Source organism: Leptinotarsa decemlineata, unplaced genomic scaffold, assembly GCF_025532065.1.
Source record: "Leptinotarsa decemlineata unplaced genomic scaffold, Ldec_3_MD MMD2_tig00000133_RagTag_RagTag, whole genome shotgun sequence".
NCBI lineage: Eukaryota > Metazoa > Arthropoda > Insecta > Coleoptera > Chrysomelidae > Leptinotarsa > Leptinotarsa decemlineata.
In genome coordinates this window covers 1,337,886-1,452,419 of record NW_027412542.1, presented here as the reverse complement: position 1 = coordinate 1,452,419, position 114,534 = coordinate 1,337,886, and the positions used below count along the sequence as shown (strand labels likewise).

The following is a 114,534-nucleotide window of genomic DNA, read 5'->3' as shown; positions in this document are numbered from 1 at the left end:
TGTCATCAGCAAAGCAATATATTTTTTTCCAATAAGTCGTTGATATGCAATAAAAAGAGGGTTGGAACGAAATAGATCTCTGGGGAACACCAGCTTTGATGGTGTCCGAGAATTATGCACTTTTGAAGAGTGCGATGCACGAATAATTTTTGGCTTTTTACATTTTTTCTATGAAGATGGAGAGGTAGAAAGTCGAAAACCTTTCTTCACCAAAAATTGTTACCAATTTTGAAACTTACTATCACTTATTCTCTCGACTCTCTTCGTGAGTTGTATCTTTCCAGTTTTCGTCAGTTGACGACATTTTATCTACATTGCCATTACATAATTGAGAACCCGGTACCACACTTTAAGAATTGCAAATCCATTTTCTTGGACTGATTTGAAACAGAACATGAAAACACAAGTGCACTGTATATGAAAAATTATTGTCTTATCTGACTCTAACGAATGCATTACAAAAATTGTTTTGAGGGAAATTATTTTTTAAGTAGAAACATTTTCTAAATTCTCACTGTAGATTAAATCTAATGCGAATCAAATTTATTCAGAAATGCCAGCTACCGAGGAATTTTCACGAATAAGTGAAATGCTATAGATTTTCGAATCGGCGTATAAAAGCGAAAAAATGATTGGAAAAATTAGTTCAAAATCGAAAATGAAGACTCAGCAAGTCACAGCGATTTTGCTGTGTGCCTTACTCGGCAGTACTTTGGGTCATGGTAAGTTTTTACTATAAGTAACTTGACTTAAAATTATAAATTCAAAAAAAAAGAAGCAATCTTCTAGTAGAAAAATATTCATGAAAAAACATATTTTGAAATAAATTGTTTTTAACTCACTTCATAAATGTCTCTTTCTGAAAAGAAAATACAAAGGATTTGATTGCATCCAGTAAATATTCTCAGTGTGGAACAGAAGGAATTATTATTTCAACAAGTTACAGAAAAAGCTTTTTTTTGAAAATTTGTCAAGCGAATTTAAAAATCCGTTGAAAATGACATGAAACATGGCCATGAAAAAAAATGGGACATTTATTGACATAATGAAAATATACTACTTTTTTAATGGTGTTTTTGGAAGCAATTGAAAACCTAATGTGCATTTTCGAAATGATTACTACATGAACTGTATATAAGCTCTGTTACCATAAAAGGTTTTCGTTATGCTGCACTATATAAAAAAATGGCAAGCCACTCTATGGCTCGTCTAATGTTAATACTACAACTACTCTTTCAAGTTGAAAAATTATTCAACTCGGTCAACTGCTAGATTAACTGATACTTTTTCACAAAATTCTTGGTATGAACAAAAAGGGTCTCTTGAGATTTTTCGATATTCACACTTTCAGATTTTACTGAAATTTTCTGTATTTACAAATAATGTATAAACTCTTTCAATATCCTGATTTAATTGTTATAATCTTGCAGACGGCAGACATATGTCTGCCGTCAAATACAATTTTTCTATGCTGATTTTGTAAAAAGAACCAGGGTTTTACTAGTCAAAAAATTGTGATTATCTATGCAATCATAGTTTCCTGCATCCCCCTATAGGTCGTAGTTTGAGAATAAGCCAGTGTGTGGAAGGGAATATATGTAAAAGTTGTAGAACTTGAAAAGTCACAAAAATGGTGATTTTTCACATGTAAGTACTAAACCTAAACGTGAATCAATTGAGAATGATTTAAATTTATCATTTCAAATTTCCTTAGACCTGCCATTAGAAACTAATTATGTGAATACTACAATGAAGCGAGCTTATACCGAATAGTTCTTTTAACAAACTCAATTTTATACGAATTTTCAAACTGTCACTAGTTCCACTTGTTGTGGAAATTGTGGTTATTCACAACCTTCATTTTCAATAACAACTTCCTAAACTTTATATAATAATGGTAAAATTGTAATGATTTTTGATTAATCTTCTTGGAACCTACATGAATGGCCTATAAGTATTTTCAATATTTCCCGATTTCAGTTCAGTTTCTTTCACATTGACGAAATTATTTAGCAGTTTCTTAAGCAGTTTCCTAACCATTTCCTGTACGAAAATGAAGAACTGATTCTTTAGACATTTTAAATGCTTTCAATATTTCGAAAAAAAAAATTCTTTTGATTTAGTACAACAAAAATATTCCTAATAATTTTTCAAACATTTCTACTAGCAACTAGTCTTCGCTGACGAAGAACCAGATTTCTCAAATTGTCTTGTATTATTGGTCAAATTTTTCAAAAGTATATTTAAAAAAAAGCATTACCAGTTTTTTTTGTAAATATCTATAGTTGGGTTTAATAACTTCCTTATGTTTTTTCTTGATATTGTCACTCGTTTGTGAGAATTCGATGAAGAATAGTTGTATTTTTTCAGAAAATTTCCGTAACTTTTTTAGACTTCTCTCAATTCCATGAATTTTAGAAAAACAACCCGTTGGAGAATTTTTTAGGTACGTCTTTGATCCATCTAACACTCTTCAGTTTCACGGTAAAAGAGTATTTATAGTCAGTCCATTGATTGAAAAAATACCTTCTGGTCACTTATTTTTTGTACTAGGGTTTTTAATATTACTGCAGTTTTTTCTCTCCCAACACCAAAACCGTTATTTTAACACCTCGGTACGTGTTTCGATCATTTTCAAGAGGAAGATTAAACAGTTCCTTTTGAAGATGATCACTTGGTGATCGAAACACGTGTTGAGGCGTTAAAATAACTGTTTGGTGTTGAGAAAAAAACTCCAGTAATATTCATTACTTCACCAAAGGTTCCAAACAGTGCATCACAAGTACTAGGTTTTTGACAAAAAGATGAACATACTATCATTTTACATTCTTCAGCCATGAAATGGAAAGCAAAAATGCATTCATTTTTCTTCAATTTTGCCAATATGCTAATTACATCGAAAGTAGAGCTGACTTAATTTCTCAAGCGCTTCTCAAATCTTTGTCATTAATTTTTCATTGAAACTTTGACACTCGGTTAAAAACGAAGAAAATTAAGAAATATATGCGTCCATTTTTTTACTACTTTTCCACAAACTATGACAAGGAAACATCGTAATTCAAAGTCATCATCAGAAATACGCCCTGTATATAACTAGTAGGTAGGTACACCTTGTCAAATCTAGGGGTCTTGAGAATTATGTAACACACATGTAGTGGACAGGAATATCGAGAAGTTTCTGTAGAATTTGCTAGAATGAAATTCTGACATGTTCTACAAACCTAATTAATATATAAATATTCTTGGACTCTTCTCAGTAGTTTATTCTTTTTATTTATTTAAATGAATCTGTAGCAGTTACTGTACATTTTGTTAACCACCATCATTTGATCTGATCTTATCATGGTGATTTATATTGTTTAAATATTACAGGATGTATTCAGGTTTTTTTTTGATAAAAAAATGAATAACTTTTGCTGAGGTTTTCAATGTCTGTCTTTTTGTTGATATAGTTTTCTTTAATTTTAATTTCAACCATCTCCAGAAATTTCTTTTTATTTGAATTTGGTTAAAATGGAGAATTTTGGTGTAATCGACTGAATGATCATTGTGTCAAGAACTATTACACTATTGGCATCCAAATTTGGAACCAATGTGTTTTCAAACCATTCCCCAAAAATATTAGCTTCCATGTTCTTATGATAGTCAACATTGCAGTCCTCAAGTTTTTTCCACATAATTTCAAAGAATTCGGAATCCATCCTTTATTTCCTCCGCAATGCACAATGATTAGTCGCGATCCTTTTTTTTTGCAGGCATGTTAGGCGTACATATTCTCGAACCATCAGTCCATCCTTTCGTAACTGTGTCGTGAGTGTCATACCAAGTTTCGTCCATATAAAAAATTTGCCGTTGTTCTTGTCTATATTTAGTAATTTATTCTAAGTATTTGTTACGCAATTCCACTATTCTTCTGCTTTCCATAACTGCTTGACGTTTATTTATTATTTAAAATCTAAATCCTAGTTTCTTTATCCAATTCTGAAGAGTTTTGTCACAGCAGCTCACGTTATGGCCGGAAGTATTCAATTTCTTCCTTATGATATCAATTGTAGGAATCTCATTGTTTTTTAACAGTCGTATATTGTTTTCTTACTGATTTTATTGGATGAACATCTAAAGGTTTTGGTAATCCCACATCGCATTGCGCCTTGCTTTCATAAGGTTTGTTTTTGACTATTTTAAGTACAGTTGAGAAAAGAATTGTGGTCAAATCTGATATTGCTTGTAATAGTTTTTTCCTCGAAACCAAACTTGATATGTAGATTTTTATATACATTGAAACATACTCTCTGTGTTTCAATATTCAAATGTATCCGAATCTTATTCACTGGTATCTCTTTTTCGCATTGTTCACCAGCGCTATTGGAGTCACTACGCAGGAAAAAGTCTGCGTTGTTATCACACTCGTTATTATTATTAGTACTTGTCCAAGGACGCCACATTTTAAACAGATAACAAAAATTTTAAGTAATTAAAATTTTATTTCCTGAACAACGGCGGTCGCTACATTCTCTTGGTCACCGTAACATGACTCCAAATTTAATTTTATGACTCTTCAGCCAATCATAAAACTCGGTTAGTAAATATTATCCAATACGAACCGCCAATTCTTCAGTCCACGTGGACTAATTCGTAGCGGCATTATTTCCTTGTATTGTTTTTTTCAGCCTTTGAGTTCGCCGATAGCTTTAAGAATTACTATATCAGATACTTCGACTATACTACTGATGAGGTTTATTGCAGGAACTGTCTGGTATTGGTGCATGGATACGATGGTTTCGCAATGAAATCATCCATAACTGAATTGCGATTAATGAAACTTTGACATTGATCACCAAGAACTGAATATTCATCTATAATCTTCGTTAGATAAATACTTGTTAGATTAATACAAGCCACGTCAATCCTTGAAATATTTTCTTTTTTTTTCAGAATTCTTAAGAGTCAAACGCTTTGCACCCGAACCTAGATCAGCAAAGTTAGCATCACCATTTGAAGACCGCGCTTTGGCAAATCAACCAGAAGAATGCACAATCACTTGCGATGTAGACGATGGCAAAGGACATCTTCAAATTATTTTCAACGAGACGACACAACTTCTTGGTGTAGTCAACGAAACAGCCAAAGTAGCGCTTGTCATCGACATAAATGCAAATTTGGTAGGAATTTTCGATGGATCGACTGGGGCTGTGTTTATATTGAATCTGAAAGCACAAACTGGTGTATACATAGCTGGAGGTCTGACAAAAATCAGCTGGATTAGCTCGCAGTCGACATTTGAGATCTTCTTCTCGAAATTGACGTCACTCCAAGTATTCCTGGATCTGAAAATCGGAAAAACATTCAAGTTTTCCGATATATCAAGCGATATCTCGAATATACTTATCAAGTTACTGATCAGTTTTTCGTTTGAGTTCGGACTTGAAATTCAAGGCAATATTAAGGCTTCATTGACTCTCCTCGTCAAAATAAGCCTTTCAATTTCCTCGTTGATCAAAGGTTCTTTGAAAGGTTTCTTAGACGCCGGTGGAAAAGGCTTGATAAGGCTGCACGGAGACTTTGTTTGGTTAGGCGGAGTTCTCGAAGGACTCGGAGTCTTGTTCAGCAATATCAATGGTGGTTTAGCCACACTCATCGCAGCTAGAGTTAAATTCGATTTAGCTTTGATATTCGGGGCAACCAACGGGCTGGAACTCTTCATCAACATCCTTTTCGCTATTGCTGCGAGAGGCAGAATCACTCTTCTCGCTGGACTTCTCAACTCTACCGATAAACTTCTTGCTCTCATTGTCCAACTTGGAGGTAACGTTTCGACCGGAGTGACTGGAGTCTTCAAAATTATTTTATACATCAATGCTCTTATTCGTGGGGAAATCAAACTCGAAGTGCTCTTACAGACCCTCTTGGAATTTGCTGCCTCTAGATCTTCTCAGGAGAGCATAGATTTCCAGTTTTATATCGAAGCTCTAACGAAACTAGTAGAAATTTCGGGAGCATCCTCTTCGGGAGAATTGACAGTATTCGTTACTTGGGTAAGAAATTTGCAGGCGGGAAAATTCATCAACGGCAAGGTCAACATTTCAGAAATCATCGTAATCTTGGTGGGCGGATCAGTAACAAATGCCCTGGTACTGGTCATTTCGGTTCTTCTGAAGCTAACGGTGATCGTGGGATTCGGAATAGCAGTGACAATTCCCGCTCTGCTGTTCTACCTAGTTCTACAACTGAGAAGCGCTGTTGGTATATCTCTTCTGAGAAGTTTGGGTATTAAAATCGAAGTAACTATAACCTCTGGTGGCATTATTTCAGGAATAACGAATGGAATCAACATTCAATCCATTTTGAGCATCGTTGGAGGACGCCTCGACGTAGAAAAACTAGGAGGAGTATTCCCAGTTTTTGGAAAAATTTATCAGAGCTTGTCTGTAGCTCTTCGCACATCGAGTAACGGGTCTTATGATCTGTCAACTCTCGTCAAATCTTCCTCGGTGCAAAGTGACCTTCAGGTGTTCATCAAAGGAATAGTGGGTTTGGCTCCAACTCCTAAACCAGAAGTAACCACCAAATCTTCAGGCGGATTTATCGGCGAAATTATTGGGGGAATATTTGGAGGCGGAGGTAAAGGTGGTGCAGGAGGTTCAGGAAATGCTGGTGGTTCAGGTAATGCTGGAGGTTCAGGAAATGCTGGTGGTTCAGGTAATGCTGGAGGTTCAGGAAATGCTGGAGGTTCAGGAAATGCTGGAGGTTCAGGTAGTGCCGGAGGTTCAGGAAATGCAGGAGGTTCAGGAAATGCTGGAGGTTCAGGTAGTGCCGGAGGTTCAGGAAATGCTGGAGGTTCTGGACATGTTGGAGGTTCAGGTAATGCTGGAGGTTCAGGAGGTATTAGCGCTGGAGGTCACCATGGCGGCAGTGGTAGTATTGGATGGCACGGTGGCTGGGGATGGGGTCACTAATGTAAGTTTCAAGATTTTTTTTTGAGTTTAGAACAAGTTCTCGATGCAAATTCTATAATTTATCAACGCTGAATAAATTTCCACTCGAATGACTTTTTTGATGAAAATTGTTGAAAGTAAAACTCTTTTTTTTCTTTCCACTGTTTCGAATTGATTTCTTGACTTATTAAACTACCAATGAATATTTAGTCAATCAATAGAAATCTATTTATTCTTTGCATAGGTACGATAAAAATGTAGGTTTTTTTTGGTTGAACGTTATATTGAAACAATAGACCTAGTTGTTGTTCCAGAATACTTGGGTGCTGTTTTTTTTTTCATTTCATCATTTCATCAATTTCATTGATTAATAAATAATTGAGGATATACTTCAAAACTTCTCCATATTTCATCCGTTCATCCATTTATAATCTTCACTTCAAGTTAACGTTTTTCCCAAATCCAATTCACTTCTCCAATAACAGAGTAAGATCTTAATGCCAAACAATCCACATTTTTTTCAATAAAAATTCAACTCATTTATTTATTTTGGGTATCAAAGGCAATCAACAGTATCATCGATTTGGGTCGCTCTATTATGTGGCCATCAGTTGGTGGTTTGAATTAACCTCTGATCTTACTCAAAATGAGGTAACCAAAGTTCATTGTGGGGCCTATGTTGTCTTAGAAAGGTGAAATTTGATATTCTGTAGTGGGTTCTCGAACACCTTTATTACTGCAAGAGAAAGTAAGTTTAGTGAAAACAAATGTTATAGTTGCTTCTCTTTTCTCTTCTGAATATATGGAACACTATATATATACCGTTTTATACCATTTTTTAGGTGGATTATTTCCTAATTTTTCAAATCTGTACAATCAGGTAATTTTTGTGTACAAGAATACTATTGAGACTTTTGTTAGTCTTTTATCAATCAATGAATCAATCAATCGATAAAGTTAAAATTTTGCGTCGAAAGTACGATTGCCATTGCTTAAATACATCAAAATACAAAATGCTATAGATATAAATGCATTGTGTATATTCTATACATTTTACACAGACAAATATGAAAACAAACATGAAAATAAATGAAAACATTATTACGCAAAATAAACAAATTCAACACGATGGAACCAAGAACGTTGTCAAAGAACAAGTAGCCTGAGTATATGTTTTGCAATTCAAAAATAAGATTCTGTGCCTGAATGTTTTGGAAGTTGACTGGAAAGGTGTATTAACGAGCGTAGTGAGCCTATTTTCAATTGCTGGATTCAATTCAAAGTACAATATTATTGGTAATACATTTAAAGCAAAAAACCTTCGAACATATTCATATTTCGATATCAACTAAGACTCCAAATATGTTAGTCATATAGTTTAATCCATTCTATTTTCAGGCTGGAAGCAAAATGAACAATACCAGGAAAATTGACACCGCTGCACGACAACTGGAGTGATTTCTTAATAGTTAGCGATTATATTATATTATCTGTATAAATCTAGCAAGTAAATGGTACACATTTTGTAAAAAGTGTTTTCGTTTTTTACCGGGTTTCTTGTTCTTCTGAAATATTGATGGACAGAGAAACTGAGAAAAATCAGTCAATACCTACATAATTTTGCCTTCCTCAAAAAAGGCTGAAGTCATTCAAAATCGTTCGAAGCTTCCAATCAACTGCGACTCGAATCTAAGAAATTCCAGGCAGATTGAATCAAGAAAGAAGTTTCCATATATAATTTTAATATTTTGTGTGAATTGGTTGAAATCTGAACATGTTATCCGTAAGAAGTTAGGGTGGTGGTGCTATCCTACGAGCTGTCATCGAAAATGCTTACTAATACCATTGGAGTATAACAAAACAATTCATTACATAATATTAAAGGTTGTTGATTAAAGGTTGTTCCAAAAGGTCCGCGATGGCATATGTATTTCCATTAAGGATAGCTTACCCATTACAATGTTGAAACTAATCACATATAATCCCACATAGCAATAGATATTCCAGGTATATTTCATGAATATACATTTAAGGATATTGTATTATGCTATGAATATGCCATGGATATATATATCTTCTGGAGAATATTCCCTGGAAGTGCTCCTGGCGAACCTTTGATATATTTTAAGAATATTCCTTGGGAATATTCTTGGAATATCTTATAATATTCTTAGAATATCTAAGGTATATTCTATTAAGAATATTCCAGGAATAGAACCCGAGGAATATTCATAAAATATTCAGGATATTCTTAGTTTATTGTAGGAATATACAATAGAGAAACACCATAGAATATTCTTTAAATATATTTTATGAATATTCTAGGAATTTTTGGAATATTCCAAGAATGTGACAAGTAACCGCTATTAGGCATGTTTATATTGCATTTTGATACAAAATTCACACAAGTAATAAAACACATAATATTCATAAACAAATATATTTTAAAAACAATATACACTGAAATATTTGACGTTTCAACCAATATTAAAAATAAAAAATCTAATTCAAAATATTTATTCACTGAATAAAATATTCCTGAATACTGTCATATTACAAATATTAGAAATGTATTCAAATTAGGATGTTCCTACTCTCAAACAAATGTATACTAAAAATATACTAAAATAACAACTCTGTGAATTCATCAGCACTAATTAAAAAATAATAAATATATCATTTCATTGAAAAAGAAAAAGTGTATTACATCAAGAAATAGGTTAGGTTAGGTTTCTCACTTAGAAAAATAAACCCACAAATGAAGTATTCAAAATGAGTGGTATAATGGGTTCTTCAATGAATTTAACTTACTTAAAGTTATTCAAACTTTGCTCACCAGAACAGTTTTCCTCATATTTGTCCAACAATGCATCAGCCAGTGTTTCAATAGTAATACCTGGAACAAAATGTACATTAACGTTCATTATCACTATTTGAAAGTGGCACAATAAAACTGGAATAAAAATCAAATAGATATTTTTCGCATAGGTTACTCATGAACATTTACAACATTTTATGACTTGGAGAGCAACTTGCATTGTCTTGTTGAAAAGTAATCATTACGTTTTCAGTTCCTTGGCGCACCTGCCTGTACCAGGTACCACTCTGTTTCCTTTTGGGCAAATTGATACTATCTTGAAAACGAGTGATGAAAATTATGAAAACAAATGATACAAAAGAATGTGTCATTCACTTACTTTTCTCTATTGATGATACACAACTGAAATCACTCTAGTTCAAACATGTACTTAGTCAAACCAACAAATCCCACACACCAACTCTCCTCGAACCTAAAATGAGGTATAGTAGGTTAATCACCCTGACTTCTATCGATACTATTGCATTTTACTTACTTTTCTTGAAGACTGAATAGATGCAACTCTCCTGTTTGAAGATCCAAAATCAAACTATTCGCTGTACTGCAAATTGGACAACCCCACATTATAAATGGTACACTGAACGTGACAGAATTATACTTTGATAATAACACCAACACACCATGCATTACACACGCGAACCTGCCACGTCAACCGCCATGTTGAATCAAATGTCGAATTTAACGCAAACGCAAATGTACCATGCATTAAGGGACAGCCGCTTTCACAGAGCTTATTCGACTGTCTCGCGCTACACTTCAATTGACCAATGAGAAACGTTTACTCCAATTATTGACTTCCCCATTTCTCTGTTTCCAGGATTTTTCGCTTTGTAATTGAATAATTTCAAATACAAAAAGACAAATAGGATGAGAATTAACCAATTTATTGATGCAATTGGTTCATTTATTGGCCCATTCAATTTTTTTTGTCGTTTCCAACAGTTGCTGTTGGAGCAATTCATCCAGAATCTTCGCGTTGAGTTCAAAAACTGGTTAACACTATCAGGGTTATATACATTAGGTTATGCATTCGATTAATGTTGTCAAATATTTGTGTTCTCAATAATATTGAATTATTTGAATACGTTATTATAAGATAATTCAAATTCCATTGTATAGAATATTCCAAAATATACCGTGGGGATATATTCTAAGAATATACCATATGGTATATTCGATCGACAATATTCTTAGAATATTCAAGGGAGAATAATCCATTTATAGACATTCTATGCACATTCTTTCGAGAATAATCCTGCCATATTCATTCAAGCATATTCTATGAATATTCTAAAGGCGTGTATATATTCCAAGAATATTCTATGAATATTTGGAATATATACGTTCGTTTTATGATATACAGGGAATATTCCATGAATATCTAGTGCTGTGTGGGATATGTTAATAGGAAAGCTATTTAGACGAATGCGAAAATAAATACCTGTAAAGAAAACGAGAATTGAAATTTTCTATAGAAAATTGAATTTTCTAAAGAAAATTTAAATTTTCTTTTCTTCATTATGATTTCCTACCACGTTGTAAAGGCTACATCCATCAAATACCTGTTTTTTACACCACACGATTCAAATCAATAGGTGTCTCAGGAGTTATCGCAAAATAAAAATCACTGCGCTAGAAAAAAATTCAATCGGTCTGACAAATCGATGCGTCACGGTTGCATTTTTGTTTTTTTTTTTGTATATACTCGTGAGTTGTACCCGATTACCTTTTTCAAATTCAAATCGATAGTTTATGTTTGACTCACGATTAGTTTACCGGGAGTTGTGAACAATTGTGCTTAAGAATTGTGAAGTTACTTCATAGGACACTTACGTACACGTCTAGTAACTTATACCAAATGGAAGATACTAGCAAATATTTAAAAATGTTTTGAGCTTTTACAAAAAAAGGCTGGGCCTTAGGTATGATAAGTGAGAAAATTAAAAAATTTGGAGTGAGGCGATTTTGGCAAAGAAAATCAATCATTCAGGAAAGTAGGCCTGCCCCTTTCATAGACTAAAAAAAATGCATTATCAGGGTTTCATAACATACGGGTAGAAAGACCAGACTGTATACATTCAAAAAAAAATCTCACAATTTTAGGATTATGTAAGCCTGTAGCTGTTACCATTTTCAATCTGTCTGGACAATTGAATTATTTTATTGAAGTGATGGTTAAACTGCGGGCCGTCAAGCCGTGGAATATCCAACATAAATGCCATTAAACGCTTAAATAATATCTTAATTTTAAATTATTTCTGGCGAAGAATTTTATCCAAGGTTATTATAATTATTTACTAGTACTATGTTGCTGTATCGCTGCTGTTCCAATAATTTGACAGAATAAGAATCAACGAACTTAGGCGTGTGCAGCGTTATAGAACAATGCTTTCAAAAAATTGTTCTACATCGCCATCTAGTGGCGAATTACAGAAAGATTAATAGCAAAAACCTTCTCTATGAAAAATTATTTATACATGTCAAGTTTCATCACGATCGGTTGAGCGATGTAGAAGTTTATCACTTATTAACCAACAAACATCCATTTTTATATATATATGACTAGCTGGGATATCCAGTAGTTTTTAAGGAGTTTCCCTGTTCTTCAAATTTCAGATATCAGATATCTCGAATAATTTTAAGATATTTACAAGAAAACACTTCTTTCTCTACTAACTTGTTCATTACGTTTGCAATTTTTGCCTCCTCATCATATCATTAAGTTTTAAGACGCCATTCCGAATCATTATTGGCTACAAGTACAATATTCAAATGAAATAAGTTATTCCTTGAGGTATATGTCTTCAATGTACAAATAATTTTTTTAGTTCATCATCTTGGCCTAGTCGAAAGCTCAACTCTATTGACAGTTGGTTTATTTGCTAAGGTATTTAGCAACTAACCGAGATCGATCAGTTGATAACTAGTGGATTAATTTGTCAAGGCCAATTAGACGGCAACCTTGATTTAGATGAATTGACACTGTTCAATATCGTCATCGCTTCTAAAATTTGGGGAAGCCACTTGTAATAGTCCTTTCAGTCCATACCATTTTGGCGAATGTGTGCAACTTTCTACAAATACACTGCGGACGTAAGTAGTCCCTTAGTCTAAACTTTTGAACTGGACACGACATCGAAAGAGGATACAATTTTCGTAAAAATGTAACATTTTTAGTTCCTAGTACACAATAGTGGTGCATCACTCGTCTCAGAAAGAAATCTACCAACTTTTTTTCAGACGATATATAAGTATCACAATTTAAAAAAATGTTTTCAAAATTTACTTCAGTTCATTTCAATAGATAGTTGCATTCAAAATGTGTGTCATCCTACCTAACAATAATGATGTCTACGGATTCATTTCAAACTGACTAACTGAAATCGTGATTTATCAACAATTTTCTCAAACGATGATTTTGAATAATCTGTATTTTCAAATGTGAGTCGAAGTTTACTTTTCATCAGACATCACAATTTTCTATAGGTAACATTTTCTTCTCAATCCAATATTATCATCCAATACTATGTATCATTTATGTGAGATGTTCTAAAATACAAATCATGAAATTAATTATAACACAAAAACAAAAATTAATTGGCGCTCCGAGGCGACTTCATTGATTCCAGTGGCGCATTTGCTTTTTCAGCTGCAGGAAAACCAGGAAAAACCTGCAGCACTACATCATCTGAAAATCTTTATCTGCCAATATCCTCTCTCTCATAAAACAAAATGTAGGGTGTCTCCAGAGGCTTCACTAAATTCAATGCATCGCCAGAAAACTTGATGACACGACTATCGTCAAACTTAAACTAGTCTGTTTCGTCTTTGACCAAGGCTTAACAATGACCAGATTCAACGCCAGAACCACAGTGAACAATGACTGCATGAAGATTATAATAGTGGTCTGCTAGATTAAAGTATTAATCTGTTTCGAACCTTCGTAAGAGTTTGGTGCTTCCATCAGAGGTTGAGTCATGTTTCAAGATCATCAGTGATATTATTAGATTGACTGGTGCCTCAGCTATACTTGTTTTCTTATAATAGTCGATTAGTTTGGCGCATTATCTATTAAAAGTTCCATTTTCAGATGACTTAACAATAAGCTTTGCACGGACAGGTTGTTAGTCATATTAGGAAATGCTAGTTGAAGTTCCAGAAATTCACATAGTTTTAGCTACTTCTTGAACATTTACCACAAAGTAAACAAGTGAGGATTTTTTCAGCAAAAGATTTACAAACACAAGACGAGATAGACTGTACAGAATCATTCAATACAGAGCGGTCAGGAATATTGATTCTGCAATTGTTTTGCTCACGAAGAGTATTCAACAAGAACCCCAAGAATTCGGAACACTCCTCTTGTTGCCCTAACGAGTATCTAGTAGACTTCAAAGCCTCCAGGAAATCGGTTGGAGGGAAAGAATATACATTCTTACGGAACTGCAGCTTCATGAACAGGTGTTTGAGTTTGGTGAATGGGTGAACATTTTCGTTCATCATTAAAACCTCGTTCTTGAAATTCTTCGTCATGAACAACACTTGTAAAATGTTATTCATGTAGTAAGAGTTACCTAATCAAGTTACCAATCAAATTCTCTTCTCAAGATTTTCAGGACAACTCTCTACTGATTCGTAAGGAAGAACATGTTCCACAGAATCTGCATAAAAACCATTTCTCAAGAAGCAATCGATCCTTCCAAGTGATGAAAGTTTCGTAGAGGGATCGATTTGGCTTTTGCTTCATGAAGCTCTTCCACTGAAAAGGAACCAGAACCACGAGGACTGCAACTCATATTCGAGGGCAAGAATAACCTAAGTCCAATGACCGCACTGAAAAAGAAGAAGGTGGATCAATCACTTGCGAATTAACCTTGATAGGAGACTGATGAATATCCACATATCTTGGCTTGTTTCGAAGAGATTTCAGTCCGGTACTGAAATGAGGGTAACGCATGACTTCATCAAAATTATGTGAAGGAGAAATGGTTCCAAGGACCGAAGCAGAATTACCACGTTGAATAGCAATACCAATTATTTCCATAAAAAAGAGGTACAACGGTGATCTTTCGTTACTTGGCCTATTCTTCTTCCGAGTTCATGAACGAATAACATAGACTACGAGCCATAAACACCAAAAGTTTCAACCGCTACTGGATGGAACAGATAGTTATTACAAAGATTTTTTTCGTTTTAATTTTTCTCCAGACAATGCTGCAGTTCCACCAGACTTCGAACTCTCGGTAATTGTTATTTCTGTAGGAGACTTTTTGACAGAATTTTTATCAAGAAAACAAACGTAATGTTCCATAGAAATTGCCATGCAAAATGTCATTTTGATGTTTCCTTTTTTATCCTTGAGTTTTGTACTACCACCTAGCGGCAGTGGTCTCCCCGAATATAGATCGTCACACTCATTAACATAATATACATCCTCCCTAATTTCCACTATAGATGAAAACTCTCTATAGGAAATAACAATATACCTTTCTCTCTACAATACTCAATTATCAATACTCAATTCTCAGGCTTTAACGTTAAATTCAATTTCAAACATAAAACGTCAATGGAACTAAACGACTTGTTTGTTATAAATACTTTTTTGGAGATCTCCATCATCAAATCATTGAAATAGATACTGTCTATCTATTCATCATCGTGATAAATTAAATAGTAAAAACATCAAACTCTAAAATTGCATATGGAAATAAAATCCATTTATTAATCAGTTTAATATATAAAAAATAAATTATAATACAAATATAAAATAACTGCCTACCTTAACAGAGCTTTAGCTGTCACAATATATTGAAACATTTGAACACATATAAACTTTATGACTTGTGTACCAATCAAAAAGAAGAACGCAAGTTGAACAAATGAAATTAACAGTAAATCGTTCCTCCTTCTGCAATTTCAGTTCAGGTACACATCACAAATGAGTTCAAATTGATCACATACAAACATCTTAGTAACAATAATTAATTGAAAGTAGGGTTATCAATTCCCTGCTTCTCATCCTTTCTGGTTCCTGAGAGAAGCTCTTGTACTTCGGCGAGCGTTTTTCCCTTGGTTTCCGGAACGACTGAATATACAAAAATGGTACCAATACAGGAAATTACCGCAAAAATATAAAACGTCGAGTCACTCCCTATGGAAGACCTCAAATCCACGTTAAACTTAGTAACGATGAAAGAGAGAAACCAATTGAAAGTTGCTGCCGAAGAAACCGCGACGGACTTGATTTCCTCTGGCATCAATTCCGAAGAAATCATCCAAGGGATAGGACCGAACCCGATAGAAAACATCGCTATAAATACAATTAGGCACAAAATTGGCAAAAATCCAATTTTCTCTAGTTGGCTATCGTCCAAAATATCCCGATCTTTCAGCGTGAAGAAAATTCCTAAAGTAAGTCCCGAAATCATCATGACGGCTGCGGAGAGGATGAGCAAAATTTTGCGACCGAATTTATCTACAACCATGGACGAAACAAAGGTTGCAATGACCTGTACTACTCCTACAATTATGCTGGCAGTCGAAGGTTCTAAAGACGTTCCTGATGCTTTAAAAATATCGCTGAGGTAGAAAATAACCGCATTCACTCCACTCATTTGCTGGAAAAACATAAGACCAAAGCAAATACAAAGCGCTCGGATGCTCGCTCTACTACGAAGTGCAACAAAAAAAGGAACATTGGCCTTTTGATCATTTTCTATAGCTTCACGAATCTCCTTGATTTCATTATCAACGTTATAAGAAGAGCCCCGTAACCTTTGTAAAGATTTTATCGCTTCGGATGTTTTATTTTTTTTCATCAAATAGACAGGAGTCTCCGGCTGAAAAAAGAAGACGGCCACGAAGATCAGAGGAATCACAGCGCATAGTATGGAGACATTTGTTGGAGACATGCAAGCCCCTGCCACGTAGGTTATCAGTATCCCTATCACTAACAGCAGTTGGAAGAAACTACCCAAGGTACCACGGATATCTTTCTGAGCAATTTCGCTGGTATAAAGCGGTGCTGCTACACAAAATGCACCTCCTGCCAGACCCGTCAAGAATCTTCCCGCGTATATCATGCCGGGGTTGGAAGAAAATATGATGAGCAGCCAACCTATGCTGAAAGGAAAGACCGTCATGATGCATCCCCATTTTCTACCGATGATGTCGATTAGAATTCCTATCGGAAAACACATCACCATAGCTCCAAGGCTCATGAAGGATCCGATCCATCCTAAAGAGGATTCATCTATGGAGATGTCGTTCAACTCTGCTTGTTTCAGTTTTTCTGATATGTTGCCCGTCCAGCCCAGTACGGTTCCGGCAGCGACAGCTCCCAAACATACTGGAACGAAAAGTGTTTGTTAATAAAGTGTGAATAATGTGGATGTGAATAATATACAGCGTGACAAATTAAAGCCGCATCGTATTGGACTTTTTGACTAATAACTTCGAATTGAGAAATAAGCAAAAATACTAGCGATTCAAAGTATCTGTAAAATTTAATTTTTGTTGAAATTTTCATTCTACCATTATGATTGTATTCAATTTTTTTTAAAAAATGAGGTTATTTCTCAAAGTACCAAAAAAGTTTAATGCATTTTTCAGGCTGCATGAGATAATTTTGAATTTTTATTCATTTTTATAAATAACACCACTGCTCCAAAAGCCTAAGCACCCATATGATAATAGTAATAATAATACATTTCTAAAAATCACAAATGTTGTAACTGAGTTTGAAGGTGATTGACAATGTTTCATGATGAATTTCATTAGTTTGGACTTCCATTGTCTGATATTATATGAAATGATTTGAAATCCCTGAAAGAACTAAAAAAAGAAGAATAAAAAATGAATAGCTGAAAATAACAAATATATTAAGCACGACGTGTCGATTGTTAGTTACACAATCGTCTTCGGGTGATGACTGGACTGATTCCTCTGAGAGATGACTATTTATGGGTCATTCGAGTACTTTCACTTATCCCCGCTTTCCATTTTCCGCTTCACTGGTTTAGTGGGAGATGACTGTTTGGCGGGAGTTGGCCATTTTTCGCTTGATGATGGGTTTCCATATGTTGCGTATCTCTACGCTAGCTTGACTGAATACGTTGTTGGACATCATACATGCGGCTTCTTTGAATTTCCTCTTAAACCAATGTTTCTTTCTTTATATGATCTCAGCTTGGGACCACTCGATGTTATGTTGATGGGTCCAAACATACTCTGCTATCCCTGATTTGCTGGTTTCCCCTCGCTGTGTATGTTTCTTGTGCTCGGAATGCAAACTTTCAATGGCCTCTTAGTTTCACCCATTTACCATTCCGCACTCATAGGGTATCCGGTAAATGCAATTCTTGGAATCGCAGTCCGCGTTTGGTGGCCTGGTTTTTGTGAGGCTGCTACGGATAGTGTTTCCGGACTGAAGCAGGTTCTGATGTTGTACTTGGAACCAATTCTTCTTATCCTTCACGATAATCCTCTGATGTAGGGAAGTGCAAGCACTGGTTGTGACGGCTTCTCTTCCTTGCGAGGCTCCTGCTGTCTTTTAGCCAAAGTCTGTTCTACCATCACTTTGGAGTAGCCATTTTTGATGATGTCTAGTTCCTTCTCGAGACCTTCCTTCGTATTACAGAGCCCGAAAGCACGGTCTAATAAAGTCTTGATGATTCCTCTTTTAGTCGATTGAAGGTGGTTGGATTCGTGGTTCAGATACTGACCCGTGTGAGTGGGTTTTCGGTATACAGAATATTCCCACTTAGTGTCGATTCTCTTCACCAATACGTCTAAGAATGGCAACTAATTGTGAATTTCCTTCTCCATTATGAAGCGTAAGACCTTCCATCACTTTCACAATGGAGAAGGAAATTCACAACGAATTGCCTTTCTTAGACGTATTGGTGAAGAGTACCGACACTAAGTGGGAAACATCTGTATACTGAAACTCCACTCACACGGGACAGTATCTGAACCACGAATCCAACCACCATCGATCGACTAAAAGAGGAATCATCAAGACTCTATTAGACCGTGCTTTCGGGATCTGTTAAACAAAGGAAAGTATCGAGAAGGAACTAGACATTATGAAAAATGGCTATTCCAAAGCGATGGTAGACACTCTGGCTAAAAGACAGCAGGGGCTGCAAGGAAGAGAAGACGTCACAACCAGTGCTTGCACTTCCCTTCATTTGAGGATTATCGGAAAGGATAAGAAGAATTGGTTCGAAGTACATCAGAACCTGCTTCAGATCCGAAAACACTATCCGTAGCCCATTGAATGTTCGCATTGCCAAGCACAAGAAACATACACAGCGAGGGGAAACCAGCAAATCAGAAATAGCAGAGCATATTTGAACCCATCAACATAACATCGAGTGGTCCCAAGCTGAGATTGTACACAAAGAGAAACATTGGTTTGAGAGGAAATTCAAAGAAGCCGCATACATGTTGCCCAACAACGTATTCAGTCAAGCTAGAGTGGAGATACGCAACATATGGAAACCCATCATCAAGCGAAAAATGGCTAACTCCCTCCAAACAGGCATCTCCCACTGAACCAGTGAAGCGGAAAAAAATGGAAAGCGGGGATAAGTGAAAGTACTCGAATGACCCATTAATAGTCATCTCTCAGATGAATCAGTCCAATCATTAACCGAAGACGATTGTGGATACTAACAATCGAAACGTCGTGAAATAACTTGGCTTGGAATCTCTAAGCTTTTTATTTTTATTTTTGTTTCAATAGTTCTATTTTTACTTGTATTCTATTCCATTATTATTTCATTTCAGATTTCTTTTGCCTGATATAATTGTTATTTTCAGCTATTCATTTCCAATTCTTTTTGTTTTAGTTTTTTCAGGGATTTCAAATCATTTTATATAATATCAGACAATGGAAGTCCGAACTAATGAAATTCATCGTAGTAACTGAGGATATAATCATATAATAATAATTATGAGGTAATTAATACATGAAAGGTTCCTGGTATATAAACGAAAAACCAAAATTTCGAGAGTAGACCTATTTCTAAGAAGGAAAAGCATTTTTCAGTTCATCAGTAACATGTTCTCTGAAATGTGGAGTCTATCGATTGTCAGTCTCAAATTTCTATGTGATGATTCGAAAGTTTTTTTTTGCATAACCGTTAATTAAATTTACATGATTTTTCAAAAAATTCCATACATTTCTATTACAAAATATCAAAACCACCGATTTTTTTGGATTCATTAACATGATCGATTGAACTTTCATATAACGAACTAAGTTAGTTGATAAGCTCTACTCTACTATACTATATCATAAAATCTGTAAGATTGAAAAAATAACATATTTTAGTAGTGTCCGCATGAAGATGACAGCTACAATCAACATTTACAAAACGTGAAGTACATAGTGTAAATGAAAGTGGCCTTAAGACGCTCCCCTGAGAGACTCCATAATATAACTCCCTCACAAGTTGACTCGTTATCATCCAGTTTCATAAACTGTGTTCTATTATGTAAGTATGAAATCAGAAAAACCTTTTCAATGAATTCTTTCGATTTTTCGAGTGATAATCTCAATTTTAGAATATATTAGAATATATCAAAATTTGACGTATATATTCCCAACAAAGCCTTCTTTTCCATAAATCACTACTCGTAACTCTAAAATATAATGAAATTCAATGTTAGGTACATTATCTGTGTGAAAGCTAATTTCTTGGTTTTTGACCATGGTCTGCAGCTTTATATCTCTGACTTTTCGTCTACTGATGCGGTATACATTATCAAAGGTCTACCGCAGTAGTATCTCCGACCGTGAAAGATTGCATTCTCAGTACATTATCTGTAAGAAAAACGAATGGTTCTGGTAATCCTGTTTCTATATTTATTTGAATTAATTTTTTGAGTGATAAAACTGAAATATCATGACAAAGCGCATCAAGGAGTTATTTTACAAATACAGTTAATATTCTTCATAAAAATTAAAACTTACCAGAAATTGCTGCCACATATTGCGGTAATGTTTTTGATGTCCCGTTATCCGCCATTTTATTCTGAAAGGGAAAAGGAAACTTGAAAAACTAATTGAATGTAACCATGTGACAAGTTAAATGAAGATAAAAAAATATTAATATTCGTTCATAATATTCGTTTCGTACATGAGGAATATTCAAGTTATTTCCCAAAACTTTTGGGCCTGGTTTGGTTGGCACGACCCAACATATGTGATTGAATATAGTGATAAATTACCATTATTATAATGAATGGACCTGTAATTGACCTCTTTTTCCTATAGCTACACATGGCACCCCTTATGGGCCAGTAAGTAAGAATTCGACCCTGAATCTATAGACTGTTCTGGAATGTTTCAGAATGACCTAGGACTATTCCTGAAGATTACACAACATTCCAGAATGTTCCAGCATATTGTGGAATGCTCTCGAATACCCTAGAATGTTCTGAACTGTTCTAAAATTTGCTAAGATCTTCAAAAGCACGCCCTTCTGGTAAAAACGGGCACATTTTTCTTGGATGGGATATAGAGTACTACCACATCATATAATTCCCTTGATCGTGCCACAATAATCTGGAATGTTCCCAAACGCCCCAGATCATTACTGAAAATGCCACACTACTACGATACTGGTCATATCGAAGATATCAACGAACCGGGCAAAAGTTATAAAATGAAATAAAATAAGATATTTTGTTAGACGTTGAAGAGAATTCACACAAATCCACAAGAAAAATTGTTGCACAGAACAGTAGGTACCAATGAAGTATTGCGAGTTCCATGCCTATAACCTCAATTTGACCATACCCAAAACCGCTCATTCATCTGAAACCGATTATCCCCCTCCATGGACCATCCACCTTCCTTTAACCAACATTACCAACAACCATTTCGAACCCATCAGCTTATCTTCACAGACGCCTCTTGTTCCAATAACGGCGTTGGCGCCGCTTCCATCACAAATGAATTCAATGCAAAATTCAAACTACCATTGCCAACCTCTATCTATACTGCAGAATTGACAGCAATTCTTGAAGCGTTGCACTACATAAATCTTCATAACATTCGGTTTTGATGAAGAAAAAAACAAAACTATCAAATATTCATCAAAACAACATTCAAATCCAATTTCTTTGGGCTTCCTCACATATCGGAATAGAGGGCAATGAGAAGACCGATAGTTTAGCCAAGGATGCCACAAAACTTCAAGAGTGCACAATTACTTGCCCCGACATTTAATATAACGATCTAAAACTCCTCGAGAGAGAAGTAGTCCCATTGTGCTTCATCTGTGAAACAATATCAATTGTGAAACACTTTTTGGTGGAGTGTCCGCTATACACAGATAAGAGATTAGCAAATGAAATGAAAGATCTAAAAGTGTTAGTGAACGGTCAGTCAAACAATAAACTATTAGAATTACTGAAAGACATCAATTTTCTACATAAAATATGAGTTACTAGTTACTACTGAAAAACTTATTATAGTCAATGTAACAAAAAACATATGTGAATTACTGTGAAGCAAATAACCCCTGGCGGTTGAGGCTTAAAAAAGAATCCAATTTGTCTACGAACTAAACGAGGATGATCCCGATTGAAGAAGCGGATCATGCATGGTAATGTTAATGGTAATGAAGGTGCCTGAGGGATTTATAGAAAAAACATTCTTTGGCAAATTTACTTATTTATTGAATGCAGCAGTCAACAAATAGGATTGTCCATACTGGAACCATGAACATCTTCAATGGGTAATCAACGCCCACACTGAAAATCATTGTTCTATATTTTTTCAACAGGTTATTTCAAACATTTTTTTCAGAGAAAGTCTTAACGAATTTGATAATAGTATCTGATGTCAAAAAGTTGGAGCTCTACTGCGTTTTGAACTGACGTTAGACCTTATTCAGGCGAAGTTTTTCCAATCGTTGAATTGGCAGGCCTGGTATGATATAATAGCCAAACTCATTCTTCCAATTTGACTCCGTTCGATTATTTCTCATTATTTAAAACCGAATCAGGCCAGACGAAGTTGAGGTTTGAAAGGCAATTTCAGTCACAAAACTAATCAAATTACATGATAGATGCTGGTCCCACCCGGCTATGATTTTCACTCCCGATTCAGACGTCACTTTGGAATATGTACTTTATACGAAGCGATCTCTCCTGTCGAGAAGAGGAAATTCTGGAGCCCCAAAATTTTGATGCTGTGTGGTTTAAAATAATATCAGAGAAGATCACTAAATTCATATGATGGGTTTATCGACCACTAAGCGATACACAATACGAGTATAGGGCACTATTCTCTTTACTTGTAAATACCATTGACATTTTCCAATGTCCACAATATCAAAAGGCTCAAATTTTCAAATATCAACGACGAATATGCTAGTTTCCTGGATCTATGTATACCTAACAACCAATCCAGAAATTTACACATTCACCGTAAGGTCTCCGTTGGGATCTTCTGACGTCAAACTCATTTCAGTGTTGAGTGAATTACCGATAAATGTTGGGAAACAATATAAGCCGCGCAAAGTTTGACATTACAGATCTGCTGAGTGGGAGTATCCTCAAGACAATTTCCGAAATTGTCCCTGGCTAGATGATTGTTTCTGCTCTAATGATTCATTAACTTGTGCCTTTGAAGTCACGGAAGTAATTTCATCATCCATAGATGCATACATTTCTTTTTGATGAAACAAACGTCAAACGGATTACGAGCAAGCTGTTGCCTCCCAAAAAACTCGCTTACCGGCGGTGACGCAAATATCCCAGTGCCGAGAACGGAACTCGGTTTGTTAATGCTCGCAACAGCTGCAAACTTAGAATAAATGAAAGCAAAGAACTTCACAATCAGAGACGTAAGGATAAACTACTTATTAATCCCAACGAATCTAGCTTCTTCTGGTCGGTAGCTAAAGCTGTAATCAAAACTTCACAAAATCCACAATTCCACCACTAACATAGGCGGATGGTTCAATTGCAAGAACACCCATAGAAAATGCAAATCCACTAGCTGAACAATTTGCGTCCCACTCCACAGTCTATTTTCTGGGAAAGACACCACCCACTATTCCCAACACCAGAACCCATGAAAGATTGCCCGCATTCAGCCTATTCCCGAAAAGAACAAGGAAAAACTTCCAAATAACTATAGACCAGTCGCTTTACTATCAGTGATCTCAAAAATCATGGAGAAAGTCGCAAACCACCATATTCTTAAATATTTGGAAGACTTTAACATCTTGAGCGATCATCAATATGGCTTTCGAAAACAAAGATCGACAGTCGACATTCTAGAGTATGTCACCCATATTTGGAATAACGCAATCGAGAAACATATAAAGTCCAGAGCTGTTGCGCTTGATATTTCTAAGGCATTTGACCGTGTGTGGTATGAGGGTTTGCTATGGCTTGACGGATCATTTTTGATCTGCAACGCAAATGTTCCCCAGGGATCCATATTGTCTCCAACCCTCTATTTATTGTATATCAACGACTTATTGGAAAAAAACAAGAATCCAATATATTGTTGAGCTGACGACGATACACTTGTGTCGTCGTTCCATTTGGATTCCAGGTCACCGGCTGCGGATGTACATGTTCACCGCCAGCAGGAGGTAGCATATCTTAATGAGGACCTAGAGGTGATTTCCTATTGGGGTAAAAGTAACCAGGTTCAATTTAATACCACGAAAACCCAGGCATCAGTTTCCTGCAAAAAGGTAAATGTCTCCGAACTGAATATAATAATGTCAGGACAGACAATTCCGCTCTCTGCTTCGATGAGTTTGTTGGGGGTTTAAAATGGACATCAATGTGTCTTGGCACAATCAAATCGCTGGAATTGCAAAGGCATGCTTCTCAAAAGCTCGAAACACTGTTTCATACCAGAAAAGTGTACACACTTCAGCAACTTTTGATGCTTTATAAAGCTCACATCAGACCTTTGGAGTATTGATCTCATGTATGGAGCTCCGCCCCCCAAGCATACCCTGAAGCTGCTGGATTCCATCCAGAAAAGAGCCATTCGACTGGTTGGAGAGACGAACATCATTTACAACGTTGATAATAATAATAGTAATAATACTTTATTTTCATAAAGACATGCTGATACATGTTTAGAATTTGTCATAAAAATAAAACTAAAAACTAAGACTAAAGCTCTTCCAAGGAATAAAATCCACCATTCAACAGGTACTTCCTAAGACATTGTTTGAATGCTTTCAGTGTTATACATGATTTAATTTCGGGGGGAAGTTTATTGTACAACCTTTGCCCAGTTACAGTGGGTGATCTATATAAAAGATTAGTTCTTGAAAATGGCACATATAAATCATTCCGCTGTCTTGTAATAATACTGTGAATTTGTTCATTGGTTTTGAAAGAGTTTAAATTACAAAATACAAAAACACACACTTTAAATATGTACAAACACAAGGTAAAGATTTGATAGGTGAGCCAGTAGTAGAGAGCCAAAAACTTTCTTTCCCAAAAATTATGTCTCCTAAAAATATAAACCCTTCAATTCAAATAAGATTCCTCGGCTGGGATTGAATCAAATAGGTGAATGAATGACATTACGATGTCATCGATGACATAAGCAGATCAAGCTTATTCCGTGACATTAAAAATCATAATTCATGAATGAACTGTGTGTATTTTCTATAATGTTATCCAATTTGGTACTGAAGAGCTTTGGGACAAGTATCTTAAGGCGAAACATCGGTGTATACCAGTGAGGGTGACAGTGTTCCATGTAAGTGCAATTTATTACCATTCATTTGAAGTAGAACTCATATGAATGATATCTGATTTTTATTCCACAACGAATGTTTGAAATACAAATTGAGTAGAGAAAAGTATCTTCTATATAATTCAGTGTTCATATGGAAGTATTTGTTTCGAAATATTTTTTTTCTTTCGTGTAATTCAATGTTTATATGAAAGTAGCTTTTTCAGGAGGACTTTCTTTCAGTTTGTGTCTGAAAGTTACTTCTTTGCATGATCTACACATCCATGTATAGAGTTATTTATTTTAAAATTGATTACTTCCTTCCTATCCTTGGAAAATTCCCTCATCCTTGTTTTTTGTATCAAGATGGAGTAGTAGAAAGCCAAAAACTTCCTTTCCCAAAAACCAATTTCATCATTTTAAGAAAAAATTTTGAGTTATAATGTCGAAGTTTCCGCATTTTAAGATTACGATCTGACAGTCGGAATTATTCAAGAAACTGAAAATAAAAATATGTGACCCTTCTGGGCACCCATAGATTACCAAATGCTCTGTAACAAAGAAATCAATTAAGGTTATCTTAAAAGACACCGCACGAATGTTAATTTTTGTTTGGTATTCATTCATTACAAAATAACGTGTAGGTTTTTATCTTTGTGTTATCTAGCGATAAGCGACACACCCATTAATAACTTCCGAAAATGTTATTTATTATGATTTCGAAATGATTAAAGGGTTTAGTGCTCATAAATCATAAGGATATTAGACCATAGTATGATTCGACGTACATGTATCGACGGATTTAAGCGGATTTACATTCTTGTAGAGAGATTATTCATATCTGGGTTATTATTACAAAAAAGAACAGATCTGGGTCATAACAACTGATTATTCTTCATCATGAGTTGTCATAACACACAAGGGCTCAAAGAGGAATATGTAGTGATGTCCAAAATTCCCAAAAATTCTAAATTTATTTTGAAATTTCCATTCGGGTATATAATTTCCAACTTCTCAACCCTTCAACATTAAGGGTTGCAAGCCACAACTTTGAATATTTAAATAACAAAGATTGCCAGAACCAGTTGATGAAAGTGAAAATATTTATCGAATGTATTATATTCAAACACGGTATTGTGAAAGGTGCCATAGCAATGTCGTAGAACTTGTTTATTACTTATCTCATATTCTCATCTCTCATCTCTCACAATCTCATATTTTACCTTTCTGGAGGCCGCTTCACATGGTGGTACGCGAAAAAATATACTTTCATGGTTTCATCACACATACAACACATACAAAAATGCAGTTGGTACAAAAATTGTCCGAAGACCAGTGCAATTTTGTGAGGTAGTGATGAAACTCACTAATGAAAATATGATTAGAAGTATGATCGGCAATATGATTAGAAATATTGTCTTTTCAATTATGTAATTTTTTGCTTGGCTTGGTTGGAGAAAGTATGTAGATGGTTTCATGATTAGAGAGGTGTGTGAAATAGTGTAAAATTAAACTTCATTCTGGATGACTATTTATAGATGATAATTGAAGATGATATGTAGGTGCAACATGGTCAAATCAATTTTCATTAGTTTTTGTTGATTTCCAGAAAAAACGGAAGGGTCTCATTCAATTCAATCTTACGTAAACGGAATAACAAACACGGTGGTTCTGTTCTCCCTTACAGAGCTTTAAGCTCACATCCTATGAAAGGCCCATTTAAACGGCAGTAATCGTCAACTCAATGAGTCGTCGATTCTACCACGCAAGAATATATCCATCGATCCTACAATTGGTAGGCGGTTGGTTTTTCTAGCATCGAGCTCACCACCCTTATGGCACCAACACCGCTTGATTACTGCCAAGCGATAGCATAGTCGTCTTCATAATAATCAGGTTGTAGTTTTTCCCAATCTAGTTGACATGAAGACTACTAAACAGTGCATTTTTTTAATGCGATTGGGCGCCATCTAGGGGGGTTTAGTTACACATCTTTTTGAAGCTCCTGACAAATGCATCATAACCCAAGAATATAATGTCAATATCTTCAACTACTACAAAATGGCGGAACTTTTAATAACTGCCTGAATACATTGACATTCAACTACATAATATGAGGTAATAAGCTTGAGGTCAGTTCAGAAGATGCTCAAAATAGTTCAACTTTTTGACATATGAACAGCCTATCCTATATTTCACGCCGAACACAGTAACGTCAATATATCTACAAATATTTATAATTCTCTGGCGTATATCCAAAATTGAAGCAGGTTCAGTTTCGTACACCTTTCGCTTCACATAGCCCCATAAAAAAGTCCAAAGGGGTCAAGTCTGGCAAGCGGGCTGGCCATTCTGTAGGACCTCGACGGCCAATCCAACGACCAGGAAAAGTAGTATCCAAATAGTTTCTCACTTTCTTGTTGGAATATAATATCCATATCGAATTCATTAGGATTCGCTTAGACGATTTCAGTGATTAGAGGGTCAACAGTAGTTTCCAGCATATTCAAATACAGTCCCTGTTGAATTTTGATCAATAAATTGAGGTCCTACAATATGGTTTCCCAATATTCCTGCCCAAACGTTAATTTTTTCTGGATATTGGGTATGTGTTTCCCGGAAAATGTGAAGGTTGATGTCACTCCAATAACAGCAATTTTGTCTGTGAACATTGCCGTTAAAAAAAAAGTATATTCGTCACTAAAACGAATATTGTGGAGATAGGTAGGATGCCTTGCAATGGTTTCCGTCATGATTTCGCAAAATTCTGTTTTTCGATCAGGGTCATCTTCAGTTAATTGGTGTACCGTTTTAATTTTGTATGGATGATACTTATTCCTCTTCAAAAGTATCCACACAGTAGAAGAAGACACCTCATAAACATTCGCGACGGAATAAGTAGACTGTTCAGGATTTACTACCACCATCTCACCAATTACTTGCACTCGCTGTTCTTTCGGAATGGACGGTTATGTACACTACCGGTGTATGTGAATTTGGCTACAAGTTCCCTCAAATATTTTCTACAGATAGGACGATTCGGAAAACGTTCATTGAAAATCCTTTCGGTCTCGTGAGAGTTACGCGTCGCACTGTAAATAAAAATCGCTTCAATTTTTTCTTTCAATGGACGAGAATTGACCATCTTAGAGATTGTTGACATGGTACCTGTCTACTAGTAAAACCGATAACCAAATGATAATATTTTAACTGAACAATATTCATTATCGTACTGACATTTTTTGTCGTTTTTATAAACAAAAAATAACTTAACAAATTTTATCGGGTTGTTGGAATTGCCATATGGCAGATAAAAAAAATATTTCCGCCATTTTGTAGTAGGTGAAGATATTGACTTCATATTCTAGGGTTGTGAAGTATTCGTCAGGAGCTTCAAAATGATGTGTCACAAGACAGCCCTTTCCCAGATGGCGCCCAGTCGGCATCTTGAAAGTTTCATCTGTCAATTTAACTTCAAAAAAAAGTCTTCATGCATTATCATGCAGATAAAAAAAATATTTCTATATTTTCAGGAAATTATTAAATGTTCCGCCATTTTGTAGTAGGTGAAGATATTGACTTCATATTCTAGGGTTGTGAAGTATTCGTCAGGAGCTTCAAAATGATGTGTCACAAGACACCCCTTTCCCAGATGGCGCCCAGTCGCCATCTTGAAAGTTTCATCTGTCAATTTAACTTCAAAATAAAGTATTCATGCATTAATTTCATTATCCCAAATTTCAATTTGGTGAGTTGACCCGTTCAAAAAATGAAAGGGGGGAAGGCATTAAAGAAATGCACTGTATATGCTATCACTAAGCAGTAATTAGGCGGTCTAACATATCTCTGATTGAAATATAATATTCTTGTGCAGTATCATGGGTAGGACGTAAAGAGAACTATCAGTTTCATATGTCACTGCAGCCGGGTATGGCGATAAAATGAAATACACTGGTCAACACTATTCAAGAATGGAGCTGAACGATAAAAAATTGCATGATAATGAGGTGAGTAAACGATGATGCCAATGAGATGATTCTGAAAAATGGAGAAGGAGTGAAAGAGAGAAAAGAGAATAATTTCTCCTAAGTGTAGTGTATGAAAAAGATGAATATGTCAAATCAATTCAAAGGAAAAATTTTCAGTTCAACACCACTAGTTCTTGTAGTTCAAGTATCGAGTCAGTTCCTGTTGCAAACGATCAATAACTATTTTCAGTGTCATGATCCAACCGATATGCTGACATCCTGTCATCTTCTGGCACTCCTCAAACTGCAGTTTGAGGAGTGCCAGAAAATGACAGTACTACCAACTGTCGAAAGCCCTCGCAGATAATTAATAGAAGCTTCAAATAAAGCTTCAAAACCTTTTTGTAGAATTTAATATTGAAATACTCAAAATAAAGAAAAATTAGTTGCATCAATAAAAATATATCTGTTTAATATTTGAGAAGGTTGATAACTATATGTATAGACACAGAAATATTAGGAATACACTATTTTATGTATTTCTGTACGTGGCAAACTGGTAATGTAGTCATTTAATCGTTTTTTAAAATCATTTTGGTTTTTTCGAGCTTTTTATTTGATTGGGTAGTGAATTTAAAAATTTGAGCCTGCTGTAGCTGTAGCTTTTTTGCCCTACCACTTTGTTCATAAACGGCATTTTGAAGTTAAGTTGTTTTGTTCGAGTGATGTATTCGTGTTCTATCCTCGGGTGTTTTTGTTTTGATTTGAAGCATTTTATATTAGTAAACAGAAAGAAGAGCTGCAAGGGATCAAATATATTTGTTTCGTGATAATGAACATCTGTTGGGTGATTCCTTTTGTTTTTAAATTATTTTAAGGATTCTTTTTTGTGTTATTATCAGTTTATTCATAGTGGTCTTCCCAGCTGATCCCCATGCCAGTATCCCGTGAGTTATATGAGTTTGGATGAGAGCGAAATATAACGTTTCGAGGTGGTGTCCTCATAAAAAATGTCTGTGTCATCAGCATATGTGAAAATGTTTCCTATTGTTGGAACTGAGAATAAGTCATCAAGGTAATATTGAAAAGAATTGGGCCCAGGGTAGTTCGCTGGGGCAGAGCATATTTTATAGCCTTGTATTGACTTTTGTGGTTTCCAATTTTTACCCGTTGCTTTCTGTTTAGCAGGTAACTCTGAAACAGCTTTAGTGTTGTTCCTCTTATACCTATGTTTTCCAAGTGATTTGGGAAGGAGTGGGTGGCTAATTGTGTCAAAAGCCTGTGACAGGTCTATGAAGACACATAGAGATGCCTTCTTGTTATCCATAGCAGAATAGATTTCAGTTGCTAGGTCTAGAACAATATCTTGGGTCGACACACCTTCTCGAAAACCATATTGTCTACAGGAAAGAATGATATATTTTTTGAGGTAAAACGATAGTCATATTTTTATAATTTTTTCGAAAATTTTGGCTACAGATGTGATCAGTGATATTGGTCGATAGTTTATAGCTTAATTTTTAAAGCCGTTTTTATAAATTGGGATCACTTGACAATTTCAGCGCGGATGGAAAAATACCGTCTATGACAGATTTATTTATCAAATATACTAATGGTTTGGCTATCAATGGAATTGAATTTTTCAAAAGTTAAACTTTTATTCCATCGACCCCTACCGCTTTTCTGTTTTTCAATGATAGAATTATATTTTTGATTTCGGTGGAATCGGTAGGAAATAAAAACATTGACATATGATAATTGATATTTTTTCTCGGACATTTATAATTTGGATCGACTTTTATTTCGCTTGTTAATTTTTTGCCTATATCGATGTAGTGATCATTAAAATTATCAGCAATTTCGGGAATATTATCCGTGGATCTTCCTTCTATATTTATATGTGTTATTTTATTTAGATAAAAGGTGACACTATTCCTAGATGACTGTCTAGGAACCCAAAAATTTAACAAATGCAACAATTGAGAGCAGATAATGATATTGTTTATGACCTTGAATAAAAAAAGAAATGAATAATATTTACGCCTTACCTCGAGACTACAAAAATTGTGAGTTTCAAGCAATTCATAATAGGGTATTCCTACATAGGCTACGTGCCTTCAAGTTTAAAAGACATATTTTAGGTAGGTAGCGCCTCTGTAAGGCTTCTAGTTGATTTATATGAACATGACATGCATATTCCAGCCTAGATCGAACAAAAGTGAAATGAAGCAATTTCAATGTTGAAGCTTTTTCGAAGTCTTTTGTATTTCTAATTAAATATCCACACATTCGATAAACAGCTGTCAGAGTAGTGTCAATATGTTTATTCGAAGAGAGGAATGAATCAAAAGTAACATCTAGATCAGTGAGTGTGTCAGGACGCTCCAGAACTTGATTGATTATGACGTAGTCCTGTAATGTCAGATTCGTTTTCAGTGAGTAAGACATTACATTACATTTGGCTATGTTGAGAGATAGATTATTCTTACGACACTATGTAGCAACAAGATTTAAATTCAGGACGAGACGTTCGCAATCATTAGAACATGTTATATTGTGATAGAGTTTTAAGTCATCTGCGTATAAAAGGAATCTGACATCAATCTCAGCTCCGATATCATTGATGAACATATTGAACAGTAGAGGAGTTATGGTTCGGTTATCGTCGATTGTTATCAGTTAGAAATCATTGTGTATGATTGATGATTTCCATTCGGTGTCAAAATCCATTATTCCCAAATTAACTTCAATCATTTCTACGCTTTCCAGAATTGAAACCCAGTAAATTGAGCTGAAAAATTATTTTTCATTTCAAACTGCTGCATCATCAGTATTCATTCAAATGGTTTCGAGTTTCTCTTGACCTAAATTTCTGAGCATTCTTCCACTCTCTATTTAAAATCGTTTACCAGGACGACCCTGAACCTATCAATATTCACTGATATCAATGGATAATATCATTATGTTTGACAGAATAAGTGAGTTATTGTTCCACTGAATCAATATTTGTTTAATAAAAAATCCATTAACTCTGAAGGAGCTTTCATCATTACCTACACAAACACTCCAGTTAATTCTTTAACAGTAGTTTGAACAAACAGAGTCGAGGCAAAATTTTTTCACCCATGTTAAATAGCAAAAATTCGCATATACTGTTCATGACTACTGTGTATGACTAAAAAATTACGAATATGGTTAAATCAGAGGAAAGTTTCGTACTTTGGGAGGTAATGCATGCTGTTGAGAAAACAGACATTGACTAATTTTATTTTTCTTCTGACAGTTGATGAAAAAATGTGACAAAATAATTTCACATGGTAATCGCTACTTTTTCTCATCTTCAAGAGAGCTTTTGGAGCTTTTCATTGTAGTGTTGTTTCGGAGAAATCATCATCGAATTTGTTTTTTATATGTTCACCGTATTATGGATTCAATGATGTACCGCACACTATAATTTATATTAAATCAGAGAAGGCTTTCCAAAAATTTCCGAACGTTTTATGGTATAATAGTAAGCTGATGGTATTATTTCTTCCACTGAAATGTTTTATTATTTATATCATCTGTAATAACGAAGCAGAATCTTACATTTCATTGAAGATTTTTTCGAAAATCCAGCTAGATACGTCATACATATGTTCAATAAACGAATTAACGAATTGTGGCACTTTACTTGAAGGTAATAGCAGGCAGACAAAACACTCATTTTCAATAGAAATTGAGAACACTTGATCGATTACGACCTATTTATGTTAATGTTTTCACCACCGTTTTCGGTTTTTTAAACCATTCTCCAGTTTACTTGAGAACCATTCTCAACCATTAAACCATTCTCAGGTTTACTTGATATGTTATATGATATGGCCTATGAATTGCGAAGGCTGTTTATAGAAAGCTTGAAACACTGTTCTGAACCAGAAAACTGTACACACCTCATCAACTTTAGATGCTTTATGAAGCTCAGATCAGACCTTCTTTGGAGTAGTCTTCTCATGTATGAAGCTGCGCCCCTAAGCATACCCTGAAGCTGCTGGATTTCATCCAGAAAAGAGCCATCCGCCTGATTGGAGAGGCGAACATCACTTGCAAGTGTTTAAGTGACTTGGTGCGTTTGATTCTGCCATGATCGGACTGTGGCTGCACATCGTTTTAAGGTTCAACTCAGTACACCTCTACACTCTAACAATGTCCGAGGAACGTTTTTCCTAACGGATTTAAACTCGAGCGATTCATATTTTCCTGTAGTGCTTGTGTTTTGTTATAAAAAAAAAACAAAAACATCAATTATGTGAAACATGTTTCTTGAAACAACTTGATACAGTCTGCTTTATTCGATCAATATACTTTTTATCGTCATCCTCATAGATCATTACGGGAATCTCAAATGTCTTCGTTTCTATCATCCCGTCTTTCTGGTTGAAGTGCGCAATTATATTTTTCGATAATTCAGATCATTAATGGATTCTCCATTACCGTTACTTTTTTCTGTCTGTAGAAACAGTTGTTCACCTGATGCGATTCTCTTCCACGCAAGTTTGAGTAAAGTTGATGCACTATTCGGCTATACTAAAATTTCATAAAAGGCACTATATTTTCAGAAATATCATTGCATTAAAACGAAAACATTGTTTTCAGGTTTCATATTTTATCCGCTGATAAAATATGTAGAATGATAAAATACACACATCGGAAAAGTCTAGGGATATTTTTATAACATACTAAATATCATAAAAATAAATGCATGCGTTTAACTCGCCCACCCTGTAGATTTCTATGTGTTGAACAAAGCCTGCAAAAACGGTAAATAATCTTTTATCAAGTTTTTTACAAATTGTAGGTTTTCGGCTAAAATGAATAATCTGAAAGTGTCGAGTTTGAACAGTCTATGCAGTTCTTGCTCAGTAATTAAACTGGAAATATTGTGCTTTAACATGGAACGCCATCACTTACCATTGGCTGAGATGAATAGAGCTATAGGGCTTCTTCAAGGTGGCATGCGACAAAATGATGTAGCTCTTCGTTTGGGGGGTCTCCCAAAGTGTTATCAGTCGATTGTGGCGGCGTTTCCGTGAAACTGGCAGTCCAGCCTAACAACATCCAGGGCGAGGACGCGCTACAACTGCAGTTCAAGACCGATTTTTGATCTTAACCGCAAGAAGACAACCGACAATCACAGCACCTGAGTTGGTTAACGTGTTGCAGCAGACGCACCAGGTAAACATTGGTCGTGATACTGTCAGAAATCGACTGCATGAAGCAGATTTCCACAACAGAAGGCCACTTAGATGTCCACCTTTGTCGAGAGGCAATCGCGGTAGAAGATTAGAGTAGTGTCAAGAACATCAAAACTGGGATGCAAATGATTGGGCCACAGTTTTGTTTACTGACGAATTCAGATTTGGATTTCATCCAGATTCTCGTCGAGTAAGACTGTGGAGACGACCTAGAAATAATGAACGCTTGAGATACGTCTAGGAAGTCCACACATACAGAGGTGGTACAGTAATGCTATGGGGCGCAATCATGATCGGTGGCAGAACCGATCTCGTTTTTCCAAATCGCTCCCTCACAGCTCGACAGTATCTCGACACCATTCTTCTACCTATCGTCCGTCCGTTTGCTGGTGCTGTTGGTGAAAACTTCCACCTAATGCACGATAATGCTCGTCCACATGTCGCGCGTCTAGTGACTGACTGGCTCACCAACGAAGGAGTTGATGTATTGCCATGGCCAGTACGATCACCGGACCTGAATCGCATCAAGCATGTGTGGGACATGCTTCAACGAAGAATTACTCCGCATATGGAAAACATTCACACAAGGTTTCAATTAAGAGAGCTTTTCATCGCTGAATGGGCAAATGTACCTCAACAAGACATTGACAATCTCATTTTGTCGATGCACGATAGATGTAGGGCCGTAATAAACCAGCATGGAGGCCATACTTTGTACTGATTCCAATTTTTTTTGTATTATGATTTATTTTCGGGGTGCCAAAGGAGAGCCATATTTTTTTTTAGTTTTGCTTATATGCGCACTCAGTATTTTTGACCATTTAATAAATTTTGTTGTAAGTTACATTCGTTTAATAATCACCCGTCAACTTTTTTTTTCCTAAAGTAATCTAAAAAAAAATATAGCCATTTTTAAAAATATCCCTAGACTTTTCCGATGTGTGTATATAGAGTCTCAACCTGACAATAATGTTTTCGTTTTAATGCAACATTTCTGAGAATTTGGTGCCTACTATTATGTAATTTCAGTATAGTCAGATAGCATTGACTGTCAAAAGATTCTCAATTATTCTATCGTTTATTGTTAAGAAATCTAATCTAATCTAAACTGATATGAAGAGAAATTATTCGTTCGCACCGGATGAACTCAAAAACCACTCAACCGATTTTTAAAATTCAACTATGGTAAACTACCTTATCAGCGAGTGACGTAAGCTGTATTTTATTTTTAAATAAATTAAAGATCCTACAAAAACTTCAAGCAGAGGTATCAAAAATGTGCCTATAAAAGTCAATTATTCTGAATACTTGTTGTCCGCGGCTTCGCCAGCGTAGAATTTGGTTTGTCACATTAAGTTTCGTGACGAACCATTTCAAACAAATAATTACAAAATTTTTTATCAACCCAAAACTTCAGGTTTCCAACTTCAATACTGACGAAAATCAATACAATCTCTTCCCCTATTTTCCCCTCTGGGGTGGAAATTTGTGATTCCCTTTCTTGATATTCTTTCACGCTATACAAAGAACCTACCTGCATATTCGAAAAGTCTAGGTTCAGTAGCTTCGGCTGTACGTTAATATAAGAGTGGCGGTCAATCAATGGGTACCCACGTATACAATATTGAATAGCATCAGCAAAAAAAAGTGAGTACCTTTTGATTGACTGACACTCTTATATTAACTTACAGCCAAAGCTACTGAACCTAGAATATTGAAATATGCAGGTAGGTTTTTTGTATAGCGTTAATAAGCATCAAGAAAGGGAATTAAGAATTAAGAATTTAGAAAATGGAGGTTCATAGATTATATTGAATTTCGACAGTTTTGAAGTTGGAAACCTGAAGTTTTGGGTTGACAAAAAACTATTATAACTATTTGTTTGAAATGTTCTGTCACGACCAAATCTACGCGGGCGGATTCGCGGGAAACAGCTAGTAATTTATATTTTTACTTGAAAAATACAGTAACTAAAAAAATGCCAACTGCACTAAGTAATGAATAGCTTCGAGAATCGAAATATCTTACTTATGAAGAAATTCGCAAAACTAACACAACCGTTAACGACGTCTGCCTGCGTATTTTCAGTGCTGGTCTATTCATCATTCACTGACTCTGGAGATATGGCATTTTCGAAATAAAATCCCTTTTTTACGCTTTCTTCTGCCTTTTGACAAATCATCAATTCTAGACATACTATGTTTTGGCAGCCGAAATGTTTAAAAAAAGATATGTATAAAGACACGTTACTATGATTCGTATTATGAGAAGTTTGTCCACGTCACGAGTTTCAATGGTTTGAAAAATTAATGTCACGATTAAAAACTCTGTTTTCGATGGCATATAACCAGGAAAAATGTACTTGCTATATCACTAGATTGTAGAACACTTCATTTTATTGTCATTTATTCATCTATGACAATTTCAAGTTGAAAATTTTCTGTAATCATATTCTGGTCTTCAATTTTTCACCTGGTGTCAGTTTTTAACTACTCAAAAGTAACTGAGTAAACAATAATTGATATTCTGAATATCTGGTGTTTGTAGATACATTCCCTTTTACTTTCAATTCCTACTTTTTTCAATATCATTTAACATGAAACAGAATTTCCAGCAAATTTATCTTGTCTAATGAATGAATGGCTCTAGCTATAGTTATAATGAACAGCTATAAATCATAATATATGGGAAATGATACAAATCCTGTGTTGTCGAAATAACGAGTTACCTAATTAGCAGAATAACCATGCAGGGCAATTTTCAGTGGAATTATTCCAGAAATATTCCAGTAAGAATGTTCAAAAACATTTTTCGAATGATATAACAAAGCTCACAACCAGAATTGAAACTCAAAGACTACAAGAAAACTGGCCGGAATTAACTTTAACTTCTCACCTTATCTGCTATTCTCACTAGTCAAATCACGAATGAGTTCTATTGTGGATTTCGAGACGACAAATACATCTTTTATCTCAAGAACAATAAGTCGATAAAATGATTTTTTCACAATAGAATCATTTCAATTAGTATCTGTATTGGAAATATCAAGTTCCAATGGTTTCCATCACACAACAACAGAAGGAACGAAAACTGAGCACACCTTGTTATGGAAATTCGAATTGAAGTGAGTCTTCTTTCGTTAGACTTAAAAACTGCCAGAGTGCTTTTGGATAGCTGTCAAATATTTTGGCGCTCTTCAAATTCAGTGAATATTTTACAGGGGTTTTCTTATCTGCTAGATGAACGAGAAACATCTGTAACACATAAATATCTGTCCGATATAATTCAATATCCAGTGTGGTATTACCCGGGCATGTAGTTGTTTTCCGGCAGGCATTTATACCAGTATATATTGTGTAGGCGAGTTGAGAGAGATGAATAATTCTAGATTTTATCCCAAAATATTCATTTTCTTATACGATACAGTCCCAAAAATGTATACAGTTGAGAATCTGTTTAGATATCTGTTTTTCTGTTAACCAGCTATCGCATCTCTAGAAACGACAACTCTCAAAAGTCGAAACTTGTGCGAGCTGAGGACTAATGAGGTCTTACCTTTCAACGTGTGATTGCTAACACGGGTTGAACGGTAGGAAGTGAAAATCGATCATCCGGCCTTGCGGTATGAACCACCTGTTCACACAGCGATCGTTTGAGTGAGTGGAGCAAACCAGCCACGTGAACCCAACCGGCTACCGTCCCACCGTCTTCAGACATTATTTTCTTGTACGTATGTATCTCTCCTCGATACAGTAGGTAATTTTTAAAAAGATATGTTGTAATTATCACTTGAATTTTGTACAATAATAACTTTTGGACTTGTTTGTGACATAATTTATTCTTTCTTAAACTGAAAAATATGTTATTAGTATCCTCAGTCTAAGAACTTGACCGGTGGTGTTTCTCAAGGCACTGTGCTAGAGCCACTTCTTTTCACTATCTACATGAATAGTTTGTTTCCTTCAAAATGTATCTGGTCCAACTATAGTTTCGCAGATGATAGTGAAAATTTGTAAACTTCTTCAACTTTCCAAAATACGAAACAAACCATTGGAGATGATATCCTTGAATTTTTGAATGATTTCAGTTTGATAAATTGACTGTTCATCATAAAAAACTTGGTATTTATCATTTACATCTCATATCAGCGGATTACCAAACCTGGGACCCTCAAATAGGTTCAAACGAACAAATTCATTCGGCAACATCAGCATATGAAATGGGATTTACATTTGAAAATTCTGTTCTTCTTTACTCCATCAATCTCACCTGGTTTTTTATTTTCAAACTTATTATAACTCATAAACTAATTAAGATACCATGAAAAAACTCACGACTTATTCATTTTCTACTGATTAAAGAACAAATTTAGCACAAAATTCAAACCCTTACCCAATTATTTATTCCTTTTATAACATTATAGCACTATAATAAATATGACTACATTACTCATATAACTTTTTATCCGACGTATATTCATGAATAATTTCGTCTGACCAATTTTACTTTATTCTATCACTATTATTTTATGAATTATGAATATAAATAAGTTAAGCAATATTTTCCTGTAAGTTCATTTGCCTAAACATCTCACAAACTAAAATTTAACTAGAAAATCTGTTTATTTTATTTAAGTTTTTTTATTAATAAATGTTTGCATTTATTGAACGTTTTTTTATTTCATTTAGTCATTTAGTTACAGTCTTTTCTGAGAACATTTCTTAGATGCTGGCTCATAATCTTCAGTATTATCTAGTTCTTCATTTATTTCAACGTTTTCTGTTGGTACAGTTTTCAATGCAATTGCAGTGGACTAATTTCAACAAATTTTCAGGAGCTAATTTTTCCGTCGCTTTGATCAACAGAAACATAGTTTCCATCTTTATACAGCCCCAATCTTCGGGATTTCCTCCTCTTTCTGAATCTTTTTTCGGATTTGAAAAATGTCAAATAATTTTTGAAATATTTGCAAAAACCAAACCCCATTTTTTTAGTTAATTGTTTATAACTTTAGCAATTTTTGCAATATTCATCGTGCCTGAAGGGCACTTGTATAAAAAAAATCTGTTTAAAATCTGTTTTTCCGTTAATCAGCTGTCGCCCACATACGAAAGACAGCTCTCAGAAGTTGAGAAACTTGTGCGACCTAAGGACTAACGAGGTCTTACCTTTAAACGTGTGATTCCTATCACGGTATTTGCAGAGTATTTGCAGAAGTGAACGAAACAAATGATACAGTACAATTTCTTCTTTCGTTGATTATTATTTCACTCTCTAAAATACCTTTGAAACCAATTGCAGCGAAAATTCCAGGCACGTTCATGATTTTAATTAATTTCTAATAACTCATAACATGAATAAAGCGAAGGTAACGTGAAAATAATGATGTGTTTTTCTCACACGTCGAAAAGGTTTATAAATAAACAATGATTTGTTTTGTAATATTAATTTAATAATGAACGGAATCTACGATATCAAGGTGAGTAGGCAGACGATCAAATGTCGGTAAAACAAGGTGAATACCGACATACAAACAATAATATTAGAATATACATGTAAAAAAGATTTATTTCTACCGAGAATATATATACGTATTGCAGTGTTCAAGGCCATTCATCATCGTTTGAAATTTCGCAAAAATTTGAGTTCGTCTTCAAACGTCAGATATGCAAAAATATATTTTGAGGACATATTCATAAGAAATGCAATTTTTCTGGTGCCATTAGGCACCAGTAGTTTATACCAGGTTTGTTCAAAAAATAAGGTTATGTTCAAATTTCGAGGGCTACATATATCCGATCAGCAATTTTTTCATTTTTGATGTTGGCACACTCATCTCGAACAGATGTTTACAGTTTCAGCTGTTCAGCATGTTCAGTTTGTCGGTGAGTGACAAAAAAGTTAGAAATGGTCGACGATAATTGGCTATCGAAAGTAATGAATCAAATAATTTGAATCATGTTTTGTGTAAAAAATTGAATTTAGTGCTCAGAAATTCAGGTAGAAAAGACGTGAATGACGGTGCTCGGCCTGGACGCCCCAGCACATCAACAACTGATGAATATGTTGAGAAGGTGAAGAAAATTGTTATGGAGAGTCGTCGAATCACTATTAGATAAGTTGCTGAGGATGTCGGCATAGCAAAGTTCATTTCAAAATTGCTGATTTTTAACTAAGAAAACCGTCGCATGGGTATCGCTGAGTCGATCAAATGTCAAGGTTTTGCTCACTGTTTTCTTCGATTACCATGGAGCAGTGCATCAGGATTTCTTGCTCGTACGGTCAATAAGGAGTGTCATTTTGAAGTTATGCGCCACTTGCGAGAAGCTATACGAAGAAAACGTCCGGTATTGTGGAAAAACAACAGCGTAATCATGCCTCAGCCTCCGCATAAACCTGTTTCGAAGATTTAAGAGACCCATGAAAGGAAGGCGTTTCGCGACGATTGAGATAATACAAAACCGCTGAGAGAGCTCAAGGACATACCAAAAAGTGCATATCAGAACTGTTTCCAGGATTGGAAAAATGCTAGCGCAAGTGTATTATAACTGAAGGGGTTATTTTGAAGGGGAAAGATAGAAATTGATGAATAAATAAATATTTTTTGAGAAAAATTGAAAATTCACCTAATTTTTTTAAAAGACATCGTATAATACTTGAATTTAAGGGGTTATATTTTTAGGAGTGATTAATTTTTGGGAAAGAAAGTTTCTGGCTGTCTATCACTCCATCTTGATACAAAAAAAGGATGAGGGAATCTTCCAAAGAAAGGAAGGAAGTAATCAATTTGAAAATAAGTAACTCTATGGATGTGTAGATCATGCAAAGAAATAACTTTCAGACACAAACTGAAAGAAAGTTCTCCTGAAACAGCTACTTTCATATAAACATTGAATTACACGAAAGAAAAAAATCATATAATACCTTTTTATTCTGAAAGATAATACTTCCAGATGATGTTACATGGTACAAGCTATAGAAATTTGAGATAAGAAAATGAACTCTCTCTTTTAGCCACTTCTATTTCGGCTCCAGGTTTTTAGTAGAAACTATACGGTCGGTCGGTAGCCGATCGGTTCGACGTGGGTCCTTTGATCACTCACTTGAGTCGACCGCCGTGTTGGTCGGTGGTTCAAGCCCCAGGCTGAACGATCGATTTTCGCTTGCTAGCGTCCAACCCGTGTTAGGAATCACACGTTGAAAGGTAAAACCTCGTTAGTCCTTAGCTCGCACAAGTTTCGACTTCTGAGGGTTGTCGTTCGTAGGGGTGCGACAGCTGGTTAATGGAAAAACAGATTTTAAACAGACATACTGTTGACGCAACATAATAATTGATTTTTTTCCATCACCTTCTTCGGATCAATATGAAAAAAAATTACACAATATTCATATGAAATAAATCATCATTCCAATTAGAAACAATGGTTTTCATATCACTAAATTATCAAACAGCCTAAGGTAGATATAAACACGAAATAATAAATCAGGTTCTAGAACGTTAATCCTCTTTTCAAAAGCTTTGGCTTTATTAAACGATAACGGTCGATTAACATGGTGTTTACGTTAGATTCAATAACATTGGTTATTGAAAATCCATCTTCGAAATGTCCTATGAATGTGGTCATATTCTTGAAGACTGTAAAGTATGCTAAATTTTAATTTATCTTCTTTTCTTTAGACCTCCTATGTACAAATGGGAAATTGACCCCAAAAAACTTTTTTATGAGAACAGTATCAACAAAAAACATTTTCATAATGAAATTCACTTGTGTATAATAACTTTTTTTTGAATTTGAATTTCAAATACCCTTTATCGGTTTCTTTGCCACTACTTATCGTTGTTTTAGAACACTCGAGGGGCATTTCTTCTATTCCTTTGGTAGTACTCGATTATTTGAAATTGTCCGTTATTCTCATTCCGCGGTATGCATATTGATCAGATGTACTTTCCTAATTCCAAAAGTGAAAGGAGAGTAAATTTCGAATTGCATGCTTTGCATAGGTAGTTGATATGTTAAATACCGGTTAGTTTTGTTTCTCATCTAGTTTTTCAAGTTGGAAAAAAGATTTACATTTCTAGTTCACCATTAAACGATAAAGTTATATGACTGTTGAATAAAATATCTGATTATGAAAGAAGTTGTCCCAGTGAACTAAGGCCTCTTTCACACTTCAATCGAAATGAAATCACAGTGACCTGATGCCAAGATATATTCTTTGACGGCTCGTTAACCTAATAATAACACATACAAACACACCATTCTTGTTACTATTTTATTTTTATTTGGGAAGTTAGTATTCTATACAATCATGATTTTTCCCTCTTAAATACTAGAAAATTTATTCACCCTCATTATATATGTATATATATAATTTCACAATGAAATTGTGAAATAAAGTAACACCGTCAATAAAAGTATTTTGATTTGACTTATTGTTTTTATGTGTGATTAGTATGGAAAAGAAGTGAAAAATCGACAGTGAATGCAGAACGTTCCAAGAAAAATGGAACTTTCAGTATTTTCTGATTTGAGTCCAGTAATAAGGTTCAAAGACGACACTATGAATCGAAACATCTTCAAAGTTACTATAGGTATACAGGAAGTTTGCGGAAGGAAAAATTTGCAGCTTTGAAACGCGGACTTGAATCGCAGCAATCTTTGTTTACCAAAGCGAATACTGAACAAGAGTCTGCAACTCGCGCCAGCTTCCGTGTGGTTCTTGAAATCGGTAAAAGTGGCAAACCATTCACCGATGGAGAAATGATAAAAGAATGCTTGATTGCAGTAGCCGAAGAAATATGCCCCGAAAAGGTAAATTTATTTAAAAGTGTCAGTTTGTCAGCAAACAGCGTGGCTCGGAGGGTGCAAGACATCGCAGAAAATATATCATCTAAACTGTCTGACAAAAATGGACATCATGAGTGGTTTTCTCTAGCATTGGATGAGTCAACGGATACTCCTCAGGAGTTGATTTTTATTCGCGGAGTAGATTAAAGCTATGAAGTGTATGAAGAACTTCTTGATATTGATAGTATTCACGGCGCGACAACTGGGGCAGATATTTTTAAGAGAGTTGAAAATGCCATTAATAAAAAGAACCTTCGAAGGAGAAATTTGAAATCTATAACAATTGATGGAGGCAAATATATGTATTGTAAAAATAAAGGAGTGGTTGCACTTGTGTCAAAGGCTGTAGAAAATGATGGTGGTTCAAAACCATTAGTCTTACATTGTATCATTCATCAACAGTCCTTGTGCCGAAAATGTTTGGATATGTCTGAAGTTCAAAAAACCAGTCATATCAGTTGTTAACTTCATCAGATCCACTGGACTGAATCACCGACAATTCCGCGAGTTTATTCAACAGATTAGAGAAAATGATTTACCATATCATACTGCCGTACGCTGTCTTAGATGCGGAAAAGTCCTTGAGCGCTTTTTTGAAATTCGAGCAGAGATCGAAATTTTTTCAAATGAGAAGCAGCGCCCTTTTGCCGATTTAGAAAATAGTGAATGGATGTGGAAGTTAGCCTTCTATGTCGATTTGACAAATCATATGAACTAACTGAATTTGAGATTGCAAGGAGAAAATCAGCTTCTCCCTGATTTATACACCAATATCAAATCCTTCAGGCAGAAAATAATACTATTTTAATCGCAATTACGTAAAAAATGTTTCACACATTTTGAAACATGTGAAATATTCAGCCACACTACAGAGACTGAATTTCCCGTCAATTTTGCAATCGAAACTTTGAGTGCTTTGAAGATAAATTTTGATACTAGTTTTTCAGATTTTGATGTCATCGCGAATGAAATTAAGCTTTTTCAAAATCCTTTTGATTCTGACATTGAAACCCTGGCTCCGGAAGTCCAAATGGAAATTATTGATTTACGGTGCAGTGATATGCTTAAGAACAAATATCAAAATTCATCTTTGTTGGAATTTTATAAGAGTCTTCCACTGGAACAATTTGATAATTTGCATAAATTTGCTCGTGGGTTGTTTTCTGTTTTTGGTACTACTTACTCGAGTGAGAAAACGTTTTCCAAGATGAAGTACACAAAGAATGTTTACAGATCTCAATTAACCGATGAGCATCTCAAATCTCTTTTGATAATTGGTACAAGTAAAATTGATCCACAACTACAAAGTATTGTTGGTGGAAAATCACAATTACATAAATCTCATTAGTGTTTTTGTTTTACTGTGATTCATTTCAATTATTTGTTAGTTATTAATATGCTTAAACTTAGATACTTAAGTTAAATTTTCTTTGTCATCATTTCTGTCGTTAAGTTTTACCTTGCAAGTAAATAAAACCGAGTAATTCTCATTCTGTGTTTTCTTCTTCAACTTATGACAGCAATAGTCTAGATCAATAACGATTTAGAAGAAGTAGATTGCCTCAGTTTATTGTACTCGAAAGTTCATATAGGTCTTATTACAAAAAAGTATGACGACTATAGCAATAAACTTCCAAGTCGTGACCTGAATATTAACAATAACAATTCAGTGCACAGATATGAGTGCAAAGCATCAGGGTGATAATTTGTAGGACTTTATTTTTAGAAAAGCTTTAAGATTAAGTTTTATGAACAACGACAGTTGAAACTCACTTGTCAACTGCTCGAAAGAATTGCAGAAATAAATATTATTACCAGAATAATTAGAAGTCTATAAAATGATTATTATTGTATTACTTGAAAGACTGAAATCCCAGATGGACTCTGATATCAATTAGAATGATTTATATCATAACATCGAGGATGACGATAAAAGCTTTCGAATTTGTAAACAGTAACTGATAAAGGCAAAAACGGCCTTTGTCGACTTCATCGAATCCCGATCCCCCATTTTTTATGCTGACGGAAGTAATCAACTTGTGTTACGTTGACAAAAGTGCGTTGATTTCGTTTGAATTTATTAATACTAGGTGATTTTGTATTATTGTTTATTTTATTTCATATTTGTATTGGATATCTGAATAAACTTATATTATTATTATATTATTCATTGAAATATTACAGTTTGAAGTAGACTCATGAAAATGGACAAAGCTTTTGAAATAACCTAATTTTGGGTAATATATTGAATAGAATTACATAGAATGTAGAGTAAGTTCAGAATAGTCAATGAACTATTTCTCTGCAGGACATTCGACACGTTATATTATAACTTAGGGAAGAGTTAATTGATAACCACAAAGTCTCACCTGATGGTTGTTGTTAACAACAACAGAAATAAGTAACCACAATAATATTATGAATAATGATGACGGACCTATACCAAAGAGCATACTATATACATTGTTAAAATTAAATAATGTTGTTGGGTTTACTGATTACTACATAAGGACACATTGCAAAAAATAATTTGAATAGGTAATATTGTGAAATAGTTTTTATATAGCTGAAAATTGTATATAAACATATATTGTAAAATAATAGATAAGGCAAAATTGTAAAATCAATTTGGGTTGGTATACCTGTATGGGTGGTACGCCTGGATGGTTTACCTGTATGGAATACCTATATAACATAAATAGGTTGGCTCGCATTAGTTTCTAGTTTTAATCTTTCTCTTTGAAGATGATCACTTGGTGATCGAAACACGTGTCGAGGTGTTAAATATAACGATTTGGTGTTGGGAAAAAAACTCCAGGAATATTCAATACTACACCAAAGGTTCCAAACAGTGCATCATAAGTATTATTTATTTTCCACTTCTTAATATGGCTTGCTATTTCAAGCCATATGCATGCGCAGACAGTATGGTTGTGTCACTTGCTCTCACACAGACACTGTGTGAGGAGATTATTAAATCCTGACGATCCTTATTAAGATAATGAGATAAACTTAAGAAATTATTTTATTGTCACCAATTCTTGATAAAAGTACAAAGTTTAAAATATATCTGTCTGTTCAAAATTAGTCGAAATCGTGTTAATGAAACACTTATAACTGCTTTTGAAACTGTTTTTTAGAAGTATCAAGTGTTGTTAATGATGAATGTTCCTCAATTCGGGTTATTACAGCAAATGCAAGTTTGAACAAAATGAAGTTGAGTTTAATTCATGAGTTTTTCAAATTCACTTCGAAAAGTATTCAAATTGATGTTTCAAATGTTGGTTTTTAATTTTTAAAGGGATTTTTTTTCCAATTCACATATTGGCAACACCGCCTATATCAAGTTGAAATAATTTATACGTACCTAGATATTCTACTTAAAAAAAAATTATCTTTATAAATCAACAATTAAGGCAAAATATAAATTATAGTTCAATACCACGCCCACAAGCCACATAAACAACAGTTGTTTTGTTATTTATTTATATAGGGGAAGATAGGTTAGGTGCACAAAATGTCATATGTCACAGAATGGCTCGGAACATAAGTAAACAGAACAGCACGCCTCTGAAATATGTCATCTTTGTTTGTCTCATACAGGTAACAGATTCATTGTCCTTTATTAGCTATAACCGATGTTGCCAAATGGTGAAATAGAAACGAATCCCTTTAAATGTTGAATGCATTATTTAATTCTTCTTTTTTAAGTATTTAAATATTTTTTAAAGAAAACGGTTGAAATGATAAGTTTAAAATGCGTTGTTTCAGAGCTCTTTTATGAAAACTACTTGATTTTCGTCAGGAGGAACATTCCCCATTCCATCACACACATAAAAGGGTATATTTCAATACATCCTCCATCAATTCCTATGTAGCAAACTCGACATTATTCAACCTTAAGAATATTTTAAAAGTAAACGATTATCAAAATGATACACCTTGTATTCTCCAACCACTAATCATAATGAATTAGTGAGAATTTTCCTGACAAATTGAAAAAACATCTAGAAATCCCAGGATGAAAACAAAATACTTTGGAAAAACCAATAAGAGCTGCCAAACCGGTAATCTGAGTAGTATAAATATTATCATTTTGATTAATTTCTCCTGAAAAACAAGTAATTCGTCATCGAGCAATGAATAAGAAAACGGTTTGTTGGGTACAAAATATGAAATTCAATTTTTCAACAAAGCTTCATGATTTTCATCTGAAGTTTGTGAATTAGGAATGATAGCTAGATAACGTACTCACTTTGAAGGTGGTTGACAATATTTCGTGGTGTATTTCATCAGTTCGGACTTCCATTGTCTAATATAATATAAATAGATTTGATAACCCTACAAAAAATCAAAAAGATTAACCGAAAATAACAATTTTATTGAAAAAAAAACTGAAATCACAAAGAAATAACATACAACAACAACCAAACAAATAAAAATTGAAATATTAATAAGAGCTGAAATTGAAAAATTGAAAATATTAATATCAAAAAATGAAAAAATAATAAAATTAACAATCGAAACGTTGTGACATAACTTGGTTTGAAGTCTTTTGATTTTTATTATTTTTTCATTTTTTGTTATTAATATTTTTAATTTTTTCAGGTTTTATTAATATTTCAATTTTTATTTGTTTGGTTGTTGTTGTATGTTATTTCTTTGTAATTTCAGTTTTTTGTTTAATGAAATTGTTATTTTCGGTTGATCTTTTTGATATTTTGCAGGGTTATCAAATCAATTTATATTATATTAGATGGTAGACCATCTGATGAAATAAACGTACTCACTTATTTCACTTCCACAGTTTTGTGAGAATATTTTTTAAATTCTCTCTACGAGTACTTCTTCAATATGTTATAAATAATGTTCAATTTTCAAAGAAACGACAAGAATGTAAATGAAAAATGTTCGTGGAAATTCGTATTATCCACAGAAGAAAAGGCCCAACTACTTTCTAGTGATATTTTTCAGTTTTTCTCCCATTTCTTTGAAATCTCAATTACTTTCAACAGGGCGAGCCAGAAAATTTGTGATGTGATTTCTCAAAATCATGAAACTGTTTAGAAAATCTTATTTTCAACATAAAATTGAGGACAAATACATACCAATACGTAAAAATTGATGGATGTAGCCGTTACTACGTGGTAAGGATCATAATGAAGAAAAGATAATTGACCTGACCATTACACACAATCAGAATAAATTTGAGTTCAATATTTTCAGAAAACCTAGCTATATAGACATTACCATCCCAAGCAATTCTTTTCATCCAGACAGTCATAAATTAGCAGCCTAATATTCAATGTTGCACAGAGTTTTCTCACTGCCTTTGTCTGCTAACAATCTAGCTAGGGAAATTGATATAATTACACAGATAGGTCACAACAATGGTTTTAATGCAGATACTATCCAGAAGTTAGTCAAGAAACAAAGCCGGAAATTCACTTACAACAATAACAACCGGAAATCAAGAAATGGGTTACTCTTGGAAAAAGAACAGAGATAATTTCGGTTTTCTTCAGTAAAAAAAATGTGGAAGTGGCATTCAGGTCATCTGATTTCCTTTTCAATGCCAAAGATAAGGTGGACAAGTTGGAGAAATCTGGAGTTTATAAGCTTAAGTGTCCGGAGTGTAATAGTGTTTATGTGGGACAATGTGGTCGAAATTTACAAAACAGTATGCTGAACATCAAAGGTCCTTCAGACTGAGAAAAAATTATTTGACGTTTTCAAACCATTCCTTGGTATGCAACCACAAGTTTTCGAATCTAAACGATACGGAAATTTTGCACTATGCAAGGAAGGGTTGCAAACTCAATTATTTGGAATCCTTGGAAATTCACAAGCATACACATTGTGGGTGAAACCTATTAAATGATCAAATCGATTCAGTTTACTCACCGGTTTTCAAATTAGCATATCCGCATTGTAACTAGTGAACATAATTCAGGTACTCAATCAAGCCAAGTACCTACAGAGGTGCTATATATAAGGGCTAATGTAATCAACCATTGTTAGTTTAATGTGTAAGTTTGAAAATGTCTTCATAGGACGAAACTGCAGTAACGTTAGTTACAAATAAAATTGGTAAAAAACATAGAAAGTTTCAATTTTCTTTTCTCCAATACGTATAGTTTTGGTATGTATCATTCGTAATTAGTAATATAACGAACCCCAACAACGATTTTGACTTATCGACGTTGTTGAATAGTAAGTGGAGTAAAGTACTTATGATATTTGGGGTAGTCCAACCCGCGAGGGTTTATTGTGGCTAGTACCTATTCAAACCAAATAAATGCAGCTTCCGCGACGAGGCAGGCATAGACTATGTGCTCTGCTACCAGGGCGTGAATTATCTTTTAAAAAATAACCCACTTCATTTCCCAATATACTCGTAGTGAGTGCTCATTTGGTAGTCAGTCTACAACTGACTTCGTTAGGTAGATGAGCAATAATATGTGGCTTGGGGAGTAGTAGGTCTTCTGTGATGCATTTCAAGAAGACTGCAGGGCGCTAACTGTTCTCATCAACTAGGGAAAGCTCTCCTGATCCTCTGTAACCTGTAATGATTCAAGCCAAAATGTGCAGCTGAAGAATTGCAACACTCTTCTAGACGCACATTTTACCAAGAAAGTTGGCGTCATCAATAGATGAAGCAGGCTTATTCTGATTATAACACTCTAGCGTAACAAGCCAGAAAATTTAGCCCTGCTGTGTTGTGTTGTGGTGTGGGTTTCTGAACAGAATCAAGAGTTGGAGAGTTGAGAAGCTCTTGCTTTTGATCCGTTGATACAGGGAGAATAACTGAGGTGGTTTTGTCAACATAAATTTCCTCTGAAGACCATTGGATTCTTCAATCACTCCGTGGTCCGTAAATTGTACAACGAATAGCTAGGAAAATGAGGTTCATCACACAAATACATCCTTTCAGCATGGATACAACACTTTAGGATTTGGCGTCATTTGGGAGGACAGAGTGTAATATTTATTTAGTTGCAAAAAAGACAGAAACTGGATACTAAATCTGAATTCGTTCTTTATACAGAACTATTGAGTCCAACAATGCATTCGAGATTCCTCCTAACACCATTGATAAGACATATGACAGGTAGAAATAGCGCTGTCTATTATTTGTTTTTCAGCTCTGTTTTCAAGCATTGGAAAATATGAATCGTGTTTTAAAAATGAGCTGGTGTTGATTTCGTCCTGCAAATGTACCAATCTTTTCAATTTGAAGCTTGCAGGAAGTTCCTGAGAAATTTTGGACGTTATTCGGAAATTCACCAGTAGAAAACCACAACTAAAACACCCAAATCATTTCTACAGTATTTCATTATCTTCGAATCCTCTGAAGATGTACTACGTACTGCGGTGTACTACAGTGTGTTCTTTGCGGCATTCCAGATCAGTTTCGATATAAGGGCCGTTATTTATAGTAATTTTTTTAAAATCATCCTATCACAGTATCAAAAAGTTCAAATTTGAGACTGTCATAAATCCAACGACACCCTGTATTCATATTACGAATTTGAATAGCCTTGTATAACTCTGTACTAGTTTTCGAAAACGTGTTGCTTATTTTGAAACGTGACACCAAGTAAAATTAGTTTTGCTATTTACGTTTCTACCATTTATGATAAGCTTTCACAATTTTTTTTATTTAGTGTGTCTACTATCGCTCGTACTTTAGTTTTCAAAATGTTCTTATCACAATTGAGATCGAATCTAGCTTGAATTGGAACATGAGATTGAAGTGAAAATACAGAAAAATTTATTTTGAAAGTAATTTTTAATGTGAGAAACAAAACAATATTCTAGAGGAATGTCATGAATGCTGATAGCTTTCAGTTATAAAGGTTCATTGAAATGAAGGTGCTTGTACACCAAAAAGTGCATTATATCACTTTATGGTGGAAGACAGTTAAAAGTTATATTACAAGGTGTATAATTTGCACGACACGTGCAAATTATAATAATAATAATGATTCAACACCTTAGTCTACCGCAGTCGCGTGATGGGTATAGAGGTTCCTGACACAAGGTGCAGGGCCTGCCGCGAGGTGCCCGAGACCCTAATGCACTTGCTATCAGCATGTCCAGCATATGCGGTCTCGGCCTATATCCATCGACATAACGCGGCCTCAAGAGTACTTTATTACCATCTACGGCACTCTTACGGTATTGACGAGACATCGGTGTTGCCTACGCTCCGAGGGATATTGAATCCGTTGTGGGGAACGAGAAGTGCCGAATTTATTGGAACTATTCGTTCCCCACCCTCAGGTTCATACAAGCTAAAGCCTGATGTAGTCCTTCTCGATCACCAGAGCAAAACGATATTTGTCGTGGAGTTTTCAGCTCCTGGCGAGACAAATATCGTCAGAAAAGAAGAGGAAAAACGGATAAAATATCGAGATTTTCTCTTCGAACTTCGCAGACTCTATCCAGATCAATCTGTCAAGATGGTTGTTTTGATTATTGGAGTCCTTGGTGAAATGATGTCCTCTCTACTCTCGAATCTTAAAATCATACCGGCTTGCCGCACTAAGGCAGACATCTTAGCCGCACAGATGCAGAAGGCTGTCATTCTTGGCTCACTGCGCTTGCTCAGGGCACATGATTCTCGGACCCAATGATCACTTACCCCACGATGTGGGGAGTGGTCATTGGTTGATAATGCTGATAATGTATCGGAGCTTCGGGGGATAGGGCCTGACCAGCGCGCACTACGGTGAAAAAGAAATAATAACAATAATAATGATGTTTTCATTTCTTTGAAATGATCATTCAACAATGATGTAGAAAACGTCAAGTAAAATAAATGTAGATGTATAATGCGGAGTTAATAAATAACATAATAAGTATACTCAAAATACTCATTGATAAAATAAAAACATTCCTCTAAAAGGTATTTTTTAACTTCACGTTTGAAAGTAGACATTTATAGGATAGGTACTATTTATATTTGAAGGCAGCACTTTAATTAGATTTTCATTTCTTGTTGAGTAATTATGACACTTTGAATTAGTTTCAAACTCAGACTCCTTTTTTTATGTAAAGCAGACAATCATAAATGTATATAGATGGTAGCATTAAAAATTTTCTTTCTATAAAAATGGGTCTACAGGAATATGTGTGTCGAAGACCATGCAACATACGTATAATTCTTTTTTGAAAGATGAATGATCGACTGAAGTTAATCCCCTCTCCTCACAAAAGCACTTAACATCGTTTTATCAAAATGAGTGTTCCGTTCGGGAAACGTACCGCGCGCTTCGCACATTTTACGGTCACCATAATCGTCCTACCGAGATGTGGTGGAAAAATTTCAGTCCACTGGTTCAGTAAACGATATATCCACACTCTTACGTCGAAAGGTTTGTTCTGGTTCTACGAAATTCAGGTTCTAGAACGTTAAGTTCATGCGCAGTTGACCAGAACGTTCAATGTTCTGGTTTATTGAGGATCATTTCGGACTGATGAATCCTCTGTTCTGGTTTCGACTGCGAAATGATCCTAAACTGTCTTGAACCGTCCCGAATCGTTCTTGCTCTCGAGGCTGAACTGTTGAGAAGTGTTCTCGTTGCTCATGCGCATTTATGTGGAAATTTGTTTGGGCTATTTGCTAAGATGTTTTTTATTTATTTGATTTGAATAATTGATGATTGAGGTTAGATAACATTTGAACTAACTACAAGGATACGCTACATAACAAAATGGACATGATCAATAGTATTTTCTCGTCTTCATCTCTTCATGTATATAGTGACATAGTGGTCTCCTCAAAAGCGTTCTGGTTTAAACGAGTGTCCGAGACTATTTCGGATTGTTTGAGATTTCATGCTTGTACGCATCATGTCTTGCGCTGTTTCCAAACAGTTTCGGATGTTAGAACCAGAACAAACCTGAAACGCAAGATGTCCCGAAATCATCGCCTGCGCAGGAGAATCCGAGGCAGTGGATTTTTGTGTCGCTCACAAGAACTCGGACTTTAGCAGACCACAACTTAGCGAATTTTTCGTCGTAACTTAGGCCTGCCCCAGGAATTGAACGTAAACGACCATAGATAACGATGTGTGTTCGCTGAATGGGATCTGGAGCAGTTGGCAAATGACCCTAATGTTCGAAATATCATCTTCAACGATGAGGCCCATTTCTGGATATACGTGAACAAACAAAATTGTCGAATTTGTGACGATACAAATACAAATGAGATTCAAGAGCATCCAATGCATCCCGAAAAAGTCACTGGTGTGAATTTTGGGTTAGCGGCGTCATCGGTTCATATTTTTTCGAGAACGACGTTGACCAGGCCATTACTGTCAACGGCGAGCACTATTGGTCGATGATTACTAACTTCTTTTGGCCTGAATTGTTTGATCCATACGGCGCTACGTGCCACACATCTCATGCCACATTTTGGATATTCTACACGAGTGAGTTAAGGGCATGGGCATCTCACGTGGAAGTGATGTGACCCGGCCACCGAGATCGTGCGATCTGCAACCATTAGACTTTTTCTTGTGTGGTTTTCTTAAGTCGAAGATCTATGCGAATGAGCCACAAATCACAGCGGTCCTCAAAGCTAACATAACTTTTGCTATCGGTCGAATTCAGCCCCATTTATACGCCAGAGTCATGGAAAATTGGATGTTTCGGATGTGCTTCACCCAAAGAAGCCCTGGCGGATATTTGAACGATGTTATATTCCATACATTAAAAGGTCTTACAAACAAATAAGAAATTTCGATGATGTCTCACACACACTTTCTTTTATTCAAATGTAAAGATAGGAAGCGCTTAATGAAAGACCCTATATAAGGTATGAGTGGTGATAAGAAATTATCAATAATTATTGTTTGTTATTTCATGTAGAACTGTTCGTTGTTTAGTTCGTTGTCTAAATATTATTGAAATATATGGGTAGTAAAGGTCAAGTGCGGTGTATTATATCTTCGACAATTCACACGTAAAACAATATACATACCTACATGATTATATACAGTGTGCGGTACCGAAAAAGACACAGATCGAATATCTTCAAGAGACATTTGTTGATAAAAAATGTAAAAACAGATCATTTTATTATCACAACCTCAACTGTCATACTTTTTCCACCGCCAATTGGTGAGCATCACCCTTAGAATTTGAATAGGCGGAGTACTAATTCTGACAAATCATTAAAAATGTGAGGAATTAATCGATGAGACTGATCACTACGTAACTTTTTATTTTGATGTCCTCTTGCAGGAAAAACGACAATGGTGTGTCACACTTATTACTTTCCCTATTCAAATTCTAAGGATGATGTTCAGCAAGGAGCAGGGAAGAAGCTGTATCCGTTAAGGTTACGATAAAAATATGTCATCCTTAAACTATCATTATTTCTGATTTACAACACCAAAGTCCAATGTTCAGTTTCTTCGGCAATATAACCTATTCTGATACAATTTTTGATTCACTATTTGGAACCTTTTGTGTAGTAATGAATATTACTGGAATGTTTCCCAACACCAAACGTTATTTTCAACACCTCGACACGTGTTTCAATCACCAAGTGATCTTCAAGGGGAAGATCAAACTAAATCTACGTACAATGTTGTCCTTATTTATACCATAGATACCTTTGCTAGGTACCTGCGTCATAATTGTCTTAAAATTTCACAATGTTGCCTTTTCTACTAGTCAGGTAAATCTGATAACTAAAAATGTTGTTGTAAATCATGCCCTAAAGAAAATAACGCCGGCCGCCACTGGTGGCCTTGAACCAATTGTGACTTAGCTAAGAGCGCCCGAATACTATGTTCGCTGCCGCTCTAGATGTAGCGAGGATAATGCTACCGACTTCGATGGAATTCCGGCGAATTTTCTACGCCTTCGATTACGATATAAAAACGCTAACTTCGAGCATACAGACAGTCAAGTGGAAGTTACAGTGCGGTACGCGAAGCGATCTATAGTAAGGTGATAGACATTCGAATAATAGTTGAAGTTTTGGTTGAAGTGTTTGTTGTATTTAAAGTAAAATGAAGTTGGATTATTGTTCAGTGTAGTCAATTATTGGTCAACCCACGGGAAAAACGTAACAATATTATTCCAACAAGCCATATAGTAAATTATTGGGTATTGGTCCACCATCGTTATTAAAATATTATTATGTTGACTTTTCTAAGCACTCATAGTCAACTAAATGCCTGTTATTGTTCACTTTTCTAACTAATCTCAATGAACTGAAGTCTATGGAATGGTTTTGTTGCAAAACATGGACATATGCTTATTTTTCTGGTCTTTCATATTTTTTATTTGCTAAGTGTTTCTCAATATCTTATTTCAATTGGTCCTTTAGTCTGTCTATAATTTTTACATCGCCGACCTTACATTTAATTTAATAAATTCCAGACTTTTACGAATTCTCGACTTTGTTCTTTGAATTTCCTTAAAGACTCTGTAGTGTATGACTCGTTTGGAATACCACCTCTACACTTACTTGCTCGAAAATCTTTCCAAAGTTCTTCGTGTATTGGTGGTATGGAACTGAGTTATATGTATTTATCTTGGTTTTCGTTTCTAAAAGTCGAGATTCCGTTCACTTTTACCCTAAAATTTTTTTCCTTATAATATCATCTATAATACCCCTCGAGAAATCATTACTGACTGCTATTTCCTGTATTGTCACTTCTTCGTTTGTGAACCTCTAATGTGTGAGAGGAAACATCAAAAGACGATGCCCTAGAAAATTCAACCCAGCCCGTTTATGCTATCCACACTGATGTGAACTGTCGGGGGAATATACCTGTAAGTGATTGCAAGAATATCATCTTCATACCTCAGCCATATCTTAAGGAAATACATTGACGTTTCTTTGGTTTCCATCATCAATAAAAATTCACGTATTTTAGTTATCTGACTAGTAGATAAGGCAACATTGTGAAATCAATTTTAAGACAATTAAGACACAGGTATTTAGCAGAGATATCTATGGTATAAATAAGGACGACATTGTATGTAGATTTAATTCAATCTTCCGTTTGAAGATGATCAGTTGGTGATCGAAACACGTGTCGAGGTATCAAAAATAACGGTTTTTGTTGTCAATTCAAGCAACTACAACCCTGTTTTTGAAGGTAGGTCTGAATAAGACAGTCCAGAAAGTTTTAAACATGTGTTGTCCGTTCAAAGTGATTGAAACATTTTCAAAAAATCTTCAGCACACCTGCATGTTCACACCGACTGGTGAAAAGTTGATACACAATTTTATCATTATCATATGGAATCAATCTTCAATAACTATTTACTAATGGAACCTTATATGATTTGTTATCCATCAACCCTCCTTCAGCTTGTAAAGAAACAACACTGTACTTAAACATTACTTCTAATCATCATTCTTTGTAAGGTGTGTGAAAACATTCATTAACCCTTCCAATACATATTTTATTATTATTTGTTATGCATCAAAACATGTTTTTTCAGAATTATCTCGCCGAATATATGAGTTACACCTGTGTTGTTTTTCCTCAGCTGTGCAGCAATATTTTTGAGTCATATTCATCCATCTGAATGATGCACTTCATACATGAGTTAATCAATACTAATGGTTTGAGTGGGTTGTTGGTAGGAGGGCTAAAAAAAGGAGTATTCAAAACTGAATAGATATTGATCGGTGAGTGATAGCGAGGTGATATTCAATCTAGATACTTCTTTGGGTTTGTAATTGGTAATTTTTGAGTCATGTACAGTAAATATTTCATTTGAACCAAACTTCAAAATAGTTTCTTTTCACCCCACTTTACGGAGTAATAACAATAGGATTTATGAATGTCTGAAATATACGTCGAAAACTGAACAAGCTGGTTCCAACAAAAGTCATTTTTTTCAAAAAATATAGAAGAGTTACTTGGTGATGATGGTTTATATCATTTGCTGGTGACGCCAACTTGGTTGTCGATGAAGAATTTGAGTTGAAGAAGCGAGGGTACTGAAAATGTTCCGCATAGGGCATTGCATTGTATTGGGCTTTCTTGAATTGGTTGCCCATATATAGAGTATCGATAAGCGTGGTGTATCAAATTCATGTACTATACATGATGAAAGTCACAGCATTCTGGAAATGACCTCTGACTTCATGCCTCCAACTGTCAATTACGAACTGCCTTATGAAGTACTGTTCCCGAGTAGAGAAGACTGGATCCTCCTGGAGAAGAGCAGATAGTTGTTGGTTCTCAGATGGATCAAAAACACCTTCAAGTTCTGGTGTTTTCAGTGGCAGATCCAGGACAGAGATATCAACCTGCCTAGGAACCTATGCGATTGTATTTCAAGCGGAAATTCACGCTATTGTATTGTGTACCAAGAGATTGGAAGAATCTAACCTCATACACAATAAATATAATATTCTCGGACAGTCAAGCGGCGTTGGAAACTATTGACTCTTATCAAGCAACGTCTAAATTGGTTGCAAATTGCCAAAAATGACTCTCCTCGATAGAAAGACTCAACATATTGTCTCTGGTCTGGATTCCTATCAATACTGGCAAGGCAATGAGACTGCTGACTCCATCACAAAGGAAGGTGCTGCAAGGAGCTTCATCGGACCAGAACCAGTTATTGGCATCGCTTTAGGCTTTGCCAAAGATTGAACACCTGGATGGCAATAAGATTCATAGACTTCTGGCAGAATCTTCCAAGATTGGCTCACTCCAAGACGTTTATTCACCCTTCGAAGCTTGGCACCAAACAGTTGTTGGACTACAGTAGGGATGAACTACGATGTCCAATATGTCTTCTTACAGGTCACCGTCATTTGAATCATCATATGCAGAGACTCAGACTGTCGGAAGACAGTGTGTGTGTCGTCTCTGTTTGGAAAATGGTGAAACAGCAGAGCACATACTTTGTGCCTGCTCCGCTGGGGACCAAATCAGGTTTTTAGAGTTCGGCAGAGCCGTACTCTTACCTTCTGACCTGAAAGACCATTCGCCATACAAACTAATCGGCTTCGTTGAGAAGCTGCGTTTATTCAATCGAGTGTGAATAGGTGTGAGCCACAATAAACTCTTGCGGGTTACGATGGAAGGTCGAATAGAGCCACTCACTTTGGACCTAACCTAACTGTACATGATGAAATGTCATATACTGTTTTCCAATTCAGATTTCATATGGAAAGTGCTTTCAAAAATTAATATATGAATGGGTATATACCGAGTTCAAATGAAAACTGAGTTGAAAAGTGCTTGTTTTTATACGAAACCAACAAGTTATTTGAGCCTAAAATATTTTGGTGAGTTCGAAGCCACAAAAAGTTGACGATGTAGCTCTCAAATAGATCATTTTCCTATGAGGAAGAGTATTTTCGTCGATAAGTATCATCGATAAGATATGAATCTAATGAAACACTCATTCCACATACTAGAAGTAGAACAATGCTTCTTGACGCGGGTTTCGCTAACAAAGTTAGCATCATCAGGAGATGAGTAATTAAGTGAAGTTTTTTGAATATAACTCTTGGAATACTTTGAACAAACGGCCATTAGATGATCTCTTTTATTCATAATTTCAATGAGGTTGAGACATTGGAGTTTCTCGAATTTAAATTCATTTGAAATTTTGAATCATTTTAACATTATTTTTGTTGTAATTGAAAAAGTTCTTGGTTTATACCATTCAATGTCCTATATTCACAGCAGAAAGAACAATCGGTTATGTCCAAGTAATTGACTAAAAATTGAAAAACTCTATGCAATAATAAAAAAATACATTTCAACAATATCCTCATAACAGAAGGGACTCTTCAACTTATTTTCAAATGAAAATTGGGAAGGTTGAATAAATACGGTTTTTTAAATTGTTCCTAGATATATTCTGAACTGCCTGACTTGTATCCATGCCAAACGATAGTTTTTGAAAGTTTTTTCCAGCTGGATTCCGAATATAAAAAGCAATATATCGATGTCTAGATTTTTTATACTTTCATTTCTTTATCTGAAACTTCTAAAAGAAGTTTGACGTTACCCACTCTGTATAGTATGCGAGGCCAGTTTCTTTTGAAATAAGATGAAATTGACCTTTTTTAGCGACCATCACCATTTTGTACTGATTTGTAACGGAACATTTGCAAGGTTATGAAAATTTGTCTCATTAAAAGCATACAACATATTTATATTCTTCAACCCTGAATAATAATACACTTATTATTAGCAAGGATTTTCCAGCCACCTCAAAATATTTGAAGTAACAAAATATAAACAAAATTTTTGGCTTTCTACTACTCCATCTTGATACAAAAAAAGGATGAGGCTATCTTCCAAAAAAAGGAAAGAATTAATCAATTTGAAAATAAGTAACTCTATACATGGATGTGTAGATCATGCAAAGAATTAACTTTCAGACACAAACTGAAAGAAAGTCCTCCTGAAACAGCTACTTCCATATAAACAATGAATTACACGGAAGAAAAAAAATCTTTCGAAACAAATACTTCTATATGAACACTGAATTATACACAAGATACTTTTCTCTACTCAGTTCGCATTTCAAACATTCGTTGTGGAATAAAAATCAGATATCATTCACATGAGTTCTACTTTAAATGAATGGTAATAAATTGCACTTACATGGAACACTGTCACCCTCACTGGTATACATCGATGTTTCGCCTTAAGACACTTGCCCCAAGGCTCTTAAGTACCAAATTGGATAACATTATAGAAAATACACACAATTCATTCATGAATTACGATTTTTTAATGTCACGGAATAAGCTTGATCTGCTTATGTCATCGATGACATCGTAATGACATTCATTCACTCATTTGATTTAATCCCAGCCAAGAGGAATCGTATTTGAATTGAAGGGGTTATATTTTTATAAAAATGATTATATAAACAAAATACTTTGGAAATTCCGCAAAGGGTTTTTGAACCAATAATCTAGGTATTATTTTGATTAATTTCCTATGAACAATATGCATTTGTTCTTTGAGGACTGAATTTTCCTAAAAATTGTCTATTCTGAATGAAATATCAAAATTGCCACTTCTTATGTTCGCTGGTGATTTGAAGATGTGCAAAGTTAGTCATGACTCATCTGTTACTGAATTATTACAGTACGATTTATCTAACTCTGTACACTGGTGTGATATAAACATATTGCAATTGAATACAGACAAATGTCATAAATTTGCTTTTTCCCGGAACAAAAATCCCATTAATAGTCCGTATAAAATCAAGCAATCGAAATTGGAAACAACAAATACAATCAAAGATTTAGGAATCACTCTTGACTCAAAAATTTCATTCAAACCCCATATTGCAAATGTTACTTCTAGAGCACTACAAATGGGGTCCTTCATATAATGTGGATATTGATTTGCTTGAAAGTTCTCAAAATAAGATTTTGAAGTTCTCTGCATATAAACAGGGATATCATATTTGTGAATATAACTAGAAAATTATATTGGACAGTCTCAATTTGAATAATCTGCCTCATAGAAGATTAGAATCATATCTCACATAATAATTCACAAAATAATCAATGCGTTAATTCCCTGGAACTTGTTGAACTCATAACTTCAAGTGTGAATCCAGAGAGAACAAGAAAAATTGAAATCTTAAAAGCACCCTTTCGTCATATCAACTATGGCCAGAATGAGTCCATAGGTAGAATTTTGATACTCACAATGTAATTCTGTTAAAAAAACAGCTTTTCCGTTAACCAGCTGTCGCCCCCCTACGAACTACAACTCTTAAAAGTCGAAACTTGTGCAAGCTAAGGAGTAACGACGTCTAACTTTTTAACGTATGATTCCTAACACGGGTTGGACGATAGGAACTGAAAATCGATCGTCCGGATTTGCAGTTCGAACCACCGGTTCACACAATGATCGATTGAGTGAGGCGAGCAAATCACCCATGTCAATCCAACCAGCTATCGTCCCACCAGTGTTTCATATTGACGTAGAGTAACAACCGCTTGCAAGGTAACAGGGTGCCTTCCTCGACCAATGGAAGAGCAACGAAACCGCTACATGTTACGTTACGGACAGAATGCTTCCGGAAGCAAAACATGACATCTCACAATGAGCCAAACATGTGCGCTGTTAAGGCGCCCATGAGAGCCAATGGCCCGTAACGCATGACACCTTATAACAGGGGAGCCCAAGCGGGGATTTCGGGATTTACTAAAGCGCGGCAGATCAATATACAGGGGGATACCTTGTACCCGGTTGAGTACCTCCACCAAATATGAGCCCCATATATGAGGCCGCCTGTGAGGGATAAAGGATTAGATTAGTAAAAAAAATTGATCATCAGAAATTCTCGAGCGCGTCAGATTAAGGTAGGGTGAGTCAATTACCTGCTAAAAAGTGTATATTCCAGTAATCTGACAGTTTGAAAGTGGCGTAAAGAAAGGGGAGGGCAGCAAAGTTGTAAAAAAATAACGTCAATTCGACATTCTCGAGCGTAGCTAATTTTTTTTTATTTTGAAGGAAATAAATCAAGGATAATGAAAAATATATAATCTGACGATTTCCACAAGCCGGAATCGTCAGATTATTGAATAAGAGCTTTTTTTGTTGCACTTAACACCCCCTTAGAAAATCTGACGCGCTCGATAAATTTTTTTTCTTTTCACTTTTAACCCTTACGTACAACCACCCACATCATGCAGATTAACATACCAACATTATTAAAAATACGTAGGACATTGATGGTATCAATATCTGACGCGCTCGAGTATGTCCATGCAACAGTATTGTTTTACATATTTAAACATCTATAGCCGCTTCTTCCACCGATGAAAAGGTATATATTATATAACATTTTTTTTCTTCTTATCATCTAAGCTTTGCAACCTATTATGTCTCTATGACGCTCGAGTAAATCCCCATTTAGCATTGTGGGCTCCCCTGCTATTACATTATTACAGGTAAGACGGTTCACTAACGAGGTCTTACCCTTTAACGTGTGATTCCTAACACAAGTTGGACGATAGAAAGTGAAAATCGATTATTCGACCTTGCGGATGATCGATTTTCACTTTCACAATCATAACATCGAATTTTTAATAGTTGTCAAAATAAACTGTTTGCTGTCATGATGTATATCGCAGAGGCCCGACACTTTATTGTAATTGAACAACTCACACATTATAAATATCGGCGACTTTTTCAATAAATTGTTCTAGGATTCCTATTGTAAAAAGTAATCATATGCCTGGATTGTGATCTAGGTACAAGAAACTGAATTTGTCTTAACAAGTCACTACAATCAATTTCGTTATTCAAAAGTTTAAGTGAAAACATAATCGCGGTGCATTTTCATATATCTGCAAGGGATTCTAAGTTGAGTATGTTCAATTAAATATTCTGGTCTGTGCCCCGAGCTGAATAGAATCCATTGCACTTAAGAAACACCAATTTCAAGGACTTTTGCTAAAGAGATTCTAATCGATGAACGAAATTTCGATATAATGGAGACCAAATTGAAGATGCATAATCTACCTTGCTTCTTATGAAAGTAACACAATAATTTGAACGTACCAACATTTGAAAAGTTTCCCCAGTTTCTGGAGAAATATCCCAATAGCTTCAAATCCGACGATACAATGTGAGTTATATGAGTATCAAATGTAAGCCGTATTATTTATGGAATATCCGAAAATCATCTGTTTTCTGTAGAAAGACAGTACTTTGCATTTACCTACAATGAGTTAAAGTCTATTCTTACTACATCAGATTTGAACTCCATCTTCAAGTCATCTGCAAATAGTAAATGTGGGCATGTGATCCTTACCGAAATTTCATTTATGAAAATTAAGAATGGGAGTGGCCCCAGATTATACCCTTGGGGAACTCCTGAAGCAGAAATGTAAGGATCCGACTTTACCCCACCTAAATCGATCATCCGACCTTGCGGATGATCGATTTTCACTTCCTATCGTCCAACCCGTGTTGATTGGCTCATTTTTGTCTTTATTTTTCATATTTTTTCCTTACATCTAGCTGATACAGTGTCACTATTTTTCGGGTTTGAAGGCCGTGGATTTTTGAAATGTCTTCCTGATGTTTCACTAACGCGAGAGGGTAGCTTCTTCAGAAGTTTATACATCCTGAGTTAATATCTCTGATGACTGGATATTAACACTCCTGAGTTAATATCTCTGATGACTGGATATTAACACTGCGTAACTCGTATTTATGTTGACTTCTCAGATAGATATGCTAATACGAAATTTACCTAAGCCAGGTTCAGGTATTAGCACACCAAACTACATGAGGGGTCAACATAAATTCGCGTTACGCTGCCCTAATATCCAATAATCAGATATAATAACTCAGGATGTATAAACCTCTGAAGAAGCTAGCTACTCTCGCCAGCGAAACGTCAGGAAGGAATTCCAAAAATTCACGGCCTTCAAACCTGAAAAATAGTGCCAATGAATTTGTGTGTGAAAAATAGGCAATGCCGTAAATTAAATGAACGAAAAGATTAATAAAGTTCCCAGAATATTGTCTATATTATTTTTCCCAGTTCATAACACCTATCGGCAGGTTAACAATGTTTATATCTGCTGCACCTTCGTTTTCGTGTAAAAGATTGCACAGTCATCAAAACAGGTAGTTTTTTCAAACAAAAAACTTGTTAGTTAAATTATTCAGTCAAGATATCCATTAAATGTCTAGCTCCTAAAAAAACAAGACATAAATACCAAGGTTCCCAGTATAATTAAACGGCAATAAACGGTTCTAGGTACCCGCGAATAAAATTTGAGGACTATTTCGACTCACCAAAGTATATTTCTTGGTCATTCTATAAAATATCCGCTATGCACTGATCTGTAGCACCAAACAACCACCACTGGTAGCCCAAAGCTAATCACAATTTTAAGACACCGCGAGTGGTATGCAGGAATGAAATTCTGCAAATGTTAGTGAACTGCCCCAGAGCCAACTACACGGAGCATCACTGACGGAATTCGCAGACGATCGGAACCCAGGACTTTCCACGATGGTTTTTATCGAAACTGGTGGTACCGAGTGTCTCATAAAACGGCACTGTTAGCTGGCAACGTGACTGATTTGTTATTGATAGATAGCAACTTTCCTACTAATGAGATATCGACTAGGTTAGTGCATATGAAGGTAGCCAGCCACCTGTCGAATTTCAATGTACAGCGTACAACAGAAAGTGTGCAGCGTCTGCGAAACGGGTTTGTAGTTTGAAGTACCATGATGTTTACTATATTGAATCCAGTGATTCTCAAGAGCGTACTTGAATGTACATTAGTAATTCTACAAAAGAATTAATTACCTTTCTACTTTCAAAATCAATGAAAGTATTTTAGTGGCACACTTATGAAATATATTTTTATATTTCTTCAGCTCTCAATAAGTGAAAAATTATGAAGTTATTTTTTCTGACCAATGTTTGTTCAATTTCAGGAAAGGTATCAAAAATACATTGCTTTCCGTTTTTTTTTTGTATTCAAATACAATATAGATGTATCAAATGAGTCTTAGATCAAATTGTAAGGGATTTTTTTTCAGTGGATATAAATTTTTGGGATAAAAAAATTTTGGCTTCCTACTTTTCCATGTTTATACAAAATATGGGAACCTTCCAGAGAAAGGAAGGAAGCAAATAATTTCAAAATAAAACTTTTTACAAAAATGTGTAGATCATCCAAAGAAGTAACTTTCTGACACAAAACGAAAGGTAAAAATTTCACTTACATGGAACACTATCACCTTCCCAGATATTTACTACGACGACGCTTAATGACAACCTTAACCCCCTAGATTAGAGGACTGAAGTGATGACTATTTCAAAAAAAAATTCTGTTGGTTCCTGAATGATTGTTTGGCGAAAATAATATCGAGAATGCGATTTAGCACCATCAAAAAATCAAAACAATTTCTTACCTTCCACACAACTTACTAAGAGGTAATTTATCCTCTGTTCTCTCTTCAAGACCATTTCCAAAAAGTCCCCTAGCTAGATGTTTGTTTCAGCTCTAAAGATCCATCAACTTGTGCTTCTGAAGTCACGGAAGTCATCCATAGATGCATATATTCCTTTTTCAATGAAACGACCCTCTAACGACAAACCTTGTATCAACAAAAATTGCACGTAAGCTGTCGCCTCCAAATCCCAGTGCCGTAAAACGAACTTGGTTTGTTAATGCTCGCAACAGCTGCAAACTTAGGATAAATGAAAGCAAAGAACCTCACAATCAGAGAATTAGGGATAAGCTGCTTGCCAATCCCAACGTGTCAAGAAAAAGCAAATCTACTAGCTGACCAATTTGTGTCCCTCATTTCAGACACTAGAATCCACAATGCCGGAAATTACTTCTGGACAGCGTCTAGTCAGGCGACTTTTGAAACATCTCAATATCAACAAGGCGTCTGGGACTGATGAAGTCCCTGTCATCGTACTTAAAAAGTGCACAAATGAACTCGCACCAGTATTTTGCAGACTTTCCAACCTGTCTTACGAGAAAGGGAGTTTCTTCCTTGTTGGAAGATTACTCACGTTCAACCTTCTCCCAAAAAGAGCAAGAAAAATCTTCCAAATAACTATAGTCGCTTTACTATCAGTAATATCAAATATCTTGGAGAAAGTCGTAAACCACCATATCCTTCAAAATCTTGAGCGTTCATCAATATGGCTTTCGGAAACAAAGATCAACAGGCGACCTTCTATCGTATGTCACCCATATTTGGAATAACGCAATCGAGAAACATGGAGAACCATGGAGAAGCACAACAAGAGCTGTTGTGCTTGATATTTCTAAGGCCATTGACTGTGTGTGACATGAGGGTTTTCTGGCCAAACTTCGGTGCTATGGCTTGTCGGATCATTTTTGTGTATGGCTCTTCAGCTTCCTGAAATAACGTTTCCTGCAAGTGGCCGTCGATAGATATCTCTCGAATGCCTTCATCATCAACGCTGGTGTTTCCTAGAGATCCATATTGTCTACAACCCTCTCTTTATTGTATATCAACGACTAATATATTGCTTTGCTGACGACAGCACGTCGTCATCCCATTTGGATTCCAGAATATCGGCTACGGAGGCACATCTTCTCCGGAAGCAGTAGGTTGCATATCTTAATGAGGATCTAGAAGGGATTTCGAATTGGGGTGAAGGTAACCAGGTTCATTTCAATGCCACAAAAACCCAGGCATCGGTTTTCTACATGAAAATAAATGTCTCTAAGCCGGATATAATAATGTCATGCCAGACAATTCCGCTTTCTGATTCGATAAGTTTGTTGGGGATTAAAATGGACACTAATATGTCTTGGCACAATAAGGTCACTGGAATTGCAAATCATAAAGCTCAGATCAGACCTTCTTTGGAGTTTTGTTCTCATGTTGGAGCTCCGCCCCTAAGCATATGCAGATACTGGATTCCATCCAGAGAGCCATCCTGCTGATTGAAGACTCGAACATCACTTGCAACCTTGGTGGTCTGGAACATCGAAGAAAGGTTGGAGATTAGTCTCTCTTTTATTGATCAGAAGTACGCGACGGACTGTGGCTGCTCATCGTTTTGAAGTTCTACTCAGTACACCTCGAACTTCACTGGTTAAAAACTCTTTCATTTGGAGAACGGCGTTTATGTTGAATAAACTTCCTGAGAACGTTTTTCCAAATGAATTTAATCTCCAGCAATTCAAATCCAATATGAATCGCTACTTTCGCATAGACACCGCTCTGAGAGCGCCTTAAGGATTTTCCTGTAGGGCTTGTGTTTTGTCCTTAGAAAAAAATATCTAGACTAGTGGGAGCTATTGCATCCTTACACCTAGTTACGCCAATGCCTTTGTGGAAATGAACATTTATTTGGGTTACGTAAAAGCGGTGAAATTATTCTACATGTCCCTTCGCCATTTTTTAAAATCATGTATTCTATTTGGTTAAGAACACGTACCAAAAATTCATATGAGTACTTTCAACTTGACCTTAACAATTCACTCAACTTCGATGTACGCCAATGTTTCATAACCAAGGACGAATTTAATGATGCATTCTGACCGCAGGCAAAATCTTTCGTGAGTTTTGGTTCCTTACGAATCTTATATTTTTGTCTTCAGTGAATTGCATTCATATTTTGGCCTTTTGTTACAGTTTCTCGATATAAAATTCTGACCAAGTTTGTTTCGTCAATGATGATGCAGGTAGACAGACCTTCACAAAAGTAAGGGTTAGAGATATCACTAAAGTCATCACGAGGCAGTTTGAGGTACTTGACATCCAGGTCCAGTATACAATATAGTAGTTAGAAAATACTCAAACCCGAGACACTTGTTGGCACATGTTTCTGGCTCATTAGCTCTCATCAGTACGGTACAGCCAGGTGTAAGGTTAGGCAACACTTAGTTACAGAAACAACATCAATGCATGGAGTTCTCAACAGAGGCCAGTGATGACTTCAGTGATATCTCTAAACCTAGTTGACCTGAACAAAATGACAAAGGGCGGCTTCCGTTGATGACTCCGTGTATTTGTGTTTTCGCAACCAAGTGTTGCCTAATCTTACACTTATCTATACCGTACTGATGTCAGCTAATGATACTGAAACATGTGTTTCAAGCTATCGCTTGACCATCAATACCTTTCAAAGTCAAAGGGTGGATATTACTCCTTCAAAATGGGTGAAAGCATGAGGTTGAAAATAAACTCTGACTTTTTTATTTCATTTGAACCCCGTATAATTTGAACGCTGTAAAAATCTGTAGAAGCTGCCTCGCTTTCAACTTCTTACTGTATTGAAGGAAATAATCAAATTAAATTGTGAGCTGAATATGAGTTTTGGAAGTTAACATTTTTTCGTTAAAAAGTCTCGTTTTGATTTCTATCGCTATGCAATATTTCCATGTTGAAAACCTTAAAAGCAGTTGATGCGAGAGGGGTTGTCCTTCCAGTTTGTATCTGAAAGTTACTTCTCTGCATGATCTACACATCTTTGTGAACAGTTTATTTAGAAATTAATTCTCGTCATTACAGGAAAGATCCTACCCAGACAGCAACGTGTCTGGTACAGGTGTACCAGATACTACCTTTCTTTGGAAGATTCCCACATCTTTTGGCGCGTTAGGAAGAAATTATGAGAGTAAATTTATACGATGCACGCGCTCACCGTCACGATAAACCGACACCCTAAAATTAGCCTCTTCTTCTTTAATTTATATGGCAGTTGCTTCTCAGTCGAGCGCATTTGGCCAGACTCCTCCTGCCCACAGTGAATAAAAGCTTCGTCCAGGGGTGCAGCTGTCTTGCTTGAGGCAATGCTGTCACCCTAACTATTCGCATTCACTTTTTTTTGTAAAAACACTTAATTTTTTCACTAGGGGGCTGCCAGTCCTCTCAATATGACTTCCACAAATAACACATCTATTATCGCCCTGACGACATCGTCAAATCCGTCGACATCCAGCCTGGTTACTGGCGTAGAGGGCCACCAGTCCTCTAAATGTTTTTCACTTCAATATTTATTCGAACTTGACTTTATTTTTTAAAAAACGCCTCCCTTTTGGACTTCACTCCGACCACGACATCCACGTACCATTTTTGAGGCACGTCGTTATCGGCACAACTGTCCTCTGTCGTGATCGGAGAGGAAGTCCCTAAAGTTAGATAATCAACAGTTTAGTTTTTCAAAGTAACGTATGTTTGCGTGAGAACTGGCAACTGTATTCACGATATTTATTTAAGTGTTTTTGAACCTACAACACGTGTTTTGCATCGGTCCGAATAAAATATGTATAAATATACATATATATATATATATATATATATATATATATATATATATATATATATATATATATATATATATTTTCAAATAATATATCGTGGTGGCTGATATTTATTAACAATTTATTGATTTGAGGATAATTTACTGTGATTATAAATATTACTGGAGTTTCTTTCCCAACACCAAATCGTTATTTTTGACACCTCGACACGTGTTTCGATCACCAAGTGATCATCTTCAAGAGGAAGATTAAACACTTTAATTTTCCTCTTGAAAATAATCAGAGGAAGATTAAACAGTTTAATTTTCCTCTTGAAAATGATCACTTGGTGATCGAAACACGTGTCGAGGTGTTAAAAATAACGATTTGGTGTTGGGAAAGAAACTCCAGTAATATTCATTACTACACCAAAGGTTCCAAACAGTGCATCATAAGTACTGTGATTATAGGTGATAAAAGTGGTTTTTACATTTTACTTTGAGTACGTTTGTAAAATTTGAGGTTAGATGACGGTATGTATTACTTATTTACATAATAAACTGAAATAAATCATTATTATTTTTTTGGTGTCATCGGCATCGACTACATTGGTCATTAGCCTCGTGTTCTGGGTAGGCAATGTTAATAACTCCCCGAGCCACATAGGGAGCATCATGGCTATTCGCAGTCCGTCAGCCATGTAACTTCTTTTACATTATTATTTAATATGCAATAGGTATACAAATGAATTAATAAATCAATAATAGATACAAATAATAATTTTTTAAAGAATATTTGGAATACATGAATGAACTCAAACGGATAATCAAATAAATCACAGCAAGAAATAATTTAAAGAAACGAAGTATAACTTTTTACACTTTTTTTTTGTATAATGACGGAGAAGTACAAAGCATAAGCCTTTCTCTCCCAAAAATTTATCTCTCCTAAAAATATACCCCTTTGAATTTGAACAAAAAATATGCATATGCGTAACACCAAAACTATTTCAGAAACCACCATTCTGTTCTGTAGCGGTGGTTCTAGAGACAATATTAATCTGTAGAAAGATTATAGTGCATGGACCGAGTCCACATTCATTATCTTGTAATGTGTTGTGAAATTAGATATCAGAATAATTCATTTATCATCTAAGGAGGTCATTGTTTCCCATTATTATTGAACAGGCAGCGTCGTCAAATTATTTCCGTAATATTTACCAGTTTTATTGTTTTTGTTTAATGTTATCCCCTTCATTTTTTTTTGTTATTTTCTTCAAATTTTTCCATGTCTTGAAGAATACATTATCGCTCACGAAACATTTACAGTGATGTTGAATGATTGATGTTTTATTTATGTAAATACTGTATTGGATCACTAATATGATGACAAATGAATGACTAAAAATATAAACAGATATTTCCTGGGTAACTTTACAACACTCAATAAACAAGAATAGTTAAAGATAAGAAAATGAATTCTCGCATTCGTGAAATATTTCAATGTCGTTGATTACTATGAATAGAATAAAGATAGTTTAAAAAAACTAAAAACACGCTTTTAAAAAACATCGAACTGAAAAGTTGAATGTTTTTTAAATAAGCCCAAATAAAGCAGCAGGTGTGCGTGTTAATAAAAAATACTTTTCTCAAATGAAGAAATACATATAAAAGTGAGTTCGATGTATATCAAAAAGGTTACGTACAGCGCCATCTGCCCGGGAATAGAAGTCGAAGTCATTTATTTATTAAATCTTCCAAAAGTTGATGCCTTAGGTACAACTGAGCCACAAAATCAAAATTTCTAGCAAATGGAAATGCTTACAAGAGTTCAGACAGCTCTAATGATGTTTTGGTGTGAACAGTTCTGCATTGAAGCTGATCCATAGAAATCTGATTGTTCCACAATCAGATTTCTATCCAAATAGAATACTGCTCTCGCAAAACAGAAGAACATTATTCACGATCTGCGTTATACCAACCATTTTGGCGTCATCAGGCAAGCTTTCACTTCCATCCATACATCAATGACTTCATCGAGAAATACCCTGTCAGATATAGATATAAATAGGCGAATTAGAGCTGGGAATTAGCCCGATGAAGCAAACGTGGTTGATGAATACCGCATCGAGAAGGCTGTTGCAGTTCTGGTGTGATTGCTTTACATTCATTTCACGTCAGAGGTCTCGATTCTACCTTTTAGTAAGATTAAAAACATCTACAAGAATGATATCTGTGAAAAACCTTCTACTGTACTTATAAATCAAAAGATTAAGTGATGATGAACAGAAATTTGTCTTTACAGGGTGAAACTTGGGTGATGACTTCGATTTCGAGGGCTGATTCCTTGTCATACTTCATGAAAAGAAGGTCATGAGAATATATGTTCTAAATCGCTTCGTTTTTCGAGTAACAGGGTTTTAAGATTGTAATGAAAAGTGGTGTTGCTTCAATTAGTCAAAACATAATTCGCCGACTATGATCAAACTTGGTCAAACAGTGATAAAGGGCTTTTTTGATGTAATTAGATTTGAAATAATTATTTCCGTAGCATCGCAGAGGATTACCTGATGGATATTCATGTGCACTACTAGTCTTTTTCGAGTTGAATTTCAGTGAAGATCAAACTATTCTAATTACAACTTTCTGGTCCCTTGACTTTTTGTTGTATCGTGCTTAGTTTCCGAAGAAAAACATTAAAAGTTATTTTTTGCATAGCCGTGGAACTATGCTTTGAAAATGCCTTCACGTTTTTCAAACTTTGCTGTGATTACGTGATTACTTTCTTATTGAACATCTATAACATAAAACGAACCTACATATAAAATTTCAGCCTCCGGAAGTATAGAGGTATGGAGAAACATTGATAAAAAGCTAATTTTCATATGTAAACGCGCCCCTTTTATTCCCAGTGAGGGCGCCCCAGTTGAAATATTCAAAAATCCTTTCTTATTGCACATCTACAATATGAAACGAACCTACATACAAAATGTCAGCCTCCGATAATATAGCGGTACGGAGAAACAGTGATGAAAAGGTTACAAAAAGCCTTTCTTATTGCACATTTACAATATAAAACTAACCTACATACAAAATTTCAGCCCCCGAAAATATAGCGGTATAGAGAAATAGTGATGAAAACTAATTTTCATATGTAAACGCGAAACTTTCACCCCCATTGGGATCGTCCCAGTTGGATTATTTAAAAATCCTTTCTCATTGAACATCTACAACATAAAACGAACCTATATACAAAATTTCAGCCTCCGGAAATATAGAGATAGGGAGAAACAGTGATGAAAAGCTGATTTTCATATATAAACGCGCCCCTTTTATCCCCAGTGAGGGCGCTCCAGTTTGAATATTCAAAAATCCTTTCTTGTTGCACATCTACAATATGAAACGAACCTACATACAAAATTTCAGCCTCCGGTAATATAGCGGTACGAAGAAACAGTCATGAAATATTTGACAATCCTTTCTTAGTGCGCATCTAAGATCTAAGAAGCACCTATATACTAAATTTTAGCTTCCTAGGACTCACCAGTTCGGAGAAACGAAATTTTTCAAATTCCAATTGTTCAATTCTTTTAGTTTTTTGCTTATCTTTATTTCATTGTAATTTCATTTCACGGTTTATTGCTTAATAAAATTGTTATTATTAGCTATTCATTTCAATTTTTAGTTTTAGTTGTTTTTTCAGGGATTTCAAATCATATTATATCACATTATTGAACAATAGAAATACGAACTAGTGAAATTTATTCGTAATTCGTTTCGATAAGACTGATTGTTTTCCAGATAAATGAGAGAATTTAAAGAAATATTTTTAATTGCCGAAGTGAACCCAAAATTTTACCCACCACACTAGTGGTGAGAACTTTTTCACAAAAATTTTTGTTCGTGGAATAAAAAGTGGCGGCGATCCCTGAATTTCGATCTTTATCTCAGTAGCAGTTACATATACCGTAAAATAGTTTTAGGGGTTGCACACTTTCTCATATTATAAGATTAAGTGGACTTGTTAAAAAAATAAGGATAAAATAAGAGGGAATGTACTTTTCGTACTGAGCTGGGCTCCAACCTGAACAAAATTAAGACGGCGTGAATGAGTCCAGTTATCACCCGAAGACGATTGTGGATACTAACAATCGAAACGTCGTGACATAACTTGGTTTGAAATCTTTTAATTTTAATTTTTCATTTTTTGCTAATAATAATTTTTAATATTTATTTTTCAGCTTTTATTAATATTTCAATTTTTATTTGTTTGGTTGTTGCTTGTATGTTATTTCTTTGTAATTTCAGTTTTTTGTTTAATAAAATTGTTATTTTCGGTTTACCTTATTAATTTTTTAATAGTTTTTTTCAGAGTTTTCAAATCAATTTATATTATATTAGACAATGGAAGTCGGAACTGATGAAATACACCACGAAACATTATCAACCACCTTCAAACTTTCGTACTGATGTTCATAATCTGAACATCAATACGACGCGAAATCGACCGCCTCGGATTATCCTGCACACTCTCACAGACAGCGGCGATGTTTTCGACAGATCTTGCGTTTCGTCGACATACGGGTGTTGGTGGGCGAAGTGCGCGGTATGTTGTCCCAACAGAACACCCATTTCAATAAAACAACTTTATTATTTGCACGTGTTCTTGAATGCCATATCTGGTAATTTGGCAAAGCGTACCGAATAAATCACGGGTGATTTTTCAAGCGATCTTTCAGCTAATATATATGCAAATTGGTCAACCTGTTACCAAAAAAAAAAAAGAAATTGGGAACTTTCTGTTTTACGGAAAAGTTTGAAATTCCTTCTATTCGAAATCCAACTTTAAGTATAAACGGTCCAACTCTATACATTTTTCATCATTATGAGACCAGAATAAGTCTCAGTAATGGACGTCTACCCCAGCACCATAATAGATATTTGAACAATCCCAATTATTTTTCATGTATTACTCTCTTTTTGTCTTAGCTTAGGTAGAATATTTTTGAGTTTGAGTGGAAGAACAACTCAGTAGCACTTGTGCTGAGTTGAACTTCGCCTTTTGTTATATCAGCAACAAGCTCTGTAATTAATCTTAATATTTGTATGTTACTACAGCTGGGAAACAATAAAGACGATTATTATTATTATTTACATTTTCAATATCCGTGAATATTTTAGAAAAAATTCTGAAATCCATGATCTGAACATTAGCAGTGAACATAACATACACGTTCGTCTTACAAAATGTTCAGCAGCATATAGGTTCCCCAATAACATAGGTATCCTCATTTTTAATGAATTAACCCAGGAACTCATTTTTCTCTGCGGCACTTTTCAAGAAGAGATTGAAGGAACTTCGGATCAGTCGAAGTTATTATTCCTTAAAGGAATTTTGGTAGTATTTTGTATTGTGTGTTCATAATGTGTTAATTATTTTCAGATTGGGATTAGTTTTTCTAAATTGACGACTCCTATACAGATGTTATTCTCTTTGTGGAGAATAACCTAGTAACTGTACCGAATATTTTCAGAAGTGTTGACCTTGAATCATTTTCTCATGATGTTCATGATTTTTGGCAAACGCAGTATGAATGAACAATAATTAAGTACGTGCAATCATTTCTTTTTATCGAAGGCCGCGTTATTCACGTTTTACTGGGTGTTAAGTATGAGTGATACACATAAAATGGTAATTTGGTTTATCACGTTGACTAACGTTAAAAACCGAGTGTGATAAATACTATCGAAAACATTCTCTCATAGCGAATACTCACTTTGAGCTTTGTTTCGGTTGATATGGATAATTCTCTAATTTGGGATTGAAAAAACTAGGTCATGAATAAACTCTTTGCCGAATTATCATGTTTACTCACGTTTTCAGAAATCGACGTTTCTGAAACGTCCAGGTATAACTTTTTTCTAGGAGTACTGATGATGGCTGTTGCTGTAGCAGAAGAAACTTTTGGTACTTCCGGTTTCATTCAATCATTTCCTATCAGCCTGGAATTTGTTCTTCTTGATTTTGGGGTACATCAATGAGTGCAACAATTTTATCAATACTTGCACATTATATTATGGATGATCATTTTGATGAAGTAGGTAGTTATGCACTTTAGTTTCGATATACCTACCATTTATAAGAACGATTTTTGCGATTAATAAGAGACTTGAAAAAGTATTTCATCCTAATAGCAGTTCACTATATTATTAATAATACCATTCCATTTTAGATACCAAATAATTCACAGAAGTGATGAATCTTTGATAATACTAGTAGATGGTAGGTATATCAAACTCGTTAATTGAGAAAGAACTATTTACCTGTTTGTTTCATCAGGAATCAATTAAAATCAATTTGCTTTGATTAAAACATGGAAATGAAAAATTAGCTCATCCTTCATTGAAGCAATACATATTTCTATTTAAATTTCTTGGAAATATTCAGTTCAATTCACAAGTGGTACACAAATAGCAATACTGAAAATGAAAATAACAACCAAATACGTGAAAATATAAAGTTTCTTATGAACAGAATAAAATGAAAGTCATCGAAACTTTGAAAACTCAATTAAAAGATGCTACACCTGATAAAAAATCAAGGTTGTCTGTAATACTATATGTGATGATTGTGATTGAATTATATTATGGCCTATTTTATCTCAAGCTGAAAAATAATTTGCTTAACTATAACAGCAAATTCACAATATTTAATAAAATGTTTTGTAGTTTCTACTCCATGAAGGCCGTACATGTTTCATGTACTTACATATTCTTTATGACTTCGTGCGAAACAAGAGCTCTGCTCTTATCGCCAAACCACTTTGTTCACATATTTTGTTTTAATTGTACTCTAATCTGTATACGTTGTGAATAAAGTTATTATTATTATTATTATTATATTACGCGATGGAACTGGCTGAAACTTAGTGAAACTAATTACAAATTGTGCTTTATGTGAAAACAATTTGAATCTTATGACCTTTTACCTAGGTAATGACGAATACTTCCACTTGGGTTTAGGTAAAACTAATTGAAAATAATAAACATCAATGAAAGAACATGTGAGAAACTAATCACTAATTTCCACTTTAGAAAACATATTTAGAAGAGGGGAAAATTTCAATTATATTTCGTCATTCAGTAAATTTTTAGAATTCTTAAATAAATTAATTTCTAACTTTCATGGAAGTAATCATGGAATTACTAGGATGATGTGTACGAAACTGCTACTTCCAACTGAAGGACGAATTCTTTACTCGAAATGAGGGACTGCCAATGGGATCACCACTTTCACCGGTTATAGCCAACATATATATGGAATGGTTTGAAACTCTGGCCATTGAAGAAGTCCACAAGAAACCCCGAGTCTGGTTGAGTTACTTGGACGATACCTTCATAATATGGAACCATGGGACTAGACACCTTCCTGAAGCACATCAACAACTTAGTTTTTCCATCACTTCCACAATGGAGAAGGGAGGCCACAACCATCGCTTTAGAGTAGCCATTTTTCATGATGTCTAGTTACTTCTCGAGACCTTCCTTCGTATTACAGAGCCCCAAAGCACGCTCTAATAGAGTCTTGATGATTCCTCTTTTAGTCGATTGATGGTGGTTGGACTCGTGGTTCAGATACTGACCCGTATGAGTGGGTTTTCGATATGCAGATGTTTCCCACCGTATACCGTATGTATACCGAAAACCCACTCATACGGGACAGTATCTGAACCAGGAATCCAACCACCATAAATCGACTAAGAGAGGAATCATCAAGACTTTAGTAGACCGTGCTTTCGGGCTCTGTAATACAAAGGAAGGTCTCGAAAAGGAACTAGGCATCATCAAAAATGACCTTCAACGGAATGGTTACTCTAAAGTGATGGTGGAACAGACTTTGGCTTCAAGACAGCAAGAGCCTCACGAGGATGAAAAGCCTCCACAACCAGTACTTGTATTTCCCTACATCAGAGGATTGTCGGGAAAGATAAGAAGAATTGGGCCCAAGTATAACACCAGAACCTGCTTCAGATCTGGGAACACTATCCGTAGCAGCCTCACGAAAATCAGGCCACGATTCCATGAATTGCATTTACCGGATACCCTGCGAGTGCGGAGAGTCATATATCGGTGAAACCAAGAGGCCATTGAAATTTCGCATTGCCGAGCACAATGAACACACACAGGGAGAAACTAGTAAATCAGGAATAGCAGAGCATGTTTGAACTCATCAACATAACACCAACTGGTCTCAAGCTGAAATCATCCATAAGGAGGAAAAGTGGTTCAGGAGAAAATTCAAAGAAGCCTCATATATGTTGTCTAACAACGCATTCAGCCAAGCTAGCGTAGAGATACGTACCATATGGAAACCTTCAGCTTCCGCTAAAACCAATGAAGCGAAGAGTGCGAAGAGGGGATAGGTGAAAGCACTCAAATGACCTATGAATAGTTAGATCTCGGAGGTCCAAAGGGTAAGGGAGCTGGGCTCCAACCTGAACAAAATCAAGATGGCGTGAATGAGTCCAGTTATCACCCGAAGACGATCGTGGATTCTAACAATCGAAACTTCGTAAAGTAACTTGGCCTGGAATCTTTTAATTTTTCATTTTTTGTTAATAATTTTTAATTTTCATCTCTTGTTAATAGTTAAATTTTTTGATTGTTGCTTGTATTTTATTTCATAGTAATTTCAGTTTTTTTGCTAGATATAATTGTTATTTTTCAGCTAATCTTTTCAATTTTTTATAGATTTTTTTCAGGGATTTCCAATCAATTTATATCATATTAGACAATGAAAGTCCGAAGTAATGAAATAAACAAGAATAAATTGAAGGCATCACACTTCACAATTTAAAGCAAATTCTCTAGTATAATATTTATTATTCGCCAGCTACTGAAAATAACTGATATGGAACCTATTTTTCCTCATGTCATCCATTGACAAACTGTTTTTTTACTCTAGTAGTAGGCTGTTGGAATAATTTTGAATGCTGGTTTTAAAGAAACTTGTCTTCTTTTATTCATTCGTCCCAACCACAGATTACAACTACTCAAGAAACACTTCATTGTGAGAAGCTATTGTAAAGCGAAACACGTGTTGCAAAATTGTTTACTGGAAATCGCACTATAAAGTGTTCTTGAATACATTATGGATTTTCAACAAGTAGCAGCCGATTCCATCACATCCATAACTTCATTTAGATAAGTAAGTATCTTGTCAGTTTCCCGCCCTTTTTATTTACTTCCTTAGATATCCACCTGAGCGCTGTATTATACATTAATTGTGTTATTGCTGATTAGATGGCAGTTGGCACAATCGAAACAATGGGATTTGTTAATTGACAGAATCCACGTATTGTGTCGTCGGTGAAATGAATTTTTTTGTGTGTGTTTTGTTATTGTTTATCGGCCTTTATTGTGTTATATAGCTATTTTTCCGCAGAAGCCAACTTTTCGCTTTTTATGTGTGCACCTTTCGATAAATATAACAGTTTTTCATATCATACCACGATCATTTTTCTTACTTACGGAGTAACAAATTTTGACAACTAATATCATACAAACGATATCCAAATAATAAATATAGTTTCCTTTCTCATCTATCAGAGCATACTTGTGATGCACTGTTTGGAACCTTTGGTGTAGTGATGAATATAACTAGAGTTTTTTCCCAACACCAAACCGTTATTTTGAAACCTCGACATGTGTTTCGATCACCAAGTGATCACTTGGTGATCGAAACACGTGTCGATGTCTTAAAATAACGGTTTGGTGTTGGGAAGAAACTCCAGTAATATTTATCAAAGTGTAGTTAAATAAAATAGCCATCCACTGTGGAGCATTGAGATTTATCCCCATCAGGTATAGTGTTTCATATTTAAATGTAGGTATAGTTGTTGTAGTGTGTGGTCTCAGCATTATGCACCCTCCAACGATCTAACTGGTCAGTGCTCTCACAGAAATTTATGCAGATTTTTAATCTTTTATTATTTATTCGAATATTCATAATAATATCACTAGGCAAGCTGATAGGATGAGAACAAAACAACGTCATTTATTTGTTCCACAAAAAATCCATCGATTTGGGCATATGCAATGCTCTCTCTGCTAATGTCAAACACTTGAAATACATGATTTCGTAAAGCAAAGAAAACATTTTTCATTTAAAATAGTGAATATTACTGGAGTTTTTTCCCAACACCAAATCGTTCCCAACATCAAAACGATTTGGTGTTGGGAACGTTAAGAAACCTTCTTCATGTCAATTCAGCAACTTTTTGCAATCCTTCATTTGCATGATTATCAATCATCGATGTGAAGTTGTAATATCACTATCAAGTATGTGGTGATAACGCTCAAAATAGAAAGGAGTGTCGATCTAGTTATCTGAAAAAAATCAGCAGCGGTGAATTTTGGCGATAAATATTCCAACTTCTCTACAGCACTCCGGATTCTTTTGTTCTGCTCATATCTGTCGGGATACTTGCATTCGAGGTTTACGCAGAAATTAACGAGTTTTTGGGGTTCTCGTGTCGCTGAGTCGATGCAGAAAATCATTATGAAAATAACCACAATCTGAAACTGAAAAGTCAACTTCAGTAAAAAAAAAACAAAGTATATACATCTAATATTGACAAAGTCATGAGTGATGGTGAGAAACATACCACATTCATACTACTTCATACTACTCGTTTCTTGATCTAGAACAGCGTTTCCCAAATTTTTTTGCCTGGGGTCCCACGACCCACATATTAAATATAATGAAGTATAATTATCATTACTAATGTAGTTAGCAAATAACTACTAATAACTTCTTCAATAGAAGTATACTTAAGATGTTTTGACAACTATTTATATTAATTTTTGAAAAATCAATCAACAAACTCACACATATTGTTTTTTATATTTTGTTTCTTCTAAACACTTATACTGGGCGCTAATGACTGTGATGATGTGATACCACATTGCCCCCCTTCTGATTGAGACTGTGGATGTCTTAAATAAGAAAATTAACTTTCCTTCCATAGCGGGTGGTGTAGAACCTTTCCGTAGAAAGTTTCCGTAGAAACTTTTTCTATTTCGTCTTCATTTTCAGTAGTAAGATTTTGCCGGCCAATTTTATTGATATCTGGTTCATCCTGATGATTCTCTATAAAAACTAGTTTAGGTCGCTCTATGGATATATTTTTTTCCTTATTGTTGATTTGTCTTGTGTATTGTGAAATTTATCTTTTCGCTTCAAAACTGTGCATGATCCAGAATATGGCTGTTGCAAAGGTCTTTTGACTGCATCTATTGTAACGAAGACATGTGTAGCAGTTGGTAATTCTTTATATATGAATATTTTCCTATTGCTGTGATCAGAACCTTGTGTTGTTTTCATTTCATTATTTTCTTCTTAAGGCTGTTTGAAAATTTTCATGATTAGGGTTGAATCTTGCATCTTCAACAACCATTTCTCCAGGAATTCTTAGGGTCATTTCACATACCATCTCAGCGCTATTGGTACCACCTAAATCTTCTTTCGGTGTAACTCGTGTACCAAGAAGGATTTTTGATAGATCCTCGAACCACTTTCCAGAATGGCATTTGAGAGCAGCTTTCACAGTTCTGTGCAATCTTACAATCATTCAATTAGACCTTGCATGGTATGGTGTAGTTCTCAAGTGATTGAAACCCATTATTTTGGAAAATTTTGAGAATAAGGAACTCTCGAACTGTCTTCCTTGATCTGTGGTTATTCTGGAAGGTACTCCAAATCTAGTGAATCATCCATTATAGAGCCCTAGCCACTATTTCAGCACGTATGTCTTCCGTAGGGAATGCTTCTAACATCTGGAAAATCGATTTATGCATGTCAGGCAATAAGAGAAACCATTTGAAGGTGGCAAAGGTCGGACGATATCAATATTGATTTGTTCAAACCTTGAGTTTGGGATATTGTACTTGCCGTCAAGAGTAACCACATGTTTATTCACTTTGGATTTTTGACAGGGGATCCAGTTTTGAACACATTCTCGAAGATCTTATTCAATTCTAGGCCAAATATATTCACTTCAATGGGTTTTATAGTTGATTTGATACCAGGGATTTGATACCAGACAGACTGTGTCTGAATATATCCTTCATTAAAATGTTTGGAACATATGGTCTAATATGATGAGTAGAAACATCATAATAGATATTTCATCAGTTCGGACTTCCATTGTCTAATATAATATAAATTGATTTGAAAACCCCTGTCTTCTAGCTAAGTTGAGGATAGAACAGGCCTTAGCTAGAAGAACTCCACAAGGAAGAGAAGCCGCCACAACCAGTACTTGTACTTCCCTACATCAGAGGATTATCGGAAAGGATAAGAAGGATTGGGTCCAAGTACAACATCAGGACCTGCTTCAGATCTGGGAACACTATCCGTAGCAGCCTCACAAAAACCAGGCCACCAAACGCGGACTGTGATTCCAAAAATTGCATTTACCGGATACCCTGCGAGTGCGGAGAAACATACATCGGTGAAACTAAGAGGCCATTGAATGTTCGCATTGCTGAGCACAAGAAACACACACAGCGAGGAGAAACCAGCAAATCAAGAATAGCAGAGCATGTTTGGACTCATCAATATAACATCAAGTGGGTTCAAGCTGAAATCATCCACAAAGAGGAACACTGGTTTAGAAGGAAACTCAAAGAAGCCGCGTATATTTTGTCCAACAACGCATTTAGTCAAGCTAGCGTAGAGATACGTAACATATGAAAACCTCTAATCAAGGGAAAAACGACCAAATCCCGCCAAACGGTCATCTCCCGCTAAAAACCAATGAATCGGAAAAAGTGAAGAGAGGATAGGTGAAAGCACTCGAGCGACCTATAAATAGTCAGATCTCGGAGGAATAAGTTGTTATCACCCGAAGACGATTGTGGATACTAACAATCGAAACGTCATGACATAACTTGGTTTGAAATCTTTTAATTTTTAGTTTTTATTTCTTGTTAATAATAATTTTTATTTTTCAGCTTTTATTAATATTTCAATTTTTTATTTGTTTGGTTGTTGCTTGTATGTTTTTTCTTTGTAATTTCAGTTTTTTGTTTAATAAAATTGTTATTTTTGGTTAATGTTATTAATAATTTTTTAATTGTTTTTTTCAGGGTTTTCAAATCTATTTATATTATATTAGACAATGGAAGTCCGAACTGATGAAATACACCACGAAACATTGTCAACCACCTTCAAACATCACAATAGATCTTACTGTCACTTCCAGGCATATGTATTTTTTTTAGTTGGAGAGATGTTTTTCCTGACAAAAGTTTCTGAAGTTCATCATCTTGTTCCTGTTTTTCTTTCCACTTGCTAACGTTCATAAAATTTTGTAGAGTTATGTCCGAAACTCTTGATAAGGCGCCAGCAACAATATTTTTGGATCCAGAAATATGTCTTATGTCTGTTGAAAACTGACTACTGAAATCCAGGTATTAGGTTTATCTGAGAGAAGTAGTTTCTGGTTTTATATTAAACGCAAACATCAAAGGTTTATGATCAGAATATATTCACGTCCTTCGAACATGAAACAGTTGATACTCCTTTGATTCGTTAGATCCGGGACTCCGGCAGTCTCCAGCAGATACGTGTAGAACCTTTCTGAACATCATCCTTCACAGATAGAATCGGTTCTACCTCAGTTACCACAGTTTTACAATGTTACCACCTGTTCCATCAGTCCCTTCAGACATATATACAGAGCCCACCGATATTGAGTATGGCATTACTGAAAGTAGACATCTCTTTCTATACCTCACTTGTCGCTCTTGTCATATATAATAAAAAATGCATGATGGCGCTACTAGGGTCAAAATACTCCGGAAGTAAAATAGCTCCCTAATCGGATCTCCGGGTGGGAATTGATTCTGCAGAAGTTATTTGAAAACTACTATTTCTGACAGACAGCATCAGGGTCTTCCTAACAACAGTCCACAGGAAAATAGCATGGTAACTGCACTTGCTAAGAGGCCCATTAGCAACTTCAAAATCGATGTCTGCAACATCAGAGGACTCAAATATAAACTCAGTGCACCAACATCTGCAATCAACATCTTGAGCGATCATCAATATGGCTTTCGGAGACAAAGATCAAAAGGCGACCTTTTATCGTATGTCACCCATATTTGAAATAACGCAATTGAGAAACATGGAGAATCAAGAGCTGTTCCGCTTGATATTTCTAACCGTTTTAACCGTTTGCTGGTCAAACGTTCCCTGCAAGTAGCCGTCAATAAATATGCGCAGGGATCCATATTGTCTACAATCCTATCTACGAATTGGAAAAAAACAAGAATCCAATATATTGCTTTGCTGATGACTTGTATCGTCATTCCATTTGGATTCCAGGACATCGGCTACGGAGACACATCTTCACGGCCAGCAGAAGGTTGCATATCTTAAAGAGGATGTAGAAGTGATTTCGAATTGGGGTGAAAGTAACCAGGTTCAATTCAATGCCACAAAAACCCAGGCATCGGTTTTCTCCAAGAAAATAAATGTCTACGAACCGGATATAGTAATGTCAGGTCAGACAATATGTTTTGAATGTTCTCAAAACCGTGACACCTCAAGTTTATTTCCTTACCTTCAGATTCTTGCGCCTGTAATGAAATTCAACTGTGTTCTTGTGAATATTCAACTTTCCAATTAACACTAAGTTGAAATGTAACAATATTTTTTTGAGGAAGCTAGTGTGAAGCTTAATATGTTATAGATTTGTGAAACCTCTACAGGAAAAATCTTGCAAAAAATTGTATTACTTATTGAAAAAACTGATTCTCAATCAAATATCCCACCGCTGACACCAAATTGTACTAGCTGCCGCATTAGCCTTAATAACAATAAACTTATAAATGGAATCATGACCCTAACTTTGTTCCACCCTCTGTCACCAGAGGCCCTCCTAATGGCCAAAATCGGTTCTATGCAAAAATACGAGTAGAGTCATGGACATTGGACTTTAATGTATTCTTCCCAATTGTTTGCAGGCCGCTTATGCGATGGAAACAAATATTAGGCGGAATCTTTTGAAACCACCTGTCTGGATATAAAAAATTAATATTTGCGACGTACTTCACAAATTACAAAAGAATCGCAAATATAAATCGAATTAAGATGTACCATAACTGGTATTTGCAATGTTCCAGACCGTAAATGATTTAATTAAATCTATAGAAACACTAGGCTTAACTGATATTACTACTACTTGAATCGAATTTTATAATCTTTGATATTTTTTACGTTATATCTGTTTCACCCCAATAGAAAATATGGCAGGAAATAGCAAAATTTTTGGAGTTATTTACTTACTATTGAATATATTCCGTATAAGACATCCAATATAAAAGCCTCGAATGATCTTTCTAGCTTTTCGGATGAAAAATAATACAAAGATACACGTAAAGTCAGGGAATAAAGTATCACCAAACTAATGTGGGATAACATCACTAGAAAAATCCAGCCGTACCAGTCGTTAATTATTGTTGTTATAGCATCCATTTCTGAGTAGAGCCTTTCTACTTTTTTTATCCTCTGCGTCACATTAAGAACGTTTGTATCATTTCTTATCAAAATTCTGTTTATATCTTCATATTTGTGTTTGATGCAGATAAATAAATTGGAGATGATAATGACTTGGAGTAACTCCACATAAATCAGAAAAGAGTATATTCCGTAGCATCGTAACATGGTGAGTAAATTTGCGGTGTCGAATATGATTTGTAGGTACCACAATATGATATGTGTAAAACTACTGAAGAAAAATATAAAGCTGGCATTAGTGAAGATTCCTGAGGTGTTAGTTTCCTCAGTATTTAGATTTTCAGAAGTTTCCAAACCCTCAAAATGTTGAATCAGTTCATTCCACTTGTTTGCTTTTGTTGAAATAGAAGCGAATGCTGATAATAAAAATAATAACACTGCAACAAATTCGCCAGATAAATCCAAAAACATCATAACTGAGCCCATTTTTCCATATAACTGTCTTGCATTGTATGTTCGAAACCACATGGAGTAAATTGAGCCTAGAACCACGACAGAAATCATTAGAAGGGTGTAAAAAGTGACAAACTTGTTTCGATGGAGCGGTCCATTTTTGAAGTTGCAGTTTGGTAAGACACAAAGCACTACAGCAAATTTTGCCATTGGCTCTAGAGACAAAATACTTTTTCTACTATGGGTAAACCTCATCGCGACAATTAAAAGTGGAGTGTGTCGAAAGATAAACTGTAACACCCTCCTATTATTTCATAATCAACAAGTCACACTACTTATCAAATTATTCGTCTACATTAATGAAATGTTTTGTCGTGAGCAGCTTCGCACTTAGAGAATTATAATAAACTGGGTCAGTCACGCTCATAACAAAGCTGTCTGCAAGACGGACAGATATATTTAATTGGTGAAGCAATATCGTGTTTTGTCGATATTGGTATGATAATATCAATATCTACCGAATGATAATATCATATCAAGTATGAGAGTAGAAATTTACCGTAAAATATTTTAGCAATGTAGATATTTGAGCTTCTGCAAAGAATCCTCAAACCGTAGCAAGTTTGGCTTAGTTTCTTACAAAGATAATCAATGTGTGTCCATATTTTACCCTCTCATTGATGCAAATTCCAAGACATATTATATTCTTGGAAAAACAGATGTTTTCATCATAACTGATATACTAACGTGTTTCGAAAGTTTAAAAAAATAGCTTTGATTTTCTCCAGGTTCCGTTGATGGTCTGGAGTTGATAAACCAGTTTTCTGCTACTTTGTGCCAAGCTGAACTAGGCCATCAATAAATTTCAGTTAAAATGAAATTTCTCGTTGCGAAATTGATTGAGTTTTTATTCTCTGTAGGTATGTCGAATAAAATCGTCAAAGGTTTTCACTTTACCTACAGCTTCAGTTGCAGCTTCCGGTTAAAGTTCACACTTTACCTGCTCTTAGGGCAAACGTACACTAAAGACTTTTTATCGGCTGATAGTTTAGTCTGGTTGGGTTGGGTGGGGGCACACTACTCAAACAAAACTGTTCGGTTCGGTGCGGGTGCACAGACCACCAACTGAAAAGTCTGAACAGTTGTTGATGTATATAATATTTTGACGCGTTGTATTGAAAGTATTGAAGAATGTTATCGAGGAAGGCTAGTTTTCTTCTGTCTGCATCATCCATTTCACCCCATGCAGGAACAACCTGCAATTAAATTTTCTACTGAACATTCGCCAATATTCGACATAATTATGAAAAAAAAAATATGTAATGAAAACGCAAATATATTCAAAGATAAAGAAGGTACTAGATAATATTTGATATCAGATATCAACAATGGAATGTAGAGTGGGGAGTCTGCAGGCACCGACTGTTAAGTTGATGAGTCTGCGCACTCTCATAAACACACAGTCTGATTAGAACTCGGCCGATAGTTGTCCAACTTTGTAATTGAATCAGAATTGGAAAGCCTATCCAACTTGTTTCTGATTATTCAGTTGGCCGACTGGAATCGCTTAGATGTGCGGACTCACATTATGATTCTATACTAATAAGCATCCAACTAAACTATCGGCCGATAAAAAGTCTGTAATGTGCGCTTGCCCTTACTCTACAGCTTCCCAATCGTCAGAGAATCCTGTACTGTAAGCTGTTGATTGCGGTGTGAGAATAACGGCCTGACCACGGGGATCGGCGGTGCGAACGTCGAAGCGGGGAACGAGGCAACAATTCGCGCGGCACAGTTTGCAGGTCACGGGCAGTCACGTTCGCTGCCGCGACCAGTAGTTCGACAGCAAAATGTCTTTATCTAAATTATCTGGATATTGTTTAGAAAGTAATAGTTTTTTGGTTCAAGACCTAATATTTGAAAGAGATTGTGGAGTACATGATGTGAATAAGAATCGGGGTATAGATGGAGAATTCCACAAGAAGTACGGGAAATACAGATTATATCCAGAAAAATTTTTTGAGTATACCAGAATGGGTATTGAAACATTCGAATTAGAGAAAACAGTTAATGCAAACAAAATTTTAAGAGCCGCTGAAAAATTGTTTTAGACAGGAATGCACTTACCTAACTATAGATACATATACATCTATATTAATCTACATTACATATTTATCTAAGTATAAAAGTAATATTTAATTAGCTTATCATATTTTGGAGAATTACCTATAGTATACATCCCAAGAAAGTAATGATCGCAAACGCATTTTTTTTATAAATAAATTGTTTTGGAACTATCTTCGCCCAAAACATTATCAGCTAATTGAATGTTACCCTGTATATCAATATTTCATGAAATAAAAACAACACTTTCAGAGAATTGTGTTATTTATTGCAAAAATCTAAATTGTATGACAGTACTTTTTTGTACAACTGGAACAAAAAACAACTTACTTGTAATTGATGCTAGAATGAATAATGGATTTCTGACATTTTAATCAGCCTTTTTTGTTCGCAATCTCTTCACTACATGTTTAAATTTATCCTGTGGATGGCCAGACTTCCAAATAGCTGGTCTAGCTAGTATTTCATAAAAGTCTCGGTGTTTATTTTTCGCGGCGAAAACAACCAAACTCGTTTGATCACTGCACTATTCGCCGCGACTGCCGCTCGACTCCATGGTACGCGTCGTACTGATTCATGCCTTTGTCACAGATTAAGTACCTTTGTTTTTCTCGCCCATCGCGCCGCAAGTCTCCCACGCGGTTCGCTCGATACATTTTGCCTGTCGCCGTTGCGGGTGGCTTCATAAGTATATTGCTATGCGTTTATTTCAGTAGCTAAACGCTTCGTCGTTCGCACCGCGCGAATATTCGCATCGGCGAATGTCCCTTGGCCAGGCTGTAAGAAAGCACACGTAAATCGGTACCTTTTTGATTGGTTGGTACTCATTAGCACCACGCTTCGCACCTTTCAGCTAGTCCCTTTAACGATAAGTGCCAGGAAAGAGCCGTATGTTGGGTAATGGAAAAATGCGGAATATATCTTGACATATGTTCATTATTAATAATAACTATAAACTAAATATAAGGGGGAATATTCGAGAACTTAACAGCCCTTGAACTACCTTGTGGCACTGCCATGGATACCTCAAGGATTAACGTGAAGTTAGCCACGCTTTTCCATCCACAGTTTCTGACGTGTTGACTGTCGATGTTGGGATAGAGGAGAAATTGTAAGCAGTGTTGCCAAGTTTCTCAAAAATTTAAAGCTGGTATTTAATTAGGCGATATCATACTAATGAGCCGAACAAATCAAGAAAAATTTTCTAAACGTATATACACAGAGAAGAACTTGAAATGAAAATTTTCACTGATAATTTTTCATAACCATATTGAGTAAGCATATCAAGCGTATTAACAGTATCGATTTTGACACGCATTATTCTCATCATTAAATCAGCGTGACGTGCCGTTTCGCCTTGATTTTATACTTAGGAAAATAAAAAAAATCATATTTTTCAATCTACGATGAGTACCCCCTTGAATTTTGAGAAAGACCATTTGCTGATGTGTACTAACAGGATGGATCCTCAATTTAGAGTGACATGCCGTACGGACTACAATACGAATTTTTATATTTAGGAAAATGAAAAATTCATATTTTCCAATCTACGATGAGTACCCCCATGAAATTTTCTGAAAGACCATTTGCTGATGTGTACTATCATGGTGAATCCTGAAATTAGGGTGACATGCCGAACGAACTGCGATACGAATGTTTATAGTTAGGAAAATGAAAAATTTATATTTTCCAATCTACGAAGAGTACCCCCATGAAATTTTGTGAAAGACCATTTACTGATGTGTACTAACAGGGTGAATACTAACATTAGGGTGACATGCCGTACGGACTGCGATACGCATTTTTATAATCAGAAATATGACAAATTCATATTTTCCAATCTGCGATAAGTGAAAGACCATTTGCTGATGGTGGGTGAATCATCAAATTAGAGTGACATGCCGTACGGACTGCGATACGAATTTTTATTGTAAGGGAAATGGAAAATTCGTATTTTCCAATCTACGATAAGTACCCCCATGAAATTTTCTGAAAGACAATTTGCTGATGTGTACTATCAGAGTGAATCCTGAAATTAGCGTGACATGCCGTACGGACTGCCATACGCATTTTTATAGTTAGAAAAATGAAAAATTCATATTTTCCAATATACGGTGAGTACCCCCATGAAATTTTGTGAAAAGCCATGTGCTGATGTGTACTAACAGGGTGAATCATCAAATTAGGGTGACATGCCCTACGGACTACGATACAAATTTTTGTATTTAGGAAAATGAAAAATTCATATTTTCCAATATACGATAAGTACCCTCATGACATGCCGTACAAAGTGCGATACGAATCGCAGTCCGTACAGTCAGCAGTCTGTACGGCATGTCATGGGGGTACTCATCGTAGATTAGAGAATGAATTTTTCATTTTCCTAACTATAAAAATTCGTATCGCAGTCCGTACGGCATGTCACCCTAATTTGATGATTCACCCTGTTAGTACACATAGGCAAATGGTCTTTCACAAAATTGCATGAAGGAACTCATCGTAGATTGGAGAATATGACGTTTTCATACAGAGTCAGATGTTACAAATGCAATACGGATTTATACAGACGGCTCAAAAACCAAAGAAGGCTCAGGATGTGGAGTGTACTCCAGATCACTAAGCCTAAGGATTAAGTGGGGAATGGGAAGAAATACCAGTGTGGTCCAAACAGAACTGGCTAGTATCTCAATCGCCACAAAAGAAATAACCAAGAAAAGAATTTCTGGCAAAAACATAACAATCTGCACTGATAGCAGACAAGCACTATTAGCCTTGAACAGACAGCGTGTTACTTCAGGGCTAGCACTAGAGTGCCACCAAGATTTAGCCAAAGCCTCGGTAAATAATAACATTATCCTGAGGTGGGTTGAAGGGCACGACAGGAGTGAACGTAATCGCATTACCGACTCTTTAGCCAAGGAAGCGGCTGGACTAAGAATTTTAGGACCCAGTGGCACCCACGGCCTGATGACTTCGACAATTGCGGAACTAGTCAAATGTTACACCCATGCTCAATCTTTAAAGAGATGGGATGAAATCAAAGGATGTAATCTTGCCAGGATCACCTTGGGCGACCCTGGGAAGCTGGCGCCGAAGAAATATCTGGCGATGACCAGGAGAAATCTACGCCTTACAGTAGGATTTCTGACTGGCCACTGTCAGCTAAGGAAACACCTACATAATATGGGGCTAGTGGACACACCTCTATGCAGGATGTGTGAACAGGAAGATGAGACTGTCAGGCATGTCCTGTGCTAGTGCCCGGAGTTATCGTCAATAAGAGAGTGTGTGTTCGGTGAGTCTTGGCCTACACCTGCCGATATAAAGGAGATGTCTCCTAGCGACCTGTCCACCTTCCTGGAAAGGATAGGATGGACGATGATCTAGGAGGACAACTCCTCGGGAGGATGTACAATGGGTCACATGTGGCCTAAGTGCATGGGCTTACACTCACCCTCCCTACTCTACAGATACAGATGACGTTTTCATTTTTATAACTATAAAAATTCGTATCTCGGTCCGTATGGCATATCACCTTAATTTCAGGATTCACCCTGTTAGTACACATCAGTAAATGGTCTTTCACAAAATTTCATTATGGTACTCATCGTAGATTGGAGAATACGAATTTTCCATTTTCCTAACAATAAAAATTTGTATCGCAGTCCGTACGGCATGTCACCCTAATTTCATGATTCACCTTGTTAGTACACATCTGCAAATGGTCTTTCGCAAAATTTCATGGGGATACTCATTGTATTATTGTTACTTAATAATTGAAATGCAAATCAATGAGTAATGATCATTATGTTCAAGCCTTTAGCTCACTGAAACATCAGGAATATTCATGGTAGTTTTGAAAATTTTTCAATTCACCCTATTAAGACACCTCACTTGAAGGTCTTCCAGAGAATTTCACGGGCAACTCATTGTTAATTGGGATAAAAAGAATTTTTTCATTTTTCTAAGTATGAAAATTCGTATCACAGTCGGTACGGCATGTCACGCTAATTTCATGCATAACCCTCTCAGTATATATCAGCAAATGGTGTTTCAAAAATTTCATGGGTAGGTACTCATCGTAGATTGGAAAATATAAATTTTTCATTTTTGTAAATATAAAAATTCTTATCGCAGTTCATGTGGCATGTCACCCTAACTTCATGATTCACCCTATTAGTACTCATCAGCAAATGGTTTTTCATCAAATTTCATGGGGGTACTCATCGTAGATTGGAAAATACGAATTTTTTACTTTCCGAACAATAAAAGTTCGTATTAGAGTCGGTACGGCATGTCACGCTAATTTGATGATCCACTCTGTTAGTACGCATTAGCAAATGGTTTTTCACAAAATTTCTTGGGAGTACTCATCGTAGATTGGAAAATTGGAATTTTTTCCGAAAAATAAAAATTCGTATTACAGTCGGTACGGCATGTCAGGCTAATTTGATGATCCCACCTGTAAGTACATCAGCAAATGGTTTTTCACAAAATTTCTTGATGGTACTCATCGTAGATTGGAAAATATGAATCTTTTATTCTCCTAAAAATAAAAATTTGTATCAGAGTCGGTACGGCATGTCACACTAATTTGATGATTCTCCCTGTAAGTACACATCAGCAAATGGTTTTTCACAAAATTTAATGGGGGTACTCATCGTAGTTTGGAAAATATGAATTTTTTATATTCCGAACAATAAAAATTTGTATTAGAGTCGTTACGGCATGTCACGCTAATTTGATGAACCACCATGTTAGTACACATCAGCAAATGGTTTTCTACGAAATATCATGGGGTTACTCATCGGAAAATAGGATTTTTTTATTTTCCTAAGTATAAAATGTTGTAATCTAGGCGTTACGGCACGTCTCGCTGATTTAATGATTCACTCTGTTAGTGCACCTCTCTTAAAGTTATTCTAGAAAATTTCACGAAGTTCTTGCCGTGATTTTGAAAATACCAAGTTTTGTCAGAGAATAGGAAGTATTCATCTTCGAAAAAATAATAATGCGTGTCAAAATCAATACTATTAATACGCTTGATATGCTTACTCAATACGGTTATGAAAAATTATCAGTGAAAAATTTTATTTGAAGTTCTTCTCTGTGTATATACGTTCAGAAAATTTTTCTTGATTTGTTCGGCTCTTTTGTATGATATTGCACAATTAAATACCAGCCTTAAACTTATGAGAAACTTGGCAACACTGCTTACAATTTCTCCTCCATCCCAATATCGACAGTCAACACGTCAGAAACTGTGGATGGTAGAGCGTGGCTATCTTCACACTAATACGTCAAGTGCGCTCTTAAGACCGGCTTGTCGAGTTATCAATAATTTTTGGTGCATGTTCCATTCTGGTCGCGTATGATTCAAACCATTTTGAACCGATACAGCCCCTAGTGCTTGACCTAATAGAGTAATACGAGAATTTTAAAGTCGAATGTCTTCGAGAGATCCAAGAGTTTCCATAAGTCACATTGTTCTCATCAAAAGTGTTATTTATTCCGTATTATTTGGTAGTTCAAAAGAGATAGTTTCAACGTGCCTGCAACCAAGATATTGTATAGCCATGCGAGCTTTTCATGATCTGTTTATAGGCTTTGAAACAATCAACAAGTTTATTGTGCACGACCTTTTAGAAATTTTTGAGAACGAGCTCAATAAGTTCAATAATTTTCAAATGATGGAAGATCACCTTTTTCTCAAACAAGGTTCAATGATTGATAGTTACAAATTGAATTGGTTCATTCCAGTTTCCAGGGAGATATTTCTGAGGTCACACAGTGTTTCATATTTTTTTAAGTAAAAAACAGAAGCACTACAGGAAAAACCTTAAGTCGTTCTGAGATCGGTGCCTGTGTGAAAGTAGTGATTCACATTGGATTTGAATTGCTGAAGATTAAATCCATTTGGAAAACCGTTCTCAGGAACTTTCTCAACATAAACGCCATTCTCCAAATGAAAGAGCACTTAAACAGTGAAATTTGAGGTGTACTGAATAGAACCTCAAAACGATGAACAATAGTTACCTAGAGAGGTACTGCTGGTCATAAACATGGAGCTGGCATTAGTTTTCTATTTCTTCGGTATTACAATTTTTTGAAACTTTTATATTCTCAAACTTCCGGATCAAGTCGTTCCACTTATTTGAGATTTTAGAAATGAAAGCTGATAATGAAAATAGTCATATATTTTCACAAATACTCTACATCAATATAAAACCTTCACAGGTGGTTCAACGTTACCTGAAAGTTGGACGATCGATTTTCTTTCGCGTATCATCTAAACCGTGCTAGTAGTCGCATGGTAAAAGGTAAGACCTCTCCAATTCTCAGTCCGCAAATTAAACATAACTATAACATATCTCCTCTGCATTCTTTTATCGAGAATACATCTTCCAACACGAACGTTAGAAATAATTAGGAGTGCGTAAAACGTTGAAAACATGCAATTGATCGAGGTTTGGTAAGACACAAAACAATATATCATTGTTTTTAAACATGATATCTGATATCATTTGCTCATAAACACCCTTCTATCATTTTATAATCAACATGAATTTCTACGTTGTATATGCAATATTCATTAATTAATTTCCTTACACTCACGAAAATGTTATGTGAACAGCTTTTTACTTCAGGGAATTACAAAAAATTAATAATAATAATAATAGTAATCGTTTTCATTGACTGCAATACAAAATATATAAAAAATAATGTCAGTCAAAAGGCAGAGTTCAAGGCTAGTCAGCTGAAGAGACTTGTTCTTCCATTCATCTGTGCATCTGAAACAGATGCATAAAACGACGTTTAATAATGTTAGATACTAACGCAGTTATTTGGGTCTCTCTTTTTTAAGAAGATGCTTCAATTCATTTCTAGTGCAAAGGATTTGTTCAAACTTTAATTTTTAACAAGTTTCTTGAATAAAGTCAAGGGTAAGTCTTCATAACCAGGTGGAATCTTATTCCAAATTTCATAATACAAAAATGAACCTTTGAAGAGAGCTGTTCTGTGGCTTGGTAGAGTTAGCGTTGATTTGTATCGGATATTTAGATTATGTAAATCCATTGTTGTTAACGCCAATGAAAGAGTTATCTGTAACTATAAAATCTAGAAAGGTTAATGCAGTCAAGCTGCTGGAAAATAATTCCATGAAAATCAAAAAATAAATAGATAGTACTTTTTGATCATTCTCATATTGATTTCAATTTAAGAGCCACCGATAGACAGCTGTTTCAGCCTATTGGGCATCGTCAGTACTGGGCAGGCGGTCCTCGATTGAAGACAAAATGAGAAAAACCAAGAAAGTACTTGATAAAAACAGTTGCGTAAACGCAAGCGAAACATTATCAACTAACAGTCTCTCCCCACACCCTGGGTTAAATGACCATTGGGTACAAAAATCATGTGTACACTGAACCAGGACTGATAGCTTGTTTGAAGGTGATTGACAATGTTTGGTGGTGCATTTCATTAGTTCGGACTTCCATTGTCCAATATGATATAAATTTTAATTTGAAATCCCTGAAAGAATCTGTGACAAAATTAAAAAAGATTACCTGAAAATAACAATTATATTAAGCAAAAAAAACTGAAATTACAATGAAATAAAATACAAGCAACAACCAAAAAATCAAGAAAATTGAACTATCAACACGAGATGAAAATTAAAAAAATTATTAAGAAGAAATGAAAATTACTTCAAATTCAAGTTACTTCACGACGTTTCGATTATTAGTATCCACAATCATCTTCGGGTGATAACTGGTGATAACTACAAGATCTGACTATTTATAGGCCATTCGAGTGCTTTCAACTATCCCCTCTTGCCTCTCTCCGCTTCATGGGTTTTAGCGGTAGATGACCGTTTCCATATGTTGCGTATCTCTACGCTAGCTTGGCTAAATGTGATGTTGGATAACATATATGCGGCTTCTTTGAATTTTCTTCTAAACCAGTGTTCTTCCTTGTGGATGATTTCAGCTTGAGCCCACTTGATGTCACGTTGATGAGTCCAAACGTGCTGTGCTATTTCTGAGTTGCTGGTTTCTCTTCGCTGTGTGTGTTTCATATGCTTGGCAAAGAGAACTTTCAATGGACTCTTAGTTTCACCGATATATGATACTCCGCATTCGCAGGGTATCCGATAAATGCAATTCTTGGAATCGCAGTTCGCGTTTGGTGGCCTGGTTTTCGTGAGGCTGCTACGTATAGTGTTCCTAGATCTGAAGCAGGTTCTGATGTTATACTTGGACCCAATCCTTATTATTTCCGACAATCCTCTGATGTAGGGAAGTACAAGTACTGGTTGTAGGTTCTTTCAGATATTTCAAATCAATTTATATCGTATTAGACAATGGAAAACCGAACTAATGAAATGCACCACGAAACGTTGTCAACTTTACATAATTACATAATTACATTACATACAAATAATTTATTTGCTCATAATATTTAGATGTACAACAGAGTGAGTAACAATAATAGCAAATAATATAGAAAACCCATAAAAGGTGAAACCTTGTGCATGGGTATGCTACTAAAACATGAGTCTGATCTATAAAATGTAATAATAAAGTGAAAATAATAATATTATATATAATGAAAGTGCAGATATACTTACATATATAAACATATCTATACATACATATATATATATATATATATATATATATATATATATATATATATATATATATATATATATATATATATATATATATATATATATATATATATATAAATGCGTTATATTAGAATATTAGATCAGAGAGTTAAACAATGATAATAAAATATAACAATAAGAGTGAATTGAGGAAGGGGGGTATAGGTGAAGTTGGGAGCCCACAAAGATATTAATCTTTTTTTTTCCTAGATTTTTTTTATAAATATCTTTTGATGTTCACAAATATAAGCAGTATATTCAAGGCAATTCAAGTTAAATGTACTTTAAACTTTTCTGTGTCTGTGTGTTAGGGTCCAAATTATTTTTAACTTGTTTTCTGAATTTCTCTTTGAAAAGTTTAGAGAATTAGTTCGGAGGGCTGGTTTAAAATCCATACCTCCAACTTATTTTCAAATAGGAAACGACTATTGAGTGTTTTTATTTCATTTGGGATTTGTCTGTAAATAATCGGGCCTAGATAAGAAAGGAATCGTTGGTTTTTTCTAGTTCCAATCTTTGGTATTCTGGTTGTTTGGTTTTTCAGTCGAGCTTTGTATGGATGGTCTATTTGTGTCAGTTCATACTTGTGTTGGTGATGGTAAGATGCAAGATTAAGGAAGTACAGTTGATGGATTGTAGATAGCTTGAGTTTATCTGCCGGAAATCTGTAGCTTTCATTATACAATATCTTTATCAGCCATTTTTGTGTCACTTCTAGGTTTTTAATATATTTATTAGTTATCCCACCCCAAACACGTATGCCATAGTTCATTTGTGTTTGAACTAGGCTTGCATAAAGTGTCTTCATTTGTGTCGAGTCGAATAATTTTTGATACAGTTTGAATTTTGTTATCAATGATCTCAATTTTTTTGTTACGTATTCAGCATGTTTGTGCCATCTAAGATTTTGATCTACCTTCAAACATTCCACCATATTATTGTTATTGATAAATTTTCTATAGAGTTAGTGCAGTTCTGGTGACTATTTATTTTGTTGGAGTTAAATCTCATTTGTAAAATATTTTTCAATCTCCACGAAAAAAAAAGTGCAAAAAATCAACATTATTCACTTACTATTGAAAATATTCCATATATAATATGCAATATTTGGGCTTCCGACCATATTTCCATTTTGTTCGATGACAAATAATAGAGGGATATAGGTGAAGTTAGGGTATGGAGTATCATCATGATAATCTGAGAAAACATTGCTAAAAATATCCAACCGTACCACTCATTAACCAGTATTGTTATTGTATCCATTTCTGAGTAGAGCCTTTCAACTATTTTTATCCTCTGTGTTATATTGAAAATGTCGGTATCATTTCTCATAACAATTTCGTTCACATCTTCATATTTGCGTTTGATGCAAATGAATAAATTAGATATGATATTGATATGAAAAAGTTCCGCGTAAGTTAGAAAACAGTTGACTCCGTAGTATCGTATTACAGTCATTGAACCTGCTGGGTTGTACACGGTCTCTAGATACCATAAGACGAAATGTGCAAAACTGCTGATAATAAACATGGAGCTGGCATTAGAGAAGAAACTAAAGTCTTTCGTTTCCTCGGTGTTGAGATTTTGAGAATCTTCTAAACTCACAAATTTCTGGATCAATTCATTCCATTTGATTGCCTTTCTAGAAATAGAACCAAACGCTGCTATTAAAAATAATAACAGTGCAAAAAGTTCACTACATATGTCTAAAAACTTCACAACTGCTCCAATGTTTCCATATATCTCCTCTGCATTCGTATATCGAGAATAAATCGAGTAAACTGAAGTTCCGAACACGACAGAAATGATTATGAGGGTGTAAAACTTCAAAAACATGTGTTGATGAAGCGGCCGATTTTTGAATTCACAATTTGGTAAGACACAAAACACCACAGCAAGTTTCGCAATTGACTCTAAACATAATATACTTTTCCTACTTTGGTTGAACCTCATTGCGACTGTTAAAGGAAAGTTTGTCGAAAGACGAACTGACATTATTTGCCCATGAAACAGACAGAAATTGCTACAAAGCATATACAATTAATTATCCATATTCACGAAATGTTTTGTGAACAGCTTTACACTTTGGGGAATTACAAAAAAGTGGGTGGGTTGTTTATGCTGATAAAAGAGATGTTTGGACAAATACGTTTCAATAATTAAAAGGTATCATGTTATTTCGACATAACACATAAACAACAGTTGTTTTGTTATTCATTTATATAGAGGAAGATAGGTTAGGTGCACAAAATGACATATGTCACACAATGTCTCGGAACTCGGAACATAAGTAAACAGAACAGCACGCCTCTGAAATATGTCATATTTGTTTGTCTCATACAGGTAACAGATTCATTGTCCTTTATTAGCTATAACCGATATTGCCAAATGGTGAAATAGAAACGATTCCCTTTAAATGTTGAATGCATTATTTCATTCCTCTTCTTCAAGTGTTTAAATAATTTTTTAAAGAAAAAGGTTGAAATGATAAATTTAAAATGCGTTGTTTCAGAGCTGTTTCATGAAAACTACTTGATTTTCGTCAGGAGGAACATTTCCCATTGACCTGCCCAAAGGTGGTAAGCGGTGAGTACAGTATGGTGGCAGTACTATGTCATTTTTTTTGCAAAGATCAGTCCTTCAATCGAAATAACTTCTAACATTATGTGGATTAAAACTCGTGGCTTGGGTGAAGCTGGTAGTTTCAGGTGTTCTATTCTAAATGATATACAAGGAGGTCTCTTCATAAATGACGTGAATAAATCGGGACTAACTAGCTTATTCATACGGCTTATTCAAAAACGGCATGCTCGAATATCCTTGGGAGACAAACCGAAATAAATACTTGAAGCCATAAGTATGTATCTTTCTAATTCTTCCTTCTGTTCCTTCTTCTTCCTTTGATAACCGATTTTTGTTGATGGTATCGATAACACTATGATGTTTATCTCTTCGACAGTGAATTTTTTTACAAAACCGTGGCAGCGTGCGATAATAATTAGTCCCAAAATACTTCGCCTTTTTCACTTCTTTTGCAGCATGTAGCGTGTAAAGCAAGTCGATCAGACTTACTCATATGATGCCATGACATTTCTATGATTTACTCTGAAACAAACAAAATTGTATGTAGCAGAAGCTCAAAAAGCCAACAAAAAATGCAGCACACATATATGGTGTTGATTGTCACATGTGACTATCAGCCCCCGTCAAGTTGAGACAACCAGCCCCATAACACATTTTAGAACATAACCCCCTAAAATAAGTCTGAACCAATATTAATTCATAAAAACGAATAGTGATACATATCATGAACCACAGATGTCACATCAAGAATACATGTATATATATATATATATATATAGGAATAACGTAGGGAATGAATGGGGTATAGCAGTCATATATTTAAAAATTCAAATACTATTAATTCCAGGACAGACATTGAAAGTCCCAGCCTGATTTATACCTATCTCCTTTGCTTAAATAAAGAAAATAAATTTGATAATACTTAACAATTTCAGAACAGAAACTCCTTACCTTCACTCTCTGCGATTCATCATTTTACAGTTCTGTGAAATCTCATTGGCAGCAATGCATTGGTCAGAACAAGAAATTCTGTCAAACTTAATGTTTTGTGTCAATCATGTCTGACTACCTGTTGAGTTCAATTTTAAAATTCATTGTTTCATATTATTCTTGCAATCATCTCACATTATTGCAAAATTCTGACTGAATATTACATGTTTTTAACCAATTTCAATCTTGACATACATATATGAGGTCCTCTTTGTTACTTATGTGTTAACTTCATTTTAACCTCACTTTCGTAAGTATGAACACGTTGTCCATACCCGTTTGTTTATTCAATAATTATTGTAGAGTTCCCGATGAAGAGACAATAAACGCCTCGAAAGCTTGAACAGAAAAAAGAGTTTTATAATCTTTCTGCCTCTGACTGCTATACCCGATTCATTCCCTACGTTATTCCTTAACTTAGCCAGTCGAGCTAACCTTTCCTTCTATATATATTATATATATATATATATATATATATATATATATATATATATATATATATATATATATATATATATATATATATAGAAGTTGGCAAGTTGACTTGGATGGATGACCAATAGGTGGTTCCACTTATGTCTTGCTTGCGTTTACGCAGTTATTTTTATCAAGTACTTTTCTTGGTTAATATTACTGGAGTTTTTCCCAACACCAAACCTTTATTCTAACACCTCGACACGTGTTTCGATCACCATGTGATCATCTTCAAGAGGAAGATCAAACTGTTTAATCTCCTCTTGAAGATGATCTTGAAGGTGTTAGAATAAAGGTTTGGTGTTGGGAAAAAACTCCAGTAATATTCATTACTACACTAAAGGTTCCAAAAAGTGCCTCACAAGTACTTTTCTTGGTTATTCATATTTTGTCTTCAATCGAGGACCGTCTGCCCGGTATTGACGATACCCAATAGGCTGGAACAGCTGTCTACCATCAATATGGAAGTGAATATGTATTATATTATATGTATTATAATTAACTGCACAACAAAAATACAAATATTGCCAAAAGTTGGTGAATATTACATAATTATTTCAGGTACACTTAGAATGGTTGCAAGTCAACCAGCATACAGGGTAGGTCAAAAAATATAAAAATTGAACAGTATTAAAGTACCCTTATTTCAGAAAATTCAGCAAAATATTATCAAGAAAAGTTAACAAACTGTCCTCAGTTTGAGGAGTGCCTAGAAGATGACAGTACTACCAACTGTCGAAAGCGCTTGCAAATAATTAATAGAAGATATAAAGCTTCAAATCCTTTTTGTAGCAGTTTGAGGAGTGCCTAGAAGATGACAGTACTACCAACTGTCGAAAGCGCTCGCAAATAATTAATAGAAGAAATAAAGCTTCAAATCCTTTTTGTAAAATTTAATATTGAAATACTGAAAATAAAGGAAAATCAGTTGCATCATTCAAAATATATATATATATATATATATATATATATATATATATATATATATATATTATATATATATATATATATATATATATATATATATATATATATTATATATATATATATATATATATATATATATATATATATAATATATATATATATATATATATATATATATATATATATATATATATATATATATATATATATATTATATATATATATATATATATATATAATATATATATATATATATATATATATATATATATATATATATATATATATATATATATATATATATAGGGCTATTCAAATTTGTTTTTGTACATGGGGATCTTGTAAACGATAAGAGATAGAATATCGGTTGAATTGTGACAAAGTTGCGTATTTTAGAGACCTATTTAATGATGTTAAGAAATCGAATATAGCTCTTTTGGCTCTGGAGATGTACAGGAAAAACCAAAAAATCCCAAGTTATTTTTTTACCTTTATCTTCTTTATTCGCAAGACATATTGAAAATCGGTTCACATTTTGCTAGTGGCACTTGATGTGGGCTCTCAGAATATATAGAATATATCCATGTATCTTTTATACAGGGTGTTATCTGACTTGGGCCACCCCCATCTTTGAATTTTCAAATATGGACCTGTATTTTTTGTTGTAGTTTTTGGATCATAGACGTTCACTTCATACTGAGAAATTAAATTAAATTTTATATTTCGGGATTTTTCGGTAATATTTGATTATAATTGTGTGAATTATTCCCTTTTAAATTACGGCCCTGGAAATTGGTTGACTGAGTTGAATAAAAACATAATAGCAACTTTCACGTCTCTTTATGTATCGTAGAGTTTTTCGAGAGTTTTTTTTTCATTTTTAGGGACCTATTCATATTTTTCCTATTGCTTTGAGCGTTTTCTACAATGAACTTCGAATAAGAAAAAAAACCTTTTATGATTATCTGAAACATATGTACTACAAAAATATATTATATATGTTTTGATGAGCAGAAAAAAAATGGTAGCAATAATAACATCCACACACCAATAGGTGTTTCCACTTATGTTTCGCTTGCGTTTACGCAGCTATTTTTATCAAGTACTCCCTTGGTTTTTCTCATTTTGTCTTCAATCGAGGATCGCCTGCCCGGTACTGACGATGCCTAATAGGCTGAAACAGCTGTCTACTGATGGCTCTTAAATTGAAATCGATATGGGAATGATCAAAAAGTACTTATCTATTTATCGAAATCGAATCCACATGTTTCTAGAAACGATATGAAATCGGAAAAGGCTAATGCAGTCAAGCTGCTGGAAAATAATTCCATGAAAATTAGAAGATAAATATATAGGTACTATTCTGATCACTCCCATATTGATTTCAATTTGAAAGCCACCGGTAAACAACTGTTCACGATGCCGAAACCAAAAAAAATTGACAGTCGCGTTTTTGAATTATTTCATAAAATGATTTTTTTAATGGAACACCCTATATTTTATCATGCATTTCGATTCGTAATAACATTCTCAACAACAAAGCTCATATCAATTATGAGGAAATATTTATTTCTTTCACTACTACAAAAATTCCTTTGTTTTCGCGAATAAAGAGCTATAAAACATCTAGTAAATATTCAAAAACACCGCCTTCTTGTTGAACTCATATTTGAGCCCTTCTCTTGACACTACAAGTACGTGTTGCTTTCAAAACAATTCGGCCATCAATTCTATTAATTATAGTTTCAATATAATTTTCAGTTCATTTACATTATTATGTTTCATTTTGTACATCGCATTCAGAAATCCCCAACAATAAAAATCTAGAGATTTCATGTCTGGTGAACGGGGAGGTCACTTACAGGACAATGTGTAGCAATCCATCTGTTTCCAAAACAGTCTCGCAACATTCTTTTTACGCCACTAAAATTATGTGCTGGAGCTCCATCCTGTGAAACGTGTCCGCGGTTTGCCCCCTATTGGAGTGTTGTGTCTACGAATTGTTTCATTTTTGATATATATGTATATATAATGATAAAATAATGAAACACCTCTAGATTCAAAAATATTAATTGAACTTGATTTAATCGGATCTTGAAATCACTAAAACTGACTGATTCAGTCTGCTGCTATGTAAACGTTACTTAGTCCCAATTGTGGACTTGAACTGAACCGCTCATGGTTTTACCTAAGAATCGTACGTTAAAAGGTAACACCTCGTTAATCTTTATCTCGCTGCATCAAAAACTTCTTCAATTGTCACAATCTGAGAACAATGCCGTTTATCAATAACAGTGATCTGACGTTAGGATTTTCAAAATATTTTCTGCATACATTTTTAATTTCAAACATTGTCAAAATATTAGCTTTGTTAAAATATCATAGATCTGGCGATCTAATTTTGCCACCGAAGAAAACATACTCACCCCTGTTCTATCAATTACCTAACTGTGTTACTGTTTTGTGTGCATCATTTGTCATATTCCTTGGTAATTTGCACCTATTATTTGGATTAAAAAGAGAATTTCTACCGGGAATTTATTTGTTTTCTTCCACAGTCTACTTTCAAAAAAGAAATGACGTACACTACGTCCAGCTTGCAGCCTTTGGCAAAACTTGCATCAATATTTTGTATCCTTCCAAACTACAGCTTCAAGTACCGAGCAATTCAGCAAAATAAATGCTATACACTGTACAGATTGTTGATGGTGATAACTATTTTTGCAGGTTTCATTTATATGATCTACTCTCGATATGAGAATGCAGAAAATATATACGGAACAACCAGCTCACTTTTGATATATTTGGAACTTTCGACAGACATTGTGGGACTCTTGATATTTCTACTCTCAGCATCTAGATCTTTCTCGAGAAAATCGGAAGAGTGGAAGGAGCTGATCAATTGTTTTGAAAATCTTGAGAAACCTGAGAAAACTAGAGAATTATCATTATCCAATGTCTTCAATCAGAGTAACTCTACCTTAATACTGAGCAGTCTTATCTACTGCGTAGTAATATACATGGAACTGATGCTAAACAATAGGAAATTGATACAAAATTTACAATACTACGGATTTTCTCTTCTGGTAAACTACGTGGAACTTGTTCAGATTAATATTATATCAAAATTATTCATCTGCATCAAACATAAATTCAGGGATATTAACGAAATACTGATGAAAACTGATACAGACATTTTCAACGTTGAGAGAAGAGTAGAAAAAGTTGAAAAACTTTACTTGGTTATGGACGGACTGATAGTACTGATGAACAGCTTATTTGGTTGGATTCTCTTAGCCATGTTTTTTCACATAAGTTTGATGGTACTTCTTGCTCTAACTGTACCTGTCATCCACAACTATCTTACAAAAAACACATCGACACAATCCGATACTGAAATTCCGTTTGGGATATATTCGGTGGTGAGTAGATCAATGAAAATTATATTTAACAAACAATCAAATTTCGTTTCTATCAAAAAACAAGATTGAAATACAGGTAATTGCAAATTTTCTTACAGAGACACACATCGATATTAGAGTCTCGCAACTTGTAGAAAACTCCAAACTCTTCGTATTGTTAGCCTATGGGTTTTTTATGAATGAGGACCGAACTTCCACTCACTTCAATTTAACTCATTTAACTAACTTTAATAACATATGTATAATTCAAGAAAACCTACCTTTCAACAGCTCCTCTTTGATAATATAGTTAATTTCGTTATTCAATAATCCTTTCTGATTATATATATATATATATATATATATATATATATATATATATATATATATATAATCGAGAGAGGTTATTGCAGTCAAGCTGCTGGAAAATAATTTCATAAAAATCAAAAGATGAATAGATAAGTACTATTCTGATCATTTCCATATTGACTTCAATTCAAGAGCCACCGGTAGACAGCTGTTTCAGCCTATTGGGCATCGTCAGTACCGGGCAGGCGGTTCTCGATTGAAGACAAAATGTGAATAACCAAAAAAAAGTACCCAAGCGGGACATGAGTGGAACCACCTTTTGGTGTGACACCCAAATCAACTTGCCAAGTTTTTATGTCAGTATTGGTGGTTTGACCAATCAACCGACAACTGCGGTAGCAGAAATTTGGGAAGCTAACCTAAAATGCCATCGAGGACCGCCTGCCCGGTACTGACGATGCCGAATAGACTGAAACAGCTGTCTATCGGTGAGTCATAAATTGAAATCCATATGGAAATGACCAGAATAGTACTTATCTATTTATCTTTTGATTTCCATGGAATTATTTTCCAGCAGCTTGACTGCATTAACCTTTCTCGATTTCATATCATTTCTAGAAACATGTGGATTCGTTTTCCGATGGCATTTCAGGTTAGCTTCCCAAACAAATGTTTTTCACAATGTTATACCACTTTAGTTTAAATTTGGGAAGCAGAACTGCTGCTATGATTTGATCTTCCCATTCCAAATTTAAAATTGTATCAAAACGAGTATTTAAACTTTTTATGCACATTTTTGCTAAATGTTCTCCTCCATATTTCAATTCATTTTGGGTTTGGGCAATGAGTTTTTCATACTTGTTAATTAAAGAAATTAGACTGAGCAACATGTATCCAAAAGATACATTGTCTTCACCTTGTAACAAATCTAACGTTAATATCTAACGAATATTTTATTTTTAATTATACAGAGTTATTAAAAAATGGATACAAAAAATTTTCACAAATGAAATGAATTTTATCAGGGTCCTTTATAAGGAATGGATAATTGATATGGGAATTTTGAAATAGCCACGCACATACGACATAGATTCTGATTCAACGAGATTGATTGGTACTTGGTATCTTTTAGTGAGGTAAGGCGGTAAAAGATTTTACCGCCTTACCTCACCCCGTTTTCGAGGATACTAAACTTCGAGTTTAGGTGTCCCGACTCCGTGAACGGAAGAAAACAAGCCCCAAGTGGGGTCTACTGCACATTTTTGATATATGAGGCACTCTAATAACTCATTTTTCGAGGTGGCAAAGTGCTAAAATTGTATTTCACCGTTTTCGAAGATGCCCGACAAAATACAACAAGATACGCCTGCATGAAATGGGGCTGTTTGGTGTGGTTCTCATTCATCGAATAATTTAAAAGTATCCGAAGATCGAAAAAAGTATTCGGTTTTCGGATACTTACAAATTTGGACACGGATACGGATACTGAATACAAAATTTGAAAAATATTCGGATAACCAACTCTGGTCTCAGTTCATAGTTGTCTAAACAGTATATATTCGCGTTTTTTCATCAACATCCGTCGATTTATATCCCTCGAATACACCATCAACGCTGGCGTTCTCCAGGGATCCATATTGTCTCCAACCCTCTTTTTATTGTATATCAACGACTTATTGAACACCAATATGTCTTGGAACAATCATGTCGCTGGAATTGCAAAGGCTGCTTCCCAAAAGCTTGGAACACGGTTCCGAACCAGAAAACTGTATACACCTCAGCAACTTTTGATGCTTTATAAAGCTCTGATCAGACCTTCTTTGGAGCATTATTCTCACGTATGGATCTTCACCCTAAGCATACTCTGGATCTGCTGGATTCCATCCAGAAAAGAGCCATCCGCCTGATTGGGAACGCGAATATCACTTGCAACCTTGATAGTCTGGAACATCGAAGAAAGATTGGGGGATTTGTCTCTCTTCTATGATACTTTCATTGGAAGTGTTCAAGTGACTTGGTACATTCTACCAAGAGCGGTACATATCAGAAATACGCGACGGACTGTGGCTGCTCATCGTTTTGAGGTTTAACTCAGTACACCTGCAACTTCACTGTTCGAAAACTCTTTCATTTGGAGAACTGAGTTTATATAGAATAAACTTACTGAGAATGTTTGTGTTTTGTCTTTAAAAAAAACGTGAATGTCCAACTTGCTTATAATTTGTTGTCGACTAAGTTTTTTACAGTTGCAGGTCGTAGTTATCTCCATAATGGTGTTCTGTATCGACTCTGCCACAAGGGAACCCCAGAATCTCATCAAGTTCTGCATGAACCTCGAGTGCAACTTTCCACTGAGATTTGAACAGAACAAAAAAATCCAGATAGCCATCGAAAAATTGAAGGCCTTATCTCCAAACTTCAGCGCTGCAGATTTCTTTCAGATAACCCGCTCGACACTCCTTTCCATGATAAGTGTCATTACTACGTATTTCATAGTAATGGTCCAACTTCATATGGGTAACTGAAAATTGAAGAGTTTGAAACATTGATTGCACCATACATTACGTGTACTTGTTACAATGATTAGTCGTACTCTGCAAATGCTTCATCCACCTCAACTGACATTATAATTATCACTATTATGTAGAGTGCTCAATAAATGTGTTACAGCCAAACTTGAGTTTTTTTTAAATGGAATACTCCAGATATTTTCACCCTATTGAATTTCTTGGATAGAGTGCTTCTCAAAAATTTAGTTGTTTGGGTTTACACCAGGTGGTTCAGAAATTATGATAAAATGTATGTAAATAAATGGGTTCATTCAAAACCGAGTATCTCCTATTCCATCAAATGGAATGAGGAAAATGTTCAATCTAATATCCCAGAGAATAGTGTATTTTCTTTTTGTTTTCATAAGTTTACCAAACGGCTCTTTTTCTATACAGGGGTAAACAAATCTCGGGATCACTTTTTTCTCATCAATTGAATCTATTTACAATTTCTCTGAACTTCAATTATTATTCATCTTGTAATAGAGCAAACAACTTCTTTGAATCAATCCAATTTCCTTGTAATTTTGTTGATTTCTCGTAGTAGACCAATCCCTCAACAAGATAACGAAAAATCTAAGGAAATTCCTGGAGACATTATTACTCCTGCAGAAATGTATTGGTTGCGGTTCTAAACAATTCACACAATCATCGATGATTTTTATTGTCTTTTTCCCACAATTTGTTTACTCATTGTGCTCTACACTTACTCTGTTTCCTGAAACAGAAAATATCGTTTCTAGAGGAGGGAAACGCAGAATTCGTCGAAATAACCTGATGAAGCATAGTAGCCTGCTAGAGATCACTATTCAACCCTCATATATCTGTTCACACCCACCCTTGCAACCCCAACACAAAAGAAAATTAACACATATGAGAGGGTTCGGTATGAAAATTTGAAATCTCGCTTAGAAAAAGAACTGTGGGTTAATGTACTACAGTACAATGAAACACAAGAATCATATGATGCTTTTATCAATATACTAAATAGGTACCTATACAGGGTGTTCCTTAAACACATGCTGATATTCAAGGAGGTAATTCTTAGACCCATTTTAAGGAAAAAACGTCCTATGGACTTATGTCCTAAACGCCTTAACTTTTGAGATAAAGGGTGGCAAAGTTTTCAAAAATAATCAGTTTTTTAATAATAATTGAGATAATTTTGTAGACATCTTTGGCATATTTGGTACATATGTTCCATGCCTCAAGGTGCATTTTCTGATGTACAATTTTCTTAATTTTCTCTGCCAGTGGCGTACGTACGAGTTTTGAAATGTATATTTTTGGCGAAAAAAATACTACGCCACTGCTTCATCTTGAATTAAAAATTATTTTTAAAATCTCCATACATTTTTGAGCACATTTGATTTGTTGGGTTTTCTTTGTCCGACGCATGGTTTTCGCTCAAAAAATTAAAAATCGCTTTACTTAAGGATAAATTCCTTAAAAATCTGATGCGGTATCGTGCATCGACTGAAAGCAAACTAAGAGATCAGATTTGTTGCAAAATAATTGAGGATCTAAAAGGTATTTGTTTGTTGTCAGATGCACTGTTCTCAATTAAAATTATGTCATAAAGCAGCACCGCTTAATAATTTTTGAAAACATAAATTTAGTTATCCTGGAATAAATGACGTGTAGCAGAATTTATTTACTGCACCTCTAGGAAATATGGAGTTTGTCGATATGTGATTTCTTTTAAAGATTAAAAGCAGAAAAAACAGCGTACCCACCACAGCAATAAAAAACGAATTCTCTGTATGTACAAACGTCAGTAGCTAATATTGATGTTGGTTTAATGTAAGGTGTTGGTGTTAAAAACTGTCACAGCGCGTTTTGATTGATTTTGAAGTGTTATTGAAGTTATTTTGGTAGTCCGCTGTTTTTCTGAATATCAGTAAATATGGTAAATTATACAAATGCGGAAATGGCGCAAATGCATTACGTATATGGCCTTGCCATATACGTAATGCGCATTTATCAGGAAAGATATCCTAATCATGCCTTACCAGATAGCCGAACCTTTTCAAATATTCATCGTCGACTTGGGGAAACTGGTAGTTTCAAGAAAGGGACTCCGGAAGGTAGACTTCGTGTAGTAAAAACTCCTGAAATTGAGGAAGCGGTGCTGCAAGAAATTGAGGAACATCCTGAGACGAATACGAGGAAGATCGCTAGAACTCTAGATATTTGTCATCAAATTGTTTGGCGTATTTTGGTTGATTTTTTGTTATACCCATATATTTCAAGAGTGCAGGCATTTTACTCCCCAGAGATTTTCCACAGCGTGTGAACTTCAGTCAGTGGTATCTACAAATTATTGCACTAAATCCGCAGTTTGAGACACAAATTTTGTTCACAGATGAAGCAACTTTTTCTCGGAATGCCATTCAAAATTTCCATAACAATCATGTGTAGGCTGAAGAAAATCCCCATGCAATAACCGAAACCCATTTCCAACACCAATTTTCGGTTAATGTATGGGCAGGAATTATAGGTGATCATCTAATAGGCCCATTTTTTCTACCAGGACGCCTTGATGGTCGTTCTTATTTACACTTTCTCGAAGAAGACTTACCTGGGTTATTGGAAGATGTACCACTTGCGTTAAAGAATCGAATATGGTACATGCACGATGGCGCCCCTGCTCATTTCAGTGTAATTGTCCGAAACCATTTAAATACAGTTTATCGTAATCGTTGGATAGGTCGCGGAGGACCTCAGCAATGGCCAGCAAGATCCCCCGATCTCAACAGTTTAGATTTTTTTATGGGGTCATCTTAAAACTCTTGTGTATAAAACTCCCGTTAATACTTTAGAAGATTTAAGAGAGCGAATAGTTGCCTCGTGTGAAACTATACGAAATACGCCGGGAATATTTGAATGGGTGCGTAATTCCATGCGTAGAAGGGCGGAAGCATGCATACTAAGTGCAGGTGGCCACTTCCAACAATTTTTATAATCAGTTTTGGTATTATTGGTAATGCGTTATGAAGCAATTTTCAGATTCTCATTCATTTTAGAATTGATCTAATTTCTTAATTTGCTTTCTGTCCATTTTTATTTTTTTGAGTGTAAATCATGCGTCGGACAAAGAAATACCAGGAGATTAAATTTTCTCAAAAATAAATGAGTATTTTAAAACTGATTTTATTTTGAAAAGAAAGCATTGGCGTAGTACTTTTTCCCCAAAAATATTCAATGCAAATGAATATTGAAATGCAATGAAAAAATACAAATTTGTGTACATCAGAAAATGCGCCTTGAGGCATGGAACATATGTACTTACCAAATATGCCAAAAGTTAAGGCGTTTAGGACATACGTCCATAGGAAGTTTTTTTCTTGAAATGGGTCTAAGAATCACCTCTTTAAATATTACATGTGTTTAAGGAACACCCTGTATAAAGGAAGCTACCGAAACTGTTACTTCAATAAAGAAAATATGCAAACTGAAACCATGGATCACAGTAGGCTTGATAACTTCTATAAAAACTAGAGACAACCTGAAAAAAAAACATTTGAACGAATACTCGGAAGACTCCGAGAAGAAATATAAAGAATATAGAAACAAACTCAATAACTTACTCAAACGAACAAAAAATCAATATTGGCAATTATAAACAGACATGGACAATAATAAAGGAGCTTTCTAACACCGAATCTAACAAAAATCATATAGAAAATACCACAATTATTAAAGAGAACAACGAACCCACAGTGAATAATGAAGAAAAGTCTAATTTATTCAATGAATTCTTCACAAATATAGGATTGAACATGGCAAAAAAAATTTAAAAATGTACTTTACCACGGAACTTTTTGAAAGAATCTTCAGTGATGGCGACCTTATTTCTCGAACCTATTGATGAAAACGAGGTGGTAATATTAATTTCAAAGCTCAAGAATAATTGTTCTCCAGGCCCAGACGGGATAACTGCAACCCTTATTAAAAATATACACCCCTATATGTATATTGAAATCATTGGTCCATATAATCAACTTATCCTACCGAAATTCCAATATACCGCACCAATGGAAAGAATCTAGAGTCACCCCCGTTTTTAAATCTGGAAATCGAAATGAAATGAATAATTATCGTCCCATCTCTGTTATCAATAATTTCGCAAAAATTTTTGAACAATCACTCAAAAAAAGACTCCTTGAATTTTTCAATAGATATCAAGTACTGACTGAACGACAATTTGGTTTCGTCAACAACTCCAGCACAGAAAATGCCATAATAGATTTCATAGGTCATCTAAGTGCTTGGCGGTATTCATCGATATAGCAAAGGCATTCGATACCGTCTCACATGAGATTTTATTGAACAAACTCTCTTTATACGGAATTCGAGGCCATGCATTGGACTTGCTGCAGGATTATTTATCACAACGTACACAAAAAGTTAAAATCGGGGACCAACTCAGCGGGCCATTAAAAATATTTGTTGGTGTACCACAGGGAACCGTTTTGGGACCAATCCTGTTCCTTGTATACATCAACGCTATATCCCAAATACAAAATTTCAATAGCCATGTTATTTGTTACGCGGATGACACTGCTCTAATATTCAGAGATGAGAGTTGGCATAATATTTCTAAGAAAGCTGAGGAAGACCTACAAAAATTGCAAGCCTGGTTTAATAATAACCTGCTTAGTTTGAATATAAAAAAGACAAAATTCATGTGCTTCTCTCTAAACTCAGATGACCAACCGCTTATGAATAATCTCAGAATACACAAGCCACCTGCGCTAAGAATATAATATGCAACTGCCCAACAATAGAAAAAACAACGTCTATAAAATATCTCGGCGTAGTCATTGATCAACATTTGAGGTGGGATGAACACATTGCCCAAGTTATAAAAAGAATGAGAATTCTCATGTTTAAATTCTACACCCTTAGAGATATACTCTCACAAAAAAAAATAATTTTATATAAATCATTAGCAGAGTCCATATTCAGATATTGTATTGTTGTATGGGGAGGCGCCTTCAATAATGCTATTAATTACCTTCAAACAACTCAAAACTCATTACTGAAAATTATATTCAAAAGACATAGACGTTTCGCAACGGAGAAACTATACAGAGAAACTAAAATATTCAACATTATACAGCTACCAATGTTTGATATGGATGTTCTTGAACATCCATAAATTCAACTATAACACTCTCAAAACAACAAGATCCGTCGAAAATTCACATATCAAAATTCCACTCTTCAAAAAAAGTCATACACAAAGATTCGTTTTTTTCTTCGGACCCAAACTGTACAATCTTCTTCCAACGCACCTGAAAAAAATTAAGAAAATGAGTAAATTCAAAACCACCCTTAAGCTATACATACTAGAGAACCCGACGACATTTAAAATATTTTGAAAAAAAAAAAAAGTAATCCAAAGACTCACCTCATAATCCTGCAAAGCCGATCGCTGTCTCTTCCTTCCCATTTTGTTTTGTTTTGTTTGGTTTTTCAGAATAAGAATTTTTTTTCTTTTTTTAACTTCCATCTTCATCTACATTCTCATACTTATACTCAACTACTGCTGTTATTTGATATATGTTATTGCACTATTTGAATACCTCATCAACGAGTGGGAAAAAAGCACAAAACAGGCGTTACACGCCTAGATGTATTTTGTTCCACTCCGGATGAGTTTCAAAACAGAGCAATATTATTTATATTAAGATATACCTATTGTATTCACCAAGGATTACTTTGTGTATTATTAGAAATTCTACTTATTTTTCCGACATTCTGTTTGTATATTGTTAACTAAATGAATAATTAGATAACCTTGAAATTGCTTTATCAGCCAACTGAACTGTAATAACTGGTTTTGTTCTTGTTGAAATAAATTGATATGATGAATTGAAAAAAAATATATATATATATATATATATATAGAGAGGTACAAATCGACCTGTGTGACTTGAACAAACTATTCATATTTACAAACAAAGATAATAGGAAGATACTGAAAATTGAATTGCTGTCTTACTGTAAAAAAGTTGAGGTACTCCAAAATACCCATAAATTGAAGAACAAAAACATTTTTCTAGCTAACGACTTGAGCCCTGCTCGTCCATAGATCTCTGAGGAAACATCTCAATACCGCCAATGAAAACGGAATGAAAGCGACTATAGGGAATAATCAACTGGTCATCGATAGAAGCACCTATTCTTCACTAGACTTGCGTAGCGAAAATCACTCATTGGATAGAGACGAAGCAGACATTTGCCAAACGAAATCTCTGACATAGAGTCCATTCCGCTAGGACTAATTCCACTAAACAAGATAAATAAGCGGTTGATTTTGTTTTCTGTCGCCTTTTTTCTAACACTTGTATCGATTTATTCATTTCATCTTATTTTTCCACTCGAGATCCCTGTTCACTGATCTTACTGAGAGGTGGCTAAATCTATCCTGAAGCTCGGACGCAGTTAAAATCAACTCCTATCAGTTAGTAAGTGCCGATAGAGATGGTCGAGGTAGAGGTGCCTTTTTCATCAGTAATATTAGCTCGCATTTCTAGCAGCTACGGATCTCCCCTTTGGATTTTTGTGACCTCAGGCCTATCACCGTCCTACCTTGTCTTTCGAAACTTGTTGAGATGATCATGAAGAACCAAATTTGCATCTTCATAAGTGCCTCTGGTTATAAATTACTAATCGAAACGAACTCAGAGAGTTATGGTGGCCGGTACCAGCTCAGAGACTCTGTCCGTAACTAAAGGTGTTCCTCAAAGATCCATCTTTGAACCCTTACTATTCAGCTTGTATATGATTCTCAACTGTACTTCTCTCTTCAGTTCTCTGACATTGAATCCGCTCAAAACCTCATCAATCGTGATCTACATCTTTGATATTTCATCTGCTCATAAATTGAAGTTAAACTCCAAAAAACGTTGGCAGTAATGATCTTTGGATCCATCCCTAATCAGTAACTGAAAATACTTCTTCCAAAATATTTTTATGTCTCTTTTAACCACTGAAAATCAGTGAGCAAACCTCTTTTCATTAAACATGGAATATTAACTTACATTCATCATTTGGAAAAGATATGCCTAATAGATGAGTCTAAAATAACAACTATTCGTTTACTATAGGTCAAAATGAGAAACTTCTCCTATATTATGTTATTTTTGATTATCTTTTGTACA

General features: G+C 35.1%; 4 protein-coding genes and 1 long non-coding RNA gene across 8 annotated transcripts; 2 read left to right on the top strand and 3 right to left on the bottom strand.

Moving 5' to 3' along the window:
* Positions 1 to 563: 563 nt before the first annotated feature.
* LOC111503492 (uncharacterized) lies at positions 564 to 8,467 on the top strand. Its single transcript, XM_023157797.2, has 3 exons — positions 564 to 722; positions 4,936 to 6,957; positions 8,334 to 8,467. The coding sequence occupies exons 1-2, from the start codon at positions 629 to 631 to the stop codon at positions 6,954 to 6,956; spliced, it is 2,115 nt and encodes a 704-aa protein (XP_023013565.2). The 5' UTR covers positions 564 to 628; the 3' UTR covers position 6,957; positions 8,334 to 8,467.
* A 971-nt stretch (positions 8,468 to 9,438) lies between these two features.
* LOC141481246 (uncharacterized) lies at positions 9,439 to 10,584 on the bottom strand. The gene is made up of 3 exons (XR_012464825.1): positions 10,289 to 10,584; positions 10,133 to 10,225; positions 9,439 to 9,831 (listed from the first exon to the last, which is right to left on the bottom strand). It is a non-coding gene; the product is annotated as an uncharacterized lncRNA (long non-coding RNA).
* Positions 10,585 to 15,508: 4,924 nt separating this feature from the next.
* LOC111503493 (solute carrier family 2 member nebulosa) lies at positions 15,509 to 64,701 on the bottom strand. Of its 4 annotated transcripts, none has more exons than XM_023157801.2 (3): positions 64,396 to 64,701; positions 20,795 to 20,855; positions 15,509 to 17,161 (listed from the first exon to the last, which is right to left on the bottom strand). In XM_023157801.2, the coding sequence occupies exons 1-3, from the start codon at positions 64,414 to 64,416 to the stop codon at positions 15,795 to 15,797; spliced, it is 1,449 nt and encodes a 482-aa protein (XP_023013569.2). In that variant the 5' UTR covers positions 64,417 to 64,701; the 3' UTR covers positions 15,509 to 15,794. The 4 variants fall into 4 exon arrangements, with proteins under 4 accessions (XP_023013569.2, XP_023013570.2, XP_023013571.2 ...); XM_023157802.2 differs by lacking the exon at positions 64,396 to 64,701 and adding an exon at positions 37,650 to 37,740; XM_023157803.2 differs by lacking the exon at positions 64,396 to 64,701 and adding an exon at positions 37,483 to 37,628.
* Positions 64,702 to 79,383: 14,682 nt separating this feature from the next.
* On the bottom strand, positions 79,384 to 98,682 carry LOC111509965 (uncharacterized). The gene is made up of 2 exons (XM_074172510.1): positions 97,204 to 98,682; positions 79,384 to 79,936 (listed from the first exon to the last, which is right to left on the bottom strand). Exons 1-2 carry the CDS (start codon positions 98,161 to 98,163, stop codon positions 79,658 to 79,660), a joined length of 1,239 nt encoding a protein of 412 aa, XP_074028611.1. The 5' UTR covers positions 98,164 to 98,682; the 3' UTR covers positions 79,384 to 79,657.
* Positions 98,683 to 103,835: 5,153 nt separating this feature from the next.
* On the top strand, positions 103,836 to 107,479 carry LOC111503512 (uncharacterized). Its single transcript, XM_023157838.2, has 2 exons — positions 103,836 to 104,525; positions 107,060 to 107,479. The coding sequence occupies exons 1-2, from the start codon at positions 103,842 to 103,844 to the stop codon at positions 107,336 to 107,338; spliced, it is 963 nt and encodes a 320-aa protein (XP_023013606.2). The 5' UTR covers positions 103,836 to 103,841; the 3' UTR covers positions 107,339 to 107,479.
* The last annotated feature ends 7,055 nt before the right edge of the window (positions 107,480 to 114,534 follow it).

What these genes read in the sequence shown, in the direction of transcription:
- LOC111503492 (XM_023157797.2), top strand. Translation starts at nt 629, where the DNA reads ATGATTGGAAAAATTAGTTCAAAATCGAAAATGAAGACTCAGCAAGTC. An exon ending in CGGCAGTACTTTGGGTCATG is followed by an intron (nt 723 to 4,935) that starts GTAAGTTTTTAC and finishes TTTTTTTTTCAG; the next exon opens with AATTCTTAAGAGTCAAACGC.
- LOC111503493 (XM_023157801.2), bottom strand. Translation starts at nt 64,416, where the DNA reads ATGACCAAGAAATATACTTTG. An exon ending in TGACCAAGAAATATACTTTG is followed by an intron (nt 20,856 to 64,395) that starts GTGAGTCGAAAT and finishes TTTCCCTTTCAG; the next exon opens with AATAAAATGGCGGATAACGG. An exon ending in ATATGTGGCAGCAATTTCTG is followed by an intron (nt 17,162 to 20,794) that starts GTAAGTTTTAAT and finishes TTTTCGTTCCAG; the next exon opens with TATGTTTGGGAGCTGTCGCT.
- LOC111509965 (XM_074172510.1), bottom strand. Translation starts at nt 98,163, where the DNA reads ATGCTTTGTAGCAATTTCTGTCTGTTTCATGGGCAAATAATGTCAGTT. An exon ending in TATATGGAATATTTTCAATA is followed by an intron (nt 79,937 to 97,203) that starts GTAAGTGAATAA and finishes TTGACTTTTCAG; the next exon opens with TTTCAGATTGTGGTTATTTT.
- LOC111503512 (XM_023157838.2), top strand. Translation starts at nt 103,842, where the DNA reads ATGATCTACTCTCGATATGAGAATGCAGAAAATATATACGGAACAACC. An exon ending in CGTTTGGGATATATTCGGTG is followed by an intron (nt 104,526 to 107,059) that starts GTGAGTAGATCA and finishes AGTTTTTTACAG; the next exon opens with TTGCAGGTCGTAGTTATCTC.